Source organism: Plecotus auritus (assembly GCF_963455305.1).
Source record: "Plecotus auritus genome assembly, chromosome: 8".
Taxonomy (NCBI): Eukaryota; Metazoa; Chordata; class Mammalia; order Chiroptera; family Vespertilionidae; genus Plecotus; species Plecotus auritus.
Window position 1 is genome coordinate 149,689,402 of NC_137782.1, and position 132,811 is coordinate 149,822,212.

Genomic DNA, 132,811 nt, shown 5'->3' on the forward strand with positions numbered 1-132,811 from the left:
GGACAGGGGATCTGCTAAGAGTGGGCAGTTGACTGCAGCACCGTGTCCTCAGCTTGACTTCTTTTGGGAGGGGGAGTACAGAGGGGGCCGGCAGATCTTATGATCTGTCTGAAGTGGACAGAAAGCTCTTATCATTCCCTGCTCCCAGCTCCATGTGGTGGAGAAGACTGTGGTGTGGACGTGCTGGGGGAGAATGGGAACTGACAGGCAGGGCCACATTCTCCAGGTCCTCTTCCCACAGAGGCGTCCAGAGCGGGGAGATCAGGCCCTCTCCCCGGTGCCAAAATAAACTTACATTGTTTCCAGCAACACAGAGTCCTCAAGTGAGGCCAGCTTTTGCCAAACCCTATAAGGAAGGAAGGCCAGGGGAGGAAAGAAAGGTTTGGAGTGGGAGGTGCAACTCCCCTCCCCGCAGCTTTCTCCTGATTTCCAGAAAACTCCATGTAGGCAAGCCCTACAGCAAATCCCAGAGGGCCCTCTGGAAATCTGCGATTTTAGAGCAAAACGAAGGGACTGGAACTCCTATTTTTCGAATGTCAGTGTGGCAGGGGCTTTGCTTATAAGGAGAGTCCTGTAAGTGGGCTGGCACTGCACACAGGCCTGGGTTCAAATTCTGACCTTGTCATTTTTGAGCTCTGTGGTCTGGGCAAGCAAATACCACCTCTGAGCTTCCGTGTCCTCCTTTTCTCAGGCGCAATGGAACTTACCGGAGGTTAGCTCAGGTGACGTAATCGAGTACTTGGCCTGTCAAACGCACTCAATATAAGTGAGCTGTCCTTATAGCAAATAGCTGATATTAGTATTAATAATAGTAACTTTCATGTGGAAACTGAGGCTCAGGAGGGATGGGGGCAATTTTTCAGAGCCTGGTGGTTAATGAGGGACAGGCTCAGGATTCAAACTCAGGTCCTGCTGGCTCCAAGGCCCACACTTGCAGCACATGCATCTGAGATGGAGGCCCGACGGGGTTTCCTGATACAGATGCCAAGTTGCTCTGAGGCTGGGGAGTTGGAAAGCAGTGAAAACAACCTGCCAGGCATCGTTTTCATGGCCCCTGTTCCCTAGACTTCGTCGGCTTGGCCATTGTCCAGCCGGGCCTGGCTGACCACCAGTGCCCAGGGTTCCCCTCGCCAGGCCCGGGGCTCCTCTGTCTCTGGAGCGTCCAGCTGGAGTGCGTGTCTGTGCAGTCGGACCCCAGGCTCTGCACAGTTGGCCTCCCATTCCTGCACGGACAGCTTATTGAAGCTGAGCCAAAGCAGCCTGGGGTTTAAATTCTGGCTCTGTCACTCACTAGCTGGGTGCCTTTGGGCTTGTTCCTCACTGTCTCTGAACCTCTGTTTCCTCATCTCCAACACCGGAGCAACAATAGCTGGCTTTCTGAGTCCCTGTGAGAATTACATGAGACAATGAACATGACAGGGAGTGTCTGGAAGGTGTCACCCTGCCCCCCGCCCCCCTATCCCTGTGTCTTGAGACAAGTGCTTCTTAGGACCAAGGGGGCCCAGGCCAGGACCTATTTTTCATCCTTAGATATGGACTCTCTGCATGTCATTTTTAATGAAAAATGAATTACTCATGTGTTCATTTCATTAAGTGCTGCCCCCACAAAAGTGTGGGCTTATGCAATTCTCCAAAGACTGTCAACTGGAAGATATCTCAGAATTCCTCATAAATCAAAGGTTTCATTTTGCTGCCAAGACAGTCAACTTTCTCTGCTTTGAGTCAGGCAGAGGGTGGTGCTGGGCTGGGATTGGAGTCAGGAGACCTGCCTGCTGGTCCAAACTCTGCCAATTATCAACTCGGAAAGGAGCACACTGCTTCTTGTTGCTGGGGCCTTGGTTTCATCTCTGGAAAATGGGTGGTGTGGGGGTGGGAGTGGGGTAGTGCTACTGGATGATCTTCTATCTCCTCCAATTCTAATATCCGGGAACTTCATCTTTCCTTCTCTCTGGTTCTTTCTACCCTCCCAGGCTCTGCCTCTCCAGACCCCTTCCTACCCAATCGTTCTCTTCCTAGAATCTCTATCTCTCCTGTCAATCAGTCCAGATCAGCCCAAGGCAGAGACTGTGGAGGAAAAACATCTATGCATTCCTGGCAGACGACAATCTTCTAATGCCCCTTTATTGCAAAAGCAGCCCTTCTTGGGGTGAAGAGAAGGGCAGCCAAAATCTGTGTTTCTATTATGGGGTCCAGAAAGGAGGGGTATTTGCCTTGGGGCTAAGGATGAATACATTTAGAAGTAATAAAATGTCCCCTTCTCTGGCTGTGGGCTTTGTGGTTGCCTGGTGGTACAGATTCTAGGCCACCCAGAGAAGTCCATGACTATGAAGAAGGGGGGGGGGGGGAGATGGGGAAAAGGGCCCTGAGAGAATTCAGTCTCCTAAAAACCACAGTCATAGTTGGTCTCCTGGGGAGGAGAGGGGAGGAGAGCTAAAATGTTTGGGTTTCTCTACCGCTGAGCCCATCTGACGGACAGTAGGAGGTATAAATAGAGGACTGGAAAGATTGCCAAGTGCAGAGGTTAGAAGAGGAGAAAGAGCTAGAGAAAGGGACAAGACAGAGATGGAGAGAGGCAGAGGGGACAAAGAGAGAAGCAAGGAAGGGAAAGAGGAAGAGAGGAACAAGGAGAGGGAGAGGAAGAGAGGAGGGAGAGGAGGGGAGGGGAGGGGGAGAGAAAAGCAGTCAAGAGGAAGGAAGGAAACAGGGTGAGGAAGGACAATGTCTCTCCAAACCCTGTCACTGAGTGCCCACCCTCCATGACTGAGGGGTGGGGCGGGCAATCAGGAAGCAGCCTGCACATGGCGTGGCTTTCCGACACCCCTTTCCTGGGTAATCACTGTGTCCCAGCAAAGGCAGGTTTTGAACCTCCTCATTGCACAATTCAGGGAGCACTATTTACCTGAAACACAAAGTGAGCAAGTACCCTGGAGCTGTGCAAGGAAGTAGCAGGCCCTGGGTGGCTGGCAAACCCAACGGCATAATTAGGTAGAGATATAACGGAATATTCAAAATATAGATGTATGTTCCATTCACTAAAATCATGCTTTAAATATGCTTTAAAATATCTTCACTACTAAAAACAAATAAATAAATAAAATTTCTTCACTAGTTCTGAAAATAAAATCCCCTATTTATGCCCGGCCGGCGTGGCTGAGTGGTTGAGCTTCGACCTATGAACCAGGAGGTCACGGTTCAATTCCCAGCAGGGCACATGCCTGGGTTGTGGACTCGATCCTCAGTGAAGGGGGGGCGGTATGTACAGGAGGCAGCCGATCAAGGATTCTCTCTCATCATTGATGTTTCTGTCTCTCTTTCCCTCTCCCTTCCTCTCTGAAATCAATAAAAATATATTAAAAAAACAACAACAACAAATCCCCATTAAGATCTCTATCCATCCATCTATCCTTCCATTCATTCATCTGGAGTCTATCCTTTCAGCCAACTTTTAGTTGAGTATCTACAGTGTGCCCTGTACCCTGTTTTATTGGGTCAGCCATGAAAACTTCTCAGTCCTTGCCCTCAAGTGGCTCACCCTCTATTGGGGAAACACACAAAAATAATTTTTGTAATATATCATTATAAGTGGAATAATAAAAGTCTTACCAGTTGTTATCTGGGAAAAACAAAAGAAGACAATCTACTGTGGCAGGTAACTGTTCCAGGGAATCTATTATGTGGGTCCCCTGGCTGCCAGCAGGAGGCGCCCTGCTCTCTTGGCCACTCAACCATAGACAGACAGCTTGTTTGGCTACACTGACCTGACTTCAGAATTAGCGTCTACATTTTTTTCCCCTTTTAAAAGAATATCATTTTAAAAATGTATAAAACTTATTCGTATTTAGAAAGAACTATAAAGCATATAGCTTTGTAACCACTCATGAGGTCAAGAAATAGACTCGAGTCCAGCTGGAGTGGCTCAGTGAATTGAGCATCATCCCACGGACCAAGAAGTCCTGAGTTCGATTCCTGGCCAAGGCACATGCCGGAGTTGCAAGCTTGATCCCGTATTAGGCATGCAGGAGGCAGCCGATCGATGTCTCTCTCTCATCGATGTTTCTATCTCTCTGTCCCTCTCCCTTCCTCTCTGAAATCAATAAAAAAAATACATATTTTTAAAAAGCTACATCCTCAAAAAAGAAAAAAAAGAGAAATAGACTACAGTGGTCGGCAAACTGCGGCTCGCGAGCCACATGCGGCTTGCGAGCTGCGGTTTGCCGCTCTGTTGACTAATGAGTTTGCCGACCACTGACCTAGACTCTCGATTCCAATAATTACAGGCTATTGTTGTTCCTTGTGATTAAGCCCCTATCCAGTGGTCGGCAAACTCATTAGTTAACAGAGTGGCAAACCGCAGCTCGCAAGCCGCATGTGGCTCGCGAGCCGCAGTTTGCCGACCACTGGGAACATCTCCAGTGCCTGCGAGCTTCCCTAACCTCTCCACCTCTCCCAATCAAAACTCCCTCCTGGTCCCCAGAGGTAACAATATCCTGACTTTTCTCTTCAGCATAATCTTGCTTTCCTACATGGTTTTACCATTTATATATGCACCCTAAACAATATTAGGGAGAACTGTAGAAAATTGCTATATTAGTGAAACAAAAATGGTTGAATATCAGCAATTTCATATAGGTTAAATTAGCAGTTTACTCTATTTTTAGATTTGGTAAGTAAGTATCATATGTTATGCATTTTTTTTTTTTGTAAACCAGAGATATAATTGACTCTGTGCGGCCTGCCATGCCTCCCTCTTCTAGGACCTGTGAGTATAACAAATTCTTTCATTTCATATGCTTCTCTGAGTGTAATTTCCGTGGCCATGTTGGAATGATCCTTAAAGACCCCACCAGGGAACCATTTAGAATACATTTCCCCATAGCTCTTTTTTTCTAGCATCATTTAAAAAAAAATCTGTCCTTTTCTACTGCTTTGTAATCATGCATATATCAAATGTCTATATACATGTGGATCTGTTCATGGGCTCTCTATTCTGTTTAATTGACCCATTTCTCTATGTCTGTGCCAGTGTCACATTGTCTTAATTATTATGGCTTTATAAAAGTCATGCTACCTGGTAGGATAATTCCTTCACCTTGTTTTTCTTCTTGAATACTTTCATATAAATTTTACAATGCATTTACTAAATTCTACAGGCAAAGCTTTGCTGGAATTTTGATTGGGATGCATTGAATATATATATAAATTTGGAAAAAATGACATCTTTATAATGCTGAATCATCCACCCATGAATACAGTATACCTTTGTATTTCTTAGAGCATCCTTTAATGTTTCTCAATAAAGTTTAATAATTTTTTATAAAAGTCTAGCATAAATTTTGTTAGATTCATTCATAAATACTTCATTTTTGCTGCAAATGTAAATAATCACTTTTAAAATATTACATTTCACAATGCTTATTGTTCATATATTGAAACAAACTCATTTTTTGTACATTAATCTTATACCAAGCAATCTTGCTAAACTTTCTTACCAGATCTAATAATATTTAATATTATCTATACATATTTAAAGTTTTGTTTCTTTTATCTCAATATTAATCATTACTTTTTTTCTTTCTTTACTGACATGTAGGGCTTCAGTACAATGTTGACAGAAAAAGTGATAGTAACCATTCGTCTTGTTCTCTGTCTCAAAGGTAGTAGTTGGACAAGATAATTTCTTGCAATGCAAAGATCTTGATTTTCTTCATGATCATATGCTTACTCACAGCTCCCTAGTCTTTCTCCTGGTCCAGAGAAAGAGTCCTAACTTGTATTAAAAACTTTGAGTTGCATATCTCTGGCCTAAATCTAGAAGATCCTGTAGTCTGATCTCTTATTCTCTAACAGGTCATACTTGTTGAGTCATTTCCTCTGAAATTCAGTTCCTCCCAAACTCCCAAACCATTTCTGGTCCACATTTGAATGACAAATAATCTTCAGAAAAACTACTAGTATGATGGGGAGAGGTTGGATGCAACCATCTCCCTTTTTTGAAACTCTCCCTGACCTCCTTTAGGGTGGGAGAGAGGGACAGTGTCTTTGCTCCCTCATCTAAACGCTGCCTGAGAGAACTGAAGTGTGCTGTGCTACGCTATTTTCTCTCGGTGTCTACATGGCACCCAGGTGTAAGAACACCAGGAATACCACAACTGGAATCACCAGATTAGCCCCCTTTCATCAGAGAAATGCCTAATGTTCTAATATACAGTTATTGAGGACTGATATAACACACAGTTATTGGAAGAAGGTTTGCCAAATAAGTATTGAAGATAATGTTCACCATGATGGGCAACATTCCTGGTATAAGAACCCACAGAATGCATTTCTTTTGGAATGTAATATCAGCATGGGTGGTCTCTCCTGTTGAACGAACATGTTTCTGCCATGAAGTAATTATTGGAATTACTTTTGGAATATTTTAGATGAATTTTTATATTCTGTAAATCTTATTGTTCTGGGGTTTCTTGTCCATTGAAGCAATGTTTGGGGCAGGAGGTAAGAGGAAGGCAGATAGAATACTAGCTCGACATATTCAGATTCGATTTTGTCTGGGTCTGTAACAAGGTTCTCAGATGGAAAGCAAGTAATTGTTAAGAGAAAAGGTTTTCTAAATGTTTTTGAACTCTCATTTAACATATCAAGGGTTCGGTGTATCTGACTCGATAGAAGAGGGGAAAGCCTGTTCCTTCTACTCTGATAGATTGCAGGGGAACAGGTAGTCAGGCACCACTGTCACCTCTTCCGACTTCCTCACCAACGTGTCAGGGCACAACCTGGCATGCCGGGAGTTGTGAAGCATCCGGAGAAGTATAAAGAGACAGCGAGTGTCTGGGCTAGGAGGGCCTTTATCCAGGCAGTGCGGAGAGCACACAGTCCTGGAGAAGCACCCACACCATGGCATGGAGGCATGGCAGGGAGTAGCATGTAGGGGAGCCCAAGATAGCATCTGAGCAGGTTCTGAGAGAGCAGGCTGCATGGCAGAGGACAGGCCTGGCAACGGGACCAAGTGATCACTGGTCCTGGCACAGCACAATGCAAAGCAAGACGGGGCCGTCCCACCACAGTGATCATCCGTTCAGGAAGCAGGCTAGTTCAGCCCGTGGCAGTGCAGAGCAGCGAGGACCTGGGTCAGCCCTCAGGAATGCAAGGACCTTCTCCTGGGCTTCCAGGAGCGTCTGGTCGGAACCTTTCACTGCATCCCGCAGGCAGAGAAAGCAGTTTCCCCAAGGTTGAGATTCACCTGAATCAGACAAGTCACCTAGAAAGACAATTTTGGTAACTGAATCAGATCGGAAATTTGACCAAATTGGACAAAATCGAGGGATTTTTGCTCCCTCCTGATACCTCGTAGAGCTGATGAGAAAAAAGTAGATTAATTATAAAGTAAATAGGAAAACCACATTTTTCCGCATTCACGTTATAAAGTGAGTATGTATGCCCCACTACACATCATTTTCATGGCACTAAGAATTACTTATCACATCAAGTCTCCTTTTAGTTTTAGAACCGACTTGCAATTGTACTCAACGACGGCAAGTATCCTTGCTCAGGCGTGGAAACAGCGCAGGCGTGGAGTTGGGCAGGTGGAGTTTGTGGTCCTGGGCTGACTTACGACTTTTCTGGGTCCTAGGAACTTAGACACTGCGAGCCCCTTACTCCATTAAAAAATAGCAAAAATTATATTTTATAATGATGTTGGTATAGAGAAGATTACACAGTATTAATATTATATGTTAAAACATTTTCTCCAACATAAATGACCTTAATTTCTTCTGATATTAAAAGAAATTGTAAAACATTTTCCTGGCCTCTTGAAAGTATCGTGGGCCCCGTGCCCCGTGCCTGCTGTGCCTATCGGAGGGGTTTTGCTTGCGCCTGCCCTGGCCCGGACACACCTCTTTGCTCTCGCCTTTCTCGTCTGCAAAATGGGATTGTTAGATTACAAGACTGAATGCGCTCAAGAACTCGTGCATGGTGATAATAGATGCTGCTTCTTTTCTTCAACTCCATGGATTTTTCTTTTCAGTGATCTTGCTGCATGTATGGTTTTCAATGTGAGTCACTTTGGGAGTAGGTGGATAGAACTTATAAATACAAATTCCTTTGTACTTCCTCAGCCCTCAGCACAATGCTTTGCTTTATATTCTCAATCTTTGTTTATTGATGGTGCCGGTAAACAGCTCCCTCCCTTCCCAGCTTCCACCCACCACCCTGTCCCACCCGCCGCCTGACAGACTCCAGAAGCTTCCCTCCTCCCTTTCTTTTCCCTCAGTTATCTCCCTCTGAATCCTTCTTTCCGTAGTGTCCTGCTCAGTGGGCTGTTAGAGTGAGGAAGGCACCCACGAAATGTCAGACACTGAATTGGATGATTCCCACAGTCCCACTTCACTGATGAGGAGACTGTGAGGAATTCGCTCCATAAATCATGGGACAAGGATGTACACGGGCCTGCCTGGCCACCACTGTGGTGCGTTAGGTCTCCGTGCGTTGTGGGTTATAGAGGGCTACCTGAAAGGTAACCAAGGAATGCCTTTCCCGTGTCAAGGGCGATGTGTTTAGATGTTTCCGGGGGATTTCTGGGTGCTGTTTAAATCAAACCCTGTGGAAAACATCAAGTCTCGCTAGGTGTGTACTCAGCTTTGTCATTGTCAGCTGGGCCTTGCCATTCACCCGGGTGAAAGTTTGTGCTGAAACCCCCTTCCTAAATGTTAGAGGGAGTGACGCCAGAAGTTAAGAGAGAACGGTAAGGAGCCACAGCGATCAAGCTGGGGGTTTAAAATGTTGTGTCCACTAAGAGGGTAGAAACTGACCACACTTGTTTTATTCACTAGGCATTTGAACGCTCATTATCTGCCAGGCACGGGGACTTGCAGAGGGTAGGAGAGCATTCAAAGAAGTAGCGCGTGTGAGGTGCTGAGCTACATCGTGGCTCCAACGGAACCAAATGCACTGTCACACATCGAGCACCCACCATCTGTGCTGGGGAGATGCGCATGAATAAAACATCTTCCCTCTGATTCAAGAGAAGACAAAGCAAACAAAAGATTTACGTGATGGGGTAAAATCTGATATTGAAAAAGAGACGCATGTGCAAGTTTATTTATGTCCTATTACACAAGCTCCTTCATTCTCCACCTCCACCTCCACCTCCACCCTCTCCATCTGACACATTCAGGGATCTGAGCATGAGAATGAATTAACCAGATCCAATGGCATGGCAGGTTTGCAAGGAGGAGGAAGAGAGAAGGTGGAGGAATGAAATGGGGAGGGAAATTAAAAAGAGACCGGATATTAGAAGTCAATACACAAACCTTCTGGAGAAGAGAGTGGGGTCAGACAGAGACCTGGTGTGTTCCAGCTGGAGCAATCCTAGCCTTAATGATAGCGATAAAGGGTCATGGGTATGAGTGTTTCCAGTGCCAGTCGCTGTTCTGAGTCTCTTACACAATTAGCACATTGAATCCTCCAGTACCTTGTGCGGTATCTTCCATCACAACCCTGATATCGCTGATGAGAGACCAGGGGCTCAGAGAGGGACAGTGACTTGATCCAGAGTACTGGCGCCAAGAGGCAGCCTCCCACCTGAGCCTGCATTCGTCTATGGCTCCTGCTCAAGTGCCTGTGACCTGGTGGGACAGGTGAGGTCAGGGCGGGCTGTGCAAAACCTAGTGGGGTTCAGAGCAGAAAATATGGAGTGGGACTGCCAGGGTGTGTATCCTGGCTCACCATTTATTAACTCTGTGGCCCTGGACAAGTTTTTTGCACTTTCTGTGTCTCAGGTTCCTTATGTATTAAATGAGGATTGATGATGCTGATGGTAACTACGGTATCTGGTAGAGTAATTGTAAGCATTTAATACAATTCTGCATATAAAGGGTTTAGCACAGTGGGCTGGCCCAGCAAGTGCTTGATAAATGGCAGGCTTTTCTGAGACCAGTTTGCTTCCTGCAAGAGCTCCCCGCCACCCCATTGTGGGGTTCGTGGACGCCCTGTGGACTTGTGTTGACCCAGCACCAGTGTCCAGCCTTCAGCACTCACACATGCAGGGGCTGGAGGCCTGGGGAGGAGGCCAGTGCACAACGCACAGTGGGAACCACAGAGAAGCTGATGAGAAGGGCCCCCCTCCAACTCCCACCACCACCACCCGCCTCTGGAGCCTGGCCCCATGGGAAATGAGGATGGCTGTGCCAGGCCTGCAGGAGCAGCTTAGACACAGGCAGCCTGTGATTGGCCACAGGGATGCTGGAGGACATGGGCTGGTCTCTACCTCCAAGTGGAGCAAAAAGACTTGCCTACACAAACCAGTGGACCAGGCAGGGTCTTCCCAAGGGCCCAGCAGTCCTGGCCGTCAGAGAGCAGGTGTGGGCGGAGCAGCAGTGGGAAGGGCACAGGGTCAGGTAGGCAGCACGGGGAAAGGGATGCAACTTGGCCACCACAAGGGTGAGTTTCAGGCATTTCGGCCCCACCTTCCATAGGATCTTTATGCTTTTGACCAGGTCTGTCTGATTTCCTCTCTCCTTTTCTTCCTTCTGATGAGGGGCCATTCTGGCCCCAGGTGAGGCAAGTCTGAGGCCAAGGTCCTCCTTCCAGAGTGGCTTCGTGGACTCTGCAGCTTGAATGTGCAGGTCTCAGCCTGCAGGATGCCAATAAATGCGCCAACCAGAAGGAAGGCCTTCAGAGATGTGTTCATGCAGATGATTCTGTCCCACCTGTCAAAGAGAGAGTCACGCCAACCATCTGTTAGAGTCTTTATTTCCACCCCGCCGTGTTCATTTTTAACCACAGATTTCCACAGTTTGCATTACTTATTTAACTCTGTTATATAAAAAGACACATGTGTTGCTAAGTAAGGAGACAGCAGCTTTGCCCATTGAAGACTGTTCTTTCCTCTCCATAGTTGGCTGTGGCCTCATGGGAGACCGTCATGTGCATTCCTGGGTGTCCCTTGACCAGGCTGGACTTAGGACTGGGTCCATCCTGGACTATCTGCTCTGGCTCAATTTAATATTTAGGACCTGATACTCTGTACTTGAGGGGTTGCAAAGCCTGTTTCTCTCCTCTCTGGGAAAATGAGTTCATGACCAGCAAAAATCCACAGGTCTAGGTGTTCTCTGAACAGGAGTCCAGCTCCACGTGCCCCTGCCAGGCTGAGAGCCTGGTCCTGCATCCATTCACCCAGCTCTCAAGGATAGCAGACATTAGCCAGACCCTTGACACAATTGTCTTTCATCTCACTCCAACAATCACACCCATGAATCTGATGAGGAAACTGAGGTTGAGTTTGGCTAAGTGACTTGGCCAGAGTCACACGGGTAGGCAGCAAGCAGGGTTGAGATTCAGACCAGGATGACTGGGCTCCAAAGTCCATTCTCCTTCAGAGCACCACATTTTTTTTCTAGCCCAGTCTCCTCCACCCACTCTCCCCACTCCAGAGTAGAGTTCACTGACCAGGGGAGGAGACCTTCAGGGCTTCATTCCAGGCCACAGACAATGAGAAACACCTCCTGGAAGTGTTAGAGAGGCAGTGCCAAGGCTATCGAGGGGAAAAAGTAGTATTCACCTCGAGGAACTCAAAACCAAAGGTGAGGCAAGACACCGTTCATTCATAAACTGTGAATGACACAGGTCAATATACAACCCATGCCTGATTCTGGGGAAGCAAGTGGTGAGTGCTTTAAGACCTGGAGAAAGCTGGACATTCAGGGTGTAGGTCTTGAAGCTGGATCTTGAAGGATGGGAGGAATTTGGGAGCAGGGCACAGAGGGAAATTAAAGAGGTCGGTTGGGGAGATGAGAAGTAATATTTATTAAGCACCTGTTGTGAGTCATGAATGGTGCTGGGAGCTTGTATATATTATTTCATGTATTTAAATCAATTCTATTTTGTTTCATTTACACCTAAGAAACTGCACACATTTTAAGTGCACCACACAGCCTCAGGGAACTGTTTGACAAATATTAAGCAGTCTAGTGTTTATAAAATTGGAATTCCAGAAAGATAGAATGGAGGGAGAAATAAACAAAAGAATGTTTAAAGAAATTATGGCCAATCTTTTTCCAAATGTCTTATGCTATGCCACAATATGATCAAGTTTCTGAAAAATAGTGATAAAGATAGTGTCTTTAAAACATCCAGAGAAAAAAGACACATTTTTGTACAAAGGAACAAAGATAAAACTTAACTATAGACTTATTATTAGAAACAATGCAATCAAGAAGGCAGTGGAATGCATCTTAAAGTATTGAAAGAAAAAAAAATCAGCCCAGAATTCTAAATCTAGCAAAAATATAATTCAAAAGTGAAGGTGAAATGACTTTTTCAGACAGAAAAAAGACAAGAGCATTTATTGCCGGTAGGCCTGAGCTTAAAAAATACTAAAGTGCTTCAGGCAGTAGGAAAATGATGCCAGATGGAAACTTGGATGGACACAAAGGACTAGAGAGATCAGGGTATGGTAAATATGTGGGTAAAAATAAATCCCTTTGTTTTTTCATTTAAAAACTTAAAAAATAATGATTTAATGCAAAAGAGTGTATTGTGGTGTTGTAACCTATGCAGCTGTAAAACGTATGATAACAATAGTACAGTACAGGAGGGGAAAGTAGAATACCTTTGGAAGGTTTTTGTATTATATGTGAATTAGTATTTTACATGAAGGTGGACTGTGACACATTAATTATGTATATTTTAAACCCTAGACTCTAGGGCCTAGAGCAACTACTGAAAATTACAACAAGGTGATATAATTGGCAAATCAACAGTGGAGCTAAAATAGAATACTAAAGAAATGTACAGTTCATGCAAAAAAAAAAAAAGACAAAAGAAATGAAAAGGAAACAAAGAACAGATGGGACAGATAGAAAATAAGTAGCAAGATGGTAGATATAAACTTGACTATATCAATAATTACATTAAATGTAAATGATCTAAACACCTTCCCTTGATGAGATGTGTTTCAGAAACAGAGCCCCCCTTCCCCCTTGAGGTGGTTCGGGGAAAGAGAGGTTAGTACAAGGATCTATGTGGGAAGAATGGTGACTTCTAGAACAGGGACCTTGACTTAATTGTCTCTCTTGGGAGCTGTGACTGAGACAGGAAAGCCATTCAAAGCTAAGGCCATACTCCTCAGGTGACTGGGGTGGGAAGTCATCTGCATGCATGTACAGGAACAGTCCTCTGAGCCTTCAGGAGACCTCCAGGGGACCAAGGGTATGTGTGTGGGACACAGACCAGGCCACACTGACCAAGGTCCCCAGGCTGCTCACCCTACAGGTGCTAACATCTTCCGTGGTGACCCAGGAAGCAGGCTCTGCAGCCAGAGGCAACCCTGAGCAGCTATCTTTACCTCTACGCCTTGTTTTCCTCTTCAGTTGAAATGGAGGTACACATACTTGCTCCCACAAGAATGCGGTCAGTCCTGAAGGAGGAAATGGATGCGACTACCGGAACGTGCTCTAGAAACATAAATGCTCCTGGAGACCAAGCAAGTCCCCAACACCTGAAATAAACAGCAGGATGTCCGCCACCCTTCCAGGCTGTCCCCGTCCCCAACCCTGAACACCACTGTCCAAACCAGAAAACATATTCTGAAATGGCATTGCTGTGTAGTTTTTGAGATAAATGACCCGTGCCAAAATTTATATTATTTGGTTCATCCACCACATGCTGCAAGCAGTTACTGGTAATTCTCCACCGACCACTGTGCAAGTTTCACTGTGCATGAGAACCGGCGTGGCCATGCCGGTGCACTCCTGCTACTTCGCCACTTGCCTACCTCTTACACGCCTGATCTCAAATGTTCCCCCAGCCTCCAGCTCCCCCTCCCTTTTCTCTTCCCTCATTCCTATCCTGCACCTTCCCAAAGGAGAAGTCTCTAAAGTGCAGCTTCACCATAGCATTTGCCTGCTGAAAAGCAAGGGGCTTTCTTCTTTCTCCTCTTATTGTACTGGACACCGCATGAAACATTCAAATAAGCAAACGAAGCGAGACAAAAGAGTCCTTTCAGTTGGGTTGGGGTGGGGCGGGGTGCGGGGAAGCCAGGCGTTCAACTTTTAACACTTCCTGAGGCTGGGTATGTGTCCGGCCAGTGACAGTGCTGGTGATGCCAAGAGGGATGAGATGTTGTTCTCACTCTTCAGGCATCCACAACCAAGTGAAGTGTCCGGCATAAGAAATAAAGGAGCTGTAATGCAAACAACCCCTCCCCCCCAAAAAAAAAACAAAAAACAAAAAACCACACACACAAAAAAACATGTGCCAGTTATAACAGAGGTGTGAACAGAATATTCAGAGGAGGTGGGCGGTGTCAGAGAAAAGAACAGAGAGGAGAGAGGAGATAACAGGGCCTGGGTTTGAGCAGGCAGATGGGAGAGGGTGGCCGGCGGGCAGGGCAGCAGTCTAAGGAGCAAGAACAGCAGGCACAAAGGCAAAGAGTGCGGGGGAGCGGTGTGTTCCAGGACTGTGAGAATTCCAGAGAGGCTAGAGCACAGAGTGCATGGGGAAAGAGTGGCTAGAGGGAGGTTGGGAAAGGTGGTCAGTGGTCAGACCACAGAGGCTGTTGTGTGGGATTAGCCCAAGGGATCTGGGTTGCATTTGTGGCCCTGGGGAGTCAGTGGAACAGTGATCAGAAGTGATGTTCGAGAGCTGTGGGAGAGGCACAGGCCTGAGGAACCCGGGTGAGGCAGAGAAAGGAGAGTGGGAAGAACATTGAGGATGGCCCTGCTTGCCTTATAGTCGAGCCCAGGGACGCGCCCCCCCTCCTTCGCCCCTCCCCGTCCCACCGAGCCTGGATTTCATGAAAGAAATGCTTGCTTCTCATGATGGATTTTAGGTTTGTCACATTCGTTTGTTGTTTTATATAAATAGCCTTGCCTAAAATGAAATTTAAAAGTCACCATTTAATTTACTTCTCAGGACCCCAAATAACCTATGTGGCAACAGACTTGGGACCTGGGATGTGAGAATAAGAGGGATCTCAGGGATCCTCTAGTCCCACTCCTTATTTGATAGCAGCTCTTACAGAAAAGGTTTGACCTTGCTTGAGTTTCCTGCAAACAGATTAGTATAATCAGACCATGGTCCTCTGTTCTGCCCACGGGGCTGAAGGTCCAAGTAAACAAAGGGTGCAACATGAAGGGTTTCACCAGGTACTGTTGAGAAAGTGGCTTTCAACCTTCCAGATATCATAGTTTTTTGTTTTTGTTTTCAATATGTTTTTATTGATTTTAGAGAGAGAGAGGAATGGAGAGATAGAAACCTTGATGAGAGAGGAACATCATCAATCAGCTGCCTCCTGCACGGCCTCTACTGGGGATCGAGCCTGCAACCCAGGCATGTGCCCTGACCAGGAATCAAACCTGTGATCTCTTAGTTCATGGGCTGACACTCAACCACTGAGCCATACCGGCCGGGCAGTTTTTGTTTTTAAAAATATATATATTTTTATTGATTTCGGAGAGGAAAGGAGAGGGAGAAAGAAATAGAAACACCAATGAGAAAGAATCATTGACTGGCTGCCTCCTATATGCCCCAGAGTGGGGATGGAGCCTGCAACCTGGGCATGTTCCCTGACCAGGAATCAAACTGTGATCTTCTGGTCAATGCCCAACCACTGAGCCACGCATTTGGCCTATCCAGTAGTTTTGAAATTACAAATGGAATATTTTCCATTCTTACTAAGAGTTTATAATTATGATTAACATTACTGAGGCCAAAACAGTCATGCTGGGAGCAGGGATGTGAGCTGACATCAGTCTTGGGAGCCCTGTTCTAAGTTAGCTTTGTCCCACCTCCAGCCTGGCTTTGAGAACCTGCTTCCAGTGTTCCTCACTGTGTCATCTGTCAGTTGCAGCAAATGCCCACAGTGATCAGTAAAGTAGTTGGTTGTATCTGTTTGTTTCACCCTACAGTTCTAAGCAAATGATGCGTATTTAGGATCTTAAGTCTCAAAAATGGGCAAACATTACATTGAAATTAGTGGAAAACATAAATTATTTTGTTATTATAAAATTTTTTTTGGCAACAAAGATTTTCATTAGAGGAACATAATAGCTATATTTAGAATAAATAAGCCAACAGGTTGAAAATAGTTTGCTGATAATTGGCAGATAGTGTGCTATTGAATAGAGGAAAGTAATTAATGTAACTATTATATGTATACATAAGCATATAAACACACACATGTATAATGTGTTTATATATATATAACATATATGCATGAATTCAGCTCTGGATGAGAGAATGGACACAGGTTAGATTTTCCAGAATCAGATACTAAGGCAGAATTTGGGGTGAAGATATTCTTAGGGATCAACACCTAATAGAAAAGTGGGAGAACGCTGGGTGGGACAGAGGGAGAAGCTGAATTGCAATGAGGCCTTGGTCAGTCCCGCAGGGAGCTCTGCAGCCGTCTGAAATGGCTGTGCCTTTGCACCCTGCCTCTCTGTTACTGGTTGCAAACTGCCCCGGGAGGAGCATGACCTTGAGCGAGGCAGCTCTTCGAGGGAGGTGGCTCTTTGCAGCTGAGGCAGACCCTGAAGGAGCTGCCAGCTGGAGACCGACTACTGCCCACACTTCCTGCAGACAGGAGCCGGGTGGGGCTCTGGGCGGTGCCTCTCCACATCCACCTCAGACAATGGTGCCCTGGTCCTCTTGGTCATTTCATCCCACAGCCTCTTCCGGCTCACTCTGGAGTTTCCCTCCCACCGCCTTCTGCTGCCTCCCCCATTTCTCTTGCTTCACCTTTTATCCTCCTTGAACAAGCTAAAGGCAGTTTGAGGCTAGGAGGGTGCAGAAGAAAAGAACAACTCCAGATCTTCGCCTCTCCGGCTCAGGAAGTCTGGGAGGTCATAATAATGCCAAGACATCATTTGCTTTTTTTCACTTTCATTCTCTCAAGAGTGTGCAGTGGAATTTTCCAGAGGCCACCCGGCATATGACATCATTGCTCTGGCGAGTGATGGGATGCATGTTTTGTGAATTCTTGTGTTTTCAATAATTTTCTTAGGTGGTAGGTTTAAGGTATAAATATGTGCCTATTTAGAGACTAACTCAATTTGTTCTTAATGCTTTACTCTTACTATATTTTATTATATTTGCTATAATTTCTGTAACTTTATTATTGCCCAAAGTATTGTTTTGAAATCCCAAAGTTTCCCTTGCATCTGTTTGGAAACTCAACAAGAAATAAGTATCCTTTGTTGTTGTTTTTGCAATAATATTTTTTTCCAAAACTTTCAAATTTTAAAAAGCTTATCTCAAACAATTATTACTTTATAATTCATTATTTTTTCAAAAATAAAGAGAAAATTATTTATTGGATATTTTTCTTATCTTTAAGGATAGATCATTGGCTTACATACAAGAGAAGACTTGCTTTCTTAATCCATACCTATAGCATTTTATCCAAAGATGCTGAAGAAGATGAAATTGAAATAGAGACCTTGACTCATGGAAGAAAGAATCAACCTCAAAGAAACGGGATGAAGCTATTCATAAGAAATGAAAATACAATGAAAGCTACCTTCTCCTCACCTTTCTGGAAGTTAATAATTCATCTTTGTGTGTCTTATGCAACAAAACAATTTCAAGTTGTCATTTTGAGATTGCTGAGAGTTTGAAAAAAGGAATAGTTTAAATGTGGGCATGATGTGCTCTTTAAAAGCTAAAAATTGTTTTACATTTTCAACCTAGAAATGGAAAAGAGGCTGAACCACCTCACAGGATGAGTTATCCAGTGGCTGGGGAAGTTCACACAACTGAAGGGAAAATAAAGCTTTGATAATTGGATGAAAAGTCAGTAAAGTAAACCAGTGTCCCTTCCCAAAGACACAATAACTTATCAAATTACGAATGTCACTGCAAACAGGAAGACTAAGTCAATATCTTACCTACAGAATTGCACTTGTGCCTTCAAACTGCACAGATTTGCAGATGTGGCTGGATTTGCTATATTGTCCATATTAGTCCCAATGAATCGCTGGAGATCTTTTATTATATGAATACTTGGAAACAAACACATCTGAAACAGTCAAAGTTTTTGAATTAACTTACACAATGGTGTCAAAATTTGCATTGATGGTACAAACACAATGGTGGGTGAAAATGCCAAACCAGGCCCCAATCTGTACTAGGAGTCATTGAATCCTTTACCACCATGCACTGGCAAAACAAAAATGCCAGCTTCAGCTAAGAATGTTCTTGATGAAACAACACAAATGATTAGTTTTATTAAATTTCAATTCCTTGAGTACACACTTTTGAATATTGTATGACAGAACTGGAGTGCACCAGAGCGTTCTGCTGCATCCTGAAGTAAACGGTCCTCTCCAAGAAAAACACTGGCATGACTGTTTTGAGTTTCAAGCTGAACTAGCCCCTTTTTAAGGGAACACCATTTTTATTTGACTGACTGACAAACTCTGATCGTTCAGACCTGAGTATGTGGCAGTAAAATTTGAGCTCTCAAGCAAAAATTAGAATTTTGGAATACTTGTATCCAATATTATGAGTTGGCGAATACTTAAAGATGAGATCAGAGGTGCTATTACCAAATGTGATTTTTTAAATATTCTATATTGAAATAAGTAAACATTTGGAAGAACTGCATAACTCAGTTAACTAATATTTTCCAAATGACCGATACATGATGCTACAAAATCCATTCAGAGTGCAAGATGAACCACTGGATTTTAATGCAATGATTTTTAAAGTTCATTGATAGAATTTCAGATTCTAGTTTGCAAAGAGCCTTTAAGAAACTACCATTTTGCTCTAGTATCATTGAAGAGTGTCTACAGTTATTTAAAAAGTCTATGAAAATACTCCTCTACTTTACAACTACATGTCTGTGTGAGGCCAGATTTTCTTCATATTCTTTAAACCAGAGCAACATATTGCCACAGGCTGAATCCAGAGGCAGATAAGAATATCCAGATGTCTTCTATTAAGCCAGATATTAAAGAGACTTTCAGAAATTAAAACAATGCTGTTCTTCTCACTACATTTTGTTTTTCAAAATATAGTTTTTTTCGCCAAGACCGGTTTGGCTCAGTGGATAGAGCGTCGGCCTGCGGACCGGAGGGTCCCGGGTTCGATTCCGGTCCAGGGCATGTACCTTGGTTGCGGGCACATCCCCAGTGGGAGGTGTGCAGGAGGCAGCTGATCGATGTTTCTCTCTCATCGATGTTTCTAGCTCTCTATCCCTCTCTCTTCCTCTCTGTGGAATATCAATAAAATATATTTAAAAAAAAATATAGTTTTTTTCAAAAAATGTTATTTGTGTTAATTGGTTTATCATTATTTTTAAAAGAAATATACATTTGAATTTATTTCTGTTTTAATTTCTAATATGGGAAATATTGATGAATAAGGCAATGAATAAAAGTTTTTTTGGGGGGTCATCAATAATTTTATAGAGTATAATAGAGTCTTAAGACCCAAGAGTCTGAGGACCACTGTCCTAAACTGATGGAAACATAGGCTATATGGGGAGATGAACTCAAGTGGCCTAAGGTAACTAGTTCCAGAAAGAGACAAGAGAACACAGACACAGGTAAAAGGCCACACAACTGCCATGCTCGAATGTCTGGTGGGGACCAGAGCACAGCTTTTGTAGGGCTGGACCATGCCCTTTCTTGGAGGAGTCATTTATTAGACACAGCGACTTCCTGGTATGAGAATATTCTTCTTCCAAGATGTGGGGTTGGGACATCCAGATGGTTATTATTATTTTTGACCACTTAATATATTTAAACAAAAAAATCAAATTAAGTAAAACTTTGGGTCATTCCAGTTTGTTCTCCATTCAGTAACAGAATAAGATAATCTTATGATCAAAACTGTAAAGCTTTAAACCTAAAAGAACTAGAATCACCCAAAGAACAGGTCAGTGGTAAACCGGGATCGGGACTGCACTCTCCTCAACATTTTTCTGGTTTATGTAAAACAACCACAACAACATGATATTAGCTTTCTTGAACTTGAAGAAGAATCAAATAATTTAATGTAGAACTGAGCTTCAATTCTACTAGTAAGGATATGGTTAGAGTGGTTTGTTTTGGAGTTCCCTTCATTCACCTTGACCTTCCTTCCCACATAGCCAGACTTGGGAGAAATGTGGGCCTCTGCACTGAATAGCACACACAGTTCCTCAAACTAGGACCTCCGGACAAGACATGCACTAGAAGTCACTAACCATTAAAATAAAACTACCACTTTCTTTGGCTTGATCTATATTGTGGTGTTCAGAGACATTCCTTAAAAGGGAAATGTAGTTTTCAAAACATTCTGTTAGAAACCGCTCCAGGGCAAGTCCCAAGGATAAGATCCTAAACACGTTGTCTCAGAGAAGGAAAGCACCACTCTGGAATCCATTGCCATAAATAAGTACATTCAGAAGTGACAGCTACCGCGGCCTTTTACCTAGGTCCCGCTGTCTCTTTTTAAGAAAAATCTTTATGTCGATTCAGTAGAAGCAATTTCCTCCTTATACTGGGGCACTACAGGTCCTCAGAGCCTCCCTTCTCAACAAATGGTAGGCACTTCAACTTCAAAGCAAAACTGACGTATTCTAAACCTCCAGCAATTCTAGAATCAGATGTGAATGCAGCCTTTTTATGGTTTAGAGGGTAGGGTCTCTAGATTGAATCAGCAGAATGATTAAATTGAGTCTCAATTTCAAAATTAACAGAAACTTTTAACTACTCAGCTAACTGAGTCATAAGGTTAGAATAAAGCACAACGACTTTTTATCAAAGTTTTTGACATAAGGCCAGGTAAAACTAGCAATTACACAATACTCTAATTATTTCAAATCGAGATTTGGGTTTTCGGTCAAAAGATCATGTTTCATGCTTTTAAAATATATGCTCAATAGATATTTAATTACTTTATTTTTGAAAATTAATTCATTCTTTCAACCGATATTATTTACTGAGTGCCTGCCATGAGCTAAGCACTGGGCTGGGCACTAGGCATACAGCGGGGGCCATAATGGTAGGTCTCTGCCCTCCAGAGGCCCACAGTAACAACTTAGCAATGACTTTGTGTATAAGATTATGAATGGCAAACACATATGGTGGAAAGGGATACAGGAGTTTTTCCAGAAATCTCAATCATGAAAGGAGCCACATTGGTTTTCAAAGTCTCAGCCAGTAATCGATAATAATGTGGATTTCCCACAGGGTGACACAGTTGCAATAATTTGTATTGGTGGTACAAGGTGGCTACAAACAGGTCTTATGACTTACTGTAGTCATCCCCATGCTGTGTGTGCATGTGTGCGTGGGTGTGTGCCTGTGTGTGCGTGTGTGTGTCCCAGTCCTGTGGTCATAGCCCCGGTTATAAAATAGCAGGGTGTATTTAGAGAAAAATAATTAAACTTTAATAAAACTTTTCTATGTAGATTGCCACATTTCTACCAGGATGTAAAAATATGAACTAAATTTATAATAACTCTACTTCTATTGCTTCCAGAGATAAATTCTTTCACTTTATGGAAAAAAACTAAAATATTTTATGAGCCTTAAAATAAAAATTTGAATAGCGTTATGGTTGGCTTTATCTTGGTTCCAAGTAATTTTCTGAGCAAGTTTTATAGATTTATTTCTCATAAAGATTTAGAGATTATATTTCAACATTTTGACTATGCCCTTCAATAAAACTCCACATTAAACCAACAATATATAGAACTACTGGCTGAATTCACACTTTAGTCAAGCCTTCAGCAGAAGAAAGACCAAAATCAACTCTAGATTTCAGTTCTGCATTTCTACTAATGGAATAATATGCATGATGAATGTAATGATAAAGAAGACAGTAACAACATGTATTGAGCACTTACGATGTGCCAGGCACTATGCTATGCACTTCTCAAGGATTATTTAGTACAGTATTTGCTCACCACAGTGAGGTAGGTAGAGGAGGTAGACAAGAAGAATTAATAAACTTACTGGTTACTAGGTAGCTGAACTGCAGCACAACCCAGGCAATTTGACAATAACTACACAGCTATGAAGTTTGAGTTTATCAGAAGAAAAATGTTATGTAAAGAACAACTTTCTTAACTTAAAAATTATCTATATTATAAAAGGCCTGTGGCCTTAATGCTGTAACGACCAAATGACCAGTCACCTGGAGGTGCATTGATGGGTCCCGCCCGCGGCGGCGTGGTGGAGTCTGGGGTCCTGCCCATGGCGGTGCAGCGGAGGGAGTCTGGGGTCCCGTGGGGTGAGGGGGTCTGGGTCCTGCGGCACAGGGGGGGGGAGGGGGGGCCTGGGTCTTGTGCAATTTTGCATGCTGGGTCTCTAGTTTTGAATAAATCCCTGTCTTGTATTAACTCATATATACAAATTACAAAATGCTCATTTTTCCAAATGCCACAGAGCTCTGAAAATGATTGGTGATATATCTGCCATTTCTTATCTGAGATGATTTTCAAACTATGATTCTGTGAGATAGGCAGATATTTTCTTTTTGACAAGAAAAAGGAAGGCCAAGAGATACCGTGATTTGACCAAGATGACATGAGTGGGGGCCAAGTCTCCTAACCAGAACCCAGGTCTGCTACTCCCCTGCAACCAACTCCTAAAATCTCAAATGATGTTTCTTCAAGGTCATTGGTTTCCACTAAAAAAGATGACTTTCAGTACCATATAACTTCGGACCTGTAGTTTCACAGATATAGTTACCTCCAATGGCAAGAGATTATTGCCTGAGTGTTTCCTAAGGCATTCATTTGTTCTGTGAATTATCCATGGGTTTCTCCATTCACCACAGGAAGGCCATCCTATTAGTTATGTCCTTGTATTTCTTTTAAAACTATCTGAATGGATAGCTTTGAGCCCACACAACCAGAGAGAACATAGTCCCCATTTCATCCATTCCCACATGATCATGAGTCCCCTGGATCTCTGCCCTCATTTAATAAGAATTGAAGAAACAGTAATCCTACACCTGCCCACCAGAGGTTCGGTTCAGTGAACTGAGACTGTTATCACAATCCATCTGAAAACATGATACCATGCTTTTGAGTACTTCTCCATTTTCAATGCAGCATTCTTTCACGGCTTTCCTAAAAGTTCTAAATAGCTTTTAGGTGTTGGTATAAAAGCAATTACTTTAATCTATCTAATCATCTTTCTATCTATCCATCTATCTTCTTTGTATTAGAATTCACTAGAAGCTACCTGAAGAACTGTGAAAAAAGTATGTGTGCTTAAAAAATATCAACATACAAAAAAGGAAGATAATTCGAACACTAAGCATGAAAACAATATTGGGGAAACAAATAAAGGTGTGTGTGTGGGTTGGGGGGGGGGGGTGAACAGATGTGTTCATTTGATTTTATCACTCCAGAACTGCATTCTGGTTATTCAGGTAGAAAATTTATATTTTTTTGTAGGAAATTTACTCTGAAACAACTTTTTTTTTTTTAATATATTTTTTTTATTGATATTTCACAGAGAGGAAGGGAGAGGGACAGAGAGCCAGAAACATCGATGAGAGAGAAACATCGATCAGCTGCCTCCTGCACACCCCCCACTGGGGATGTGCCCGCAACCAAGGTACATGCCCTTGACTGGAATCGAACCTGGGACCCTCCAGTCCGCAGGCCGACGCTCTATCCACTGAGCCAAACCGGTTTCGGCATGAAACAACTTTTAAATGTCTCAGATATGGCATGTTATCAATCTTTTACTTTTAATAAAAGATTTAACTCTGGGTTATTTTAAATAGAGGTATTTTCAGATATTCACATTACACCACTTTTCTTTTATGAGACCTACAATAGTACGGTACCTATTTTTGCTAACTGAAATATATCCAAAGAAAATTTTCGCTTTTATGATAAAAGACAAAAATTTAAAAAGCATTCAGCTTTTATTTTGCAGTGAATCATTATCGACTCTGATTCAAATGCATGCTACTTACCACTGTATTTCCCCATCTTACTTCTCCATCTTCTGCTAAGTCAGATTCTTAGACATTTTTGTGATGGAACAAATCCAAGACACCAAATCACCCTGCTTCTACTCACGTTTCTGTTTTTCCATATCAAGCATGCAACCAGTTTTTGCTTAATTACTTTTTGCTTGGTCTATTTCCATATATTTGCATCATTATACTTTTACTAGAGGCCTGGTGCACAAATTCATGCACGGGTGGGTCCCCTCTGGATGGCCTGCAGGGATCAGACCGAAACCCACAGTCCAACTCCACCTGCAGCTCCTACCTGCTGCTCCCGCTCATCCCGGCCCCACTGTGCCTGCCCCGGGCTCACGCCCAATCAGTCCCGATCGGGAGAGGATCAAGCTGCCGCAGCAGTGCTCACCAGCCATGAGCCCTGCATCTGGCGCCCTCCTGAGGGTAGTGGCCTGTGGGATTGGGCTGAAATTGGCTCTCCAACACTCCCCGAGGGCTCCTGTTAAAAGCCTCCAATGGCTTACCAACATTTACACTAATAAAAGAGAAACATGAAAATTGACCATCCCTCCACTACACCCACCAGCCAATCAGAGCGAGTATGCAAATTAACCCAACAAAGATGGCAGTTAATTTGCATGCACAGGAGTGGAGCGAAGACTGAAGACAGCGTAGAAGGAAGCCAAGCGCTGCAGAAGGGAGCGAAGCTGCAGAGAAGCAAGCAGGGCAGCAGAGACGGGAGCGAAGCCCGCCTCGGGGGGCTTCGCTCCCTTCTCTGCTTCACTCCAGCTGCAGGAAGCCCTATTCTTGCAGGAATAGGCCCGAGGAAGCCCTATTTTTGCAGGAATCTTCCTGCAACAGGCCTCTAGTATTCAGAATAAAATAAAAATTCCTTACTATGGATTCATAGTCCTCATTGGTCAGTCCCTTAACAATCTCTACAACCTTAGCACCTACTACTCTCCTCCCAGACCCCCTGCTACCCCCTCACTGGACTCCAGACTTGGTGGCATTTTCTCTCTCAGTATATAAGCTCATTCTGGACTTGAGATTTTGTTTCTTTCATCAAAATGCTCTTTTCTTTGGTCATTTTTCTCTAACCACTCAAGGTCACCATTCCCCAGTGACCCTATAACTTTGTCTTATAGCCCAATGCAGACCCATCACCTAAAATGATGACTGGCACATAGGTCTTCAATGAACATTTGTTGAATGAATGGCTCGAGTCTAAATGTTCAAGTTTCCTGGGCACCAAAACAGTTGTTCCAACTGAACCATACTTTGCAATGGCAAGCAACCACCTACCACTTCCCACAAAAACCCCACCCCAAACCTCTGTAGACCATACTATTTAGAAAGTCTGTTCTGTATCAGCTGTTGCCAAAAAAAAAACAAAAAAAACATGAAACAAAACTTAACCTCATTGGTACTGTAGTTTTTGTGCATACAACCAAGCAGTCTTGTCCTCTTTGGGAACTCTTCTCACCTTTAAGTCAGCCCTTTGTGTGTATCTTTATCTAATTTCATATAGTAAAACTGTATGTGTTGGTGTGCAGAACAAGTGAACGAACTGGTGTAATTTCCCCTGTGTTAACACACTCCCAGAGATGGATAGAGTCCTGACTCACTCATAGCCTCTTGCCCTTCACCTAAAAGCAATTTTATAGCTATCAAAATAAGTGATTTAAGAACAATCTCAATAAAACTTACCAAACGACTGTTTAGTGCCAGGGAACAAAGGAAGCTTGGGATAAAAATGAACAGTTCGCCCTATCTGGTTTGGCTCAGTGGATAGAGTGTTGGCCTGGGGACTGAAAGGTCTTGGGTTCGATTCTGGTCAAGGGCACATACCTGGGTTGCTGGGGAGGTCCCCAGTAGGAGGTGTGCAGGAGGCGGCTGATCAATGATTCTGATCATTGATGTTTCAATCTCTCTCCCCATCTTCCCTCCTCTCTGAAATCAATAAAAATATATTTAGCCTAACTGGTTTGGCTCAGTGGATAGAGCATCAGCCTGCAGACTGAAAGGTCCCGGGTTCGATTCCGGTCAAGGGCATGTACCTTGGTTGTGGGCACATCCCCAGTGGGAGGTGTGCAGGAGGCAGCTGATCGATGTTTCTCTCTCATCAATGTTTCTAACTCTCTATCACTCTCCCTTCCTCTCTGTAAAAAATCAATAAAATATATATTTAAAAAATATATATATTTAAAAAAATGAATAGTAACCAGGTCAAAACGTCAAATAAAGAGGTACATAAGCTTTGAATTTTGTCAAAATGAAGCTCAGAAGTATCAATTTTTATAGATCAAGCCATTATAAATCTTACATAAATCTTCCAATAGACCTTAAGAAAATGGATCAGTTGTGGGGTATAATTACTTGGGCTAAATTTTTGTCTAAAAGTATCAATTTAATTATGACTCTTAGTAACTATATTTAAACCAAGCTCTTTTTTTTTTCACTGTTTAGCCAGAAAATACTAATAAAAGCATTATCTCTGTATGGTGATTGTGTAACAAAAAAGACTAACAGTAGCAAGACTAAACTGTAGGTGCAGATAACCAAATTTGAATGATACAAGGAATATATACATATACATATACATATACATATACATATACATATACATATATATATTAGAGGCCCGGTGCATGAATTCGTGCATGGGTAGGGTCCGGCCGGCTTGCCCTGATTGGGGCTGATTGGGGCCGACCCAGGTGGGGGGAGGGGCCAAATGGGGCCGCAGTGTGCATCAAAGCAACCAGTCGTTCCGGTGTTCCGGTCACTTGGCTTTTATATATATACTAGAGGCATGAAATTCTTGCACGGGGGTGTGTGTCCATCAGCCCAGCCTGCACCCTCTCCAATCTGGGACCCCTCAAGGGATGTCTGACTGCCCGTTTAGGTAGGATCGGGCCTAAACAGGCAGTTGGACATCCTTCTCACAATCCAGGACTGCTGGTCCCAACTACTTGCCTGCCTGCCTTCCTGATTGCCCCTAACCGCTCTGCCAGCCAGCCTGATCACCCCCTAACCACGCCCCTGCCAGCCTGATTGATGCCTAACTGCTCCCCTGCTGGCCTGATCGCCCACAACTGCCTCCCCTGCTGGCTATCTTGTCACGGCCATCTTGTGTCCACATGGGGGCAGCCATCTTTGACCACATGGGGGCAGCCATCTTGTGTGTTGGAATGATGGTCAATTTGTACATTACTCTTTTATTAGATAGGATAGAGGCCTGGTGCACCGGTGGGGGCCAGCTGGCTTGCCCTGAAGGGTGTCCCGGATCAGGGTGGGGGTTCCCTTGGGGCATGGGCGGCTTGGGTGAGGGGCCTGTGGTGGTTTGCAGGCTGGCCACACCCCCCGGTGACCCAAGGAGTTTATCTTCTATAATTGAAACTTTGTAGCCTTGAGTGGAGCCAAGCCTCCTGCTCATTCCGTAGCCGCAGCCATTTTTGTTGGGATTTATTTATCTTCTATAATTGAAACTTCGTAGTTTTGAGTGTAGGCCTGGGCCGGCCAGGGCAGCAGGAAAGCTTGGCTTCCTCCATTGCCGGGGAAACCCAAGCCTCCTGCTTGCTGCAACTCCGTGGCCGCAGCCATCTTGGTTGGGTTAATTTGCATAGTCGCCCCTGATTGGCTGGTGGGCGTGGCTTATGGGTGTAGCGGAAGTATGGTCAATTTGCATATTACTTTTATTAGATAGGATACACACACACACACACACACACACATACACACACATGTATATGCACATATATATGGAATAAGGCCTCTAAATGACTTAAAATCAGATGGCAATATTGTCTAAAGTAATATTAACACCAGAAATGTATGTATGTCTGTGTACATATATGCATATATAGAGAGAATGAACAAGTGAATGAGTGAAAGAATGAGAATATATATGAATCAGAGCACTCTGTCTCTGGGTTAATTACTTCACTGTGAAGATGTGTCTAAACTTCTATAAAGAATTTCCTGGTTTGTATTAAAATACACTTCAAAAAGACCATGAAAACACAAATTTAGTTGATAGACTACAATGGGATTCAAAAAAAGACACAGTGAATATACACTTCAGTGCAATTTCATGCTGGTGATTTTTCTTTTTTAAAATGTAAGCCACTAATATTTTAAGAAAAAAATTTTAAACCAAAAGTTGCATATTAATATTACACACAAACTGAAACATAAGTGACTTTTAGCACAGTGTATACATGCTTACAGAAACTCAAATATTTACACATTTAAAACAATTTCCATTTAACATATAAAGTTCTGAAATACATAAATGCATTAATACTTTCTATAAAACTACAATTAGAACACTGATTTGCTATAAGCATATAAAACATCAAGTGCTTTCTTGGAGTTTCAAGTTAAACTCTTTAAAACAAGATCTTGCTTGCACATATAGTCCATCTCCAAAAAGCAGTAAGAACCTTTCATTTCCAAGAGGTTTATTTTCCAGGTACATGATAAGCTCGAGAAAATGAACCCAACAATTATGCAATATAATTATGTCATAACAACTTAATTGCACATAATGCTGTAAAGTAGGTTTGGATGAAGTTCTCAAACACTTTGGTATATGTTCTTCAGAGACTTCTATTAGAAATAACAGGAATTATAAGTTCCTTCAATTCCCATTTTGCTTTAAAATGGACAAATCTTTGGTTAAAGTTCTACATTTCAGGCATTTGTTAATTAAAATGGTCCCCAAACCAATAAATGGCGCTGATGTATTAGTTCACAAGACTTCTTTTAACCTGTTTCTGGTGAGTGGGAGGCTAGAAATACTTATTTACTGTGACATGTCATTGATAGTTTCTATTTTTCACTTAAAAGCAGAGAAATCAACGTTTAGTCAATATTTTTCTGTTCATTTTCTGTTACAATCTGAACTGCACAGTAATTTGCAGTAACTATAGTGTTCCACAGTATATGTGATGATTGGAAAGATGTATAGCATTACATTTAGAGTTAGTTTAGTCAGAATAAGTCAATATTAGACTGTACAGTAATTCTGCACTGACTATAGTAGGTTGTCAGGTAAAGCTTATTTAAAAACCCAATCCATTCCATTTACAAGAGAAATTGTTGCAAATGTATAAAACAGTAGATATACAAGGAGAACACCAAACATACTTTATTAGCACAAAAAAGCAGCCATAACAAGGCACAGCAAGCAGAGAAACATACATTAGCAAAGGATTAGTGTTGCATACAAATATAGCTTTTCTTTTTTTGTAGCCTTGGCAATAAGCCATCAGGATGTAAAATAACTTTCTGTAGCAGCAGGTAAGGGAACTAAGGAGCACTCACCAGTGGTACAGAGCACATGAACAAAAAGACACAAGAATGGATTCTACTACTTTAGTGCAAAATGTCTAGGACAGAACTGAAAATTCAGTTCAATGCTAAGAAGCAAACACTAGAACTTGCTATTACTTCCAAAATAGCTCACTCAAGTAGTATTGCATACTATTCTAAGTGACAAAAAGGTGCTAAGTAAAGTTATTTACAGATACAATGGTTGTACAGTACCTTTTAAATCTGCAACTTAGATTTCAGATTTTCCATTAAAAATGAAATTCTTTCAATTCTATTGAAATTCTATAAATTGTACTTTAAGCAATTCAGCTATGAGCATTTACAACAAAGAGATAAATACTGCCATCCAAATTATTACAGTTTAACAACAACCTCAACATCAGCAATCACTGTAGTTATTATTTCTGACTTGTTTGGGCATCTTCTAGTCTCATTTTCTTCATGGTTCACAAACTTGTCATGGGCATAGGAAAAGATCCAACATTAATAAATCAACAATTAGACTGCATATGTCATCTTTAAACATCACACACAGGACTAAATTGCAGCAGCTATTCCCAATATGTTTTAAGTTAAAGCACTCATTAAAAAAATTAACACCTAAGGCTTTTAAATAAAATTCTCCTACCAACTTTATAAGTCTGAAATTTTAAGAAAAACTGGTTTACTTAACAGTACCTTTTGCAGAAGAGAAAAAGACTAACTATAAACTATATCAACACTTACGTGAACTGCACTATGCCCTTGTGGCCAAAAAATTGCATTTATTTTTAAATTTTTTCTGAAAGGAAGGCAGTCTTTATTTTTTGGACTTCCAAAGCTTGATTTGTAGTAACTACAAACATCACTACTTTTGGAAGGTAATAGAAAAATTCTTAGAAAAAATAATAATTTCAAACATTAGTCACACTGTTGAAATACTCATCCAATATTAACAATTTGTTCTTTAGTAAGAAATAGAATTCTTAATAGCAAATGCCTCAGAATTGACTCATTCAATAACTTCAGCCATTAAAAACCAAACAGCTAAATCGGCAAACTATTTTTGTAGCCTTACTGAACACCTCAGTTCTATCTTCTGTTGTCTCAATAGCCACCACGTTTTTCTAAGTAACAGCAGATCGCATCTGACAGATACTAACACCTCTGACAGATACTAACACTAAGCTTACATACTGTACTGAAAAAAACCTAACACTGATATGTGTGCTTGCTATAGGTGTACTGTCTGATGCACATAAAAGCAGATCTAGGACAGAATTTACTTTGCCTTGACTGGTTCTCGTTCTAACCAGCGAACTCTAACTTTTTGTTTATAATGATACTCTTTTAGAAAATCCTGCAACATTGATGGTAAAGGGAGCCCATCAATTCCATCGTACGTAGTGCATCTGCAGATTACTGCACGGCAGATATACTGCAAGCTAAAAGGGAAAGTCCTATTTAGTGAGATAGTAAGCAAAGGTTCAAAAAACATGCAAGAACTGGGATCTTTATAATGTTCCAAAAGTCCTGTTACAGTGGAGGAGTGAAATACACATGGGTCGTGGGCATCAAAACTAAAGTTGTGATTCCACTGTTCAATTCGGGCATGCAGGGATCTGTTGTAGCGACGGAAGCTCACAGAGAAGAGGTAGTCCTCTTGTGCAGAGTCCCTGAGCAAAAATGTGCCTTCAGGTTTCCCTTCAAGAAGGGCTTCTGCTTCATAACGGTCCATCACTCCCCAGTAACAGGGATTGCCTGTAATCTGAAGCAAATCAGGCACAAGGCAGTGTATATAATCAATCTGTGTATGGACTTTCCAAGCTCCCTGTCTGCTAACATGGGCATGGCTGTCTCCAGATACCTGACGTTGCTTCTGCCTACGTGACTGCAAACACAGCGTGGTTGTGTCCTCTTCTGAGTCACAATTAGCTTGTGGAATTGCAGAACTGTCCCCACTTATTTCAGTCATCCCAGGAGCTAACTTTGGTCCCAGTTTATATAAGGGATTAACCTGTGCAGTGGCTTCAAATGTATGTATTTGTGCATTGGGAGGGGGATCAACCCCTTCTTCAATACTAAGCCGTCTTCTCTCTCTAAGCCTATCTTCTTCATCTTCTGTAGAAACCAAGGATGGATCAAATGTATCAAAAAATGTTGAATGTGGGCTCACAGGGGCTGTATGCTGTTTAATCAAATGCCATTTTTGGGCTAAATCTGAGCCAGCAGGAAAAGGACATTTCTCAAGCATTAATTCAGAAAGGTGTATTTTTCTTTTATTAGAAAAGAGAGGCTTTGACTGCTTGTTGTAAGTTCTCATGGGAAAACACAAGCCCACAGTATCCTGTAACCTCTGTCTCAGAGAGCGACTTCCTACAGTTCTGCTGGAAACACTGTCCATGTCATGTACGGAGCTTACGCCGTATCGCCTCTCTCTCCTCTGAAGTCCACTTCGAGTTCTACCAAACTTTTTATCAGTATCCAGTGAACTTTGAGTCTTTGTAGAACAGGAATGTTTCTTCTTCCCACCCCATGGAGCATGTCGAGAGTAGGAATCTCTTCTTGCAAGTCTTGATCCTGTGGTGACACAGGGATCGTTATCCTTTTCAATGCTTATTTCAACAATCTGAGGAATTTCAGTGGCACAGTTTGGGTTTCTCCTTGAAGAATTCTTTGAAGGGCTTAATCCCAGTTGTAAGGCAACATTTTCTCTTAAGGGACTGCTTTGTTGCTGAGGAGCTGAGTCTCCTATACTGATGCTTTTCTCTCTGAGAGACAAACATCTGTTGGAGTTCATGTCCACATTTTCACTACGGCTTCCTCCCTCATGACTGAAGAGATTCTGACACCTGTATTTGAAGTTATTCCACATTTTCCCCACTTTATCCATTGATTATAAGACCTAAAGACAAAACAGGGAAAGGAGAAAAATAAGTTAAAGTGGTGTGTGAAAACAGAAAAGGCAGAACCCACTCCCCCTCTCTTTGAAAATTTCAGCAATACTGGGCAAGAGTCTGCCTTCCATTACTAAAGTGATAGGACAGACATCCCGCTAGGTAGCTGTTAAGGTCACCAGGCCCTTTGTGGCACTGCATTCAAGCTAGTCCTCACTTCCCATTTTCTTTCAGATAACATATTCAGGACTCAGGGGAAAGGAAAGAAACACTTTCAATTAAACTCTGGTTTCTTTTTCCCATTTATCAATCAATTTCATTATGACACTGATTGTCTCCTTACTTTGAATAATTTAGGTACTTGCCTCAAGTATGAAAAGGGAAAACATATTCTGTATTATTGAAACATATCTGATTCAATTTCTCAAAAGTTATAAGCAGGACCACATTTATGTAAATATTAAAATTAGTTAAAAGCCTTTAAGTAGCATCTTCCCAATTTCACTTACCAACTACTACTCCACTAACCTAGCAATCTAAAGCGTACAGGTTAATTACTTGTAAAAATTCCATATCTCCCCTCTCTACCCTACAATGTATCATATTTTATCCATGATTTTGAAGAAGCAGTTTGAATAGAAAGAAAAATAAGAGGAAGGAAAGAGAATATAATATTTAGGTTTAAGTGAAAAGGTATCTTTAAGCTTCCCAATTCTCAATCCTGGAAGATCTTAGAAGAAAGAGAGCAAATAAAAAAAAATTTATACTTTAGTAATTAACAAAATAAAAACAAAAAAATGCAATTTGGCATCTTTATTCTTGCTCCTTTATAAAAATTTAAAGCAGTTTATGGCATTTTACAAATAAATTATTTTAAGACTACAATATTAACAGGCACACTGTCTTATTCAGTAACCTAAAAGTCAACATTGGAAGAAATGGAAAAACCTGAATTGACTGATAAAATTCTAGGTGGAAAATAATTTGCCCTCAGAATTTTGAGGGCATTACTTCACTGTTCTAGTGTGGCTGTCAAAAAGTCCAACATCATACTAATTCCCAATCTTCTTATGTGGCCTGTTTTTGTTTCATGAAAAATTATAGCTGTTCTTTATCCTTCCAGTGGCCCCTTTTTTTTTTTTTTTTTTTTTCCATTCATTGAGTTGTGGCCTTTCCATGTCCTCCCCACTGCTCCTTCCCTCTCTCCGGAAAGTCCTTTTTATTAGATACTAGAACTCTTAGATTCATCTTTTGATTATCATGTTTTCTTTTTAATATTGTACTTCCTTTCCTTTTCTACTGTCTGGTAGATTTCTTTGGTGTCACTTTCCAACATTTCTAGTTCAGTTACAATTCTTCTATCACAGTTTTAATTTCCAAAACCATTTTCTTGCTCTCTGTTCTTCTTTATTTAATATATATATATTATTATTATCAATTTCAAAGAGGAAGGGAGAGGGAGCGAGATAGAAACATCAATGATGAGAGAGAATCATCGATCGGTTGCCTTCTGCACGCCCCCTACTGGGACTAGCAACCCAGGCATGGCACCCGTTAGTCCACTGGCTGATGCGCTATCCACTGAGCAAACTCGGCTAGGGCTCTCTGAATGTTCTTTTTAATAGCATCCTATTTTAATTTCTTGACTGTAATATCTCATTTCACTAAGGATACAAAAATTTTTAAATGTTTTCTTTTAACATTTTAAATATTTTTATCTGTTTCTTCTCAGTACTGTTTTCTTCTTAAGTCCTTGTCTGATGAGCCCTGGCTATCCATCAGCACTAACATGCTAATCAGAAGCTCTGTCTACTTGAGAGAGTTGTTTGCCAACTGATTGGTTTTACAACAAGGTAATGAGTTGTTTTTTTATCCCCAAAAGTCAGTATCTAAAAGTCTGTCTGCTGGCTGGCTCATCCCAGAGACAAATGCTCCAATCTCTTCTCTAGAGCATACAGGGGTGGGCAAAAGTAGGTTAATAATAATAATAATAATAATAATAATAATAATAATATTAAATATAATAATTACTTAAACATAATAATACAAGAATAAACTGTTTTGAGTACTCACAACTGTAAGCCTACTTTTGCCAACCCCCATATATACCTGACTGCCATGTTCTGAGAACAGGGCAAGAGAATAACCTCAACCTTAAGTCCCTGTTTTTTCAAAGGTGTCCTTATTTATAAAAGCTGTCCCAGCTCCAGCTATATCCAAACCTCTTGATTAAATTTCTCCCAGCTCTAACCTCTAGTTTTCATCTAAGGTAAAGGAATGGTGATCTCCTGGCTGCTGAAGATGAAGGGACGACACATGGGAGCCTGATGCATACTTTCAACCATACAAGTTTTCAGCTGCATACTTCATCCTTACCCTCTGAAGTAGCTGGTTCCTCTAACTTCTGAGCCAGCAGTGTAAATTGGTTTGCTCCTTTCTAACATATTCATTTTGCAGGCGCTTAGATCGCCGTTCTCAGTTCTGTTAATTTCTAGTGACTTGCTTTTACCAAAAACTTGATCAATTAGGCCTATTTTTGTCTTCTCTTATTTGTTTTCTGCTTGTGAATTTATTCCTTATGCTTTTTTTATTCCTTTAGTTTTAGTGGGCATATGCAGGAGGCAACCAATCAATGTCTCTCTCTCTCATCGATGTGGGTTTTTTTTTCCCTCCCTCTCCCCTTCCCGTCCATTCTCTAAAAATCAATGGGAAAAATATCCTTAGGTGAGGATTAAAAAAACAAACAAAAAAAAAGGACAATGCTCTGAAGTAGGGTGTGAACAATACTAAATAAACTATGTGCCACAATCTCATCACTATTTCTCATCTTTTTATTTTTGTCATGTATTCCACAGGCCTATAGAATCCTAGGAGAGACTGTCTAGAGCAGTGGTCGGCAAGCTGCGGCTCGCAAGCCGCGATTTGCCGCTCTGTTGACTAATGAGTTTGCCGACCACTGGTCTAGAGCACTGACTCTTTTGTACTATAAGATATAAGAAGAATAAACTACTGGAAATAGGAAATGTAAAAAAGATATGAAATGCAAGTGCATTATTAGATTGAACAGACATAAAAATAACTGTCAAATTGCTATAAAATATTTTAAATGCTTTTAATTTCTATACCTAACTTATCATCTTTCTGGCATCAATTCACAGCCCATACTTTGAGTAGCTCTGGTATACAGTTGTGCTATCTAATACACGTGGTTACTGAGTCCCTGAAATTTGGCTAGTGTAACCTACTGAAATAATAGCATGGATATAATTGGTTAAATATATCATTAAAATTAATTTTATCTGCTTTTTACTTTTTCAATGTGGTTACTAAAAAATTTAAGATTACATATATGGTTCAAATTATATTTCTTTTGGACAGTACTGATTTAAAGCAAGGGTCAGCAAACTATATAGCCTGAGGACAAAATATGGCCTGTGGCCTATTTCTGTATGGACCTTGACTAAGAATGGTTTTTCCATTTTTTTAAAATATATTTTATTGATTTTTTTACAGAGAGGAAGGGAGAGGGATAGAGAGTTAGAAACATCGATGAGGGAGAAACATCGATCAGCTGCCTCTGGGGATGTACCTGCAACCAAGGTACATGCCCTTGACTGGAATCGAACCTGGGACCCTTCAGTCCACAGTCCGACGCTCTATCCATGGAGCAAAACTGGTCAGAGCTGTTTTTTACATTTTTAAAGGGATTAATAAACAACAACAACAAAACCCCCCCACAAAGAACATTGACAGAAACCACATGTAGCCTGCAAAACCTAAAATATTTTCCATCTGGCCCTTTACAGCAAGTTTAATGACCCTGGTCTACAGTATGTAAGATTACAAACCATACCATGAAAGACATTAGAATAGCAATATTCAAGATGACGAGTCCCTTTTCTACATGTTTACAACATAAATTTTGTAGCTATCTAAAAATATTTCTTTGACAAGCAAATTATACTTGAAAAATGACTGTTTTAGAAAGCAACCAAACTTAAAACCACTTACCTCCCTATACAGCTGTTTATAAGTTTAATAACCAAGTGGGACATGCAAAAAACAACTGTACTTGCCAGGTTACAAAAGGCAGTTTCTAATACTGAAACTTTGGTTCAGTTTTATAAATAGAGCATGAAACTTAGTGATTTCTCTATTTCTAATCTGAATAGTGTTGATAGATTACATCGTGACAAAATACTCTAATTTAAAGAAAGACTATTTTGCTTCCACACCCTTTGGGGATATAAAGTGGAATTTTTCTTGATGTGGGAAATGCTATGTGGGCGGCTGTAATACTGGGAATAAAAAAATTCTGATAATGATTCATAGAAGAGTCCATGTAAGAATCAGGCAGGCATTTCAACTATTTTTTTTTTTTTAATGTTTTGCCTTGACATTCTCAGGAGAAGGTTTTTTTTTTTTTTAATTTTTATTTATTTATTTACTGATTTGAGAGAAAGAAACATCAAGTTGTTGCTCCACTTATTTATGCATTCATTGGTTGTTTCTTGTATGTGCCCTGACCAGGGATCAAACCTGAAACCTTGGTGAATGTGGACGACACTCTAACCAACTGAGCTACAGGGCCAGGGCCTGCATTTCAACTATCTTAATATTTACAATGTCAGTTTTGAGGTTCTTTTGTTTGTTTTGTTGTTAAATTTTAGGAAATATTTTTAGCTGAAACCCTTTGAGACCTAAATTACAACTCTATTACTTTATATAACATTACACATAGCTAAAAAAGTATTAAATTTAAACTGTATTGATTCTGAAATAAAAGTCACTCGTTCATTACAATCTTTCCATTTCCACTCCTGTACAGCTATCCTAAAAACTAACAAAAACAAATTTCTAAAACTCATTTCTTCCTCCAAGGATAATCAGAATTTAAAACTGGTTTTATAATGCCATTTTTAACAACAGCGTTTGTTTAAAAATGATATTTAACAGGATAAGCTATAAACCAGAATTATGGAAAATTATAGGTCAAATTCCATTACTAGAAAAATTTACATACATAAAATATTAAAGACTACAGTCAATGGCCCTCTTAATGCCAAGTTGTATCTATTACAAAATTCCCACAAAACAAAATAATTAAAAGTTTCCAGGAGTTCATTTTAATGGGACTCAAGCCACACTTTATTAGAAATAAATTAATTCAGTAAGTTTTAAGACTGTATGGCATGCCACAATGGTTAAAGAGGAAGAATATGACTCAACTCAAATCCTTCGTCTACTGTTTAGTCTATCTAGACTACTTAGTCATGATAATACATTCCCAACAGAAAGTCCTTCAGTTTCAGTAACAAAAACTGGGACACATGATTGAGGAAAGTATTTCTGTGCCCAATTCAGAGCACAGGAGACAGTTTAAGAGTTTCAACTATTGATTGATATTTTGGTGGTATTTCAATAATTTTTAGAAAAATATAACTGGATGCCTATTTACTACAATCTCTTATACTGTTACTCAATATTATGTTCAACCATACAAAATTACTGTTTTGTGGGTAATAAATGTTGATGTAATTCAACCTCAGAGTTCTACTATTGGAATATACATAACATTTATATGTAATTTATACATAATCACTTAGACAATGATTTTCAACTGATGTGCCACAGGAATTTTCAAAACGTGCAATACCTGACTCTTTAGTCAGGGTCACTGTCCTCTTTTCCCTTAGATTGTCAAATAAAAAATGACAACAGCCAATATAATAATAGCCATCTGATGTGAATCAAAATTATACCCATTTTTTTTGTCAGATCAGCAAAAAATATATTTTTTGGTGTGCCACAGAATTTTAGTAGCCAGTTTATGTGTACCATGAGATGGATTTGAAATGTTTAGAAGTCAAATCTACAGGATTAATAACTGATTGGTAATAGGTAATGAAGAAGAGAGAGGTATCAAAAATGAAGGCCAAGCCGAAACCGGTTTGGCTCAGTGGATAGAGCGTCGGCCTGCGGACTGAAGGGTCCCGGGTTCAATTCCGGTCAAGGGCATGTACCTTGGTTGCGGGCACATCCCCAGTGGGAGGTGTGCAGGAGGCAGCTGATCGATGTTTCTCTCTCATCGATGTTTCTAGCTCTCTATCCCTCTCCTTTCCTCTCTGTAAAATATCAATAAAATATATTTAAAAAAAATAAAAAAAAAAATGAAGGCCAAGCCCGACTGGTGTGGCTTAGTAGTTGAGCCAGTAGGTCACCGGATGATTCCCAATCAGGGCACATGCCTGGGTTTTGGGCTTGATCCCCAGATGTTTCTCTGTCATTGATGTTTCCATCTCTCTATCCTTTTCCCTTCGTCTCTCTCTAAAATCAATTTAAAAATACATAGAAAAACAAAAACAACCAATGCTAACTTTCTGACTTGTGAAAATAGGTGGATAGAGATGCTATTCAGTTATTTCTGAAATAGGAAACAAAATAGAGAAGTTTTGGCAAGTGAGGGGTTGGAGAGAGTTAATAAATTCAATTTAGAAAATGCTACAGTTGAGACTGTCATTGAGATATCTAAGTAAAGCCTCATTAGTCCCTCAATGTATGTTCATATAATGGATTACTATACAGCAGGGGTGATAAAGTATAGTTATTTGCATCTCTACACATGAATCTTAAAAACAGTGCTTAGAGAAATAAATCATACAGATGATATATACATTATGAATTCATTTACCTTTTAAACTGGCAAACCCCAAAATATATTGTTTAGGTATACATACATAATAAAAATATAAAAAGCAAGGAAATGGCTACCTATTTGGGGGAGGGATATGGAATTAGGGAGAGGCGCTCAGGAAGCTTCGAGAACACAGGTGATTTTTTATTTCTTATAGTAATGGGGACATGGTTTTTACTTATTAATTATTCTTTAAACTGCACTTACATTTTATAGACTTGTTCCTGTACATGATACATTGCATAATAAAATTTAAAAAACTATGTAGGCCACATTTTGACCACAATGGGAATTACCAAGTATTATACAAAAAAAGCCACCAGGAAAATAAAAAGTTCTCATAACTCTTAGGTAAAAAAGGAATTCACAACTAAAAGTTACAGACTATTTAGAAAATAGATATTAATATTTTGCAATTTTTTCCTATACTACAATTTGGCAATATTTCTCAAAACACTCTTACTCTTCAACTTGGCACTTATTCTAGACTAGATGGTTACCCTAAAGCAGGCAAAATTTAAAACAAACAAACAAACCAACAACCAGAAAAAAATATTACGCTAAACTGGTTTTCTAATGTAATACAGAGGTCAGCAAACTTTTTCTGAAAAGGGCCATATAGTAAGTAAATATCTTAGGCTTTGTGGGCATGCATTCTCTGTGGAAACTATTGAACTTTGCCATTGTAGCCTGAATGCACACAGATAATATGTAAGTGAATAAGCATAACTGTTTGTCAATAAAACTTTATTTACGGTCAGTGAAATCTAAATGTCATATAATTTTCAGTGTCACAAAATATTCTTCTCCTGATTTTTTCCACCAACCATTTAAAAATGTAAATCCATTCTTAGCTCTGGGGTTGTACAAAAACAAGAAGCAGGACAGATTTACCTACACAGTTTGCCAACTTCTAATAAAGTACATCATAAAGCCTTTGATATTACATTTACTAAAACAAATGTTTATTCTAGAAAACAATTTGGGGAAACAATACACTAAGAAATAAACATACCAAATAAAAGTTTAACCCTCATACCAAATAAAAGTCTAACCCTCACCTGGAATCCCACCCCTGTTACTATTGTGGTGGACATCTTTCTATACGTTCTCTTTTATGTAAAAAGCTGTATGTAATCTTCTTTTATAATTAAAAAATATATATCTTCATGTCTGTGACTATACCCCTTCTCATTTATTGAATAGTGTTTTTTCTTTTTTTTAGTTAGCTATGTCAGAAATGGCATCAGACTAGTACAAGAGAAAAACCTCTGACAGCTATATCTTTTAAATTGATCAATAAACCCAAGAGTATCTGAAGTAAACAATAAAGCAAACACTGGAAAGCTGAAAAAAGAAAATAATAATGGTAATGAAGGCTATAATGACGATTTACATTATTGAATGCTAACCATGTGCCAGCACTGATATAAGCATTATACTTCTCCCAACAGTACTATGAGTAAAAATTATCTCAATTTTATATATAGAAACTGATACAATTGAAAGATTAATAATAATCTGGAATTAAATTTCTTTCATTATTATTAATCTATTCAGGTTTTCTACCTCTTCTTGAATCAGTTTTAGAACTGTATATTAACAACTCTAACTCCGAGTAGGGTTATTAATAAGTTCTTTAAACCTCAACAAATACATCATTTCTATATATTTTCAACTATGGCAGGGAACAAAAAAAGATGAAACTGATATTAAAATTTGGAAGGTAGCACATGCACACTAAAAAGAACATTACTGGTTTGTTTCTTTTGTTGTTTTGGGTAATACTTACCTGAGGATATTTTTTCCATTACTTTTTAGAGAGAGTGGAAGGGAGGGAAAGAGGGAGAGGGAGGGAAAGAGGGAGCTCATTATTATGATCTCTGAACGCATAATAATCTGGCCACTCAGTGTGTATATATATATATATTAAAGGCCCGGTGCATAAAATGTAAGTGCAGTTTAAAGAATAATTAATAAGTAAAAACCATGTCCCCATTACTATAAGGAAGGGAGGGGAGGGAGGGAGGGAGGGAGGGAGGGAGGGAGGGAGGGAGAGAGAGAGAGAGAGAGAGAGAGAGAGAGAGAGAGAGAGAGAGAGAGAGAGAAACATTGATGTGAGAGAGACACATTGATTGGTTGCCTCCTGCACGCACCCTGACTAGGGCCAGGGACTGAACCTGCAACCCAGGTATGTGCCCTTGACCGGGAATTGAACCCTTGACACTTTATAGTGTGCAGGCTGATGCTTTAACCACTGAACACACCAACCAGGCCTGGCTTGTTTCATTTTATTATAATGTATGAAACAATACTCTGACCAAGAGTCCAGAGTAAAAACTATATTCACAGCCTACTGTGAATATTTTGGTGTCTATACTCTGTGCTTACCTATTATGAAAATCATTTTTTTTGTGTAGAACTTGTATACCACTCAGAAATGTTCTGATATTTTTATAACTAATGGATCTATATGACTAAGTTCTATTTCTTTGCTCAAATACTACTTTTAACCACATGGTCAGTTAAGAATGTGTTTGAAGCCATATGCTTAATTCAAGGAATGAAGTTCAAGAAGTTCTTATATTTCTTTCTGCATATTAAGATAAATATATTAGTTCATTTTTAAAAAGAATAAAAAAGAGGATATAAAATCAAATTAAGAGTCACAGTGTTATTATATACACTGAGTGGCCAGATTATTATGATCTCTGAACGCATAATAATCTGGCCACTCAGTATGTGTGTGTGTGTGTATATATATAATATATATATATATTAAAGGCCCGGTGCATGAATTCGTGCATGGGTGGGGTCCGGCCAGCCTGGCCAAGGGGAGGGGACATGGGCGGTTGGCCGGTCTGCCTGCTGGTTGAACTCCTGGTCGAGGGGACAATTTGCATATTAGCCTTTTATTATATAGGATATACACTGAGTGGCCAGATTATTATGCATTCAGAGATCATAATAATCTGGCCACTCAGTGTATATTCTGCATTAATACCCCCCAAAAGTGATAACCTAAGGGTGGTATCTTTTTCTAGTAAAAACAAGTATCTAAAATTTGTTTCTTAAATTTCACTCACATAGTTCTAACTTCCAGTGTCATGTAGGAAGGTGCTCCAGGCCTCAAAAATCCCATTCTTAAGCCCAAATCACTTGTGGAGACATGCCTGTGCTTTGCTTAGAGCATAAGCATATTGAGACAGTCCATGGGACAGAGAGGAGAGGAGGCTGAACTCCAGTTTTACCACTTAAGAACACTGTGAACTTGAATGAATTCCTTCACATTTCTGAGGTTAACTTTGTCTCTTGGTAAAAAAAAAGATAACAATACTACCTCATAGATCGGTTATGAGGAATAAAAACCATCTATAATAATAAAAGTATAATATGGTAACTAGACCGGACGTCCTTTCGGACATCCTTCCAGACGACCTTCCGGACGAAGCTGGGGCTGCTAAGGAAGCCTGGGTCCTGGGTGCCCGCCTATGGCTGGAGGGAAGCCCGGGTCCTGGGTGCCAAAGGGAAGCTGGTGCCAGCACCGGGGGGGGAAGGCAGGCCTATTCTTGCACGAATTTCATGCATCAGGCCTCTAGTTAACTATAAAACCTTTGGCTCATAGGAGATACTCAGGGCAGTGACTTTAAAAATGGTATCAGTACTATCTAGCATAAAAGTTTAGCTTTTCTTTCCTTTAAAAATAATTCTCCCCCAAATGTCAATATCGTCCTATGTACAGTATCTGCCAGACTGTAAGTTCTATTAATCATTTGAACTTCTATGTTATTTCCTAAGAAACTCTATGGGGATTTCAATGTTCCTTAGCAGTTGAAGCTACAGCTCATCTACAACCTAAATTAAGCATAGCTAATCTGTATAGTACTGGGAAAGATCCAGGAACATAGTCCTCATTCTTTTTTTTTTCTTCAAAATTCCTTTTTAGTCTATAAAAACACTGCCACAATTTAAATTTTACCACATAGATATTGTACACCAGTAAAACATAAAGTCCTAATAAGTTATGCTTCATTTTCTGTGGAGAAAGTATCTTATGTAATATACTAACAAGTCTACCATTAACTGAAATGTTTCTTATCTGGCCTGTACTATTGGCAGACTGAATGGAACACAAAGAACATGTGCTTTAGCTTCCGAGGGCCCTAAAATAAAAATCAAGCACTCACTAGCTGTGTGAAATCTAAGTCTCAGCTTTCCGTCTGAAAATAGGAAAAATTACTCCTCTTTTCAAGAGTTTTTAAGAGGATAACATGACATTAGGTAATAATAGCTAAGTATATAATAGGGGCTCAAAAGTGGTAGCTTCTGTTATACAACCAATCTAAGGCAGGAGAAGCTACATGTTGGTGCTAGTAGCAAAAAACAAAGCTGTTTATGGCTAGGGAGAGATTATTGATGAGTTAGTCCTGCCTTTATCCCCCCACCTCAAGGGAGGCTACTTTTAAATGTAAAGAAAAGTGTCCTGGCCGGTTTGCTCAATGGTTTGAGCATCGGCCCATGGACCGAAGGCAACCAATCAGTGTGTTTCTTTCACATTGACATTTCTCTCTCTCTCTCTCTCTCTCTCTCTCTCTTCCTCCTTCCCTCCCTCCTCTCCCTCCCTTCCACTTTTTCTAGGAAATCAATGGAAAAAAAGAACCTTGGGTGAGGATTTAAAATAAAATAAAATAAAATAAAATAAAATAAAATAAAAAAGGTAAAGAAAGTATGTTTAAATAGTTTCAAAGATGAACTGAGCAATTTAAAATAGTTAATTCTCAATATTCTTTTATAATGAAGGAAGCAGTGCTTCATAAAAATTAAAAAAATTCTCATTTTGTCAGATTTGCTATTTACTCAAACAGTTCCCATTATAATTGTTTGAAATGTAGCAGGTAAAAATAGTCTATTATTGCTTGCAGGTAATCCTGGAAATCCACTTATATGGAAACCCACTTAATAATTCTCCAACTACTCAAATAACAATAGGCTCTAGTTTTCAGAACAAAATGTCAAACTTTCCAGTTAAGTACTTGCTCTAATGTGGATAAACTTTCCACAATTGCTATTTGTAACTAGAAATCATAAACACATATAAATCAAAATCTGATTTTAAAATACCTTGCTTATCATATTGAAAGCTAGCTTAAGGTATAGATATTCATCCACAAAGACTTTCTATACTTTATCTCTTATCAAATTACTCCATCAGAAAGATACATATGTGGTGAGTATTATTATGACTCCCTACAGATATACTTTACCAAAATTACATCTTAATATTATGCCCTTAACTTTTGAGTTTATAAAATAAATGGCCTTGTATCATTCCATATTCCATAAAAATGGTATAAAAAAACATCATTCTTCATATGAAATATTCCTACTTGAGATTACTCCCAAGATTTCTCTCTTAAAAAACTGATATACTTCCTTTAAGCAGACAATGAGAAACAGAACTCACTGTATTCCTTTTTTTTTTGCTATTACCAACATAAAATCCAAATGGAAGGCCTTAGTTTGTAAATTTCTGATAGACTGGACGGTACCCTTCTACTCCCCTGGTATAATTCTATATCAATTATCATTATACTAAATGTCCAAGTATAGGTTTATTGTTAATCACCTTTTTTTTTCTTCTTCTCTTTAGAAGTAGATGGAAATACAAATAATGTTACTAGACAAATTTTCTGAAACTTGAAAAAACTATAGTTCTGGGTCTAAAATAAAGTAATCTCACCCAGCCGTGTGTAGATCAGTGGTTGAGCATTGACCTATGAACCAGGAGGTCACAGTTCAATTCCCGGCTGGGGGTCATGTGCCTGGGTTGCAGGCTCGATCCCCAGTGGGGGTGGGCAGGAGGCAGCTGATCAATGATTCTCCGTCATCACTGAATATTTCTTTCTCTCTCCCTCTCTGAAAAAATAAAAATATCTCTATATATAAGAGGCCAATATGCTACGTGTCCAACCATCTGACAGGTTGCTATGAGACGCATTGACCACCAGGGGGCAGACGCTCAACAGAGGAGCTGCTGTGATGAGCACTGGCCATTTACAGAGAAATGGCACAGCGGACCTGGTGCCAACAAAGCAACACTCGGCTTCCCCCAAGTGGGACACAGGCTCAGCCTCCACCCCAGAGTGACACCTCACCAAATCGCAGCCGACACTGCCGAGACATGCAAGGCACAAAATGCAGCCTACAGCCCAGCCCAGTCCGAAACGGTGGCTGTGGGTGCCGGGTAATGACATCACGTAGCAACACCTGGCTTCCTCTCCCTAGCAACAACTATCCTTGCAGTTTGTTCTGCCCAGGAACATGACTTGCTTTATAGCCAGGTGCAAACATTTTACACTTTAACCAAATGTCTGTGAAGCGTTTTCCTGTGCCTCATCTCATTTGATTCTCATAGAAGTCCTGGAGTAGGTAGATAGGAGACTCAGTGGAATCCTATTTTCTTTTCATTAACCGGAAAATGGAGATTTAGAAAGCTTGGAAACTTGACCCGACTGAAAAGAACTAAGAAATGGTGGACCTTGAAAATGACTTCAGGTTTTCTCACTGCACAGAATATAGTCAAACACTGCTGCAGTTAAATATTTTACCCTTTGTTCTCCCTATGTGATCTACAATAATAATATGCTTTGTGTTGATATTTACTGCTGTGTTGCTGACAATTACCTGAAAGAGAAGTTGGGGTGCTTCACTGGGCTGGAAAAAGTTTAGCTAAATCAGAAAGTAGGTCTAATTAAGCAAGTTTATCTATATATAAAGCTCTCGCTGGAGCCAATCGCAAGAATGTGTTTTGATCTGTCATTGTCGATTGTGAATTTGGTTGACACTTCTAGAGAAAGGGCGAATAGCGATATTAAAATATTTCTTCTAATTAATTTCCTTTCAATGTGCATGAATTAGTGCACCAGGCCACTAATATTAAAATAAAATAATCTCAAATATTCCTATAGAGAAATGGGTGAGAATTTCAATGGAATGTAAATCAGATAAACCCACCATAAAAAGTTGTTAGTTTTAAGAAACCATATGACCTCTCAAAGAAGAGAAGGGGAAAAGGCTATTTAATCAAAATGCTGAAGAAAGAAACCAAAAGGAAATCAAAATAATTATATGATATAAAATTTTTAACTTTTGCATGACAAAAAATACATCATAAACACAATTAAAGGGCAACTGACAAGCTGGATAAAACATGTTCAATTATGATAAAGTGTTAATGTATTTGTAAGAGAAAGATAAAATGCAGCACAACAACAGAAAATAGAAAGGGATGTGCCCAAAAAAGTCACAAAATCAGATATATACTTGGCCAATAAATATATGAAAAAGGTCATTCCTGGAATTTATGAAAAATATCCAGATTAAAATGTGTTATAAGATTTTTCACTTACCAACTTGGCAATGTTTGCTTTTTTTTTCATTCTAAAGGTAATATCTAAGCATGGGTATTGGAATACTAGCATTTCCATATATTAATGTGAGCACATAAATCCATGTCGCATTTCAAGAAGGAAATTTTAAATACATATTAAAGCTTTAAAAATATGTGCACCTTTTGACCCAAGATTGCACAATTGGAAATTTGTTCCAAAAAAAGTCATTTAACAACACAAAGATTTATATATAAGAGATATTCATCATAGCATTAGTTATATTAGCAAAATTTGGCAAGAACTGTATTGTTCATTTAATAGAGGATTAGTGAAATAAACTGTGCTACTTTTATATGCTGGAATAATAGAAAGACATTAAAAACCATGTTTCTGGAAGCATTTAATTTTCTGGAAATATTCATGATGTTAAATGAATATGGTTTAAAACAGTACGTGTAACTGACTTCAACATATATATATGTGTGTGTGTGTACATACAAACATATCTATACTAATAAAAGAGTAATATGCTAATTAGACTGGGAGACCTTCCAGGAAACCTTCGGACGTTCTTCTGGACAAAGCCATGGTAGTGGGGCTGAGGTAGAGGTGGTTAGAGGCCAAGAGGGGAAGGCAGTTGTGGGTGATCAGGCTGGCAGGGGGCGGGGGGGCAGCTGGGGGTGAGCAGACCAGCAGGGGGGCCAGTTGGGGGCAAGCAGGCCGTCAGTGGGGGTCAGTTGAGGGTGATCAGGCTGGCAGGGGGGGGGAATTGGGGGTGAGCAGGTCTGAGGCGGGGGCAGTTGGGGGCAAGCAGACTGGCAGGCAGAGTGGTTAGGGGCAATCAGGCAGGTGAGTGGTTAGGAGCCAACAGTCCCAGATTGCGAGAGGTATGTCCAACTGCCAGTTTAGGCCCAATCCCTGTAAACCAGCTATAGGACATCCTTTGAGGGGTCCCAGATTGGAGAGGGTGCTGGCCGGGCTGAGGGACATTTCCCGCCCCCCCCCCGCCCCCATGCACGAATTTCGTGCACCGGGCCACTAGTACTTTCATAAAAAGATATGGCTAGGAAATACCACTGTGGTTACTTTCAGTGGTTTTTGATTATTGTAATTTCATTTTTTTTTCTTTTCTGTATTTTCCAAAATATTACATTTAAATGTATTAATTTCCTAGTTGGAAAAAAATGCTATTTAAAAAGGAAGATCTTGAAAAAGACCAATCTATTTTCATATTATAATACCCAAATTATGTGTAAAATGCAGAAGAAATAAATAATGAAGTATTTTAAAAGACCATTTAAGGAAAGGTAGAAGAAAAGCAGCACAAAGAAATGGGGGATTAAAGGGGTAGATGAACAGAATCAATGGAGAAAGGAATTAACAAATACAAAGATCTCCACTACAGACAACCTGATTTTCTCAAACAGTATTGGGGATGAGTAAAGTAACATTGGATTGGGAAGTAAGAATGACAACCTTATTTTCCAAATGAGTACCAATAGTAAGAAATGCACATTCTTTGACATATGGAGATACTATTTATAGGATAACCAACAAAAGTAGATTGTGTGATGCCATATAACATTAACACTTCTAGTACAGCTGAGCCTAGATTAGTTTCCAAAATGTAATAAAGAGGGGAGGGAAAAAGCAGTGGTAAGAATGATGGGTATTCCATTATGATAAAAATGTTTTCTACTTGTTAATCAAAAAGTAGCACTTTGATATGAATTCAACTCTTACACATCAGTCTCTTATGAATTCAACTCTTTCCTTATGCATCAGTCTCTTTTCCTTGATGGGTACTGACACTCACTCGGGTTGGCAAATGTAGGTGTGTGTAGTGGGGGGAGAAGTACTGGTTATAAGTATGTATTTGGTGGGAAATAAGAATTCTCATTGAAATCCAAGAACAAAATCAGTAACATAAGTGGCCCTAGGCCTCAAGGATACTGGAACGGAGAGTCTGACCAGGTTCCACAGTTGTCCTAGTGGACCAAGCAGCAGGAGTCTGTTGGGTCCACATTCTAGACTTGGCAACTTGGTATCTGATTTGTCTCCAGCCATCAGCTGGTCTCTCTGCTCCTACCCTCTATTTTTTCTCCTTCACAGCTGCCACTTTGTCATACCATTGGCTAATTCTCACAGGCCCCTCCTATCTTTCTCTTAACTTTTCAAATTCTGCTTCCTTCCACTGCTTAACTGCCAAATCTGTTTCTTTTTGTAAGTTTTGTGATCTGTATCATTATGTGGATCCTTATAGTAACCACCACTCCCCCTTACTTGTTAATCCTGAATACATCCAGACAGAAAATTAAAAGCAAGAACTATATTTATTTAACCAGCCAATGAGATCTGTGGGAACCTGATTGGTTCAGTTGTTCCCATTTGAACAAAACTTGTTGTGCTAGCACACCTGTGACTGGCATCTTTGATGTGAGTACCTATGCCTTCCAGCCACATATGGCCAAGTAAGGGCCAGTCATTCATAACGTGGAGCACATCTGCCTTGCTTTACTCCCTCAGCAAACACGTTCCCCTTAAGACATGACTGTGGGAAAGCAGGAGCTGAAATTACTCTGTGACAATATGTAATATAGAGATGTTTAATACTTTGGTCTTACTCTACCAGTTCATAAATAATGGTCCCTGGAATTCGATTCTGCAAGATATTAAGAAGTATTCTACAAATAAAGGTTTCAGTTCAAATAAGTTAATGCCTTAGCTCTCTGAAAAGGATATCCTCCTCAGCATTATTTCTCAACTTCACTTGACAATGGCAACGTTAAGATTTCACAGGACCCTAATGCTCTGTGGATCAGTTTGGAAACTTCTGTCCTATTATGCTTCAAGTTTCCACACAATCCAGAATTTACTACAATGTTAGTTTCAAGAAAGAAGGGACTTTGTTTTGTGCCATGCTTGGTACATAATAAATGTTCAATATATGAATTAGGTGCCCAATATACAAATGTTTGTGAAACTAAGTCATTAACATGGAAGGTGAAGAAAAAAATGGTAAAGAGAAAAGTGGAGAAAAATAATAAGACGACTACCATTTCTGGTAGTCTAGGATTTTTCAGACCAACCTCCTTGCTGAAAACAATTAAAAGTCCTTAGATCCAAAAAATCCCAAAATAGCTTAAAATAAAAAGCTGACAAGATGGTGGGAAACAGTCAGACCAAATTCTAGGGACAATTTGGAACCCAGAGAGATAATAAGAACCCCCTAAAGACAATGACCCTGAGGGCACTTGCAGGTAGAGTTCAACAAGTTAGGTCTTTGGTTTCAGTGGCCTCACAGGATTAGGGGAACAAATTTCAAAGTACAGATTCCTCAAAAGGTAGAAAGTCCAAGGAACTCTTTAACACATTAAACCAGGATCCCAAGGGGCTATAACCTCAATCAAAGGTAAACAATAACTAAAACCAAACCCTAAATCACACCCTCAGGAGACTGAAGAGAAGGTTATTTTAGCCCAGAGAGAAGTGAGAAAAAAAGAATGGCGGGTAAAACAACTGAGGATATAGATCCCTAAGAAGTTGGACCAGCCTAGGTAGAGTTTGCATGGACTCCTAATCCAGGGAACTTCAAGCTGTGAAATTCTTTTAAAATATTCCTCGGTTGGGGATACCTTCACATATCTTAAAAGAAGGAAAGATAAACCCTCACTGAAGGAAGACATCTTCATTCTAGACCTCAAAGAATACTCACAAGTAATTTTAAGGACAATAAGCAGGAGGTACATTCAAACACAAGTACACAGACGACGACTAAAAACAAGAGTCTATAGGAGATAAAAGTATCAGTAGTCAAATTCTTTCCAAAAAGAAAACTTTGGACCCAAATTACTTCATTGGTGAATTTTATCTTTATTTAAGGAAAAACAAAATATTCCAATCTTACACAAGCTCTTCAGAGATCAGAAGAGAGAAACATTGTCCAACTTATTTTATTTGGCTAATATAACCTAATACCAAAGTCTAACAAGGAAACTCTGAGAAAAAAGGATATAGGCCAATCTCAGTCATGAGTATAGATATAAGTTTTTTAAACAAAATATTAGCAAGCTGCATCTAACAGTATATAAAAATGGTCAAGTTAGACGTATCTTAGGAATACAAGGTTGCATTAACATTAGAAAATCAATTAGTATAATTCATCATACTGACAGTTACAGAACAAAAAATATGTAGCTCATGACATGTAGAAAAGCATTTAATAAAATCCAACAGCCATTTGTTAAGAAAATATTTAGCAAACTAAGAGTGAAAACTAAACATTGCCTAACATAATAAAGAACATTTCTAAAAAATGACAGCTAACCTCATCCTTGATAAAATGCTGAGACCGGAATAAGACAAGATGCTTATTATCATCACTTCTACTCTACATTGTAATAAAGGTTCTAGTCAGTGGAATAAGGCAAGTTAAGAAATAAACGCAGTGATTAATTTTATCTCTATAGATTTGAAAGGAACAAACAGTTATTATTTCTGGATAAAATAACTGTGCATTTCAAAAATCCAAAATCATCTACCAAAAAATGATTAGAATAAGAATTTGAAAAGTTGGTAGATACAAATCCTATATAATAAAAGCCTAATATGCTAAGTGTCCCGTCATCTGTTCAACCAATTGAAGTATAATATGCTAATTATATGCTAAGGCCGCTCAACCACTTGCTATAATGTGCACTGACCACCAGGGGGCAGACGCTCCGACCAGTGGGTTAGCTTGCTGCTGGGGTCTGGCCGATTGGGACTGAGCGAGATGGACCAGACACGCCCTGTAGCCCTCCCGTGTCCCTCCCCAGCTGAAGGACACTGGTGGGGTCCCTCAGCCTGGCCTGCTCCCTCTCGCAATCTGAGACCCCTCTGGGGATGTCAGAGAGCCGGTTTGGGCCCAATCCTGCTCAATGCAGGAGCTACCCCCTGGTGGTCAGTGTGCTCCCAACAGGGGGAGTGCCGCTCAGCAGAAGCCAGGCTCACAGCTGGCGAGCACAGCAGCAGTGGCAGGAGCCTCTCCCACCTCCGTGGCAGCGCTAAGGATGTCCAACTGCCCATGGGGAACAGGCCTAAGCCATCAGTCAGACATCCCCCAAGAGCTCCTGGACTGTGAGAGGGCACAGGCTGGGCTGAGGAGACCCCCCCTGCCCCCGAGTGCACGAATTTCATGGGCTGGGCCTCTAGTCTTATCTAATAAAAGAGTAATATGCAAACTGACTGTCACTCCAACACACAAGATGGCTGCCCCCATGTGGTCAAAGATGGTTGCCCCATGTGGACACAAGATGGCCGCCACAAGATGGCCAGCAGGGAAGGGCAGTTTTGGGAGACCCAGGCCTGCAGGGGAGAGCAGTTGGGGGGACCAGGCACGCAGGGGAGTGAAGTTGGGGGGGACCAGGCCTGCAGGAGAGGGAAGTTGGGGGTGACCAGGCCTGCAGGGAAGGGCAGTTGGGGGGACCCAGGCCTGCAGGGGAGAGCAGTTGCGGGGGGGGGGGGGGGGACCAGGCCTGCAAGGGAGGGCAGTTAGGGGCAATCAAGCCTGCAAGGGAGGGCAGTTAGGGGTGACCAGGCCGGCAGAGGAGGGAAGTTGGGGGCGACCGGGCCTGCAGGGAAGGGCAGTTAGGGGTGACCAGGCTGGCAGAGGAGGGAAGTTGGGGGCTACCGGGCCTGCAGGGAAGGGCAGCTGGGGGGGACCCAGGCCTGCAAGGGAGGGCAGTTGGGGGGGATCAGGCCTGCAGGGGAAGGCAGTTGGGGGGGACCAGGCCTGCAGGAGAGGGGAGTTGGGGGTGACCAGGCCTGCAGGGAAGGAAAGTTGGGGGTGACCGGGCCTGCAGAGAAGGGCAGTTGGGGGGACCCAGGCCTGCAGGGGAGAGCAGTTGGGGGGGACCAGGCCTGCAGTGGAGGGCAGTTGGGGGGGACCATGCCAGCAGGGGAGGGCAGTTAGGGGCAATTGGGCTGGCAGGGGAGCAGTTAGGCATCAATCTGGCAGGCAGGGGAGTGGTTAGGGGGTGATCAGGCTGGCAGGCAGAAGCGGTTAGGGGCAATCAGGAAGGCAGGCAGGTAAGCAGTTGGGAGCCAGCAGTCCTGGATTGTGAGAGGGATGTCCGACTGCCCGTTTAGGCCTGATCCCACCGGGCAGTCAGACATCTGCCTAGGGGTCCCACAATGGAGAGGATGCAGGCTTGGCTGAGGAACAACCCCCACCCCCGCCATGCACGAATTTCGTGCACCAGGCCTCCAGTATATATATAAAATGCTAATATGCTAAGTGTCCTTCCCCTGTCCGGGTAATGACATCACATAGCAATGCCCGCTTCCTCTTACTAGCTACTAGCCTCCTTGTGGTTTCTTCAGCCCAGGAACAAGACCTGCTTTATAGCCAGGTGCAAACACTTTACACTTTAACCAAATGTCTGTGAAGGGTTTTCCTGTGGCTCATCTCATTTGATCCTCACAGAAGTCCTGGAGTAGGTAGATAGGCAACTCAGTGGAATCCTATTTTCTTTTCATTAGCCAGAAAATGGAGATTTAGAAAGTTTAGAAACTTGACCCGACTGAAAAGAAGAAAGAAATGGTGGACCTTGAAAATGACTTCAGGTTTTCTCACTGCACAGAATACAGTCAAACATTGCTGAAGTTAAATATTTTACCCTTTGTTCTCCCTGCATGATCTACAATAATAATCTGCTTTGTGTTTATATTTACTGCTGTGTTGCTGACAATTACCTGAAAGAGAAGTTGGGGTGCTTCACTGGGCTGAAAAAAGTTCAGCTAAATCAGAAAGCAGGTTTAATTAAGCAAGTTTGCTCTATATCTATAAAAGGCTAAGTTGACTCGTGCATGCGCCATACATACAAAAATCTCACTGGTGCCAATCACATGCGTGTGTTTCCATCTGTCATTATCAATAGTGAATTTGGTTGACACTTCTATTATAGAGAAAGGGCAAATAGCAATATTAAAATATTTCTTCTAATTAATTTCCTTTCAATGTGCACGAATTCGTGCACCAGGCCACTAGTCAGTATATAAAATATCTATTGTGTCAGCAACAAAGAGAAAATGAAATGTAAAAATATGTACCATTTGTAATAGCATCAGTGCTGTTAAGTACCTAGGAAAAGTCTCTACTGGAATATTTAAAAAGTATGATCGATAAGGGGAAAGAATGATAAATTATATTACATTAAAATTAGGAACTACTCTAGTTATCAAAAACACAGGGTAGGAAACAAAATTCTCAACACACAATATTGATTAGGAGACTAAAAGACTAATATCCAGAAAATATAAAAAACGCCTAAAAATCAGTAAGAGAGACCAGATAACAAAGTAAAAAAGTGGGTAAAGGCTTTAATAGGCACATCACAAGAAGAAATCCAAATATAAAAAAGGGGCTCATCATCCTTAATAAAACCAAAAGAGACACCATTCTCTTGCCCAAATATTTAAGTTTGTCAATACCAAGTGATGGTGAGAATGTGAAACAACAGGAATGCTCATATTCTGCTGGGTGAGAATAAATTGGTATAACCACTTTAGCAGGCGAGCGGTTGGTTCCCCTTTTTTATGCTATGAATGGAAAATATAAATTTACTATGATCCAGCAATTCCACTCATAAATTTAGACCTTGAGATACTGATACCCATGCACACCAAGAAAAATATACAATAATGGTCATAACTGAGTTTTTCAATATTATGAAACAGAACAGAATACACAAATTATGGTATATTCATATAGTAGGATAGTATGTGTACAATGGATGAGAGAAATGGAATGTTATACACAAATGAATGAATGGCACAAAAATAAGTCAGACACAAAAGACTATATATTGACATATATACATATGTCTGTATATGTGTGTATACAAGATGTAAACTACATCTTTAAGGATGTAAACTTTTGAGAGAAGGAAAAATGCAAGAATATGGCTACTTCTGGGGAATGGATAGGATAGAGACATGTAGGGTTTGACTGGGAAGGGCACATAGCACAAGTACGGTAGACTGGCAATGTTCTATTTCTTAATTTGGGTGGTGAATGCCTTATAATTAGCCATTAAACTGTACCTTTATATATATTTTACACACTATTCTGTATGTTAGATTTCATCATGGGAAATAAAGAACAACAAAAAAGTATACACAGAGATCAAAAAAATCAGAAAGCAGTATTTGTTATAGGTACTAGTAGTAGCAAAGGGCTACTTAACAATCTTTAGGTATCTTCAGTGAAACCCAAATAATAGTCTATCTCTACACTAGACTATTCTTTCATTATATTACCTTTATCATTACTGTTACATATTATATCTTAACAAAATTTCGAATCCAATTATAAGAGAAATAGTCCTTTGCCAAGTTTTTTCTACTTGACTCCATATGGCTGCTACATACACAGAGAGCCAGTCCGAGAGAGAAAGCCATAAACATTTGGCACAGCAGATATAACTAAATGTTCCACTAAAAATGACCCATAAAACATTCAATTACATAGTGGTAGATTTACTTTAAATCTTATGAGGTTAATATACATATTAAGTAGTTAATTCAGTAACTTAACTTACATTATTCAAGAACGTAAGTATCCTTTATATGACATTTTTCTGCCACAATTTCTATTCAAATATTTTTTTTTATGAAAGAATCTAAGTTTTGCCCTGTTCTGCATCTTACTAGAAATATAAGGCAATTTGGATTCCACCTTCTTACTTAATAGTATGGGAGAACTTCAGTTTCCTGGATGTAATTTATGTATTTCATCTATTTAACTAACCTAGTCCCTTCAATTGAAATGAAGCTAATGGGGAAATTTTTTTATTTGATTTTAAGAGTTTATATATATATATGAGAATGTATGTTCTTGTCTTTACAGTTATAATCAGGTATTTTCTACAACCAACTGTTACCTCCTTGAGTACAGCTGGATTTTTATGGGAAGCACATTTGCAGTCCTTATATTCCACCCACTTTTTAGTCCACTAATGGCCTACAAAAAATGTCTCAATTTGGCTATTCCTCATCGCCCCTCAAATTCATTATGTCTAAAATCAACTTAAGATTTCTCCCAAATTGGGATACCATCAGAACCACGTTTCTGTGGAATTTCTTAGAAAAATTTTATACTTTTCCACTTAACACCATTATATTTATTTATTATTTTTAAATATGGTTTTTATTGATTTTAGAGAGAGAGGAAGGAGAAGGGAGAAACATCGATGGGAGAAACATGAATCAGCTGCCTCCTGCATGCCCCCTGACTAGGAATTGAACCAGTGGCCTTTCGGTTCATGAGACGATGTCATTCACTCTGGCCAGGCAACACCATTATATTTAATGTTACCAAGTTGACAATTTCTTTTCCAAAATGGCTCTCAAATTTACCTTTGCTCTGCACTTTCACTGCCAGTAACCTTGTCCAGATTTCTATTGCTACATTCCTAGATTTCTACAACACCTCAGTCTCTCCTCTCTTCCTATACTCATACCACCACCAGACATTTCCTTTCAGCAACATTCAACAGTTGCACACATCTTGTGCCTGACGTTCACTGACTGACATCCATAATTAGGCCCCATTTTATCCAAACTTAATTCTCCTTACTCTGAAACACCTCCACCACTACTCTGTCCTTCACCATTCAATTCTATTTTTAATGTCTACATCAAGTTCTAATTTCTCTAAAAGGGTTTATTACTAACGCTACAATTTGTTGTTTTCTTCTCAGATCGTTTCAGGCATGTTAATTTTATCTCTGTAACAGTACACCTAGGGGAGAAATGAAAAACTTTACATCAGATTTTTAAGGAAAAGACAAAAAGGTGTCAAGGCCAAGGTGCTCTATTCTATTCTGGTACTTGGGTCTTGGCTCAGATAACTAAATCAACAGCTGGTCTGTGAGCTGGCTAGTGAAGTATGACTCATTCTGCCAAATGGATTAAACAATTAGCTGCAATGGGAAAGTATCTATGAAATTCTATTTAAACCACTGGGCATGTATTCTATGTAAGTAATTATTTGAAAGCTTGGTCAGAGAATTTTAGTAAAAGAATTTGATTGCTAATTTGGATAATGTGCCTAGTGGGATAGAGGCCAAAACTCAGAGTTTACTAGGCAATCAAACATTCAATAATTATTATTTGATAACAAAAGAGGTCAGGTGATAGGAATGGGGCTAATTTTCCTTACTCTACCTATTCTTAACCCTTTTCTCTTTAACGTTAGAGAAATTTTATAAAAGCAAAATCACTAAGCTACAGCTGTAAAAATTTCTTTCTCATTGTCGTCATGGTAAAACCTTCATATTTCAAAAGGATAGGGATTAATAGGTTGAACTCACCTGTGTCTTTATCATAAATCAAGAAATTCTCCATTAAAACAAAATCTAATCTTTTCTTGTGAAAAGCCACTATATTTTCTTCCAATTCCACTCTTGTACCTAGATTTGACACCAAGATAATGTTTTCCATAGCTTAATTTTATGTTTTAATTTATACTTCAGAAACTATGATTGGGAGAAGTGTTGATTACTTCCCATAGTAAGTTCCTAATGTAGATGATTGTTTTTATCTTCTTTGTACTTTCCTTATAAAAAAGGTGTGTAATTATATGGTTTCTGTTTGGGGGTAGTGGTGGTGAAATTACAATAGAATAAGACACTATTTGTATTGAAAATACTTGTAGCAAGTAAAAACCTTACAAATAAAAAACCAGTGTAATACAGCAACCCAAGCATCCAGATGAAAGGATAAAAAAAAATGTGGTATAATCTATAATGGAATATATTCAGCTTTAAAAAGAAAATAAATTCTGCCCTCACCATTGTGGCTCAGTTGGTTGAGTATCGTTCCAGATACTAAGAAAGAGGTTGCCGGTTTGATTCCTGGTCAGGGCACAGACCTGGGTTGCTGGCTCCATCCCCAGTAGGGGGCATGCAGGAGGCAGCCGATAGATATTTCTCTGTCACATCGATGTTTCCCCTCCCCCACTTTTCTCTCCCTCCCTTCTTCTCTCTAAAGTCAATAAAAACATAATTTTTTAAAAAAAGAAAAGAAATTTTGATACATGCTGCACCATGGATGAACCTTGATGATATTATGCTACATGAAATAAGCCAATCACAAAAAGACAAATATTGTCTGATTCCTCTTATATAAGGTTCTTAGAATAATCAAATTCAGAGACAGAAAGTAGAATAATGGTTGCCAGAGGCTGGGGGCAGGAGGAAATGGGGAGTTAGTGTTTAATGGGTACAGAGTTTCAGTGGGAAAGAGAAGAAAGTTCTGGTGATGGTTGGTAGTAATTAGTGCACAACAATGTGAATGTACTTTAATGCCACAGAAAGGTATACTTAAAAATGGTAAAAATGGTATCATCATGTATGTTTTATCACCATGAAAAGCCAGTATAACACAGAGAAGAATATATAACCTTTTAAGTAAACACAACCTTTTGTGTTCTGTGTGGCTGATCAATTTTGAAAAGAAGCTATGCTCTCTATTACTGAAGTATCCACTTCTCTCCACATAATAGAGAACATAGAAAAAAGTTAAGTCTAAGAAATCAGTGTCTACATAAGCAATTACTCTTGTTCACAGGAGTATTTAAATATTACCTTCTTATATCTCTGATAATTTTGCTGTAATCTTCTTGAATGTCTTTATCCATTCACTCAATACTTTATGAGCACAGACTAGGTACTAAACTTTATGTAAGCTGCTAGAAATAAATAAAAAAGAAAGAATATCATAATCTCTGAGAAGTACACAATCTAGTAGACAAGGCAAACTAATTGTAATACAACCTAAATGCTAATTAATTAGAGGCCTGTTGGGAACTCAAAGCACAAAGCAACTACCTCTAGCTGGGGAAGCGTAACACACTGCTAGTTGTACCCCCTACTTGTTCTTCCTTTCTTCCATCTATATATATAAAAGCCTAAGCGACCATTACAACCGGTCGACCTCTTGACTGGTTGCTATGACAACGCACTGACCACCAGGGGGCAGATGCTCAACACATGAGCTGCCCCCTGGTGGTCAGTGCACTTGCACAGCGGGAGCGCTGCTCAGCCAGAAGTCGGGCTCACGGTTGGCGAGCGCAGCTGCGGCAGTGGGAGCCTCTCCTGCCTCCGCAGCAGCGCTACCTAGCGGTGGTGGTGGCAGCGGTGGTGGCAGGCATAGCGGGGCCGGGATGAGTGGCAGCGGAGCTGTGCCTGGCCCCAGCTCAGGCTCCTCCCCGGCCACCTGCCGCTTTGCACACTGCTACATCCCTCGGGGGATGTTGGACTGCCGATTTATGCCAAGCCTGCAGGGATCGGGCCTAAACCAGCAGTCCGACATCCCCCGAGGGGTCCCAGATTGCAAGAGGGCACAGGCCAGGCTGAGGAACCCAACTGGGCCTCTAGTAATAATATAATTAGCTAGCACACAGTTGCCAAGAACAAAGACATATTATTCAGTCTTCGTTCAAGTCAATGAGATGCAAGCAGAAATGTCGTGTGGGAGCGTTAGGGAAACTTTAAGAGATAGCTTGTATAAGACCTTTCATTTTTGTTCCTTCATATTCATGCTGCTTAAAACAAAGATACCTCAACTTTGGGCCAGGAGGACAAAGGTCTGAGAGATATGAGAGATTCTGAAGCAGTTAGCTGGAAACTACTTCCTTAGTGATTTTTGTGAAGAACTGTCATTTCAGCCTTACACTGCAAATTGCATATTTTTATAGGAGAAAAATAAATTCTCTTGTTTTTAGGTCATTGTTATTTTGGTGCTTCATTTACTTGTCACTGTACATAATTCTAACTAATGCAGGGGGTCAGGGAAGGCTTCACAGAAAAGGTGATGTTGAGCAAGGTTTTGAAGAATGAATAGTTACTTGCCAAGTGGAGAAAGGCATTTCAGTTTCAGGCAGATAATGTAAAGGCACAGACACAGGAAAGGGTCTGACTTTCCAAAGGAAGAGGAATGGTTCAGATGACTGATGTATAAGGTAGGTGGAATGAAGTAAAAGAAAAAGCAACCCGAAAGCTGGAGAAACAGACGTAAAGAGTATTCTTCCATGCCATGCTGAAAAAGATGCTTTTACTCCTATATTTGGTCATCTATAATAACAAAAGCATAATATGCTAATTAGACCAGACATCCTTCTCTGGACGAAGCCAGGGCTGTGAGGGAAGCTGGGTCCTGGGTGTCTGCTGGCAGCTGCAGGGAAGCCCAGGCCCCAGGTGCCAGAGGGAAGCCGGTGCTGGCAGCCAAGGGAAGGAAGACCTACTCTTGCATGAATTTTGTGCATCGGGCCTCTAGTTTTAAATGACTATGAATTCAGATGATCCTCTGCATATTTTAGAAGATACAAATGCCTCAGTCAGAAAACAAAGCAGTATGGATTAAGGTAAGGTAAGGGAGAGAAACTTAGTTCTATAAGAGAAAGGCACACTAGTATTTCTGTACATGCTGAGAACTAGAAGAAATAATACCTGGCAAAAGAAAAGATTAGGACTACTGTGATAGTTAAGGGAGAGGAATCTGGATAGCAAAGAAAAGGAAAGCAAACATATAATTTGGCAATGTCTGGCTGAGGTAAAGATTGGAATACCTGCTGTTTAAGGTAAACTGAGGTCAATGAATTACAGTGTAACTATGAGCATCTGATTATAATACACTAGAGGCCCAGTGCATGAAATTCGTGCACGGGGGTGTGTTCCTCAGCCCAGCCTGTATCCTCTCCAATCTGGGATCCCTCTCACAATCCAGGACTGCTGGCTCCCAACTGCTCGCCTGCCTGCCTTCCTGACTGCCCCTAACCGCTTCTGCCTGCCAGCCTGTTCACCCCCTAACCACTCCCCTGCCAGCCTGATTGATGCCTAACTGCTCCCCTGCAGGCCTGGTCACCCCTAACTGCCCTCCCCTGCAGGCCTGGTCACCCCTAACTGCCCTCCCCTGCAGGCCTGGTCCCCCCCAACTGCTCTCCCCTGCAGGCCTGGGTCCCTCCCAACTGCCTTTCCCTGCAGGCCTGGTTGCCCCCAACTTCCCTCCTCTGCCGGCTTGGTCACCCCTAACTGCCCTCCCCTGCAGGCTTGATTGCCCCCAACTGCCCTCCCTTGCAGGCCTGGTCCCTCCCAACTATCTTCCCCTGCTGGCCTGGTCGCCCACAACTGCCCTCCCTTGCAGGCCTGGTCCCTCCCAACTGCCCTCCCCTGATGGCCATCTTGTGGTGGCCATCTTGTGTCCACATGGGGGCAGGATCTTTGACCACATGGGGGCAGCCATCTTGTGTATCGGAGTGATGGTCAATTTGCATATCACTCTTTTATTAGATAGGATAGAGGCTGGTGCACGGGTGGAGGCCAGCTGGTTTGCCCTGAAGGGTGCCCCGGATCAGGGTGGGGGTTCTCTTGGGGCGTGGGGCGGCCTGGGCGAGGTGCCTGTGGTGGTTTGCAGGCCGGCCACACCCCCTGGCGACCCAAGCGGGAGGCCCTGGTATCTGGGGTTTATTTATCTTCTACAATTGAAACTTTGTAGCCTGGAGCGGAGCCAAGCCTTCTGCTTGCTCCATGGCAGCAGCCATTTTTTTTTTTTGGGGGGGGGATTTATGTATCTTCTATAATTGAAACTTTGTAGCCTTAAGCAGAGGCCTGGGCCCACCAGGGTGTGCGGAAAGCTTGGCTTCCTCCATCACCGGGGGCAACCCTAGCCTCCTGCTCTTTCCAGCTCCGTGGCTGCCACCATTTCTATTTAGGTTTATGTATCTTCTATCATTGAAACTTTGTAGCCTTGAGTGGAGGCCTAGGCCGGCAAGGGCAGGCCGAAAGCTTGGCTTCCTCCATTGCCGGGGAAACCCAAGCCTCCCTCCTGCTCTCTATGGCTGCAGCCATCTTGGTTGGGTTTATTTGCATATCCGCTCCTGATTGGCTGGTTGGGCGTGGCTTGTGGGTGTAGCGGAGTGATGGTTAATTTGCATATTACTCTTTTATTAGATAGGCTTTTATTTTTATTATCTGCCTGTACCCATTGTATCCTTTTACAAGTGGCTGTCAGCTGAACAGCATCTAGCTCTAATAGGAACCTGGTATTTGATGATCAAATACCTTTTCTTATCAAAGAAGAGTTAAAAATATGAGTGAGGGAGAAAAAAAAAATCAGTGCTCCTTATGTTTGTTTTAACTTTTACTCAAGCAGGTAGTATTCTTTTATTTTTCTGCAATATCATGTATTATTTTTGTAAACTTATAGTTTTAAAAACAACCATGTATGCCCAATCAAAAAAATAAAAAGTGGCAGCAACTATTACCTCATAGAAGTATCAGAGACAAAATTATTGAGAGGGTCTATGGCCTCTGTGAATACATCATTTATCCCAACTTGCAGAAGACAATAAACAGACATCAACAACACTGAGATGATGCAATGTTGGAATTACCTGACAAAGATCTTAAAGCAGCTATTACCAAAAATGCTCCAAAGAAGGGCAAACATTCTTGAAATGAATAGAAAGACTCATCGAAGGGAAAGAACCAAATGGAAATTTGAAAAGTGAAAAATACAATAATTCACTTCAAGTCTCAATAAGCAAAATGGAGATGACAAAAGGAAGTCAGTAAACTTGAAGACTGATTGATAGAAATTATCTAGTCTGAACATCAAATAGAACAAAACATGCAAAGAGCCTCAAGAACCTTTATGATAACAAAGGTCTAACATCGGTGTTACTGGCATCCTAAAAGAAGAGTGGAAGAGTGCAATGCACAAAAGTATTTAAGAAAATAATGACTTTTAAAGTTTTCAAACTTGGTAAAAGACACAACATATATACAGATTTGAGAAGCTCAGAAGACCAAAAAAGAACAAACCCCCAAGAAACCCATGCCCAGACATATCATAATCAAACTGATAAAAACTCAAGACAAAGGAAAACTTGGAAAGCAGCCACACACACACACACACATAATATACTATTTATAGGGTAACAGCAATTTGAATGAATCTAAATTTCTCATCAGAAACCATGAAGTGCAGAAAGAAATGGCATATTTTTAAAGGACTTAAAGAAAAGAACTGTCAACACCGAATTTCTATATCCAGTGAATATATTCTTCAGAAATTAAGGCAAAATAAAGACACTCTCAGGTGAAGGTAAAATTAAGAGAATTCATGGCCAGCAGATATACTCTAAAAGAATTATTAAATGGCAGAAGGAAAATGATGACAAGGAAAAAAATGGAACATTAGTAATGAAGAAAGAACAAAGAAATGATAACCATCTGAGTAAATATAATAAATTATTTTTCTCTTCTTGAATATTTGGCAGTTAAAAGCAAAAACTATAATGTCTGATGGAGTTTTCTGTGTATGTAGAAGTAATATATAAGAAAATAAAATAAAAAAGGAGGAGGGTAAAGAGACATAAATAGTGTTAGGACTTCTATATCCCACTCAAGTGAAAAATATTTATTCTAAGTAGACTATGAAAATTTAAATATGTATATTATAATCCCTAAGCAACCATACACACAGACACTAGAATGAGATATAGTAAAAAAAACCCACACAATAGATAAATTAAAATGGAATTCTAAGAATTGTTCAAATAACCCAAAATAAGGCAGGAAGTGAAAAAAGTGGTACAAAACAAAACAAAAGTCCCTTATACTATCCCTTTGTGTCATACCCCTAACCCCTAACTATCCTGTTTTAACCCGACAACCACCGATGTTATATAAATGGAATCATACAGTAAGTAACCTTTTGAGACTGGCTTCTTTTACTCAGCATAATGCTTTTGAAACTCATCCAAGCTGTTGCATGTGTCAATAATTCATTCATTTTATTGCTCAATAGTATTCCATTGATGAACTGCACTACAATTTATTTATCTAGTCACCTGTTGAAAGACACTTGGATTATTTCCAGTTTGGGGCAGTTATGAATAGAACTGGTAAAACATTTATGTACAAGTTTTTCTGTGAATACAAGTTTTCATTTCTCTAGGGATTGGGAGAGGAAGGGGGAATGGAGAGATATTGGTCAAGGGGTACAAACTTCTACTTATAAGATGAATAATTTCTGGGGACCTAATATATGGCATTAACTATAGTTAATGTACTGCATTGTATACCTGAAATTTGCTAAGAGTTGATCTTCAATGATATCACCAAAAAAGGGGGGGTATAACTATGTGAGGTGATGGCTATGTAAATTAGCTTGATAGTCGTAATCATTTCACAGTGTATATGTGTATCAAATCATTATGTTGTATATCTTAAATATATACAAGTTTTATTTGTCAGTTATACCTCAATAAAACTAGGGGGGTGGAAAATGCTGACTGGGAGCAAGTACTAAAACTGGTTATAATTGCACCACTCTGCAAACCATCCTAAGCAGGTATAAAATATTTCTTTTTTTGTGTGTGTGTCCCAAAAAATAAACTAGTCCACCAAACTAGTCACTGGGGAGATAACACACAAAGGATTATAATTCGAGACAGTATTCTCTATAACTATATGTATTTTGGGGTGGCTGCCATAAAAGTTAGATCTTAGATTGTGAGTTTTAACAAAACACAACCATATGACCAAAGCCATTTATTTAGATAAGTAACCAACCTCACCATCCCTAACTGTGTCCTAGTTTCTAAACATTAAATGTAAGTTATATGTAGAAGCACTCAATTCCTTTTAAATGACAACAGCATTTTTATAACTTTTCAATCTTTAATCTTCTGGGGATCTGAGCTTTAAGTAGCAAATCCAGCTCTTTCAACAGTTGAAAGTATGTTAATATGTAAAGCTTGGGGCAATGAAAATTTGACAACAAATATTTATCTACTGCTAAACAAGTTAATTATTGAGTACTTAAATATTCTAAGCCCTAAGGGTCATACAAAAGAGATCAAAATGGTACAGGTCCTCAAAGACTTAGCTGAGGAGACAATACAGACTCATGAGATAGACACCAGAACTGTAAATAAGAAACTATTATGTACAACAATTAGAGAATAACATCTAAATAGACATCAAAAAATTCTGGTAACTCAGAAGAGAAAATAATTTCATCTGATGTAGAGACAATGGAATACAGTAAAAAGAAGAATGTATCAGAGTCTAGAGGCCTGTCTCAGCTCTGCCATTAAAAACTCCTGGGTAAGTCCCAACTGCTCCGCAGTGTATAGTTAGTAGGCAAGGTACCTGACACAAAAAGGACATTTGTTCATTCACCGCTGCTTTGGATTTGGCTAAGCAAGGAAGAAGGGGCAGGCATGGGCTCCTTCTAGAAGGGATTCTGAAACTCAGGCCTATGGCAAGCTCACTATTTGAATTCAATTCCATCTTTTCACAACCATGTGAAAGAAAGGATGCTGACACCCAAAAGAAGGAGTTGGCTGCTCTCCTTGCCTCCTCCAGAGCACAAACTCTTATGTCAAGGGCCTCACTGTCCTGGGCCCAGCTGCACTGGCACCTCACAGTCCCAGGGACCCCCTATGATGCATCAGCTGTCTGGCTTAGTTTCAGGCTGGTTCTCTAGGTCTTAGTAAGCTTATCTGAAAGAAAGGGAATCAATCAGGTCCTTTAGAACATCATGATCTATTAATATAAAAATTAGAAATATTATCCATAGAACATAAACCTTACTAAGTTGTCAGCTATGAGTAAAACAGCTTATAAAATTTGTTATCTGGACTTTACTTGTTTGTTCTACAAGAAATATCAAACTGTTTTTAGAAATGCCAAATAGGAAAAGTGAACACTAATGAATTCTTTATAAAAGAACAGTCCTTACTTTAGTCTAAAAATATTAAAATGGCTAGATCTCACAGTAAAACATAACCTATGTAAAGATTCATCACATCTTCGCTAGATTGAGTTAATTCTTATGACTCAGAACAATATTCTTGTAAATCAAATACTCTTAGTACCTCTAGAACACCAAGTGCAGTAGAGTTCCCAGTAATGTCTGCAGGCAGCAAGAAAAGGTCAAGAGTTGCCCTTCTTAACTTCCAGACCTAAAACCCAGAAGTAGAAAAAAACAAATCATCTTAACAGTTACTGAATGACAACCATGTGCTAGATGTTGTCCTAGGAACTTTAAATGGATTACCTTATTTAGTTCTCACAACAATCCTATGACTCGGCTAGTTATTATCACAATTGTCATGATGAGAAAACTGAGGCTCAGGAGGTTAAGAAAATGTCCCACAGCTACATAATATTTTACAAAGCCTAAAAATAAGGTAATCAAAGAATGTGCCACTGTCTTAAGCCTTTAGGAAAACACTCTCATCAGTGAACCCAACTGTTCACATATCTTTGGTAGATATAGCCCTATAGTGAAGATGTGGACTATCAAACCATCATGACTGGATATTATAGCTTAACGTAACTTAAGAAATTAGCTTTGTTTTCCACATGAGTCTTCAGTAATTTGCTTAGCATGAAACCAGTTCCCCTGATCAAACTGAGTTTCTAGATCTACAATTGCTGAGGAACAGACACCAGACTATTCAAGTTAAGGTCATTCTTTGAGGTCTGCTATGAATGGCACCTCCCTGGAGGAGATATCTAGTTCTTTGTTCATTAACCATACCATTGCTTTGTCTCTTCTTTTGAATATTAACTTTCTCCACTGGATTTCTAACATGTTCTATATATAACAGAAAATGTGAAGCTGAGCCACTAGAGTGAATTCTTGAAGAGTACCAGGTCCATATGCCTAAGATGCCCTGGATAGAGACAACAAATATAATATTTTATTAAGAAAACTAAAGACGATGATTTCCATTCTTTTTTTTAACATAAATAAGAACATCCATATCTGCAAGGAGGTGGGCAGTACCAGTAGCTGAGAAAGGAAGACAAAAACGTCTTTAAAAAATACTCTGGAGCCCATGGCTCAATTGATCACAGACCAGGAACCAAGAGGTTGCCGGTTCAATTCCTAGTTAGGGCACAGGCCCAGGTTGCGGGCTGGATCTCTAGTAGGGGGCCTGCAGGAAGCAGCCAATCTATGATGTTCCTCTCTCATGGATGTTTCTATCTCTCTATTCCTCTCCCTTCCTTTCTCTCTAAAAATAAATAAGAACATATTTAAAAAAAAACTCTGAAAAAAAGAAAAAAGGAAAAAAAACAATATTAAATATCTTTAAGTATACAAAGAATTATCTGATAGAAACCTGCACTTTTAAACGATGAAACATGGACACTGCCTTAGTTTGGGAAAAGTTTAGAATATATATTACACATTTAGTGTAAGAATAAATGTCTCTTTCACTTAGTCTATACTGATAAAGATCAAGTTAAAATATGTGCAAAAATGGAAAAGAGGCATGGTTAAGATGAGAAAAACTAAAATCACTTAAGTCCTTCTTCCCTTATTCTCCCAATCATTAATTTTACCAGAATTTTTAAAATTAGTTGTGTTTTTTTTTTGGGGGGGGGGGGGATGTGCGAATGAATACATGTTTATTGTAGAAAATGTAAAAAATATTAAATATTGTATTAAGAATATGTTATCAGAAATAGATCCAGAGACATGCAAGCATACAATAGACTGAATCTCAGAAGGAAGGAGAAGGGAGAAGTGTGTGGGAAGAGATTAACTAAAGAATTTATGTGCATAACCAATGAACACAGACAGAAGTTTGGTGAAGGCCTGGGGTGGGGTATGGGAGTGAGATGAAGGGAGGAAAAAAGGGGACATCTGTATACTTTCAACAATAAATATAAATAAATAAAAAAGACTATGTTCTCTGACTAAAATAGCATTAAATGAAAACACAGTAATTAAAAGATACCAGGAAAATCCCAAGTATTTGAAAATTATTTGACAATACTCATTGGAACAATCCATGGGTCAAAAAAAAAAAAAAATTACAAGAGACATTAGAAAATATTTTGAATGAAATGCTAATGAAAATGTATAGCTTTAAATGTTGATATTTAAAAAAATAAAATTTAAAATCAATGAACTAAGCTTTCACCTTAAAAAATTAGAAAAGGTAGAGTAAATTAAACCCAAAATAAGGATGAAGGAAAGAATTAATGGAAGAGCTCAAATCATAAAACACAAAACAGATAAACCACAGAAAAAAAAATCAAAAGAACCAAAAGTTGATTATTCTAAAGTATTGACAAAATTGATAACCCCTAACTAGACTAATCAAGGGGGGAGGGAGAAGAAAATGAATCCAATATCAGAATGAAAGAGGGAGCATCCACATAGACCCTACCAACATAAAAAGGAAAACTGTTTTATAACATATATAATTTATTTTCAAGCTAATAAATTTGACAAGTTAAGATAAAATGGGCAGATTACTCGAAAGGCATAAATTACCAAAACTGGGATAAAAAGAAATAGAAGATCTGAATAGTCTTATATCCATTCTTTTACAAATTGAATCCTTAATTAAGAACCTTTCCACAAAGAAAACTGCAGACCCAGGTGGCTTCACTGGTAAATTCTATCAAACACTTAAGGAAGAACAGCAATCGTACCCAAACCCTCCCATAAAAGGAAGAACAAAGGAACACTCACTGCTGGTAGAAATTTAAAATAGTAAACCCACCTTTGAATTTGTCGTCAGTTCCTCATAATGTTAAACATACACATATTCTAAAACCCAGCAATTCCATATCTAGGTATTCATCCACAATACATGTGTCACAAAAAGCCTTGTATAAGAATGTTCATACCAGTTTTAGTCATAACAGTTGAAAACCCTTTCTGCAATAATAATAAACAAATTACAGTATATTCATACAATTGAATACTGGTCAGTGACTAAAAGGAAGTAACTACAGTTACATGTAACATGGATGAATCTATATTTTAAACAAGAGCTTTATAAAATTTTTATGCCTAGGAAAGTTTGAAAATCATTGTTATGGAAGTATGTAAGAAAACAAAAAGAAAATATAAGGGATTTGGGTAACTTATAAATTAATCAGTGCTATATACACTATAAACTATATGCAACAGTTGTTATCTTCCATTAAGTGCTTAATTGCCATTTAAATCATGTTACACTATTCCTCTGTTCATGTTCAATTTTCTACTTATGTGCTTTAAGGAATTCCAATTCCAAATTTTAGTCTTCAATCATCTAACTACCCTAATTTCTCATTAATCCCAACTCATACTGTGCATTTTAGATAAAAATCTGTTCACCAGTTCCCTTTCTTTTTCTTCCTTAATGTCCCACTTTCTTGGTACTGTTTTCCCCATCTCTTTAATAGTGTTATTCTTACTCTTCGCTGCACAGACTTGTCTTTCTACCTCCTTTAAGACTGAACCAAAAACTCATCTTTTCCACTAAGTGCAAAACCTCAGATTTTTTCCAAATTCTCTCAGCACTTGAAGATCTTGCTCCTAATATATGTATTTATTTTACTGAATTTGGACATCTCTTATAATGACTCACTAACTCCATCCCCTGGTTATAGAGTAGACCCTTTGGGCTCAGTGAATTAAAAAGATTACAGTCCTTTTCAAGGTTCATTCTCTTGTGCTGTTTTTACTTTTCTCTCTGGGATTCTAGTTTCCAGAGGCTTAAACTCTTTATGGATGGAGGGGTAGGAGAGAGAGAGTTAAGAGATAGTTGATTATGGCTGCTCCTGGATTAGATTTTAAAGAAGGTGAAAAAAGCCTTTAGGCTTCAATATCTGTTCAGATTTGCTCACTTGCCCAAGGAAGCAAACAGGATTCTAAAAAGAGACTTTAGGAGAGGAATAAGGAAGTATGTTTGTCTATGAATTCTCTGTGTTGTACAGGTGATCAGACAGGATGCAGTACAGTTTCAAGGACATTCAAATATTTCTGATAGCAAATATTTCTATGTATTTTTTATAAAGTTAGGGGGCAGAGGTTTGACTGGAGGTGGGCAAAAATTAAAAATCAAACTAAGTGCCAGTACTCTTTGTTCTGCATACATTATTACTTAGGAACTATTCATCTAATATCACAACTTTCAATTTTAAACTATGCCTTCCAAATCATATCTATAAACCTGATCATGCTCCTGAGCTAGAATATTTCCAACTGATATCTTGATCACGTTAATCTAAAAAGCATAATGTATTATCTGAAAGCAAACTCAATATTCCCCCCTCTCTCAAACTTGCACATATTATTCTACTGCCAAGTCAGAAACCTTAGACTCATTCTCAACTTTCTCTACCATCTCCAAACACTAACGAAGTCTGGAAGACAAACTCCTAAATATCTCTGAAATCAGTGCTCTTGTTTCTATCCCCACTACAAATTCCTTAATTCAGACCATCATTATCTCTTTCCTGAACTGGGGCAGAGCCTTAAATGACATCCTTGACACTAATCTACCTACCAGAGGCCAGAGACGGCCACATTCACTCAGCCTGCCATATGTATTACTTGATGAATAAATGTCTCCAATCTCTGTTCCTCCAGACTATTCTATTACTGCTATAATCAGTTTTCTAAACTAACAACTATTTGTGTCACTTCCCTACCTATAAAACAAAATGAAATCCAAATTCCTACTATGGCATATAAAACTACTCACAATTTGTTCCCATTTCACCTTGGTTCTAGTCTGACTTCCTAATTTTTTTCTGCACTAATTTCAGCAGATCAAACTTCACCCTTTTCCTTAGACACACTATGCCCTTTCTTTTTAATAATCTAGAATAAATAGTAACTCAGACCAGCTTATTTTGTTTTTATGAGTACCTTATACTATTTTAAGCCATTAGCTGAACAATCAGATAATACAGCCAACTCTCAGTTAGCTTATCTATTAACATGGTCAGTATAGACTAAGTGGAAAAGTGAATAAAATGTTTCAACAACTGTTGAGCTTCTTCCTTACAGTAAATTAATGTTAAAATTCTTCAGTGACAGACTTATTGTCCTCCTTTTGATTCCCAGGCACAAATAGAACTATAATTCAATTTTCTTCATATCTATCCATTTCCTTTTCTTTCATCTTTAACACCTCCCTTCCCCACTTGTTTCTCCTCTTGCAGTTTTCTTCTCCTGCTAAGCTTTTGCAGCATCCTCTTTGTCCACCCTTCACAAGAACACCAGTATTCTTCTACTACTTTTAATTGTAGATCACTTAAAAACTTACAAAGCACTTTCACATATACTTACTCACTTGGTTCTTACCTCATTTTTTGGGATTCCAAAATCAACAAATATATATGCCCTTGTAATTAAAATATAAGATGTTCTTCTTATATTTTAACTCAAAATTGAGGAAACTGCAGTTCCAAAAGTTCAGTGATTCACCTAACATACTGCTATTCCCTCTGCCTAGAATTCCATAACCTCTCTTCATCTATTCCTCTCTTAAGACACAGCTTCTGTCTTCCCGTCCTTCCAGAGCAAGAATGTTATGCCTGTTTCAATACTATCAGAATATTTTCACACCACTAGAATAATTTCGGTCTCTGAACTGTACTCTGGTATTCTTTTCTGCCAAACAATATTTTCCTTATTAACTATTATTATATTTACTAATGCCCATTAATTACCAGCATTTTGTAAAGTCAAAAGGAGAAACATTTTATGGGCAACCAGCACTGATTTACCAATCCTGAGGGTAAAACTGTACACCAAAACATCCCTACCTTTCCTTAAAAATCAGGAATTTAAGTAATGTCTCTAAATCCTCTGAAAATACCTAGATACTGTCTCTTGTGGTAATGCCACAGCAGAGTAAAACAGCATTCCATAAACCCTAAATTAAACTATTACATGTTTTAAGAGATGCCTCTTAATATCTTGGGAAACTTTTAGGATTAACAATCAAAAGACCAGGGCCACAGTCCCAACTGCAACACATATTTAACTGACTTGGGAACATCATTTAATCTCCCTGACTCAAATTTCCACTTTAATAATGCCACCCACCTTTCACAATTGTTAAGAGAATTAAATGAAAAAATGACTACAAATCACTTAGCCTAGAACCACAATAGTACAAAACTGATAATCCCTTGTATAATTATTTTTATATACATCATTTTTGTTTTCTGAAACATGTTCTTGGACTTAGTGACCCAGCAGCAAATACAATAAATGCCTTCAAGGAAGTTATTTCCATGATTTCTGGATCCCCTACCTGGGTCATAACTCAGGTCCTACAAATATAACTTGGAATATCTCCTCCTAAATGCATAATGTTGTTCTCTGCCACACGAAAACTCATCAAAAGATATTCCTGTAGCCAAAACCGGTTTGGCTCAGTGGATAGAGCGTCGGCCTGCGGACTGAAGGGTCCCGGGTTCGATTCCGGTCAAGGGCACGTACCTTGGTTGCGGGCACATCCCCAGTAGGAGGTGTGCAGGAGGCAGCTGATCGATGTTTCTCTCTCATCGATGTTTCTAACTCTCTATCCCTCTCCCTTCCTCTCTGTAAAAAATCAATAAAATATATTTTAAAAATATCAAGCCAATAAGGAGAAGCTACAGGAATATCTTTTTTTTTTTTTAAATATATTTTATTGATTTTTTACAGAGAGGAAGGGAGAGGGATAGAGAGCTAGAAACATCGATGAGAGAGAAACAACGATCAGCTGCCTCTTGCACACCTCCCACTGGGGATGTGCCCGCAACCAAGGTACGTGCCCTTGACTGGAATCGAACCTGGGTCCCTTCAGTCCCTTCAGTCCGCAGGCTGACGCTCTATCCACTGAGCCAAACCGGTTTTGGCTGGCTTGACTTTTAACTACCTGGAACAGCACACAGAGTCAGCTGCAAATCTGGCATTTTTATTTTTTATTTATTTATTTTTTTTTTACTGCCAGTATGCTTTTTGAATCACTTATTTTAAAATGTTAAATAAAATTGGTCCCAGCACTGATCAACTGAAGGTTAATGAGGTTGGAATGGTGTCTCATGTTAATAAAGTAAAAAACTAAATAAATAATTAGATAAATCAGCTCCCCTTTGGCCATAAGCATATTTTACTGATTTTTTTTTCTTTTTTAGAGAGAGAGAGAAATATTGATGTGAGAGAAACATTGATCGGTTGCCTCCTGCACACGATTGAACCTGCAACGTGAGTATGTGCCCTGACCAGGAATTGAACTGACAACTTTTGGGTGCCCGGGATGATGCTCAACCAATTGAACCACATTGGGCAGGGCCACAGGCCTATTTTAACCCTTAAGAAATTACTTGGATTTCTCTAATCAGACTATACTTAATGTTTAGTAAATTTAGTTTTATAAAATACTTCAGTAGTTTTCCTGATACAACGACATGCTAATCTATGGAACCCAAGATCTATGCCAGGCCCCAAACTCCCATGAAACCCTGGTTTTCCTCAACATTTTTCTCTATCCATCCTCTGATGGCTTCCTTAGCTCCCCTTCTTTTGACTACCTACTATATATATATAGGCTTAAAGTTCAGCTCCCAAATAATTTTCATTCTTTTATGTTTCAAGTATATATATTATTTAAATAGGCTTCTATTCTTTTCAATTTTTTGAACTACAACATATCATATACTTGATTACCACCTCTAACTGAAGAATCTTGCTCAGAATAAAAAGACTGGATATTATTCCTGTTATAGTGGTCTTCAAATTTAAAGAGTCATAATTTGAAGATAATTGCAGAGCAGATACTAGTAAGCCCATTTCAAAATTATCTTCATCACTGCTTCCTCTTATTAATTTTGATAAAAGATTATTGTATGATATCTCATCAAAAGAAAGGTAAATTTAATTTTGGTATTAAACAGCATATAAGTAAAGTGTTTATGAACTATTAGAGAACCTATGGAAATATATTCTCACTACACTGTATTTGGCAATGGTGTAATTATAGTCTCTCTCAAGTCATACCTTAGAATGTGTCACCTACATCCTATATAATAAAAGAGTAATATGCAAATTGACCATCACTCCAAGACACAAGATGGCCACCCCCATGTGGTCAAAGATGGCTGCCCCCATGTGGACACAAGATGGCCGCCACAAGATGGCCTGCAGGGGAGGGCAGTTGTGGCCAGTTAGGGGTGACCAGGCCGGCAGGGGATGGCAGTTGGGGGAGACCAGGCCAGCAAGGGAGGGCAGTAGTGGGGGACCCAGGCCTGCAGGGGAGGGCAGTTATGGGCGATCAGGCAAGCAGGGAGGGCAGTTAGGGGTGACCGGGCTGGCAGAGGAGGGCAGTTGGGGGAGACCAGGTCAGCAGGGGAGGGCAGTTGGGGGGGAACCAGGTCTGCAGTGGAGGACAATTGGAGGGGGACCCAGGCCTGCAGGGGAGGGCAGTTGGGGGGGGACACAGGCCTGCAGGGGAGGGTAGGCCACTGGGATCGGGCCTAAATGGGTGGTCGGACATCCCTCAAGGGGTCCCAGATTGAAGAGGGTGCAGGCTGGGCTGAGGGACACACCCCCCCTGCATGAATTTTGTGCACCGGGCCTCTAGTGTAGAATAAAACTAGGCAACTAATACTCAGTTAAAGCACTCAGATGTAAATTTACCTAACATTAACCTGAGTCAGCAGTTTAGCCAATTACCCTTCAAGGTTACTTCTGCTTTAATCAGATTCAAAAGCCCTTTCCCCCCTTAAAAGTAGGATAGTTGGGTAATCCAGATAAAGAATTTTTAGGTTGGGCAAGGCAAATGATTTGCATTTCCCCTGTCATTCTCTAACATCTACACTGAAGCTAAGAAAGTAATTTGCATGGTCCATATCTACCCAGTCCACATCCCCATGAATTTTAAATATTAGTACCAGGCAATTCACAATGCCATAACTGTTTTTAAATATACAAAGAAAATTCCAACTTAATGAAAAATTGAGCAATGGTTGTATTTTATTATAACATGGTATTGCTAATGTCTTTTGAAACCATATTTAACTAAATATTTTATTCATATAATTAGATTATGTAATAGACGGAACAAAGTATCTGTATGTCTAAATTCTATAAAATTTCTAAAGGCATGTAATGAGTCCAAAAATGTACAATAAATTGTAATAACTTCATAATCTTTATTATAATAGCTAATCAAAAGAAGGTCACTCTCATATATTAAAACTTTGTATCAGTTAAAAATTAATACAACCCTGGAAACTTTTGATGGCTCCATGTAACTCTTTTAGTCCTGCTAGCATTAATTCAGACTAAAGGGATAACCCATGTATTTATCATATGAAGTACCACTAACAGAATGCCTGCCTGAGATCTAAAACAATATAGCAAGAATCTACTACTATCATAATGAATAGGCTTTTGAGCTATACCTTATTTCTGATTTTAATATCTAACCTGTATAATGAACTCAATTTAATAAACTCTAAAAATAAGAGCAATTAAAATATTATGTGACATACACTTAAAAATAATTGAAATTAATGTTTTAAAAGAGGCATGAAAAATAAGCTCCTATGTTACAGATGGTGAAAAGTTACATGTTGTTACAGGAGGTTGAGATGTTGTGAGAAGGAAAGACCACAAAGATGCTTGAGAATCAAGGAAAGACGATAAAGATGCTTGAGAATTAAGATTAATCTACTATAATCAGAAGAAGAGCTACTGTGAAAGCAATAGAACCTCCTAAGGCAGAAACAATACATATCCAAAAGAAATCTACCACTGTCACCACAAAATACATTTGATAAACCACATGCTCATGACACTAATTAGACCTGGGTTACAGCAAATTTAAAAAGAACAAAATGTTACAAAATTGGAGTTACACAAATTTTAACACTAAAACCTAACAGTTTAATGAAGTCATCAAAATATTCAGTTAATAAAAAGCAAGGTTCAAAGACCTTTTGATGATTCCACTGGCAGAGAGGAGTTTAATAACAGACCTTATAAATTCCTGGTTTCCTTATCTAAGCATACCCAGTAGGCCTCTAGAACTCAGTAGAGTACCTGCAAACCAATTTTAACATTTTGGTTCTAGAATAGTGAAACTGCAACAAGGGTCTCCTGATGACATTCAGAAAAACAGACACCCAACTTGTTATGCACATCTAGTTAAAGGTCCAAGGTGAACAGAGAAAGCAGGAAAAAAAGAGAGCATCAACTATACTAACTGCCCTTAAGGCAGACTATTATTTTTATCTAGGAATTTTTTTTTGTAGCCTCAAAGTGATTTTGTTAGCAGCAAGGAAACAAGTGGGCATACAAATGCCTATATATACCTACTGAACCATAAAGTATAAGGTCTAATCTTTGCTGTACCCTTACTATGTGCTAAAGAAGCACTTTTAATCCTCACCAATACCCTATGAGGTGGGTACTTTTATTACCCTCACTTTACAGATGAGGAAACCTAGGTACACAATGGTTAAATCACTTGCTAGAGATCATAATGTTATTAAGTGGCTGAAATACAAATCCAGTTTTTCTCTATTAAAACTATAATAGAAATTATGTTTCATAATTATCATGTAATTCTACTACTGCTCTTTTATAAAAGTACTAGAATCCATTTTAACATAAAACCTTCACACTTACTAAATTGGTTCAATTTCCTGACCACCAGAAATTGAACCAATCACCACCTCCTGGTTCATAGGTGGACACTCAACCACCGAGCCACACCCGCCAGACTGAAAATCTTTTAACAATTAATTTTTAGCATAAAAATTATAGAACACTAGCCTACTCTAATAAGCTTACCTAATATTTAAAATTTAGATAGTTTATCCCTTTCCACTGAAATATCAGCACTTCCACTAACAATGCAGTATATTGTTTTAAAATTTTCAGTAAAAGCTTATACAGCTTTACATCACTTCATGTATAAAAGTGGTCAATTTCAAGAATGTGGAACAACTAGAACTCTTACACGATGCTGGTGGGAGGGTAACATGGCACAGACATTTTGGAAAATAGTTTGGCAATTTCATAAAGGACAATAAACACAACCACAACACAAATCACACCTTGTATCAAACGCAGTCATTCTACTACTAGCTATATACCTAAGAGAAATGAAAGCATATATCCAATGACTTGCACATGAATGCTTATAAAAGATTTTTTAATAACCAAAGAATAAAAACAACCCAAATGTCCTCAATAGAAGAATGAATAAGCAAATTTTTGAACAACTATATAACAGAATACTACGCAGCAAATAAAAGGTAATGAACTATAGATACAGATAATAATATGGACAAATCTCAAAAATAATTATGCTGCACAAATGAAGCTAGATAAAATCAAGTACACACTATGAGAATCCTATATAATAAAGAGGTAATATGCAAACTGACCATCACTCCAACATACAAGATGGTCGCCCTCATGTGGTCAAAGATGGCCACTCCCATGTGGACACAAGATGGCCAGCAAGGGAGGGTAGTTGTGGGCGATCAGGCCAGCAGGGGAGGGCAATTGGGAGGGACCAGGCCTGAAAGGGAGGGCAGTTGTGGGGACCCAGGCCTGCAGGGGAAGGCAGTTGGGGGCAATCTGGCTGGCAGGGGAGGGCAGTTGGGGGGGACCAGGCCTGCAGGGGAGGGCAGTAAGGGGCAATCGGGCTGGCAGGGGAGCAGTTAGGCGTCAATCAGGCTGGCAGGGGAGTGGTTAGGGGATGATCAGGCTGGCAGGCAGAAGGGGTTAGGGACAATCAGGCAGGCAGGCGAGCGGTTGGGAGCCAGCAGTCCTGGACTGTGAGAGGGATGTCCGACTGCCGGGCAGTAGGGCATCCCCTTAGGGGTCCCAGATTGGAGAGGGTGCAGGCTGGGCTGAAGACACCCCCTTCCCCCCAGTGCACAAATTCTGTGTACCAGGCCTCTTGTTTATTTATATAAAATTCTAGAAAATCCCAAGTAGTCCACAGTGACAGAAAGGGTTGCCTGGGAATGGGGGAGGGGCAGAAGAGAAGGATTAGAGAGACCCGACATTTTAGGAGGTGATGAATATGTTCATTATCTTGACTGTGCTGATGGTTTCATAATTGTATATTGTAACATGTGAAGTTTACTGTTTGTTAATTACACCTCAGTAAAGGTGTTAAAAATGGAGAGAAAAAATCAGTCAACTCAACTCATTTTTAGAAGGGAACAACACCACAAATAATTCAAAAGTCATTTATAGTTGGCACTAGAATGTTTTAGTTTAAACACTATGCTTTTCTGCCATCTTTCTGTACCACCATAATGAGGCACATGAATGTATTGGCTGATGCTCTAAAGAGTATCAACAATGCCAAAAAGAGAGGCAAACTCCAGGTTCGTATTAGGCTGTGCTCCAAAGTCATCGTCCGATTTCTAACTGTGATGATGAAGCATGATTACATTGGTGAATCTGAAATCACTGATGATCACAGAGCTGGGAAAATTGTTGTAAACCACATAGGCAGGTTAAATAAGTATGGAGTGATCAGTTCAGATTTGATGTGCAACTCAAAGATCTAGCAAAATGGAAGAACAACCTGTCAGTTTTGTTTCACTGTGCTGCCAACCTCAGCGGGCATTATGGACCATGAAGAAAAGACAAAAACACACAGGAGGGCAAATCCTGGGATTCTTTTTCTATAGGTATAATACATATGTGCAAATAAAATGCCTCAATGGTAAAAAAAAAAAAAAAGAATAAAATAAACACTGTAAATGTGATAAAATAGAAAAACCCTGGACTACAGTCCAGAGATCTGTCCATCACTAACTAGCAATTTGTCCCTTCCACTATTCTGGGCCTTGGTTTCCTGATCTGCAAAATAATCATCTCCATGGTCTACAACTCCAGCTCTAGAAGAAATGTGACTCATACACACATATCTTTTCCCAAGCTTCCCATTCTCATTGTTTAGTTATTACTGCATTATTGTTCCTTAGTTCTACAAATGGAGAAAACAGCCCATTCTAAACAAAGGTGACAGGGAATAGCTTTCTAAGATCACTGGTTTGCTACAGATGAATCTCAAGGTGAAAAATGTAGAAGCTATTATAATGTTAAAAGGTGTTAGGTTTCAGTATTTTAGGCTACTGTTTTGTGTGCCAGTACATTCTCCCTAAGGACAAACAGTAAAATTGAAGGACAATAGGGAGAAAAAAATGTAATTATCCATTAATTATTCAAGAACTAAAGAGGTGCCAACTGAACATATTAACTTTTTTGCAGATTTTCTCTGACGAATGAATTTCATTAAAAGGCAAAATCTGATCTACAAAATTTTATCAAATCTCTTTAAGTACTCCCTTAAAAAACTTACATTTTATAAATTATGAGAAATTAGTAAGATAACATACGGGTTTAAGGAAATATTTAAAAAATTAAAAGATTTAGCTGTGCAATTTTTAACTGCTGCTTCTCAGAGACAGGAAGTGCCTCTATGGACTGCCAGAGAGGTGAATTCTGTGGACTGCCACTCACTGCCTAACCCTGAAATGCATTTTCTATGTTCCTAATCCATTCTCAAGAGTGTTATGCAAATGCAAGATTCTTAAAATTAAACTAAGCATCTGACATTAAGATCACCAACTGTTAGAAACCTCAACCTGATTTTAGTGTTGGTTTCTAGGCTGCTAACGTACCAATATCTTTCCAATTCAACACCAAGTTAAAATATCTTAAAACTTCTATAGAATTTGTGGTTCAATTTTGCATGACCTTGTAAAGAAACAATTACAAGCAAGGGAAAGAAAGCATGTGAATTATGTATCAATGCTGTAGAATAAAAGTCAGTTGCAAATTAAACAATACAGTCCAATCTAAATGTTAACTTGGTAAGAATGGAGCCACTGCTATAGATGAAGAGACCTGAAGAAAGGATCTTCAGCAGCTGATGCGGCTGCTACAAGATTTTCAAGGTGCAGCTTTGAGAATCTCCAGCAAAACTAGTAACTGTAAAACACCATCAAATACGTACATACATTTAAAATTAAAGGATAACTGAAAAGGTCTAGCTGCCAGCCAGCTTTTAGTGGGAATGCCAAAAGAAAAGTCAAAATCACCTCGAGACTCCAATCGCCCAGCCTTCAAACTTGAGATCTATGACAAGATGTGTACTTAAATTGTTTCTGAGCATCCTTCTTTAAATGCAACCCTCTCTCCGGAAAGTCACTTCGCTTCAGCTACCTGAATATCTAAATCCCAGTACCCAAGAATCTTAGGACCCCTAAGCAGTTGCAGAGAAGTCTTCCTGCACCCGCCTGCGCATCCCTTTCCACCTCGCGTTATAAACCCGGAGGTGCTCCAGTCACCTCAGCCCCCATATCAAGCGTCCCAGTTGCTCCTCTCTCCCAGTGGACCTCTTTTCTTCGACCTTGAGGACCCCCCACTCCCGTCAGAGCCTTAGACGAGTGCCTCCTTCCCTGCAGCGCCCGCATTGCCCCACAATCTCCGGTAGCCTCGCCCCCATCCACCTCGACCTGGATCACGAACGTTCTCCTACTAGACCTGGGGACCCCTGTTCCCCTTAGACACCTCACGTTTCTCCAACCAGAAAACAATTCCATAGAAATGCATCGAGAGCCTACTAAGCGCAAGCTCCCACTACGCGCGGCGCGGTCTGCACAGGGCTCGCTGTCCCACGCCCGCTGTCTCCTTCCTGGCCAGAGGCACTACGCTGCCTCCGCCCGGGGTGTGGAAGCACCGGCCGGAGGCGGACTGCGCCGGGCGCGGGCACCAGGAACCGTAGAGGCAGCCGCTAAGGACGGTACAGGGGCCGGGGAACGGGTGCCGGCCGTGCTGGGCGCGGGCCGCGGGGAGACTCACCGGTCGGGGCGCGCGGGGCGGCCTCATCCAGGGGCACCTGCGGCCAGGCAGGATGGGCCCGGACAGCGCAGTCACTGAGAGGGCGAGTCCGCCCGCCCGCGGTCCCGTCCCCTCCGACTGCCTGAACGAGCGCAGTCTCCCTCCCTCCGGACCGAACTCGGGGACACCAGCTCCGCCGGATGCCCCCGCCAGGCCCCCACCCCCTTTCCCGGCCGCCTCCCCCTTGACACCCTTTTCCCCTCCCCCCTCCCCCCAACCCCCCTCGGAATGGAAAATACCTCCCGGGGTGGGGGGCGGCGGGGGCACGCCTCTCGGAAGGGCAGCCTACCGTGACCAATAGCAGGCGGGGCTCTGGAGGGGCGGGATTCCTAGTGGCCAATCCGGAGGCATGTAGGTGAAGGCCGAAGGAGGGAGACTGGGAGCGAGAGGGGGGCGGACCGGGAGTCCGGGAGGTCCGGCCACTCGGGTGCGCGCAGTGCGCGGCTGCCATTTTGGAGTCGGGCAGTTGCTACGGCGGTCGGGTCGGGTCGGGCCCGAGGGGGAGGGAGGAGCCAGTCAGAGGGAGAGAGTTGGTCACGTGAGCTTGAGGGGCGGGGTTAAGCGGGCTTCCGCTCGAGGGGAGGGGTCGACGGCAGCGACTTATGGGGACTGAGGGTGGTCACGTGGTCGGAGTAGGGCCCCGGGTGGGCTTGGGGGCGGAAGGTCAACCTGAGGTGGGAGAAGGAAGAGAGCTTTGCCCAGGTTTCAACCCCGTTCAGGAAAAGGAAAGGAAAAATGATGAATGGATAGTGTGAGCGACGGGTCGGAAAATGTGAATGAGCCTCCGAGTTTCTTCCAGCGTAGAGCCTCGTCATTACTACATTACAAGATCTGCGGGAAACTGGGCACTTAATTCAAGTATTGCCATCCCTACTCCCAGCTGTCACAAACATGACTCGCGAATCCGATGGAGGGGTGTTTGTCTCCCACTTTTTGCCTTCACTTCATATGGAAGGGCACCCGCTCTAGAAATGGCTGAAAGGGTAGAAGCTTCATAGTTGAGGCCTTGTGACGCTGCTAGGACCCTTTCCCGCTGGCCTTCTAGAAACCTGTCATCATTCCCGAACTAAGGTGTTGGGTAAGCCCATGATTGGATTCCAACGCCTCCAAACATAAAACAACTACCTAACCGTCCCCCCCCACTCAAGGGGAAAAAAACACTTGCCTATGAGACCCTATCGAGCTTTCAGTTCACGCTTCAAGTACAGTCAAATTATACTCCCGATGAGTACCCTGAAAGTGCTCTTCTTAAAGCTGCCAGTGACATCCATGTAACCAAGATTAAGGGTTACTTTTTGGTTCTTATTTGATCTTCACTGCAATATATTCTATAGACTACATCCTTCTTGAAACTTTCACCACCCAAATGCACACCTGACCCAGTTTCCCTGAAACTATAATTTCCCTGAAACTACAACCTCAGGGAAAATGAATTGTATTTGTCTTCATTTAATCCAAATCTGTTCTCTGTTGGCTCTTTGAGTCCATAATCTGATCCCTAGCCCTCTCCTCAGTAGTACATAATCATTCTATTGCATAGTAGGTGATGTAATCATTTTGATGGCTGGGTATACCTTATATGTGTTTCTGGATATTTCCACTTGAGCTTCATCATTGGAACTCAGATACTTTCAGAAGTCCACACAATCTGTTCCTTATCTTCTTTGGTAACATCACCATCCATTCACTTAGCTACACCAGGAACCTGGGAGTAATCCTCCTTGCTACCCCTGCACTGTGTAACACCTCTCTATCCCTTCTAATTTTGCCCTGTTGATTCGATTTACCAAATGCCCTTTCCTCTCCATTTCTACAGCCACTGCCTCACCTGGGCCATTTATTCATTAGGCCAATATTTACTAAGCACTTTACTATGTGCCAGGGATTATTTGAGATGCTTAGGCTGTAGCGATGAACAAAACTGATAAGGTTCATGAATGGGGTGAGACATACGAGAGCATATCAGTAAAGTAGCAAATAAACAAGATAATTCAGGAGATGATAGTTGCTATGAAGACAAAAGCAAACAAACAAAAACCCACCCCACAACAACAAAAAAGACGGGGACACCTGCAAGACCCTCCTGAAGTCGTTGCCCAGCTCTTCACCTCAGTCTTTGTCCCCACCCCTTCCCCCCGCAACACTCATCCTTTCTTCTTACTCTTAAAGAGAGTAAGGCCCAGAACTTTTCTCTATCTTTATGTTAACAGTTGTGTGAATACAAATCCCCCAACTAGAAGATAAGCTACTTTGAGGGCAGGGATTATGCCTTACTTTTTACATCTTTGTGTCTCCTCAGCACCTTGGCCCAGAATGGGTGCTCAGAAAATGAGTGTTAAATGAATTGGTGAATCGCCTGAGACCTGAATCACACTGCCACAAAAGCATCCCCGGCCCAAATCAGAATGGAAGGTCAGTGAACTCACCTATTAGAATCTAGTGGTAGTGATGCCTCATGGTAGGGGACAGGGTAATAATAAATTAGACAATCTGTGTTCATCCCTTCCAGGCCTGGGATTCCATGAAGCTGTGCCCCATGTGTAGCAGTAGTTGCTTCATAAACTCTATTTATTTGACAGTGCCAAGTACATGTGGGCAGTTTAAAAGTACTCTTTGTTTCCGATGATGAGCTTCCAACTCAAAGCACTCTGGGTGAATTGCCAGGGTAGACTCTGCAGGAGAAGGTTACCACTTCACTTTGTATTTCCAGGCCCCTGGGTATTGCACCCTGACAGGGAGAGAGTTGTTGCCAGTTCCGGCATAGTCATTGTAATTAAATCCAAGTTCTGGCAAAGGGCAGTACATAATTATGAAGTATTATTATAGTTTTTATCATTATTAGACACCCAGCTGCCCAGCCCAGGAAACCATGGTAGTAAAACACTGAGAAGCCAAGCTCCTCTCCCAGCTGGCATGAATTGATACCAGGTGTATTGGCACACAGGCTTGCAGCTCCACTCATCAAGATGGGTCCTTCTGTCTCCTCTTTTTAGCAAGATAAATTTTTAAATAAAGGGGAAGAGGAAATGGAAAGACCTTTGCCATCATCTCTGGATCTAGTTCCTCACCCACCCCCATCTCCCCAGAATGATCTCTTCTCATCTATGTATGTATTATATAAATCCTTTTCAACTTTATCCTTGACCTGTCAGCTTCTTAACCATCATATCCTAATGTCTCCTGAGGATGTATTAGTTAGAGTGAGAGTGCAGAGCGCAGGTAAGAGTGCTTTTACATTGAAAAAAAAAAAAAAAAAAACAACTATGATACAGATTAAATAATTCAGAAAGTAGAGTCAGGCTTGACAAGACATCTTCCTTTCATTAAGTGCCTACTCAGTGCCATACTCAGCATTTCACTTATGCTATCTGACTTCATCCACACCATCCTGCAAGGTAGATTTTATTAGTCTCATTTTCTTCAAGGTCTCAAAGACTTAGTAAGTGACAGAATTGAGATGTGAACATAAAGATACAAATTTGGTAACTGTATACTCATGGTAGATGTGTCCACACTGATGGGTGAATATAGGTATCAGACTTCACCTCCTCCTATCAAATTAAAAATGTTTTTTTGAGCAAAGTAGGTTTTAAGCTGAGCACTGAAAGGACAATTCGGAAGTGATGCTGAGGGAATGGTGCCATGAAAGGAGGCCAAATTGGCCTTTAGCCTAAAATCAATCAATAAGGAAAGATTTCTTGTTCAGCAATGAGTCATATTATATTCTTCAAGCACCTTTCTTGTCTCAGCTCTTCCAAATACAGAAGTCAACCCAGGTGGTACAAGGTGTGCAGAGGATGGAGGAGGGTGGTTTGGGGAGGGAATACGATTTTGAATGCAGAACTCCCATATGGCCCATAAACTGGCATATCTAGCACTGGCTTCTGGAACACCAGAAACCATGGCAGCTTTCCGTGCTGATGTTTTTAACTGTTGTGTGTAGAACAATTTCCCATTCTCTTCTTTTTTTTCTAAAAAACAACTGATTAAAAATAAAAAAATTATTTATCACTTACTATTTATATAAAGCAGTTCACTTCTATTTTTAGTTTTATAAGGGATTTAAGATAACATACACCCATTTATGTGTAAAATTTGATCTGTTTTAAGTCATGTAAACAGTGTAACCACTATCATAACCATGAAATAGCACATTTCCATGAAGCCAAAAAGTTTCCTATGCCTCTTTTGCTATAGAAATTTTTATGCAACTTGTAATTTGATGACTCCAAAAGCTGGATGTCTAGCTTCAAAGTCGCTTTCAAAGTCTAGGCCCAAAATTTTAACTATCTGTTTAACATATCTAACTAGACATTACAAACAGGCACCTCAGATGAAAAATGAGTAAAAGATAAATCTTAGTTACAAGAAAACCCTCATCTCCTCAAATCATTTGTATTCTTTAAGTTGGTTGAGAAAATCATCATCTACCAACTCATATAAGCTAAAAATGTTTAAAAATCATCTTTACTCCTCGCTTTCTTCCACCTCCCCAAAGTGATTCTAATTCACACATTTTGTAATCTGTTCTTTTCGTTTACACTTTCCTCCTTCAGACACACACATGATCACACACATAAAAAAAGAAAGAAAAATGTCTAACTTGTTTCTTCATGCTCCAATTCACCCACCAATCTGCCATTCTAATTTTCTTTTGAAAACCCAGATTTGGCTGTTTCAATCCTCTCCATTCAGGGACTACTCAACTGTGTACAAAATGGTCCTGAAAATCTTTCAAATAATAGGGCCCCAGCCTCTCCTTCTGGACTCCAATGCTCCCCACAACATGCAACATGCTATACATTTTCATCTTTCCTTTTTATCATATCTCTGTCTGAAATATGCCTCCTTCTCTACCTAGAAACTCCTGCTCACCTTTCATAGCTCCATTTATATGACTTTTCTTCAATGAATCCTTCCCTGACCTCCCCAGACAAAAAGTCTCTTTGTTATACTTGCCTCCCATAGCATGTTGAACATACATTTATCACACTGAATAGACATAGTGGTAAAACAGAACAGGAGAGATAGTCAAAATATCTGGGTCTAACTTAAAAATCTTATTCATTACTTGCTGTGCCATCCAAGGCAAGTCACATAACCTCTCTGGGCCTCAGTTAGTTAACCTATAAAACTTGTAATCATAACAATCATAGTAATACTCACCTAGGACTCTCGTGGTGATCAAATGAGGTAATTATAAGTGTGAATATGATTTGCATTATGTAAATATTAGATATTATAATTATAAAATTATATTTTTGATAGATTTTTAGCTCCTCGAGTGCAAAACCAATGTCAGGTCATCATTATATCCCTCTGCCTAACATAGTTCCTAGGCCTGCCTGTCGCCTACATTGGTTTATGGCATAAGTTACCATTTCTTGTAGAATTATATTCTCACTATTAACTCTTTTAGCCTACTATCTATAATGTTTCTTCAAAAGCCAATCATGACATCCTCATTATTTTTATAATTATTTATTGCCTTTCTATAATTAAAACTAGAGGTCTGGTGCATGAAATTCATGCATGGGTAGGGTCCCTAGGCCTTGCTGGGGATGAGGGCCAGCCTGGGGCCTTCCTTCAGGTTGCTGGCCAGAGCCTTCCTTCATTCTGCACCACCCCCTGGTGGTCAGTGCATGTCATAGCGAGCAATCAAACTCTCGGTCTCCCAAGGGGACACTTTGCATATTAGCCATATATATATATATATATATATATATATATATATATATATATATACACACACACACACACACACACACACACACACACACACACATACACACACACACTCTAGAGGCCCAGTGCATGAAATTCATGCACTTGGGGGGGTCCCTCAGCCTGGCCTGCGCCCTCTCGCAATCTGGGAGCCCTTGGGGATGTCTGACTGACGGCTTAGGCCCGCTCCCCGCAGCCCTCTTGCAGTTCAGGAGCCATAGGAAGATGTCTGACTGATGGCTTAGGCCTGCAGGGAGCCCAGCTGTTTGTTCTTGCCAGCTGTGAGCACAGCTTCTGGCTGAGTGGCACTCCCCCTGTGGGAGTGCACTGCCCACCAGGGTGCAGCTCCTGCATTGAGTGTCTGCCTCCTGGTGGTCAGTGCACGTCTTAGCAACTGGTGGTTCGCCATTTAGTTAATTTGTATATTAGCCTTTTATTATATAGGATATATATAGTTACAGTAAACGTTCTCTAAGGAAATAAATATTCTACCCACAATAATTTTAAACTCCTTTATTTATTCAACAAAACTTTTTGGAGCCATTATATTTCCAGCATTGTTCTAGGCACTGGTCATACAAGAAACTTCATAGGACTTACATTATAGTGTGGACAATAAGCACAAACCAGCAAATTAAGATGTTAATCTATATAGTTAAAGGTGCTGCAAATAGAACAATGTTCAGTGCAGGGCTGATGTAACTGGAGTGATCAGAGTGGCTTCCCTGAGGAAGTGGTGTATGGGCATCAATGATGAGACAACTATACAGAAAGAAGGGCAGGGGGAAGAGCACAGGCAGAGGCCCTGAGATAAGAGCAGACAAAGTAGATGTGAGGAACTGAAAGAAGGCCTATGTGGTATGGAGGGAGTGAAGGGCAGAGGTAGATGGTGTAGTCAAAGAAGCATACAGGGGTCAGATCAGATCATGTAGGGCTTGGAAGTTCAGGGTAGAGAGTTTGAACTGTATTCTAATTGTAATAAAAATCATTGAAGGGTTGCTCTAGATTTGAACTAGAGACAAGAGTCCCTGGAGTGACTTGCATCCATGTTGGCTACACAAGGAGAGAGCTTGCCCAAGAATGGAGCCAATATTAAAGATGCTGAATAGAGAAATGGAGAGAGAGAAATCAAGTCCTGGGTCACACTGTTTGAGCCCTGGATCAAGCTTTGCCTGAATCAGAAACTCTAAATTCGTCTCCAGCACTGAACTTCTCCCAGCGTAGACACAACTGATCCTCACAGCCAACTGGCCTGGAGGTCAATTCCTCCCAGTGATACCAACAACAATCAAAACTTAACTACAACAAGGCTGTACACACAGTCCACAAAGGGGTGCACCAAGTGTGTCCACCTCAGGTTAACTGGGGAGGCCAACGCACTGGGCCATATAGGAAACCTAGCACACAAAGCTACCCTACCAACTCAGGGAAGCAACGAAAATGTGGAGACAAAGAAACAGATCACAAACGAAAGAAATGGAGGAAAACAAACGACTGGATATAGAATTCAAAACCATGGTTATAAGGCTTTTCAAGAATATCCTAGAAAAGGCCGATAAATTTAGCAAGACCCTCGAAGATATGAAAAAGGACCAACTAGAAATTAAACATACACTGACTGAAATAAAAAATATTATACAGAGACCCAACAGCAGACTACAGAAACGCAAGAATCAAGTCAAAGTGTTGAAATACAAAGAAGCAAAAAACACTCAACCGGAAAAGCAAAAAGAAAAAAGAATCCAAAAAGTTGAAGATAGTGTAAGAAGCCTCTGGGACAACTTCAAGTGTACCAACATCAGAATTATGGGGGTGCCAGAAGAAGAGAGAGAGCAAGATACTGAAAACCTATTTGAAGAAATAATGACTGAAAACTTCCCCCACCTGGTGAAAGAAATAGACTTACAAGTCCAGGAAGCACACAGAACCCCAAACAAACAGAATCCAAAGAGGACCACACAAAGACACGTCATAATTAAAATGCCAAGAGCAAAAGACAGAGAATATTAAAAGCAGCAAGAGAAAAACAGTTAATTACCTACAAGGGAGCACCCATACGACTGTCAGCTGATTTCTCAACAGAAACTATGTAGGTCAGGCAGGAGTGGCAAGAAATATTCAAAGTGATGAATAGCAAGAACCTACAACCAAGATTACTCTACCCAGCAAAGCTGTCATTCAGAATGGAAGGTCAGATAAAGAGCTTCACAGATAAGAAAAAGCTAAAGGAGTTCATCACCACCAAACCAGTATTATATGAAATGCTGAAAGGTATTCTTTAAGAAGAGGGAGAATGAAAAAGTAAAGATCAAAATTATGAACAACAAATACATATCTATCAACAAGTGAACCTTAAAATCAAGTGAATTAAAAATCTGAGGAACAGAATAAACTGGTGAATATAATAGAATTAGGGGCATAGAAAGGGAGTGGACTGATAATTCTCAGGGGAAAGCGGTATGGGGGGAGTGCAGGAAGAGACTAGACAAAAATCGTACAACTATGGATGAGGACAGTGGTGGGGAGGTAAGGGCAGAGGGTGGGGTGGGAACCGGGTGGAGGGGAGCTATGGGGGGGAAAAAGGAGAAACAATTGTAATAATCTGAACAATAAAGATTTATTAAATTAAAAAAAAAGAAACTCTAAATTACCTTTTGATTAAGCTAGTTTAGATTACGTTTTTCATCTCTGGCAAGCAAAGGAGCTTTAGTTTATGTAATATCTTCAAACAAACTTAGGCAAATTAATCTCATCTTGTTCTCATGGCTAGACAAATTGCAAGATTTCCCCAGATAATTTCCAGACTCCTCTCTTCTTGCACTTGGGGTGACTCTACCATTGCAGCACACCTATCTACACACCAACGCAGAGTTCTGTTCCCTTCCCCAAAGGACTCCTCCGGTTATATGTTTAACCCAGCCCACTGATGTTAAAGAAGGAAAGGAACAGATGGCAACCTGATTCATGTTCCTCTTACAGGGAACTAAGCCAATTTATTTTGGGGGTCAGATCCAGTTCAGTTTCAGCAGTGAATGAAAGTTGTTTGAATCCATTTCTGGTTCAGGCTTGTAATCATCTGCAGTAATCCAGTCCTTCACATGGGAAACTATTTTGGGGGGTTAAAGTTTGTTTCAATTTGAGAGAACTATGTAACATGGAATCAAGTTGCACCTGCCTTATTCAGCCTTTGTGCTAACAGAGGTAGCATATGGGCAAGATAGGAAGGTGATTAATAATATACTTAATACTAAAATAATCAGCCTAGACTGCAGTGTCCTAAAATCTACTCTTGGATTTACTTTGAATATTTCTAATCCCGAGGAGAGCATATTTTGAGATATCATATCATATAGTATCTATCAAATTTCTAAAATATAGGTTGAAACATCTTTTGAAATTTTTGCCTGTTAGAGAAACAAGGATCTTATAAAGGTGAAACATTTCTGTTTGAGGATTATTTTTAATTAGAGTGATATTCTGTCAATATCTCAAGGCACTAAGACTTAGTGAGTAATTTTGAGACAGGATTCTTTTCCGGAAAATGTTATTAAAAATCTAGACTCAGAATGTCAACAGGACCATTTTTAAACGGCTTCAGGTAATCTAATGGCTATGTTCTGATATGAAGTATCCTTTGTTTTATTGCTTCATATATATGAAACTACATATATTTATTTATTAAATATATTACTTATAATTTATATATATGTGTATGTGTGTATATATAAATAATTTTGAGACACAAAATGCTCAGCTTACTTCAGTATATTTTTTGTTAGTGGATGGTATGCAAACAAGGGATAGAATGACAGATGCTGTCTACATATTTTACAAAACACCTCTTGTTTATGCATGTGTAAGCAGGAAGTCAGATTTGACAAGATGCAAAGAGATGTCTTAACAGATGGCACACGTGAGCAGGACAGGTCTTCCAAACTGATGAGGCTGTAAAAGCAGTTGTCATGAGTATGTGCATGTCTGTCACACCTGTTCTGCAAAGAAATGCGCACTTGCAAATATGAATTTTCAGAATTGAGCCCAGGGCTAGCTGAGCTTAGATCAATTTTTCATTGGTTCAAGAGAGGCTATGATCACCAAAATGAATTGCATATCTTTTTGTGACTCTTCTGAGACTTTTCTGTTTCCACTGGCTGTGTTATTTGAAGTTAAAGTTGGAGATTAAAATCCTTTTACTTGATCCTTGACAATATAACCATAATTAATCTTATAGCATTAAATTCATTGGTGATGTGCTTTGGAGGAAATAAACTCATGTTCTGCAAAAGGGCTTGTATATACAGAATTTCAATGCTTCAAATGATGTAATTTTCTATAATATTTAGCTTGCCATTTTTAGTTTGGTATTCATACAATAGGAGATTTCGAAGAAAAGGCTAAAGAGGATAATTTGCTTGGTTGTGCTTCTGTTCTTTTGTTCTTTTAGAATCTAAAATTAACCAACATCTGCAGTGTCAACAAGGACTCCAAATGGCATTCAAGTTCATACTTTTCCTAAATAATGCATTTGAGGCAATGTAATCTGAGAGGAGTAGAATGCTCACCATCTCATACTTTATAGTTTCAAAATGATTTAACAATTAGGACCTTATTTGATCCTCATGACAACATTAAGAAGCAAGGAGATCAGTTTTTTTGTTTTTTGTTTTTAATCCTCACCCAAGGTTATTTTTCCATTGATTTTTAAAGAGAGTGGAAGAGAGAGGGAAAGACAGAGAAATATTGATGTGAGAGAACCATATCAATTGGTTGCCTCCTGCAGGAGTCCCAACCAGGGCCTGGGCTGGGGAGGAGCCTGCAACCGAGGTACCTGTCCTTGACCAGAATCGAACCTGGGACTCTTCAGTCCGCAGGCCAACGCTCTATCCACTGAGCCAAACCGGCTAGGGCTAGATCAGGTATTTCTTATTCCTGTTGAACAGAGGAGAAACTGGCAGCCCAAAGAATAGAAGAGAAATGACTATAGTCACAAACCTGGTGAATAGCAGAATGAAAATGATACCCAGGCCCTATGGTTTCTAACCTAATGTCTTTTCTACCATATTACTAGGATCAAGTTATTGATAACCCAAGTTAAAGTGCCATGTTTTCAAAATAAAAGATTCCACAAACAACTCTGTAAGGAAATAAAAAGAACTCAGTACCAGAAATTAATAATAAACATGTATTTTGGTTTTTAGAGATTAATGGACTTCACTTGCTCAATTGAGTTAGCAAATGACTTCCACAGAGGTTCATCTAATTACTCTTGTGATTTCTTATTTTACCTACAAAAAAAGAGTTTTCACCAAAATAATATTTTTTCTTATGAAATCACACCTCATAAATCTTTTCATATCTAGAATATTTAAAAACTTTCCTGTAAGAGATATTGCAACTAAGTGTTTTCTTTGCATGAATAAGTTATAATTTATGTCTACCTGAGTTCTGAAACATTTCATTTCAACTCAAACTTCTGTAAATTTCTACACTGTAACAATCATTCAGAATTTCTGGGACCAAAAAAAAAAAAAAAAAGAAAGTCATTTGAAGTTAAGGAATGAATTAGCTTGTGACTAATACACAGGCATAAATTTAGAAGGACCTCCTTTTTGAAAGCATAAATAACATTATTGCCAATCCATATAATATTACCATTTCTACTTTAAGATGCAGAGAAATTCAATTGCTTCCATTTCTTGAAAGTTTGAGACTTAAAAATTATGAATGCTGGCATTCTTGAAGAGGAACACTGTGTGTTTGTAATTTCAAAAAGGTACTGGCATTCTCAAACATTGACAGGTAGATGTATTTCCAACAAGTGGAAACACAGAACTCTACTGGCAAAAGGAGCAGCCAGCAAGAATTTTAATCATGCTTTGGCTCAGCCTATGCTGGTTCTGACTTCACAAAAGTGCATCTTTAGGAAGCACCTTCTACCAAATAGAAAGCTGTCAAGAAGCAACATTAGAGGTTGCTGATACCAGAGCTTCCTTAAAACTTAAAAACACTTCCCCCTTTAATTGCTTAAATATGCCTCAATGAACCACAAACAAGGTTTAAATTTGATATTGTCCAAAACATTCTTGTGACTCTAATATCCTTCCTACTCTGTGTTCAGGATTAGTGGAAATACACTAAATATTTTGAAAGGTCATCTAACCTAAGTAGAGGAGTGTTATCTTTCCATGCATGCAAATACTTGAACATGGGAGTGATAAAAAAGAGACACAGAGAGAAAGAGACAAGTGGAATGATATAGAATGTACTTTGCTTGAAATAAACTGGGAAGAATTGAGGGGGGTTGGAGAATTGGGGTAGGAAAGCCTCGAGAAAGGGGAGATTTAAATCATTTGAGTAGGCAGTAACTCCCTCTGGTTAGTCATGGAAATCTGTAAGAAGGGAGCAAGGGTGATAGAGGGGAGTGGCTGTGGTGGCAGCATTCAGAGGCAATCTGACTGCAGAGAGACCGGGAATGCAGAGACATGAGAAGCAACTGCATGAGGAAGGGAAGTGCCCTAGTCATCATGAGAACCCAAACTGCTGTTGTTTTCTGTTCACTTGTGATCAGATCTAGTTTTTTCTCCCCTTGCCCACTATCTCCACACCCCTGCCTCCACCACAAGAAAAATCTGTGTTCACAAACCTAAGTTTGTTTAACTTAGTTCTTATTCATCCAATGAATGATTTGTGGAAGCTGGGGCTGGTAATCATTACTTAGCAATGACTTCAGCACTAATCAATCAAAACTGCAATGATATAACTTTGTTCCCAGTCAACCCATTCACAACCACAGACCTCTTTGGGCTACAGCACAATAACACCGTCTCTTGGCTATTTTGCTGCTGATTAATGGACTGGACAGAAAAATGTTGGAAGGGCCAATGCAACTCTCAGTGCTTTTCTGTCAGGTTGGCTTAAGGAAAAAAAAAAGCATGTCAAACCATGTTAGCCAATACCTGTATGTGGTTTGCCTGAATTATAAACACAACAGTTCATTCTGTTCTCTTGCAATTTATTATTAGAAGAAAGAATACAAGAAAGTGTTAGACCATGCCTATAGCTAGACAACCCTGAGTACTCCCACACTGCCCATTGGAACATGCCCTTTGCACACTGATATAGTAATGATTACTCTCAAAATTGGATGCAATACCACTTCCTCTTCCCTTTCCTGCCTAGATGCAGGTGAACAGTGACTCTCAGAGTCAGTAGGAAAAGGACATGGTCTTGCCAGCTGTTGCTAAGAAGGATCAACGACTTAGCTACATACATATAACTCATTCACCTGCCTCTTCCAAATCATCCAGTGCACATATATCATTGCCACAGGAGGAATCAGGTTCCCCAAGGTCATCCTAAGGGTGTCTGTGGAGAGTAACTGGGCCTGTAAGACTTTACCTTTTCCTCCACAGAAGGACTTTTCTTCCACACACACCCTAAAAATGGCTTTATGGGCCTGTGCACCCCGAGGAACCTGATTTCTCTTGTGTGAAAATATCAAGAGCCAGGAAGGATGGAACATAACGTGATTTATCCCCGAATCCCTCATCCTGCTGGATATGCCCCAGGGTGGAGCTATTCTTGCTGTCACAAATAATTCAGCCTTGAGTGGATCAAATGTTTAAAAGAAGTTTCCAAATATGTCTAAAACTCTAGGTGCAGAAACTTATGTGCCAATTAACAAGGGGAATTTAGAATAGAACAGAGGTTGGGAATTAGGAAAAGCCAAGAGGCACTGTGACATAGTAGAAAGAGCCAACTCTGTCGGTAACTATGTACTAATATGCCTTTGGTCATTATGCCCATGTCTCAGTTTCCTCAACTCTAAAATGAAAGGAATTTGGTGAGAAAGCTTTTAAGAAATATTGATTTCTGTTGTCTCTCTGTCTTTTCCCCTTTTCCTCTCTCATTCTAACTGGTTCTGTGCCTTTACCTCAGGAGAGACTTGTAGCTGAACTTCCAGGCTTTGGTTCTGAATAAACCCATCAAAGTGAATTATGGCTTGAGGAGAACCATATCTCCCCACACTATCAATATCTATTCTCTGCTTCTTGGCAGTACCCCTGTTATATATGCCTCAGGGAAGCCATGACTTTACCAAAGAGTACCTCTTTTCTAGAAAAAAGCAGAGGGTAAACCCAAAAGGATAATGCAGATTGGGACATTCCATTGTGGAGTAATGATGAGAAGGGCCTCCAGATGTTCTTGTGCTTCTTAAGATGCCTGGTCCCTGCCAGAGCCCTCAGTGAGTGTACACAAGATACTTCAGACTGACCAATGTTGAATTTCCTGTCCACCCAACAGCACAGGGGCTCCAAGTTTAAGTTGAATTCAATACTCTGAAGACTCTAAGGAACCATCAGTGGTAAGATGACCTTTAGTTTAATTTGTGTCTCATTATTTATTCAAATGAAGCCTAAACAAATCTTGCACACAGTAGTAAATTTGCTCTCTTGGGGTTGAACTCATCAATAGTTAACTTTTGCCAGCCATCTTGTCATGCTTTTCCTGAACTGATCCTTTCTGGCCTTCATGTTTTCTCATTTGGGGTATTTTGTTCAAAATATTTTTAATGCAAATACAATATGTATGCATGTGTATACACATATGAGATCATCATAATATTATTTTAAATCTTGCTTTTTTTAAATTTAATGATATGTCTGAGATATAGACCTATCTCATTTTTTCTTGGCTGCATACTATTCCAGTGTGTGATGTACCATGATTTATTCAATGAGCCCCCACCTAACAGACATTTCCATCACCACCCCAACTTTTTAACAATTACAAATAGTACTTCATTGAACATATCTATACTTACATCTTTGCATATTTCAGTGAGTTTATTTTATAGACTAGCAGTGAAATTGCTAAATCAAAGGATATGTGCATTTAAAATTTTAATACCACTTTTTATTATCAAATAAAAAAATACTGACACCCAAACAAAACAAATATAGAGCTTAATGGATTGTTATACAGTAAGCACACTTTTTAAAAATATATATATATTATTGATTTTTTACAGAGAGGAAAAAAGAGGGATAGATAGTCAGAAACATCGATGAGAAAGAAACATCGATCAGCTGCCTCTTGCACACCTCCTACTAGGGATGTGCCTTGCAACCAAGTTACATGCCCTTGACCGGAATCGAACCTGGGACCTTTCAGTCCTCAGGCTGACGCTCTATTCACTGAGCCAAACCGGTTTTGGCAGTAAGCACACTTTTAACCATCACCCAGATCAAGAAACAGAACTTGGTCAGCTATGTCAGAGGCCCTCCATGTGCTCTGTGGTGATCATAACTGCCTCCCTTCCCCTGAAAGTAGCCACTATACTGACCTCTATAGAAATCACCTCCTTCTAATTTTGAGGTTTTAGCAACCAAGTGGCATCCCTGAACACTATGTTCAGTTGTGTCCATTTTTTAAAAACTTTGAAATGTCTTTTAAACCTCTTTAAACTTAGTTTTCCTTTCCAAACTTCTATTTTCTGTACAATTTATCTGTTAAAGAACCCAGAGCAATTTGACCTCTAGAGTTTCCAGCAGTCTGGATGATGCCAGTTGTATACCCTTGGTGCAGTTCAGCAAGTTCCCCTGTCCTTCGTATTTCCTGCAAATTGGTAACTGGATTCTTAGGCTTGGTGAGACTCAGGTTTTGAGTCTCACCTTTGGCAAGATAATGAGTGGTACATCAGGAGGTCTCTGTGACTATAGCATATATTGATGCTCAATGCATAGAGCCATTAATTTATTGTGGGCTATAGAATATTCTAATTCAGTTATATATTTTTCATTTATTAGCTGGAATATTTCTATAAATAGATACTTCCTCCCATCTATTGTTTGTTTAATCAGTGGTACAATTTAGATAAAAGAGGAAAAGTAAGTGCTTGATTTTTTCCCTTTTTTCACTAATATTTCCCGTCATCCCACAAAGGTGACTTTTTATTTTAGTCATCATAAGCTCATGTATTCTTCATATTTTATGGGTTTTGAGTCATTGCTATCATTACTTTTATTGCCTCTTAATGTATCTCCCTTTGGCCAGAGAGAGCCTCTTCCATTCGTACTTGAGTCCTTTTGACATGATCCTGGTAATTTTTGATAGCTTCCTTGCCATCTGATATGACAAAATATTCTAGGCTCATGTTGTACATCTCATGCCCCAGATCTGGAATCTGCCATTTCTCCAATAGGCCCTGGTTTCTTTCAGTAGGAAATGGTATTTCAAAACCACAATATAGACACTAAATATGTTTATCACTTCTGTGTTAGCATGGTTTCTAGGCCTTTTTAGTGGACAGAGCTAGGAAATATCTATACAGTATACTATTAAAAATAAAATACATGCTGAGTTTATTTTTATACTTCTAATTCAAATTTAGAACCATAGGCTTAGGAACACAGTAGGCTCAGAACAATAATAGTACCATAACCACCATGATTGCTAAAAGTTACATTTTTTTCGTTTGCACTCTGCAATTGCTTCTATTTTTTAAAAATAATTTCTACTATATCTACATTTGTCTGAGGATATAGCCATTGCATACAATACTAGCTCCCTTTTATTCCTCACTTTATCTTGATTCTACGAGTAGCTATATATTTTAATCCTCACAAATCTTCCTACTGATGTGGCATGAGTTACTCTGAAGCTTGTTTTCTAGTAGATACATAGGAAGGATTCATAGGAACAATATTCCCTGAGTTTTTACATGCTAGTAACACTTTGTGTTCCTTGTACCCAAAAATCAGTTTTTCTGAATATAAAAATTCTCAGCTCACATTTAATTATGAATCTTGAATATGTTACTCCATTTTCTTCAGACATAAGTATTATTGTTGAAACATTTGATGCTAACCTAATTTTTTCACTTATAATACTGTCTTTTAAAAACTATGTGCTAATCAATGATTTTCTCTCATCATTGATGTTTCTATCTCTCCCTCTCCCTTCCTCTCTGAATTCAATAAAAAAAATATTTTTAAAAAATGTAAAAATTGGCTAAATAATGCCAAACTACCTGGAGGATGATGGGCTTCTTTTGGACATTTGCTTTAAATTAGTAGACTCCTATTCCTAAATAGCAAAAAGGAAAATAGTGAATGTTTTAGGAAGAGGCTATGCATCCTATGCATTTTCATTCTGAACCCAAGTCTGTGAATAGGTGTCAAAGAGCTTTGTACATAAGAGCTGGTGGGCTCTTAAATTCTACAGAACCTTTACAGAATGTTTATGGCTGCTCTGAGATAATGCAGCTGGAGGTTGGGGAGCATGCTGACTTTTGGAGGCTCATTCAGGAGGAAGATGCATATGAACCCTTCCATTCGCCACAACATCTTTGAAGTAGAAACTGAAATTCTCTGCAGGGTCCAGTTTGAATATAAATATGTTGGAGGGATCTATTTGGATATCTCTCAGACCACAGGTCACATGTCTGTTTTTTCAGCTTTCTTCAAAAATTAAGTCAGCTGGGAAAGACAGTTGGTTTTTATTATATTCTTCTATTTCAACGGGCTTCTCATTAACAACAGGCAGCTTCTGATAGGGATTTTTAGTTAGGTTCTCAAAAAACTTCCACAACAACTAGCTTTTTTGGACCTCATACTTAGCTTATATCTTTACTGTAAAAATGAGTCCAACACCTCTAAAATTAGCAACTCACATGGTATTGTCTAGTTAACTATTACAGATATTTAAGATTGAAAAAGAAAACATTCTGTATATGACTTATCTTTCCAAACTCATGGATAGAAGAGTTCCTAGTCACTGACTAATTATATATTTTAAAATACTAGACTCCTTCCTTGTACTTGGGTCAACATTTGTCCCTGTGAATTTTATGTTCACTCCCAATTCACCAAAATATGATGCCACCTACTCAGTGGCCTGATCATGTGAAGGTGAAGATCCATCTACATCTTCAAGCAGAACTACTGTCATTATCACTGGGAAACTCAGAATGAAACTCAGTAGAGGTTTTTGTTAGGGAGTCTTGAGGCCAATGATGATTCTCTAGACTAAAAGTATTTAGAATGGATAAATCAGGGGAAGACTGAAGACAACCTGGAGCACCTATACTACCAATTTCATCTGCCTTAAAAAAACAACAAAAAAACTTTTCCTGAATGAATGAGTTACAGTGCTTTCTTTTTGAAGATATTCCAATGAAACCTTAAGAAGTCCCAGTTTCTAGGGCTAATTCATTTATTTAAATGTATGTTGCTGTCATAGTTGTATTAATTCTACAGAATACTAGCTCACAGACTATCAGCCCCAAACTGTTACCTTCGAACAGTTTAAAGCCCATACATTTCATCCATTCCTCATCAATCTATCACATGATTTCCATCCATCCAAAAATATTAATTACTTTAAAATTGGACTCCACAACATTGGAGTCTAGTTTTAAAAAGTTAATTATTACCTAAATGCAAGTTTCCCAATTGGCATTCATAAAGTATGAAGTATCAAAAACTATATTTTTAAGTTCCATGCACAGAAGATGCTGTTAATTGCTAAAATTTATTTGGCTTAAGAGACCTATTTGCTCCTCACTGCATTGCTCTTCACTTCTTATCCTACACATTAGCTGGAGAATGAGAAGCCTTTTCTTTTTGTTGTGTTTTTAATATTTACCCTGTTAAAAAAAAAAAAAAAAGATGAGAAAGAACCCTAGAGCCCAGAAGAGAACGTGGAGTTCAGTGAGGGAGTAGAAAGAGCTAAAGAGAAAATGAAGTGTACAGGAACTAGGAGATGGTTTGTTGTTTGGTATTTTGCAGAAGCATAGGAGAAACATTTTTTTTTAGTTTTATTTGCATGTGTGGGTTGTTTTGGGTTTTTTTTAGTATGTAGATAAGTGCTTAAGTGTGTATAGAAAACCAATATCAGGAAAGATTTGCAGCAGCAGGCAAGGAGTTTTAAAAGAATGTCCTAGACAGGTATTTGCTACAGTAGAACTGTTTTGTTTTTGCAGTGAGAAAATTCATACAGCAAGAAAATGACTGGATAAAAACATGGATTTATGACAAATGGTTGTGTAAAATACTGACCTGTTTATTATTAAAGAATTATGTAAACATCAACCTGGATACATATAGAATCATGGTAGTCTACATCTTGTGTGCTTATCACCTACTCTTTTGGGAACTACACACATATCAATACAAACATGAAGAACTAGAACAGTTCCAGAAAGGTCTCATAAATGATTTGAGGACTGGTGGCTTGCTGCAGTGAATAAAGCACTTTGGAAAGAAGACTGAACAAAAACATGATTGAATTTTATGAATATGAAGTTTATATACTATGTAATCAGGTATGACTCACCAGAACTTTGAAAGAAGCAATTTTAGAACATGAAAGAGGAAATTCTGCTTTACTCCTTGAGTTATAAATTTGTCATACCAAGAAGTACTAGAGAGGTGAACAAAATAAATGCTATAGGAATTTAGATAACTGCATTGATAAAGAACTAAGAGAGCTAGAGCTGTTTAGGATATATCTGTAATTTTTTAATGATGATGTACTTATGATTATTTTTATCCTTCTACAAAAACATTTCTTGGTTTGTCTAGCAGAGTAGTCTTCTGAACGAACCATACTAAGTCTTTTCTACTATGACAAAACTACATTGTACCAGTACTAGCACAGTAGAAAGTCGCCTATTAGCCTTTGCTTGAGTTGTTTCCCTCTTGTACTGGAGAGAGGTATGGCCTTTAGAAAATTGATGTTGTTGACTTAATATCTGAATATTTAATTTGGATGAGGAAGTCATTAGAGCAATGAAGATAATTGTCATTAATAAATAAACAAATTGAATGAATTGCTAATAGCAATGGGATGTTAATGTGTATGATGTAATACTGGGTTAAGAGTCCTGAGTTCCATTGTGGCTTCTGCTACTGCCCAAGAAATGCTTCATTACCTTTGATAAATAAAATGACAGATAAACAAGGCTACATCAAGACAGCTGCCTTAATAGGCCGCTTTGGTATTGCTTCAATCCATATTCTGTAAATATGTGTTTAATATTTATTTAAAGACAGCCTGAGAACCACAGGGGAAAGAGGATAGGCTCAGTCTCTTCTCTATTGGCTTGAACAATGTAGTTCTGACCCAAACTTGTACCCTCTGCTCAGCAGAAGACCTCTTTAGTAAACACACTCTACCCCTCTTTGAAGGCAGGTGAGTGATCTTCTGTTGTTACTTAAGCAACTCTCTTAGGAGTCTCCCACCCCCAAGAAACTTCCTGAAAGGATCCTACTAAGCATAATAATTTCTATTCATTACATTTCAGTATACATATTGACCCAGAATGCAGATTGAGTATACATTTCATGTACAGAATGATGCCTGGAGTTCTACCCTTACTTTAACTCTTCAGATAAAACAAAAGGAAGAGTGCTACTACTACTATAGCAATAGGAATAGATAGTCACCAGATTGGCATTCCACGAGGGCAGAGATTTTATATCCATAACATCTAGCTCAGTGTGGGCAGAGTGCGTTTGCTCAATGCTGATGGAAATAGTGCATGGATGATTGAAGGAAGATAACACTGGGTTACTCTCTGATTCTCCTCTTTATTTGGTCCATAAAGGCACCTTAATGACCGCCAGCCATACTTTGTTATTACACTGACTCGTGGTGAGAATTAATTCATGTTTAAAGGAGGAGGCATCATGGGGAGAGGGCTATTCATTTCATGCTAGCCAGCAGCATAGGAATTTCAGGTTTTCAAGCACAACCATTTAAACTATTCTGTTCTCTCTGAAAAGCTCAATATGCATTGTATTAGATTGAACTATATGAAAAAGCCTATTTTCAACCATTTTTGACCTGCAGAGATGCTAATTATAGTGGAAACTGCATTGTTTTCAACATGACTTGGTGGAGTACATGGAGGTCAGATTCTGGCATTCTGTGAAACTTTAGAGAAGCCACTTAACTTTCATATGTCTGCTCATTTCATAACTATTGAGCTTCTATTATATGCAAGACTCTGTGGGGAACACTAAGAAGTGCGAAACAGTTTCTGCCTCCTATTTAGGCTCACAGTTGACTTGGGGAGATAAAAATTCACCTGCAAAATATTATAAGCCAAAGCAGTATATGGTGCCACCAAAGTTGCTTTTTTAAAATTAACTTAATCTCCAGCAAGAAATTACTTCCTGCTGCAATAATCAGGAGAGAAATATAGGAGAGGACAGTTGAGCTTGGGCTTAAAGAATGATTAAGTCTCATTAGGCAGAGAATTGGAGGAAGGCAGTTCAAGCAAGTCACATGGCAGGAGCAAAGGTGCAGAGGCTAAAAACACCAGCTATTTTTGTGTGACTGGACAGATGGTTTGTGTGGGTGGGCTGTGGGAGACAAGGCTAGAAACCTGTTTCTTCCATGGCATGTAGTAGGCACTTTTTCATTTTAGTTGCTACACTGAATAAATGAAATAAGGAAGACTGGTATAAAGAACCCAGAATGGGAATCAGGAGGCCAGACATCAATTTTGTCACCAGTTCTGACACCTTCAAACAAATCGCTATGGGGTGGCGCTGTTTTCAGCTGTCAAAGGGAGGTAATTTGTCTAGTCCCCAGATGGTTCTGAGAGTTACAAGGGTGACATGAACAATCAGAAGGAAAACCTTTGGAAAAGAAAAACTGCTGTATCTTTTCTCCAAACATAAATTGCTATGGATTAAAGTAAATTTAGATATATTTGGTAACAACAAGTCTGTGTACTTTCTCCCTAAAATACTTATTGCAGGGTAATCTCATTTCTCACAGTGAAATAGCTGGGGAGGAGGGGAAAACCCAGAATCCAACAATTTTTTTTTTTTTTAGATGGAGGCATGGACAGGCCATGTGGAAATAACTGCTCAATGTCAAATGAAAGGCTCATCACCACACCTGAGGGAAGCCAGGGGAGGAAGCCCCCTGGAAGCAGAAGATCAGATGGAAGGATGCATTGAGCCCCAGGAATATCATCAGATTTCAAAAGCCTCCTGGTGTCCTTCCAATTCTGCCCTTGCTCCAGCAGCTCATGACCCATGCACAGGTTTCTGATGCAGAGCAGGGAGAAGTGTTTTTTTCTTTGCCAGTGACTTCCCTGGAGCCAATCGACTTTGGCAGCCAGCCACCAGGGCAGGATGGGTGTGCCTCCATCCTGCTTCTTGGATGATTCTTGCTTTTTCAGCCAGCTTTCCTCACTCTTATGTCCCAGTGTGGACTCTACCAGGTCAGAGTCTAAGAACAGCTCCACATTTCCTCAATGATACTTGGTTTGACGGATTCTCCTTTGCTGACTCAAAACAGGTCAGATGCCCACTAAGATATGCCCTATGCAGATCTCAGGAAACATGCTTTTTTTTTTTTGTGCTTACACACTGTGGGTATGAGAAGGTTACTAGTGGGCAGACCCATCCATATGGCACTGCCATCGAAGTTGTAGAGAGGAGCAGCAATCTTCTGGAGAGTTTTCATTGACACTTCTGACCAGAGTCATTGCCATCTGTCAGGTCCATGACCAGATTAGCTCATTTCCCACAGTGCAGTGAATTATTCAAGAAAATCTAGACCAAACCCCTATGGAGCAGAGCCTCAAGGACTCCAGTTTTCATCATAGAGTAATTCTTCAGGTATCTTCCTCCTAAGCGAACGCTCAAGCCTCTATGTCAAGTTGAGCTTATGGCCTTTCCAGGAAAGGAAATGAGGACTGTGTGGCCATGACATTGGACCTGGGCAGAGATACCCTGCATCTGCTGCTTCTGTTCCTTAGGCAAGCCGATTTGGGGCATGTCTCAGGTGTCTCTGATTGGGAAAATCCTGAGCTCCTCCATTCAACTTGTTGTGGAGAAGCACGAGTCACAAAAGGAGAGGTCCAACATAACAGGAAGATACCTGACATCATGCTGAAGAGCAATGCTGCTGGTCACCAGGTACGGACAGAATGAAAATAAACATTTCTTCCATCTAAAGAACTAGAGCCACACTTGTCTGGACCCTTGAGAAAATTTCTCTTGAAGTTCAAATGAATAAGAAACATTCAGTCCAGGGAAGTTCTGCACCGTGTAAATCTCTTGGCCTGGGAAACAATTTCTAACACTCCCATTTAAGTCTGGAAGGAAAAATAACTGTCATTTCCTTGTGTGCCTGTCAATATTATTCCAGAAGGATTGGCTGGTGCTCATGATATGTGTCAGTTATCACAAGATGGATGAGTTGCAGAAAATTATTGTTTATGGCAGTTGAGTGTCAGTGTCCTGCTTTCGTAAAAGAAGATAAAGGTTAGGCCTGAGGTATGATTCCAAGAAGACAAGCATAGAGCCCGAGGCTGAGCTATTAGCAGGCCTGGCATTTCACAGCAGAGCTGCCATGAGCAACATCAACAATAATTAATAACACCTCGGAATGCAGCAGGGTGTTGTTTGGCTGCCCAGAAAAGCCCTGTCAAGACAGGTGAGGGTCTGGGCCTCAGGTTGTAAATTTGCAGGCTGACGCATCCAGTAGGACCAGGGTCAAACGAGGTCTCTGAATAACAGTGATAAGGATCCTCTTGTTTAACTCCCAAGGACATCCTATCTAATAAAAGAGTAATATGCAAATTGTCTGTACCTCTGCTATACCCACAAGCCACACCCACCAGCCAATCAGGAGCGAGTATGCAAATTAACCCAATCAAGATGGTTGCAGCCACGGAGAGAGCAGGAGGCTTGGGTTTCCCCGGCAATGGAGGAAGCCAAACTTTCCGCCTGCCCTGGCCTGCCTTGGCCTCCGCTCAAGGCTACAAAGTTTCAATTATAGAAGATAAATAAATCCCAACAAAAATGGCTGTGGCCACGGAGTGAGCAGGAGGCTTGGCTCCACTCAAAGCTACAAAGTTTCAATTATAGAAGATAAATAAATCCCAGATACCAGGGCCTCCGCTTGGGTCACCAGGGGTTGTGGCCGGCCTGCAAACCACCACAAGCCCCTCACCCAGGCCGCCTCACCCCGCAAGGGAACCCCCACCCTGATCCAGGACACCCTTCAGGGCAAACCAGCTGGCCCCCACCCGTGCATCAGGCCTCTATTCTATCTAATCCTATCTAATAAAAGAATAATATGCAAATTGACTATCACTCCAACACACAAGATGGCTGCCCCATGTGATCAAAGATGACTGCCCCCATGTGGACACAAGATGGCCGCCAAAAGATGGCCAGCAGGGGAGGGCAGTTGGGAGGGACCAGGCCTGCAAGGGAGGGAAGTTGGGGGCAATCAAGCCTGCAGGGGAGGGCAGTTAGGGGTGACCAGGCTGGCAGAGGAGGGAAGTTGGGGGCAACCGGGCCTGCAGGGAAGGGCAGTTGGGGGGGACCCAGGCCTTCAGGGGAGGGCAGTTAGGGGCAACCAGGCCTGCAAGGGAGGGCAGTTAGGGGTGACCAGGCCTGCAGGGAAGGGCAGTTAGGGGCAAACAGGCTGGCAGGGGAGCAGTTAGGCATCAATCAGGCTGGCAGGGGAGTGGTTAGGGGGTGATCAGGCTGGCAGGCAGAAGTGGTTAGGGGCAATCAGGAAGGCAGGAAGGCGAGCAGTTGGAAGCCAGCAGTCCTGGATTGTGAGAGGGATGTCCAACTGCCCGTTTAGGCCCAATCCTACCTGGATCGGGCCTAAACGGGCAGTTGGACATCCCTTGAGGGGTCCCAGATTGGAGAAGGTGCAGGCTGGGCTGAGGAACACACACCCCCGTGCACGAATTTCATGCACCGGGCCTCTAGTAGTAAGATAAAGTAGTGAGAAGCATATGGACATGCTCTGTAGAGGTCTGTTCCCCAGAGGTTTACAGTATATAAACTTGTGTATTTGATTATTCATAGCTTGTTTTGTATAATGATATATATTTATAGTAGATTTATGTCAAGAATGTTATTCTTTTCTCCCATTGTGGATTATACTGAAAATTTTAAGAAGCATGTTTTTAGCATCAGAAATAGTTCAGGATATATATGATTTTTCCATTCCTCAAACAAGGTGCTTCTGGGGGATTAATTGGATGTGTAAGATTTTAATTCTCTGATATTTACCTTCTAGAAATGTGTCCAAAATAGTTTCAGTAAAGCACAGTTCCATAAGCAACAGAATGGACACTGGAATGCTTGGGCAGGATTGTACCCAGGCTTCCTTTGTGTATGACTATTGGATTGAAAAAGGTATTCTCTCTCAGCAACTCTACTTTCAAATTGCCCCAGCCTGCTCTGTTCACTTCCTCACTATACCCCTCAATATTTATGGACTCCTTTCCTTTGGAATTGTTTAGTGCATGCTGCTTTGTGATACTTCTTTTCTAGTAAGCCCAAAGTTCCCCGACATTGGGATATGGTATCTTGTTCACCAGGATTTCCCCATAGCAGGGACTGGTTCTCTCCCATTGAGCCTTGGACACTCATCAGGCAGAGGCACACTCTTCACCTCCTGTCTTCTCCCCAGGCTTCTTGGAGGGGGCTGCTATTAGCTGACTGGCCTCAGATTACCATCCAACCTCAGGGTTGCAACAGGGCCACAGGCAAATAAGTCTTTCTTCACAGTAAAAAAGTTCAGTCATAGCCAAAGCTAATTCACAGACCATGGAGTCCACTGGGAATTGTCAGGTGGCTCATCCATCAAAACTGCTCCTTCTTTTTGTTCTCTCATGTGCTCTCCCTTGTCCCTACCCTTCTTCTCTCTACCTCATGCTTATTTTCTATAAACCAGTCAGAAAGCCCTGAAAGTGGAAGAAAATCTGTCTTGAACATTTTGCATAAGCTAAAATAAAACAAAAACAAAAAAGCAAAATATACTGCCCTGTCCAGTGGTGTTCACTGTTATAGCGTTGTCCAAGAACCAAAGGGTCGTGAGTTTGAGTCCCGGTCAGGAGCACATACCTGGGTTGGATCCTGCCTTGGTCGAGTTACGTGGGGGAGAAAACCAATGAAAGTTTCTCACATTGCTGTTTATCTCTCTCCCCCTCCCTTCCTCCCTTCTACCCTCTCTAAAAAAAATTTTTTTTTTAAATCAGTGGGAAAAATATCCTCGGGTGAGGATTAACAACAGCAACAACAAAGCAAATTATACTGTTAAGCCCTGACATTGTCCTTGAGTCTTTGTAGTCAGTGGGTGGTGTCATTGCTCAAGAGCTGGTAAAGTTGGGAGGTGGACAGGGATGGTGGTGGTGATTGGACACCCATTAGAGAATGTTGGAGCCTTTCTCTGAGCTTCACCTATAGTATAGCCCAAAATTATTTGGATCCATTTTGGGGTAACTGCTTGGCCTGGAATTGTCCCCTGAGTACTTTTTTCTTTTTAAATGAATTGGCTGTATTTAGCAAAGTATAGTTAGTGTTTTTAATAGCCTGAAAATGATATCCAGATGCTTCACACAAAGGAGGGGCCCTTCCTCCAATTCCGAGCCTGTCACAGTCATCCTGAGCCTGGTCCCTCCCACTGGACAGTTGCCCTGAGCTCTCTGGGGGTCTACCTTGGGAGACCGCCCGGGAGCTCCAACTGGTCCCAAACCCAAGGAAGGAAGGCGAACCATCTGGAATGCATTGTCCAGATTGGCTCCACATTGCCCAGGCACCCCGACAGCTTTTTGGGACTGTTCAAGACTTGGATTTAATCCATCAGGCTCTCCAGTCAGAGGCCTCCAGACATCTCTTTGTCTCCTTCCAGAATTTGGATTCCACAGAGGCACAATAAACTGACTTAGGTGGCAGGCAGGATAAATGTCGGACACCGTGGTCAAAACTCTGGTGAACATCCATGTAGAAAGAGCTATAACTCAGGGCCAATACACATGACCAGTGGCCCCAGATCTCCAGTTCATTTGCCAGCAAGGGTGTGAAGGGAGTAAGTTAGGCACTAGACTAGGCCTTTGGGAGTGGGCACCTTGGCTGTGGGAACAGGGCCTGATTCTAAGTCTCACTGGGTGATGGGGTGAGTGGGCTGGGCTGAGCTATTTATGTACTGAATCAGCAGGGCCAGTGATGTTGGACTGGGGAAGGCAGAGGAAGAGGAAACAATGTAGAGGCTGGTAATCTTCAGCCACAAAGGATAACATGTTTATTATTATGTTAGCACCTCCCTGGCACTCTGGCCAGGCATCAGCCTGAAGTGGTGGGAAAAGCACCAGATTAGAAGTCAGGAATCTCTGTTCTAGTCTGGTTTTAGCCAGTAACCATTGCAATCCCCTGGATGTGTGCTTTTATTAACCGTTGGGCTTCAGTTTACTCATCAGGAGGTTGGTCAAAATCAGGGGTTCTCATCAGCATCATTTGGTAACTTATGAGAAATGCAAATCTCGGGCCCTAGCCCAGAACTGCTGAATCAGAAACTCTGGGAGTGGGATCGAGCAATCTCTTGTGTTAGCAAACCTCCAGCTGATTCTGATGAACAAGGAGTCTGAGAAACACTGGGCTAAATAATTTCTACATGCCTGCATGCTCATACACCTTTGGATCTGTTAGGAGAGATGAAATCAATCTCTCTGTCCCTCTGTTTCTCTCTCTCTCCCCCCCCCCCCCTCTCTCTCTCTCTCTTTCACACACACACACACACACACACACACACACACACACACACACACACACCTCAAGCCACATAAAACTTGGCCACAGAAAATACCAGTCTTCTGATCGTGCAGTGAGAAGCCCAGGAGCAGGTTCTCACTACATGTCCCAGAAACCCAGACTATGTCCTTTTTCTCCTCAGCCTGTCACTAAAATCAGAGCCTGCCTCCGAAATGGCTACATTAGTGTTCTAGTCAGCAGGTGGCAAATTGTATGATAAATTCTTGTCTCCCTACCTCCTGCCCAATTAGCCAGAGATAAGATAGGAAGATTTACTCTTTTCCACAAGCAAGGTCACAATCTGGAATCATAATAGAAGCCAGTTTCAATCCTGACTCCTTGAGGCTGCTCAGCAGCGATTGGCTCGCGGCAGGTGGGTCTGCCTGGTAGCAGGGATAAAATAGGCAAAGCGGTGCAGGGAGGAGAACCAAAAGGGAGGAATAGCTGTGCTAAGCCTGTTGCCTTCTGGTTAAAAAAATTATAGATCTATTTATAACCTGTCTTGCTCCACAAAGGATTTGAGGCACTGCCTTCTTCTTGGAAAACCCCTGATGCCAATACTTGGCATCTGAGACTGTGGACTTCCTGCACGGAGCCAGGGGCCAAGTTTTGTTCACACAGCCTTGCGGAGGGTGCTCCAGGCGGTCTGCTCCAAAGCACCCCTCTACCTGCCCTTCCCTTCCTTCTGCTTGCGCCCAACAGAGAACACGTGGTCTCCATGATCCTGTTTCTTTTTGTTTTTAAGCCACATGACCTACTCCTGGCCATATGTTTTCCCATTCAGAGCAAATAAACAAGACCCACCAGGAAAATGTGCAAAAGCCCAGTTTGCGGCGTGGTTGCCAAGGTGGATGCTTAGGGGCATTCTTTACCTTCCTTCTCTCGGTAATCTCTGCCAAGTGATTGATCACTCATCAGCTGGATACATTCTCTGAGTTGATTTGGGTTGGGAGGGCAGAATTTAAATAGTACATGTTAAGTGCCTACAAGAGAACCAGTTCCAAAGTAATAAGTGTCAGCTAAACAAACAAACAAAAATGGACATGTATTGGAACCATCTACATTCTCTTCGGGAGAAAACTGGCTGGTGCTGTGGATTCACCTCGGTGTGTCTCCCTGCAACACTAACAGAAGCCTCTGAGTCCGAATCCACAACTCTGGCCTGTTTTTACGTTTCCGCTTATCTCCTTAGCCTAGAACAGTACTCATCAATTAAATCACTGCTAGTTTTTCTCTTTTTCACAATAAATTATTCCCCAAAGGAGGCTTATGATAAGAGGTTTAGCACCTTTATTATGTCTCTGGGCCCCTGGGCTAATAAAAACAAGCAGAGACAGCCTCACAGCACTTCTGAAATAAGCTTCGCATACCAGGTGGTCTTGTTCTGGCTCCCGGAGGCCTTGGCTCCTGGACTTCAGATATGCTCGGGTTGTTGGCACCACCTTTCATCACCTGCTCTGCCCCAAGCGGCCCTCCCTGTGCTGCGGTAGATGCTCCTCCCGCTCCTACTGTGGGTCCACAATGCTGCCTGCTAGGGTTCTTTTTGAAACTTGACAAACCATTTAAATTTTTTTACAGGAAAGATCCAAGAAAAAAGAATAGGCAAGACATTTCTAAAAAAGAAAAGGCCTTACCTTACCAGATATCAAGACATTAATAAGCTATAGAAATTAGGACTGTGTTATTGATGCAGGGATATCTTAACAGACCAATGGGATACAAGAAAGAATCCGGAAAGAGACCCACACATATATAAATATATGACAGAGAAGGCTCTAAAGGTAGACAAGGGAGATGAGGATACATCAAATAAGTGGTACTGGAAAATTGGTTTCAGTTAATATGGGAGGAAAAAAATGGATCCCTATTAGATGCAAAAAATAGTTTCTGATGGAATAAAAATTTAAATGTGAAAGGCACAATATGAAAAATCTTTAAAAATATTTCAGCCCTAACTGGTTTGGCTCAGTGGATTCAGCGTCGGCCTGCGGACTCAAGAGTCCCAGGTTCGATTCCGGTCAAGGGCATGTACCTTGGTTGCGGGCACATCCCCAGTAGGGGGTGTGCAGGAGGTAGCTGATTGATGTTTCTCTCATCAATGTTTCTAATTCTTTCTCCCTCTCCCTTCCTCTCTGTAAAAAATCAATAAAATATATTTTACAAAATATTTTTTAAAAATAACTTTATCAACTCAGGATAGGAAAGAGGATCTCAAATAAATCACAGAGAGCACATACCATAAAGGAAATGATTAATACATTTTTCTACATTAAAATTTAAACTTTTATTCATCAGAATTCACCTTAAAGAGAGAATTAAAAAAATTATGACATATGTAATTGGTAAATAATTAGTGTCCAGAATACATGAAGGATGCCAAAGAATGAAAAACAAAGAGAAACACCCCAAAAGAAACATAGACAAAATACATAAACAGGTGTTCAGAGAAAGGAAACACAAATGGCCAATGAGATATCTATTTCATATCCACCAGATCAGCAAAAATTTTGAAGTCTAACAATAACAAATGCTGGAAAGAGTGAGAAGAAACCAGAACTCTCATACCTTATCAGTGTGAATATAAATTAATGTAGGTATAGGAAAACAATTTTGTATTTCCTGGTAAGGGTACACACTACAACCCAGCTATTTACATCCTGATATGTACCCTGGACTCTCTATTCCCATATCCATATCCAGATCCACACCTGGAAACATGTACAAGAAAGTTTCATGCCACATGTTCAAATAACCAACCCAAATGTCCATCAACACTGAATGAATATGCACATTTTGATTTGTTAATTCAATGCAATATTATACAGCAGTGACTAAGAACAATCGCTATGTACATTAATATGGATGAATCTCACAAAATAATAATGAGTGAGAAAAGCAAGACAAAAATACAGTGTTGTTTCTTTCATATAAATGTCAAAACCCAGAAAAACTAAAAAATATATTGTCAGGGACATAGATATGTATTAATCAGTGCTCTGGCAAGAGAGAGTTGACATACACAACCCGGGTGGTTATAATCACTTATTAAAGGGATTGTACAAAAATGTGAGTTTAGTTAGGGCATGCCTTCTGAATAAGGGCAGAAAATTAGCTCTTGGGGGCAAAAAATATTCTTTTCATGTACAAAGTACAGAAGTGATATACAGTACATAAACAGATATGCAGTACAGTATGTTTGTGCTATTAAAAATTTAATGGTGGGGAAGACAAATATGGAAAAAATCTGAAAAGGCTACTTAATGGGAGGTGGTAGTGAAAAAAAATGATTGAGAAACACTAGGTTTGGGAAACCAACAAAGAATGGTACAGTGCCCTAGGGCTAACCACACAGTCAGGAAGCGTTAGCATCGCCAGGCCTGAGGAGCAAGGCGAGGAGAAGAAGGGAATAGCTATGTGGAAGGGGCTGCCTGACTTGGTAGAGGATTGCAACCAATTTGTGGTGAGTGACCCAGCAGGGAGGGGGCATGGGAGAAAACACCCCGACCTCATTCTCCTCATCCTCAGATCTCCTGTCCGTGCTTCACTTTTGCCAAACCCATCAGGGAGTGAGGGGTCAAAGGAGCCCCTGGTGGGGCACAGGGCAGGATGGAGAAGATGAAAATGGATCTGGAGGGGCAAGTAGACATTACATAGAAAATACATAGGAAATGTGGTATAATTTTAAGAGACAAAGGAATTATTGGTACACATTTTAGGATTGTGGTTACCTCTGGGCGGGAAGGGAAGGGCATATGGGGGCTTCAGTAATTTGGTAATATTCTATTAAGTTGGGTGGGTGGGTTCACAAGTGCTTATTTAGCAGTACATATATATTATTTATATTTATTTGCATATATAATCCATTTCATATAATATTTTTAGAAGGTTAACATGGTAGTTACTAGGTAGGAGAGGTAAAATGAAAAGCAATCACTGGATCTGGAGACAGAGGATTAGAATCTAGGTTTTGCCACTAACCATTTGTTTGAGATTAAGCAAATAAGTTAGCTTCTTTAATGAACCTCCTAAACTCAGCTTCCCTGGCATCTTTGTCTGATCTGTGCTCTGAGGTCAGAATGTAGTCCACAGCTATTTAAAAGTCTTGCCTTGACTCTGGAATGCTGGCAAACTCTAGCAGAATTACTAGTTAAGAGTTCATAAATGCAGTTTCCTAGGAAATCTGATGCTTCATATGAGATGCTTAGCAAATCCCAAAGAGATAGTATACATATATATACATACATACACACACACACACACACACACACACACACACACACACTGGTGTGTATATATGTGTGTATGGATGTGCATGGATATGTGTGTGATCCTTTCTCCCACCTAGGCTAGGTGAGTACAAATTGCACAGGGAGTCAGGAAGTGGCCTTCCAATTCACGGCTCCTAGAATTTCAAGGTGCACATGCTGCTGTAGATTTTATTGCTTCTCATAAATATTATCTTATTTCCCCCACATGGGCAGTGCTCTCCCAGGGTGCAGGGGAGGCCATGCAAGTCCAATCTGTTTGTCTTGGCCTGCCCAGGGATAAAGCACAGTGGCACTGGCCCTCCCCAGGCACTGGCAGCCCGCCGTGGGGGAGCACACAGGCTGCCAAGGGAAGGTTGGCAGGGTCGAGGCACACTGGCTCCAGCTGCTGGGGCAGAAGGGGTGGAGGAGTAGTGATGGAGAAATCTAGGTGATGTGGAAACCCCTTTAGGGCTCACTGGGTTTTCCCCTTTTCTGCCCTCTCACAGGGCCTGGTTTAAGAGAGTGAGAGCATGGCTGTACAACTGCTGCCTCGCTGGGAAGGACGGAATATCTAATGTGCTCCTGATTAATACCCCAGGAGTACTAATCATTTATTTGCTGTTAGTGTGGTCTAGGTTCTTGAGAGATTTGGGCTGGGCAGGAGGAAGTCATTCTTTGAGAACAGGGATAATTAACGACTGGGTCAGAAGCTCTTAGATGGCAGATCCCTGATTTTATAGATGTTCAAACTATAGCCCAAATAACTTAATTGACTTGCCCCAGGTCACACAGCTCATTTGACAGCACACCTCCTGAGTCCTTTCTTTTTTTAAGGATTGAATCATCCAGGAAATATTCATTAATTTTCACATGAAATGAGAGCAAATTAGCAACTGGATTCTCTGTCTACCAATCCTGGTACCTCATGCAAGTTATTCACCACCCTCCATTTCTTCCTCTGTAGATTGGGATAAATGACACCTCCCAGGACCACTGGGAGGCTAAGTTAATGTGTGAGGCATCTATCTTGGGCGGGCACTCCAAGGGTTCGGTAAATGCTGGTTCCCTTCTCCTTCCCTCACTATGGTTTTCTCTTCTCTGCCCTTTAAACTCACAATAAACAAAAATAAAACAAGTTCACACTTATTTCATTGATAGGCTCATCTCAAATCCATGCTGTAATGAAATGTAAATAGAAATGTCCTAGGCAGCCCAGATAAGTCAATGGCACTGTGACAGGCATTGTGGGAAGGACACTGGGAACAGGGCTGAGGGGTGGGGTGGGGTGGGTGTGGATTTACTGAGCAGGAAAGGCCTCCAGATGGAAGGTCAGAGAGAGACTCTTCACAGTTAAAAAAAGAAATGTACTGAAGGAGGAGAGACCTCAGCGAGGGGAGGGAAGATGACCGTGACCGCAGAGATGACTAATGATGCTCTCTTCCCTGGTGAGGACTCCGAATGCCATCGTGGGAGTTGGATTAAGCAAGGAGGCCAGTGACGACTGAGCGGCCCACAGATCCCAGGAGGGCAAGCAGGGCACTCAATATCAGTGCCCAGGGAAGGAATGAGGGTGTCATAGGGAGGAGCTGCCTGGGGATGAAGGCCAAGGAGAGACACCTCCCTCCTCTGCAGTACCATGACCTAAGGAAGGACATGCCCACTGGTCCGTCTTTGGTGGCATGGGCAGAGAGGGGCTGGCCAGCTTCATATCCCAGCCACCACATTAGTGATTCTAAAAACTGTTTTATCTATTATGCATCTTACAGCTCCTCTGTTAGAGATGCTTGGCAATGGAAAGCAGACTACTTGATTTGTGTAATAGTTATATTCACATATAGCATACATTAAAACAAAAACAAAAGCGCCATAAAAATATTAGTGTGGTCTTTTTGTAACAACAATAGGAAGCACAAAGATTTCATTGTCATGCTATGTCCAATAGGATCTGTAGGACAAAACAGAACGTTCGTGGAAAAGTGTTAGTAACATTGGACTGAAGTGTCACTCAGGGCAGAAATGCAGACCTGAATGCACCATGCGGGTAAATCACCCATTAGCCCAGCTGAAGCCCAGTTCCAGTCTCTTCTTGGAAGCTTTCTTAGCAGAACCCTAGAGACACATGATGACTTTAGCTGAGTTCCCCCAGAAAACATCAGTCTGTGGGAAACAATTCAATGGCCTTTGACCACCAGGGCTCCCAGGTGCTCATTTCCTCCCAAGAAACCTCCTCCTCTCCACTGCAGGGGAATCTCCCCATTGTTGTGTTCCCTTCTGCCACATGGTGGCCCCATCTGCAGCATCCCACCCACAACCCAAACCCAGGAAACCAGGGTTTGGCTGCTGCAGCCCTCATCCAAATCCTCCACGCAGACAAGGCAAGGGCTTGTTTATTGTCTCTCTTAGTTCAAAAAAGTAAAGCCTGGAGTTTTGAGACCAATGGTCAATCCTCAAAGTCCTCTTCACCATTTCACCCCAGCAGGTGGAGCATCCACTCAAGGGGAGAAATGGAATTTGCCAATACTAGATGTCAATGATTTGAGGAGGGCAGCATCCAGGGGAGAAATAGAAATGAAAATCAAGTACCTTTCAATCCAGCTCTCTATCTGAAAGGGATGAAGAGTCTATTTGGAGGCAAAGCAGTGCAGCCTGGAATAATTACCTGAGCCCAAGAGCACAGCTCTGGCCACTTTTTAAGCGATGAGAGAGGAGGGAAGGGATTGTGGCTTGGCTGGACAGCCAGTGTTCACTCACTATTTACTGTTCTTGTAACTTAACCTGGAGAAGTGTTCTTGTTCTCTTTCTGCTGCTATTTACAACTCTTACTAGTTTTCCAAAATGTAGCTTAACGCCCTCTCTGGTAAAGAACTTGGGGTGAATTCCTAGGGGTTGGCCAGGACTCTAGAGCTATTTGTGCGCATCATTACCACATCTCTTCCAGGAGAGATTCCTCTCATCTCACCCATCCCTGGCCAATCCCCTTTGCCCTCAAGGCCCCTCCACTTAGGGCACATAGAGTAATGTGCCTTGTCTGGAATCAAAGGGCACGATAAAAAATAGAGCGGGAGAAGGAAGAGTGCTGAGTTTAGTGAGTCAAAGATGAGCATCTAAATGGATGAAGCCAGAGACATAACAGTGGTTTCGAGCTGGCAAGCCGGAGGTGATCATGGTAGGAATCTGGAACACGAGTGGAGCCTGCCCCTGCCCAGGCTTTCTACCGCAGGAGGCAAGAATAGACCGCAGCCATCTCAGCCCCAGGCCCAGGTACCTGAACTTTCCAATCTGGAGCTTCTGAGGACTTCTTCCTGGAGGCAGGGGCTTGTTTATTGTCTCTCTTAGTTCAGCAAAATAAAGCCTGGAGTTTGGGGACAAATGGTCAGTCCTTAAAGTCCTCTTTACCATTTCTCCCCAAAAACCTATAAGGTCTTTCATGCAAATAGGATCTTTAGGCCTGTCCTCCTGTCCCTAAGTTCAGGGTGTCTTATGTACCCCTCTCCCCCAGACTTTTACTGCTTTACTCATTTGGCCATTTCCTTAAACTGCCAGTTACATTTTTTATAAATATAGCAAATAATATATGTATTGTCATTCCAAATAAGTAAGGTACTTTATGTTTATTCAGCACTTACTATGTTCTATACCCTTTGCTAAGGGCTTTCTATAGATTATTTCATCGAATCCACATAACAACCCTATGAGGTAGGTATCATCATTTATATCCCCACTTTTCTAGGGGAGCTAGGGAACAGAGATATCAACAAACTCCTGGCTCCTTGTGTGGGTTGAGCAAGTTATAACCTCTCTGTGCCTCAGTCTCCTCGTCTGCAAATGGGATGAATAATAAAAACACCCACCTTGTAAGATTGCTATGAGAACTCAATGAGCTGATACGTGTCAGGTGCTCAGAACAGGGCCTGCCCTGTGCGTGTTTGCTAAATAATAAATGAACATCTAAATGGCAGCGCTGGATATAACCCAAGTGGTCTGATTCCAGAGCTCCCATTCCTAACCGCTCGCCATTTCCTTCCAGATTGCATCCTGTTCTGTTTTTTCTGAAAGCTTTGGCAGAGCCTTTGATTTCCACTTTAAAAGACAGGGAAACAGCTATAGATGGTGATCGGTCCAGGACGACACACAAGTTTCTCTTCCTGAGAATTACATGGTGACACTTTATGTGTTCTTCTAGGCCAGGCTCTGCTCTGAGCACTTCACACATATTATCTCATATTGTTCATATGGAGTCTTAGGAGGTAGGCACTGTTATCCCATTTTACAGATGAGGAAACTAAGGTGCAGACCAGCCTGACTCTGTTGTCCTATTGTCCTCTACCAAGCCCTCCCTTAAGCCTGAAGCCAACCAGTTCTGCTGGCAGGAGCTCTGGGACAGTAATCCAGGGACTCAGCAGGAAGGTATCATATGTTGTCTCACCTTTTCTGCCTGAACACCAGGTTTCAAAAACTGCTGCAGCTTAACTTCCACAAGTATATCACGCCCTCGTAATCTGACCCATTTCTAGGGAATCCAACCATCATGGTTTGCCCAGGAAAGTCCCAGGTTTAAAGCTGAAAGTCCTGTGCCATGGGAAATCGCTCAGCCCTGAGCAAACCAGGGCAGCTGGTTGCCTCCCCATTGCACAGCTCTGCGGCCACTTTCTGACCCAGTAGAGTTTTGTTCATGGTGCTTGGTGATCCTTGCAGCTCCCTAGAGGTCTCCATAGAATAACCTCTCTTCTCCAAATGATCCCTCAAATCATTTTAATTTAGCCACACTGCATCCCATTTTAAATCACAAGCGCATAATGAGCATTATTAGGGAGACTCTCTTTCCTGAAGGAGGAGATCTCTAGGGTTCACTTTTCTGACACACTGATGGCGCATAACCAGCCAAGTCAGCAGTTTCCTCTCTGCCCTTCACAGATGACCCACAAAGCTATTATTTTCCCTTCACATTTTCACTCTCCTAATGGTTTCCTTTCAGCCAAATGCAAGCAGCAGAATAAAGAGATCTGAGCTTGGCACTGGGAAGACAGCACAAGTAGAAGAAAGGACATGGACTCTGAGGGCAGAAAGACCTAGGTGTGAATCCTGTCTCTGACGTGTCATTTTGTATAAGTTACTCAACCTCTCTGAATACCATCTGTAAAAGGATAATCAGAGGTCAGTTACAATGTATACACAGGGACTTGCATAGGGTGGGTTGTAATAGATACTAAATGACTGATGAAATAGACTATGGTTTAAGATTGGAGTGCTCGATGGGCTGGCAGGATCCTGATCCTAAATTCAGTTGAAGTTTCCAGAGAGATGCTGGTGGGTGGCTGAGGCATGCCTGGTGTGGCCTCTTAGCCAACTTCTTCTCTTCTTACCTTCAGTGTCACTTCCCTAGGGAAGTCTTCTTACAAATTCATAGGATCCTGTACTCCTTTACACTGCTTTTTAGAACTTGAACTCAAAATTTGGGAAATGATTTAATTTGTCTTTCCCGCCTGCCCATAACCTCCCTAAAGGCAGGGACCATGTCTATCTTGTTCACTGTCGCAGCATCAGCAGCCAAATGAGTGCCTGGCACACAGGAGGCATTCAATAAATGCTTGTTGAGTGAAATCAATAAAGCAATGAAATGAGCATCAAAGGTATGTACTACTAGGGGAAGACATAGTTGTGTAAGGATGCTTAGGCAGTGGCAAGCCACTAGATGGAGCTAAATGCCCTGCATGTAAACTATCCAGATGCTTCTCAAAGGGACTCAATTTCCAGTGTGAAGCGATTCTGCTGATATTATAACATCTACCTCTTGTTGAGTACCTTGGTAGGCAATTTACAATGCACTTTATACATTTTCTACTAGAGGCCCGGTGCACAGATTCATGCACCAGTGGGGACCCTTGGCCTGGCTTGTGCCCTCTTGCAATCTGGGACCCCTCGAGGGATGTCAGACTGCCAGTTTTGGCCATGGGACCGCACTGGTGCATGATTGGGACTGGGGAGGGATCGCAGGAGGGGCCCAGGGCATGTCTGGCCCATCTCGCCCAGTCCCGATCAGCTAGACCCCTGCAGCAAGCTAACCTACCAGTCGAAGCTTCTTCCCCCTGGTGGTCAGTGCATGTCATAGCAACTGGTTGAATGGTCGAACAAATGGTCGGACTCTTAGCACATTAGGCTTTTATTATATAGGTTAGTTCTTACAACAACCACAGGAGAAAGTATCCCATTTTACTGATGAAGAAATAAATTTCTAGTAATTTTAAGTAAGTTTTCTAAAGAATACATAACTTGTAGACAGTTTAGAAGGCTCTGAACCAGGGTCTGTTGACCTCCAAGCCTGGGTCCTTTCCAGTATAGCCCAGTGTTTCCACTTTAGTGACCTAATGCAACCAATAAGCATGCTTCTGGCTGTGACAGCTCCCCCCACCCCTGATTGTTGTTGTTTTCTTTCAATTCTATTTATTTACTAGAAGCCTGGTGGACAAAATTAGTGTACTTGGGGGCGGGGGGTCTCTCAGCCTGGCCTGTGCCCTCTCACAGTCCAGGAGCCCTCGGGGGATGTCTAGCTGACGGCCATGTCAGACATCCTTAGTGCTGCCATGGAGGCAGGAGAGGCTTCTGGCTGAGCGGCACTCCCCCTGTGGGAGCACACTGACCACTAGGGGGCAGCTCCTGTGTTGAGCATCTGCCCCCTTGTGGTCAATGCGTGTCATAGCGACCACTTGTTCTGCTGTTCGGTCGATTTGCATAGTAGCCTTTTAATATATAGGATTCTTTTATTTTAAATATACTTTTATTGGTTTAAGAGAGGAAGGAAAGAGGGAGAAAGAGATAGAAATATCAATGATGAGAGAGAATCATTGATCGGCTGCCTCCTGCATGTCCCCTACTGGGGATTGAGCCCGCAACCCGGGCATGTGCCCTTGACCAGAATAGAACCCAGGACCCTTCAGTCCACAGGCCAATGCTCTATCCACTGAACCAAACCAACTAGGGCTCAATTTTATTTTATATTGGTTTCAGGTGTACTGCTTAGTGGTTAGACAACCATACACTTTATATAGTGTTCCCATCGATTATCACATACCCAATCAGAACTGTCCGCAGAGCCATAGGTTTCTAAAAAGTCAATTGGGGCGGGCGGGGGGTGGGGGGGGGGGGGCAGGCAGCCAGACTTATGGCTCTTAGACCAGACATTTACGTCTTGAGCTCATTGATGAGCTGGGCTGTAGCATTTTAAATGAGGAGGAAATAATCTTCAATTTATGAGTCAGTAGTTCTTCGTTCACACATAGGGCTGAGCAGACATAGATGAGCTTACAATCTGGTTGCAGATATAAGACATACACATATGGGACATAATACACAGCAGTACCTAAGTTCCTTGTGGATTATATACATAAATTTAAGAGTACTAGGACTTCAGAGGCCAAAATGATGCCGAGTGGGGTGGTCATAGGTCTGAAAATCAGGGTTGACCTTCATAGAAAACACATTTAGGGAGATGGCAGGTAAACTAGTTCTTTCTACCAAAGGTGTGGCCCAAGGCATCACCATCACCTGAGAGCTTGTTAGAAATGCAGAATCTTGAGTCTCATCTCAGAGCTCCTGAACCAGAATCTGCACTTAAACAAGACCCCCTCCCTTCCCTCCCCTCCCAACACCCCCCCCCCCCCCCGCTTTGCTCGTGGTTCTCACACACTAGAGACTAAGTCATATGTTACCTTACCATAAAATACTCTAAAACATTCTTTAATTTCACTGTTTAGTTATAACTTCGATTTTTATTTGGTTTTAAGAAGATAGTACTAGGAGAGAAACCAAGATGGCGGCATAGGTAAACATCTAAACTGCTGCCTCGCACAACAATATCAAAACTACAACTAAAAGACAAAACAGACACCATCCAGAACCACAGGAAAGCTGGCTGAGTGGAAATTCTACAACTAGTAGAAAAGAGGAAAGCACATTGAGACTCAGAGGAACTACAAAAGGCTGAGGTACGGAGGCTCGCACACCAAGAGGAAGGGCGGCTGTGTGCATGGGCGGCTGAGTGCGCAGCTGGCTTTCTAAAGCGGGAGGGAGAAAGAAACTCCTGACTGCACTGAACTCCAGTCCCGGGCGAGAAGCTGGGAAACCAGACTTATTCGGGGGGGAATCTGGACTGTCAGGAAAAAGAAAGCACACTGAGACTCGGGAGCTGCACAAGGCAGAGGTCTGGAGGTGCATGCGCGCAGAGAGGACTGACTGCTGAGCACACGGGCGGCTGAGTGCACGGCTGGCTTTCTAAAGCAGGAGGGAGGCAGAAGCTCCTAACTGCGTTGAACTCCAGTTCCGGGCAAGTTTCTGGGAACCCCGACTCATTTGGGGAGAAACTGGATTGTCTGGCAGCGGGCGAAACTCGAGGGCGGCTTTCTCTCAGAGGTGCTTGCAGCGAATACTGAGGGTCACTGAGACCCAGGGGCCTCATAGGGAAGGGCTGACAGGAAACCAAGGCTGTCTGCTCCGCCCTGAAACTCCGCCCCATCCAAGCTGAGCACAGAGGCTTTTGCGATTTTGTAAGTCTTGTCTCATAAGAGTGTCTCCAGCACAGAAGTGTTCCCAGCGTAGACACAGCTGATCCTCACAGCCAATTGGCCTGGAGGTCAATTCCTCCCAGTGATACCAACAACACAAGACTTAACTACAACAAGGCTGAGCACACAGTCCACAAAGGGGTGCACCAAAAGTGTCCACCTCAGGTAACTGGGGAGGCTGAGCCACTGTGCCCCTAGAGGACACCTACTACACAAAGCTACTCTATCAACTCAGGGAAGCAACGAAAATGCAGAGACAAAGAAACAGATCACAAATGAAAGAAATGGAGGAAAACAAACGACTGGATATAGAGTTCAAAACCATGGTTACAAGGCTTTTCAAGAATATTCTAGAAAAGGCCGATAAATTTAGTGAGACCCTCGAAGATATGAAAAAGGACCAACTAGAAATTAAACATACACTGACTGAAATAAAAAATATTATACAGAGACCTAACAGCAGACTAGAGGATCGCAAGAATCAAGTCAAAGATTTGAAATACAAAGAAGCAAAAAACACTCAGCTGGGAAAGCAAAAAGAAAAAAGAATCAAAAAATTTGAAGATAGTGTAAGGATCCTCTGGGACAACCTCAAGCGTACCAACATCAGAATTATGAGGGTGCCAGAAGAAGAGAGAGAGCAAGATACTAAAAACCTATTTGAAGAAATAATGACTGAAAACTTCCCCCACCTGGTGAAAGAAATAGACTTACAAATCCAGGAAGCGCACAGAACCCCAAACAAACAGAATCCAAAGAGGACCACACCAAGACACATCACAATTAAAATGCCAAGAGCAAAAGACAAAGAGAGAATAATAAAAGCAGCAAGAGAAAAACAGTTAATTACCTACAAGGGAGCACCCATACGACTGTCAGCTGATTTCTCAACAGAAACTATGCAGGCCAGACGGGAGTGGCAAGAAATATTCAAAGTGATGAATAGCAAGAACCTACAACCAAGATTACTCTACCCAGCAAAGCTATCATTCAGAATTGAAGGTCAGATAAAGAGCTTCACAGATAAGAAAAAGCTAAAGGAGTTCATCACCACCAAACCAGTATTATATGAAATGCTGAAAGGTATTCTTTAAGAAGAAGAAGAAGAAGAAAAAGGTAAAGATAAAAATTATGAACAACTAATACATGTCTATCAACAAGTGAATCTAAAAATCAAGTGAATAAAAAATCTGATGAACAGAATAAACTGGTGAATATAATAGAATCAGGGGCATAGAAAGGGAGTGGACTGACAATTCTCGGGGGGAAAGGGGTGTGGGAGGTGCGGGAAGAGACTGGACAAAAAGCGTACACCTATGGATGAGGACAGTGGGGGAGAGGTAAGGGCAGAGGGTGGGGTGGGAACTGGGTGGAGGGGAGCTATGGGGGGAAAAAAGAGGAACAATTGTAATAATCTGAACAATAAAGATTTATTAAATTAAAAAAAAAGTAGTACTAAATACTCTATGCCTCTGACATTCCTCTCTGTGAGAATCTGTGGAGATTCCTAACAGTTCAAGGCTGTGCTCTAGAAGGAAAGCTCTTTTTCAAAGCAACTCTGCATGTGTTTATGCGATGGGCATTGTTCTTCAAGAAACTAGGCCTTGAAAAATCGTAAAGGATCGTTTTTGAATCACTAAAGTAAGTTTACTGTATGTTCAAATGATTTTGGCACATTTTAATTCTTTGAAACTGTTCATCTACGTATGGTTTATGATGGAAACATGATCAAGTCTCCTCAGATCACTCCCTACCTCCCCACACTGTCCTACCACCCATATTCTAAGTAAATAAAAGCTGGAATGTGGAATCCATGATAAAGCTGATGGAGAAAGTTACATACTTAGGCAGCAACCTATAAATAAGAATTGATTTAATATCTCAATAAGTAGTGAGGGTGGCCCTATGTCTAATTGTGGTCCCATTTCTCTCACCCACTCACTGAAGTTGAGTCCATTCAGAAAGGCAGCACGGTATAAAGAAAAGAACACTAGGAAACTAAGTGAGGAAACATGGGCTCAGGTCTGACACACAGGAGCCCAAGTGTGTCTTCATTTCTGCGAGTCTCAGCTTCCCATCTATAAACCTGGGAGTTGGAAGTAGATAATTGCTAAGGTTCCTTCCTGGCCTAGCATTATATGAGCCCAGTTAACCAGGAGTTAGAGCATGGGCAGTTAGTTAGTCATTAAACCCAGATTATGTATTCCCAAATAAAATGGCCCACACTAGTCTTACTTACATAAAAATTGAGAAGGCTGGTTTCCATAGCAATTCACCTTCATGAAGTCACTTATAAATTCAATTCCGCAAAGTGACAATATTACGTACTGACACCTGCAAAACTCCATGTTTCCTTTGCTTCCATTCAGGAGTTGTCCTAATCTGGAGAAGCAGTCAGGGCTCTCGAGCTGCCTGTCGGTCTGCGAGAACAGAAGGTGCTGACGGTGGGAGTGAAGGCAGGCCTCCTTTCAGTGTACTTATTCTGCAGCCGCCCTTCACAAACTTCAGCAAATATTTTGTGATGTTGCAAGGTATTATGAGAAGTGAAAAGCAAGCTGTGATTCAGCTGGTATGGAGACTTTGCAAACAAAAAGGAGGGATCAGTTTTGCAGTAAACTATTATTTCTGCCAGAGCCAACAGGCTAGAATATTGACAGAAATATTTATGCAAGACATTGGCATCCTACATATTGGATTTTCCAAATAAGACCAATTTCAAATTAATTGGCCCAGCAGGTCCTAACTGGTGGCCTTCAGACTTCTCAGAGCTGTGTACCTTAAGGGATCTGCAACCCATGTGCATGTTCTGACTGTAGACTGGATGAAAAATGTGCTCATTCATATGACTTACTTCTCAAATATGCATAAATGTTGTGATGAATAAAAGAAATTAACTTACAATGTTAGTGAATATATCTTAACTTTTTGTTATGTGTTTTCTTAATTAGCTGATACTAAAAGTAGAGTTAACATGATGCTTGAGTTTAAGAAAAACATTTGTTTGATGTCCAAAGGCAGTGTTCACACTTGTCATCATTTGACTTCCTCCTCATCTCAGGGATATGGACACCTTCCATCAGGAGAGAACCTTTTTCCTGGTTATTGACTCCACTTTCATGGCATATATTGGATAGTATATCACCATTTGGTTTCTAGAACCTTAAAACCAGTTAGGAAGACATGTACTAGTAAGTGGCTAGTTCTGAGCACTGCTCTTCTATGGGAAATGTTACCCTAGAATATAAACTACAAGCAAGCAGTGGATATATCCCTTAGTCCACAAATTTACATAAACACAACCTGAATTTTAATTCAAACTTCCCTTTCTTTGCATTGTCAGAAACTTGATCCCAGTGAACTTGATTTTAGCCTCCCCTTTCCCTAAGATTGTGTCTAGCTTCTGGGAGGGGCTAATGAGGTGCCAAGATATGCAGTAGGGGGAGGGGAGGAGAGTGAGGAATGGGTCCTCAAGGGCACCCTTGCACAATGGTATTTATTGACCCGTCCTTCACCCTGTTTGTCCAACTCCTTCAGCAAATGGAGCACCCTTCATTTCTCCAGCGCCCTCTTGGGCGCAAGGAGACATGCTTGTGTGTCTCACTGGGGCAGGGAAAGCTTTGCAAGCCTTTTAAGGCCGCCTCAGTGGTGACCTACCGTGCACCCATTTCTTCTCTGAGGTCTTGTTATCTTCCTGGGGTTCTCCTGAGGATACAGGAAACATGTCTTCTCTATTCCTAGGCCCCACCAAAATGTCTTGGATTGAGCCACCTTCCCAGGGTGAGCCACGGGACCTAGCAACATCTCTGCCCTTGGTATTTTCCCAGGAATTTACTTCATTCCCCAGGAGTAGGGAACTCTTTCTACTCTAATTATCTTTTCTTCCAAACCTTTTGTCTATGCTGTTAATTTTTCCCCTTCCTCCTCCCTCCCCCGCTCTTCCTTCTTCTTTCTCCTAAGGGCAGCTTCTAAAACCAAAAGCCAGGAAGACACTCTATTCCTCTGTCTCTTGCTATCATATCCTTCCTCTGAGATAAGAAGCACAAAATAGGCTAGTGCCTGAATGAAGTGAAGGAAGGAAGAGGGATAAACATGGAAAAGGAATCAGGTTGATATTATTCTGCCACATAAACAAATTAATATAGATTTCACAACTGCAAAAGAGGAAGTCAGTCCCAAATAAAATCAGACACTGAGCAAAAATTGAACTTTTATAGAATGATTAAAATAAGACCCCCAGGACTGGTACAGTTTTCCTACCGGCTCTCAACATTTCCTGCAGTGTAGCCTCTGGAGCTAAGTGACTTTCATACACAACACTGAAATAGAGGTATCTTTTCTAAGGACTGGGTGAGCGATGAAGGCTCCATCCGTGTTATATGGAGGCTCTTCAGAAAGTCAAACTGGGGTGTTGGGAGAGGGAAGGTGGGATAAGAGGAGGCAGCTGTACACTGCCAGGCACCACCTTGAGGCTCTCCTCTCCTCTCATGAAGGTCCTCTTTGCAACTTCCCTGTCCCTGGGGCTGTTGGAAAGGCAAGTTGCCTCTACATCCGCAGTTCCTGCCTCTCGGCCCGCCCTCTTCTCCCCCCTCACCCCCGCCAAGATTATCATCAATCAGGAGCCCAATTAATTTGTTTATGTGGCAGAATATCAACCTGGTTGATAATAAAGTCCCTTCATTCATTCACTTATTCTTTCATTCAAATAATTGAATTTCCATGTGGGGCTATAGACCAATTCCAACTGGTCTTGATGAACTTTTAGAGTCCGTTGAACAAAAACAAACAAACAAACAAACAAAAAAGGCCTGGGCCCTAGCCAGTTTGGCTTAGTGGATAAAACACCAGCCCTGCAGACTGAAGGGTAGTGGGTTCACTTCCCCGTCAAGGGCACGCACTTCAGTTGCAGGCTGGTTCCCGGCCCCAATCAGGACCAGTGAGGGAGGCAATCAATCAATGTGTGTCTCTCTCACATCGATGTTTCTCTTTCTGTCTCTCCCCCTCTCTTCTACTCTCTCTAAAAATAAATGGAAAAATATCCTCGGGTGAGGATTAACAACAACAAAAAGGCATGATCTCTGGATTTAAGGATCTTATAGTTCAGTTGGAGGAGGGAGGAGCCCATGCAAAGACAAATGAAGGAATGATCTCAATGACGGGGAAAATGCAGGTTGCCCTGGGACAGAGGCAAAACACCTCACTAAGCCTTGAGGTGTCAGAGAAGGCTTCCTGGGTAGGACAAGAAGGAACAGATGGCGCTGAGATAAGAAACACCAGGACAACGGGAACAGGATGGCTCTGACCAGCCAGGCAGGCTGTATACCTCTTAAGAGGGTGAGGGAGAGGGAGCAGGGAGCAGCTGATCTGGCTCTAAATCACCCTCAAATTTCTAGAAGCAATGATGCCTATATATTTCAAATTTGGTAATTATGAACACACATTTTTCTCAAAGAGCTAACTGCTGCATGTCCAGGCAAGAAGTTTCTATTTCCATGTTTCTAAACTTGTGCTATTTGAATCGGGAGCCTAGGGGAAGAACACACAATGCAAAAGCCACACATCTCCCGACCTTGCTTCTTGGAGAGTGACATATAACTTAAAAAATTCTGTATTTCAGGCAAAGAAGAGTTTGTTGGCAAAACTACACAGGACACACCAGGGTGCTCAATTAGAGCTTTTGCAAGCAATGCATTTTTATCATTAAACTCCTGGCTAAGGCTCCAAATGCGCTGCCTTAGCTGAGTACACTCACCTGAATATGGTGTGAGCTCCTTGAAAATACAAGTTTGTTGCAAATGATCCACAAAAAAAACAAATTAACACTTATTTTATTTAAAAAATAGTGCAAGGAGGTAGGAGGGTCTTTGGCTCACTAAATCATGAAGTAAGATTATATTTCTTCTGTTGTGAAGAATGAAAATTAATGTCCTGTTTGGGGTACCTCAACCACATCGCCAAAAGGCCAACTCCATGTCATGGAAACAAATCAGAGGTGTATTTGGAGAAAGACCCCAACATTCCATATCCCAAAATATATTAATTACATTCTATTACTCTTGAGTGAACGTAGCAAGAAGGTATAATGCTTGGGTAAATAACCAGAACAAGCTAAAGGCATTTGGGTTACACTGTAAATAATCATCTAGATCAAATTACTTAATAGTTTATTATCAATGTAGAATAATATATGCTTTAGCCTGTGCCAGAAAGACAATCTTTACAGATGTCTGCATGACTCCTTGCCCTAAATTGAGTCCGTTAAGTGACTAAGGAATTAAGAAGCAATAAAAATAGCCAGGGAAAACATCGTATTACTGTGCAGCCACTAACCTTTCATATCAATCCAAGGTTTTTCCAAAAATGGTGACCATTTCTAGATCTATTTAGAACATGGGTTAGCAAACCTTTTCTGAAAGGTCCAGGTAGTAAATATTTCAGGCTTTGCAACTCTGCCATTATACACAAAAGCAACCATAGATGATGTTAATAACCTAACCTTTCCACCTTGCCAAGCCCATGGCTTTGTCTTCCATGTGTGTGGTGCCCTATAAATAAGGCTTCAGACCCTGGGGAATTGGCAGATATTCCTAAAGGCAAACATTAACTTTGGTGTTAGTTCACCCTTTGAATTTGCACTTTCCCTAATTCTGGCTTCTGAGGATCATCATTACTTTCCTGACAGTTTAATGATATACATACTTAAAAATTACATACATATATAAATTTCATATACTTACATGCATATGTATGTATGTAAATAAATATTTTCCAGGATTATTGTATGGTTAAGTTTCTCTGGCTAGCTTGTTCACTGTTGTTGGAAACTTAAGTCCATCTATTTGATCTTTTCTTTTTTTATTGTTGCCACTATTACAGGTGTCCTTATTTCCCCCTTCTATTTAATCTTTTTTCTTAATGCATTTTTATTGATTTCTGAGAGGAAGGGAGAGGTAGAAACATCAATGAGAATCATTGATCGGCTACCTCCTGTATGCCCCCCACTGGGGATCGAGCCCTCAACCCAGGCATGTGTCCTTGACCTGAATCGAACCCTGGACCCTTCAGGCTGCAGGCCGACGCTCTATCCACTGAGCCAAACCAGCCAGGGCCTATTTGATCTTTAAGTCGCTAAACTGTAAATCTTTTAGCAAGATGGAAAACCAAGAACACCAATGCCATCTGGTGGAGAAATATACTATTACCACATCTAAGTGAGACCTACTTGGACTTACCTTCTCATTCTCCCCAAATTGTCAACAAATACTGTCAAATCGTCTTTTCATCAGGTCTTCCTAATTCTCCTTTCATTTCTATTTTCCTGGTACTACCTTAGTCTTGTTCCTAGATTTTTTTTTTCTAGAATTGTTGCTTTTGAACCAGCCTCTCCCTTTAGTCACTATTCTTTCATTATATTTTCCTTGTTCTTATTGTCACACCTTTCTTTTACAATTTTACATTAATTTGATGGGTTGTTTATAAGAACCAATAACAGCAATCTGACGAGGGATAAGAACAAAGTAGAGGTTCAATAAAAGATGAATTGAAAAAGTATTTAGTGCCATTTGTTCATTTGCCAAATTTATCAGGGAGGCAGCATATGTACAGAAGTCTCCACATTTTTTTTCTGTAATAGCATACTGATGAATGACATTCGCATGTGTAATTCTGTGGGCTTACCTAGATTTTTTTAAAACTTAAAATTATATTTGATTACAAAATACAAGACCAATATGAAAAATTAGTAATTACATTGATGATGTTGGGAGCTACGGTTCTTACTGTGGAAGATACAAATGTGGAAGGGAGAAAGGGAAGGAAGAACCCTGTGGGGGTGGATTGGAATTGGAGATAGCAATAAAACACGTAATTTTTAATATATACGTTTTCTTGCTCTTTCTAGAGTCAATGACATCCCAGCAGGCCCAGATCTTAGGTTTTAAACACCATTTTCCAGAAGAAAAGGGAATTTTGGAGAAATGGCTGATTCTAGGGCTGAATGGGAAAAGAAAACAATAAGATAAACTTGGAACACTTGTGCTGGAAAATAAGGAATTTCTTAAAAAATGGTAAGAACATGCCAAAAAGACCCAGAAGCCAGCTTGAAAGGTCTCCTACTGGCCAAAGCTGGGACAATTTGACATCAAAACAAATGAGAGTAACAGACTGAATAAAATAGAAATCCATGAGTTCATGCTAACATAAGTGATAAAAAACAACAACAACTTTCCCTTACAGTAGAATGCCAACTAATAAGTGTACAAGGAATGATATTATAGGAAAACCACCATTTGGCAACAATCGGAGTAACAACTCAGCCAAGAAACATTACTGGATGCTAAATAAGGGTGTGAAAGTTTGCTAAGAAATAGAATATTTACCGTCTCAACGTATCTCCCCATAAAATGCTTAACTTAATAGAAAAGAAAAAGAAACTTTATAGTGGAGAAATGTAGCCGACGTCACCTAAAACAAGTGAGTGAAATTACACCTTGAAATGGGACAATTGACACCATGATGATGCACTGAAAAGGACACATCATTTCTAGGACATTCTTGCCAAAAATGCAACCTAATCGTTTAAGAAACATAAAAAAAAAAACTAAGATTAAGGGACATTCTAAAATAACTGGCCTATATTTTAATGAGCTTGACATTTTTGGAAGACAGACTGAAGAATTGTTCTAGGAGACTAGAGACATGACTGCTAAATGTAATGTATTATCTTGGATTGGATCCTGGCTCAGCTTTGTTAAAAAAAAAAAAAAAAAAAAAGGCCACTAGTGGAACAACTAGTGAAATATAGAAAATTGGTTGTTAGAAAATATCCTTGTTCTTAGGAAATACACAAGTATTTGAGGTAAAGAGGCATCATATCTGTAGCTAACATGCAAACAGCCAGGAGAAAAAAGCATTTATTCTACACTGATAAAAGGAAAATTCTTCCTTATAGTAGAATGACAATTAATTAATACACAAAAAAATGATGTAGTTAGAAAATTATAATTTTGTAAACATCACAGTAAAAATGTTTTTCAGATAAGAATCATCAAAGGGTGCTAATCTAGGTGGGGCAGGTTTGATGAGAAATAGAATACCAACATGGTGTCAAAAATTTCTCCTCACAAATTAACCACTAATTGCAAAGGAAAAACAAGAATTACACAGTGACTAGCCACATCTGTCCTAAGTGATAATAGTGAACATTACCAATAAGGCACAAAGGGATGTTATGTGAGTCTGGATGTAACATCACTCATAGTATTTCAACCCACACTGCATAACTTGAATTTAAACATAAAGAAACATTGGGAAAGGCCAAAGTGAAGGATGTTCTATGCTTTAACTGTCCTATATTCTTCAAATACATTAATACTACAAAAGACAAAAAGAGGCTAAAGAGTCATGATAAAGTAACATAAGATCCTGACCTAGAAACTGTAATAAACAAACAAACTATTGAACAACAAATGAAACTGGAAGAGGGACTGTAGACAAGGGTACTGTTATCAATGCTAAGTTCCTGAATTTCATAACTGTACTTAGTATGCTTGTTCTTATGAAGTACAGACATAGTATTGAAGGGTAAAGTGTATGATGTCTGCAATATACTCTCAAATGGGCTAAGGAAAAAATACATAAGAGATGGAGAGAAAATGATAAAGCAAATATGAGAAACATTTTAAAAAGTCAAAGTGCAGAACAATGTATATATTTCTTCTATTTAAAATCCTTAACACAAAAACACATATGTATATGTAGATATATATTTCTAGGGTACTAAAATTATCAGTACTCCCAAGATAAAGAAACTTGGAGCTAAAAATATTAGGTAGTTGGCCTGAGGCTATAAAGAGTTAAGTCTCTCTTTTCTCAACCTTCAGTTCCACTCCATGGACGGGGAGGGGGGGGGGGGAATAGTATCAATAGCTTTCAGATGTTTTCTATGTATATACCCAATCTTCTGCATATATAGTATATAGAATTCTTTTTTTTAATTTAATAAATCTTTATTGTTCAGATTATTACAATTGTTTCTCCTTTTTCCCCCCATAGCTCCCCTCCACCCGGTTCCCACCCCACCCCCTGCCCTTACCTCCCCGCCACTGTCCTCATCCACAGGTGTACAATTTTTGTCCAGTCTCTTCCTGCACCCCCTATACCCCTTTTCCCCTGAGAATTATCAGTCCACTCCCTTTCTATGCCCCTGATTCTACTATATTCACCAGTTTATTCTGTTCCTCAGATTTTTAATTCACTTGTTTTTTAGGTTCACTTATTGATAGATATGTATTTGTTGTTCATAATTTTTTTAAAATATATTTTATTGATTTTTTACAGAGAGGAAGGGAGAGGGATAGAGAGCTAGAAACATCGATGAGAGAGAAACATCGATCAGCTGCCTCCTGCACACCCCCCACTGGGGATGTGCCCGCAACCAAGGTACATGCCCTTGACCGGAATTGAACCCGGGACCCTTCAGTCCGCAGGCCGACGCTCTATCCACTGAGCCAAACCGGTTTCGGCATGTTGTTCATAATTTTTATCTTTACTTTTTTCTTCTTCCTCTTCTTAAAGAATACCTTTCAGAATTTCATATAATACTGGTTTGGTGGTGATGAACTCCTTTAGCTTTTTCTTATCTGTGAAGCTCTTTATCTGACCTTCCATTCTGAATGATAACTTTGCTGGGTAGAGTAATCTTGGTTGTAGGTTCTTGCTATTCATCACTTTGAATATTTCTTGTCACTCCCATCTGGCTTGCATAGTTTCTGTTGAGAAATCAGCTGACAATCATATGGGTGCTCCCTTGTAGGTAATTAACTGTTTTTCTCTTGCTGCTTTTAATATTCTTTGTCTTTTGCTCTTGGCATTTTAATTATGATGTGTCTTTGTGTGGTCCTCTTTGGATTCTGTTTGTTTGGGGTTCTGTGCGCTTCCTGGACTTGTAAGTCTATTTCTTTCACCAGGTGGGGGAAGTTTTCAGTCATTATTTCTTCCAATAGGTTTTCAGTATCTTGCTCTCTCTCTTCTTCTGGCACCCCCATAATTCTGATGTTGGTACGCTTGAAGTTGTCCCAGAGGATCCTTACACTATCTTCAACTTTTTGGATTCTTTTTTCTTTTCCAGTTGAGTGTTTTTTGCTTCTTTGTATTTCAACTCTTTGACTTGATTCTTGCATTCCTGTAGTCTGCTGTTGGGTCTCTGTATAATATTTTTTATTTCAGTCAGTGTATGTTTTAATTTCTAGTTGGTCCTTTTTCATATCTTCGAGGGTCTTGCTAAATTTATCGGCCTTTTCTAGGATATTCTTGAAAAGCCTTATAACCATGGTTTTGAATTCTATATCCAGTCGTTTGTTTTCCTCCATTTCTTTCGTTTGTGATCTGTTTGTCTCTGCATTTTCGCTGCTTCCCGAGTTGGTAGGGTAGCTTTGTGTGCTAGGTTTCCTATATGGCCCAGTGGGTCGGCCTCCCCAGTTAACCTGAGGTGGACACTCTTGGTGCACCCCTTTGTGGACTGTGTGTACAGCCTTGTTGTAGTTAAGTTTTGATTGCTGTTGGTATCACTGGGAGGAATTGACCTCCAGGCCAGTTGGCTGTGAGGATCAGCTGTGTTTACGCTGGGAATAGTTCGGTGCTGGAGACAGCCTTATAGGATCAGACTTGCAAAATTGCAAAAGCCTCTGTGCTCAGCTTGTATGGGGAGGAGTCTCAGGGCGGAGCAGAGGTCTTGGCTTCCCGTCAGCCCTGCCCTTGTGCGAATGCCTCCAGACCTCTGCCTTCCGCGGCTTCCCCGAGTTTCCGCCTGACAGTCCAGATTCCCCCCGTAAGAGCGTGGGTCCCCAGGGGCTTGCCTGGAACTGGGGCTCAGTGCAGTTGGAACTGGGGTTCAGTGCAGTCAGGAGCTTCCGACTCCCTTCCGCTAGGGAAAGCCTGCGGCAACCTCCGCATTCGGTCCTCTCTGCGAGGGCGCGCGCCTCCAGACCCCTGCCCACCGCGACTCCCCCGAGTCTCCGTGTGCCTTTCCCTCTACCTGACAGTCCAGACTCCCCCTGTATGAGCCTGGGTCCACGGGGTTTCGCCTGGAACTGGGGTTCAGTGTAGTCGGGGGCTTCCTTCCCCCTCCCGCCAGAGAAAGTCAGCCAGGCACTCAGCCGCCCTTCCTCTCTGTGCACGTGTCGCCGTACCTCAACCCTCCTTTGCCGCTCCTCTATGAGCTTTTCTCTTTCCTCTAGTTGTAGAATTTCCACTCAGCCAGCCTTCCTGTGGTTCTGGATGATGTCTGTTCTGTCTTTTAGTTGTAGTTTTGAAATTGTTGTGCGAGGCAGCAGTTTAGGTGCTTACCTATGCTGCCATCTTGGTTTCTCCAAGTCTAGCATATAGAATTCTTATATCATTTTGATGGCTCCATGTTCTTATGATGTACTGAAGAAGTGTTCTATTGATATTTAAGTTGTTTCTAATATATATATGAATCTAGTCTGAGATTTAAAAAAATACCTTACTTCATCACTTTAACATTTACTTTAAAACTATGTTTGCCCTTAATTCTATCATCTTATTTAATGTTATAGTTTCTGTTTATTATGCCTTTTTTAAAAAAATACTTTATGTTCATGTTTTGTTTTGGGATTTTCCTTTTCATCTAATAGTCTATTCAATATATGGCAATCATATTATTACTTCAACAATATGAATATTTATAATACTTGTATTCTGATCTGAGGTTTAATACTAACGAAGGAGGCCAC

General features: G+C 40.7%; 1 protein-coding gene, 1 long non-coding RNA gene and 1 pseudogene across 4 annotated transcripts; 2 read left to right on the forward strand and 1 right to left on the reverse strand.

The window, feature by feature from the left end:
- Positions 1-27,934: 27,934 nt before the first annotated feature.
- On the reverse strand, positions 27,935-80,174 carry SOCS5 (suppressor of cytokine signaling 5). Of its 2 annotated transcripts, XM_080682870.1 has the most exons (3): positions 79,911-80,045; positions 65,152-65,238; positions 27,935-32,143 (listed from the first exon to the last, which is right to left on the reverse strand). In XM_080682870.1, exon 3 carries the CDS (start codon positions 32,129-32,131, stop codon positions 30,521-30,523), a length of 1,611 nt encoding a protein of 536 aa, XP_080538996.1. In that variant the 5' UTR covers positions 32,132-32,143; positions 65,152-65,238; positions 79,911-80,045; the 3' UTR covers positions 27,935-30,520. The 2 variants fall into 2 exon arrangements, with proteins under 2 accessions (XP_080538996.1, XP_080538997.1); XM_080682871.1 differs by lacking the exon at positions 65,152-65,238 and having other exon boundaries at positions 79,911-80,174.
- LOC308256174 (small ribosomal subunit protein uS8-like) lies at positions 77,351-77,754 on the forward strand (annotated as a pseudogene). The gene has a single exon. The product of its transcript is annotated as a small ribosomal subunit protein uS8-like (transcript).
- Positions 79,725-103,278, forward strand: LOC308255453. The gene is made up of 3 exons (XR_013961345.1): positions 79,725-79,851; positions 82,249-82,361; positions 101,523-103,278. It is a non-coding gene; the product is annotated as an uncharacterized lncRNA (long non-coding RNA).
- Positions 103,279-132,811: the final 29,533 nt, after the last annotated feature.

Excerpts from the sequence above, each read along its gene's own strand:
- SOCS5 (XM_080682871.1), bottom strand. The coding sequence starts at position 32,131 with ATGGATAAAGTGGGGAAAATGTGGAATAACTTCAAATACAGGTGTCAG.